The sequence below is a fragment of the Amphiura filiformis genome, chromosome 11 (assembly GCF_039555335.1).
Source record: "Amphiura filiformis chromosome 11, Afil_fr2py, whole genome shotgun sequence".
In the NCBI taxonomy this organism is placed as follows: Eukaryota; Metazoa; Echinodermata; class Ophiuroidea; order Amphilepidida; family Amphiuridae; genus Amphiura; species Amphiura filiformis.
Genome location: NC_092638.1, coordinates 28,365,951 through 28,510,129, shown reverse-complemented (window position 1 = coordinate 28,510,129; position 144,179 = coordinate 28,365,951). Strand labels below are relative to the sequence as shown.

General features: G+C 36.8%; 3 protein-coding genes and 1 pseudogene across 10 annotated transcripts; 2 read left to right on the top strand and 2 right to left on the bottom strand.

Moving 5' to 3' along the window:
- Positions 1-5,938: 5,938 nt before the first annotated feature.
- LOC140164676 (dynein light chain 2, cytoplasmic pseudogene) lies at positions 5,939-9,258 on the top strand (annotated as a pseudogene).
- Positions 9,259-28,135: 18,877 nt separating this feature from the next.
- LOC140164674 (serine/arginine-rich splicing factor 1A-like) lies at positions 28,136-55,982 on the bottom strand. 4 transcript variants are annotated; one of them, XR_011860556.1, is made up of 7 exons: positions 55,778-55,982; positions 47,214-47,490; positions 45,937-46,145; positions 42,471-42,643; positions 41,333-41,654; positions 30,975-34,279; positions 28,136-29,497 (listed from the first exon to the last, which is right to left on the bottom strand). XR_011860556.1 is itself a non-coding variant. In XM_072188024.1 (5 exons), exons 2-5 carry the CDS (start codon positions 47,459-47,461, stop codon positions 41,463-41,465), a joined length of 822 nt encoding a protein of 273 aa, XP_072044125.1. In that variant the 5' UTR covers positions 47,462-47,490; positions 55,778-55,982; the 3' UTR covers positions 39,811-41,462. The 4 variants fall into 4 exon arrangements, 1 of the variants encoding a protein (XP_072044125.1); XR_011860555.1 differs by lacking the exon at positions 28,136-29,497 and having other exon boundaries at positions 30,830-32,383; positions 32,827-34,279; XR_011860554.1 differs by lacking the exon at positions 28,136-29,497 and having other exon boundaries at positions 30,830-34,279.
- A 14,059-nt stretch (positions 55,983-70,041) lies between these two features.
- LOC140164673 (SPRY domain-containing SOCS box protein 3-like) lies at positions 70,042-90,274 on the bottom strand. Of its 2 annotated transcripts, XM_072188023.1 has the most exons (6): positions 90,158-90,274; positions 88,593-88,705; positions 80,987-81,124; positions 79,900-80,079; positions 71,538-71,717; positions 70,042-70,445 (listed from the first exon to the last, which is right to left on the bottom strand). In XM_072188023.1, the coding sequence occupies exons 2-6, from the start codon at positions 88,594-88,596 to the stop codon at positions 70,228-70,230; spliced, it is 720 nt and encodes a 239-aa protein (XP_072044124.1). In that variant the 5' UTR covers positions 88,597-88,705; positions 90,158-90,274; the 3' UTR covers positions 70,042-70,227. The 2 variants fall into 2 exon arrangements, with proteins under 2 accessions (XP_072044124.1, XP_072044123.1); XM_072188022.1 differs by lacking the exons at positions 88,593-88,705; positions 90,158-90,274 and adding an exon at positions 86,883-87,021.
- A 2,681-nt stretch (positions 90,275-92,955) lies between these two features.
- On the top strand, positions 92,956-129,805 carry LOC140164672 (PRKCA-binding protein-like). Of its 4 annotated transcripts, none has more exons than XM_072188021.1 (9): positions 92,956-93,093; positions 117,964-118,204; positions 119,164-119,320; positions 121,028-121,144; positions 123,199-123,332; positions 124,112-124,204; positions 125,203-125,303; positions 125,788-125,882; positions 126,601-129,805. In XM_072188021.1, the coding sequence occupies exons 1-9, from the start codon at positions 93,065-93,067 to the stop codon at positions 126,831-126,833; spliced, it is 1,200 nt and encodes a 399-aa protein (XP_072044122.1). In that variant the 5' UTR covers positions 92,956-93,064; the 3' UTR covers positions 126,834-129,805. The 4 variants fall into 4 exon arrangements, with proteins under 4 accessions (XP_072044122.1, XP_072044119.1, XP_072044120.1 ...); XM_072188018.1 differs by lacking the exon at positions 92,956-93,093 and adding an exon at positions 112,098-112,343; XM_072188019.1 differs by lacking the exon at positions 92,956-93,093 and adding an exon at positions 115,494-115,646.
- The last annotated feature ends 14,374 nt before the right edge of the window (positions 129,806-144,179 follow it).

The window sequence follows — 144,179 nt, the reverse complement described above, 5'->3', positions numbered from 1 at the left end:
GACATTTTATCCCCTGGGGAGCTAAATTATTGCACAGCCCCTCATGTCCTCAGTCTGGGGGAGGGGGTGCTACGCAAATTGACCACCCAAACAGGTCAAAATTGACCTTTTGGTAAATCATATAAGCCCTGAGATGTCGTCATTTGACGTCACGCCGATGCACACATCGTTTAGCGATCATCGTGCGTATCACGGTGGACACGTCAAATCATAGGCCTACATCTCAGTTGAACCGCAGAGAATTTAATATTGGCTTTAGCATGTTTAGGGGGCTAGCATATTCTTCGGAAGGGGTGGGTCCCAAATATACTGGGGGTCATAAATTTTTGGGGAAAAAATAGGGCCGGTCATAAACTTTTTGATGACCAAAACAAGATAACCAAAGACAGTGTGTTAATTTTATTCAAAAAGACCGATTACAATATGACTGAACAAAAGCAGTACAATTTTAGCACGTCGGTTCGGTTGGGGGGGCACAATAATTATTGACGCTGACTTTTGTAAATGGGACCCCCTTCCGAAGAAAATGCCAGCCCCTTACCGAAAATTTCAATTGTAAAGAAAAATTAACGAAGAGACCACTACTTAGCGAATTTAATTAGGAATCGGTAAGAAGCTGTGCAATAATGGGCCGGGAGGGTAAAATATCCAAACACACAAACAGTGTGTCAAAATTGCTCCCCGCCCGCCTCTCAGCCTGCGAAAATAATTTCACAAGCCAAATATTTGGGAACCCAATTTGAAAATTGAAATGGTCTAATAGATATAAACGTATAGCGAGCGGACATTTTACATATTTGAACGTTCAGTGGCGCACTGTGGCTGCTCTCCTACCCGGGGGGGGGTGCAGAAAGGGTAAATTTTGCCGCCCCATTCATCAACAGCCCGAAAATATTGACCCAATTTTTTTAGCCAGTGCGCTCAAGAATCTTAAAAAGTGTTTCATTACTAACTATTTTGACACCCCTTCCCCCTTTAGCGGCACCCCTTCTGGCAACAAAAAGCACCATTTTATAGTCTCATTCCTTCCACAATTTTTAAAACATTTTCCATGATATTCCGTCTTCTTGACGGCTTCCCCCGTTCTATGCCCGCCCTTTTCTCTTAAATAATTCTTCTTGTCGCATCCTCTTCTGCCACTGCCCATTCTTTTTTGCCGCCCCCTGGTTTACCCCGAGGGGCTCGCGCCCCAAAGACCCCCCAAAAAAAAAAAATACTCGCATGCATGGTTTTCGGGTGTCTACTGCAGACGACAAGTTTCAAACTTTTTTTAATTGAAAATTCCGAAAATTTCAGAATTGTAAATTTTCATAACCATTGGAATCGGCATGAAAAATACATTAAAATGAGGACAAAAATTATGTATGCAATTATGCATAATTAATTAGCCCTAATTTGCATAATCAGTTAGTATCTGTGTAGCGCCCCGGAATGGGATTATTCTTTTTCGAACATCATATTTGTAACGCATGATTGTATTATCAGAAAATCTTATTTTTTCAGTGAGTTTTGCCTTATTCTGTGTTTGATTATGACAAACGGGAAGAAAAAAAAAACCAAACTTTAAAAATATAAGGCATGCTTGATCGATCCTTATAATTTATGAAATCAATTAATTTACTATTGTTAATTGTGATAAAATAGTAATTTGTGCCTGTAGGGATATTACATATTTTTTTTCTCATGTTAATCATAATCTCCTTTTATGATGTGCTACTTTCTCCATGGAAAAAGGAGAAGAATTCTCTTATCTCCATGCTTTTTTAAATATAGTTAAAACATCGGTCAAAGTTGATTTTTTTTAAGGATTACATATATAATTGTAAAATTTTACAGTGGTTGCTTCAATATGATTTCAAATATAAAATATAGAGTGCAGTACTCGCAACCTGCAACTTGTAAGTTCATTTTTTAAAGCAGTACAATATTGACATTTTACAGTGGTTGCTTCAATATGATTTCAAATATAAAATATAGAGTGCAGTACTCGCAACCTGCAACTTGTAAGTTCAATTTTTAAAGCAGCTGTACCGCACTTTTTTTTTTATTTGAAAATCCAGCAAGTCCTAATTTTTTATGAAGAAAAATACTTAGTATTTCCCCGGGAGTATTTCAAAATAAAATAGAATTACTGTTTGAGTCTGTTTCTTAAATGTGATCAATATCCTAGCAATACAACACAACCCCATCGACCATAGCGACGGCCCTGAGCTCATACGGTTTGGAATTGTCAATATTTGACACTTGCGTTGAGGGGAGGGGTATCCTTAAGGGATCTGGAATGAGCGTTTCGACCAACGCACTGAATGGTCTATTGTTCTATTGTGTCCGATTTGAGCGCTGACATGGAAAATGTTGCCAATCAATATTCATGAGAGTGTACATTCAACGTCCAATTTTCGAAATTGGGTGACTTGTGCTTGACAGGTGTAAAATACATCTGACTGGGCGTTTTAAATAGTAACGCATTGACATCATCGAATGGCTGCCTATAGTGCTGTTAGTGTTAGGCCTATGTGGGGGGGGGCTGTGTTTAGTTTCTATAATAATTATTATATGGCCTACAGTTATTTGTCATTCCTTTCATTTCCTTTCTCTGTAGGCCTACTTATTCTTTCCTTGCTAAAGTATCACTCCCTCTTCTTATCTCCCTTCCTTTTCCATCCCCCTCTTACTTATTGTCCCCTCTCATTCCTATCATTTTCCTTACCTTTCTATTTATTTACTTCTATTTATTTATTTCTCTTCATTCTCTTCATCCTCCAGTCCCCCTCTCATTCTTCATATCCCCTCCTCCACCTCTTCCTCCCTCATCCCCTCCCAAGACCTCTCACAGAAGAGCAGGCCCCCTTCAGTACGCCACTGTTTATGACATTCTCCTTCTTAAAATAATATAAAATAAAATAAAATGTTTTGAAATCTTTTGAAATTCACGATATAATACAAATTTTATGACAAATTATTAAAATTTGATATTTTTCACATATTTGATATATAACAGTCCCCCAAGTAAATTTTATAAATCTAATGACATATTCTTAAAGTGATTGTAGCTGGGAGGAAAACCGACCATCAATTGAAAATTTTGACCTTTCCTATAAGATATGGATTTTTTCCCAAAAAGACTTAATTTTTTTGGTGTTTTGGAAAAAAAATCCATATCTTTAATACGAAAGGGCAAAATTTTCAATTGATCGTCGGCTTTTCATTCCACCTGCATACACTTTAAGTATAAATCATCAGATTTATAAAGTTTACTTCGAGTACTGTTAAATATCAAAAATATCAATTTTTAATCATTTGCCATATAAGGGGTGGTGAATTATAGGGGGGGGGGGCAAAGATTTTTTGGCAGGCCAAATGGGGGGGGGGGGAAGCATTTTTGGCAGATCGAAAGGGAGGGGGAAAGCAATTTTTGGCACAGATATTTTGGGTACTGTTTCTATATTACGCCCTAAAAATGTGTAGGAAAACGTTAGGAACAAGTTCAAATATGCAAAATTTTCTGCTCGCTGCGCTCGCACTATATGATAAGATAATTTAAGGTTTTAAATTCAGGTTCCCCAAAATATTGCATGTGTAAGGGGGGGACAAATATTTTTCGGCACATCAAAAGGGGGTCAAAGGTTTTTGGCACATCAAAGGGGGGCAAAGATTTTTGGCACGGTCAAAGGGGGGAGGGGCAAGCGATTTTTGTTTTAGCAGACCAATTTGAGAATTCACCACCCGGGGGTACACATAATTATTGCACATGCGCGTATTTGGGGGGGGGGCTTTGGGGGCGCCAGCCCCGGGGTCAAAGTAGGGGGCGGCAAAAACGAAGGGGTGGCGGAAGAAGAAGGGGCGGCAAAAAAGGGGCGGCAAAAAAGAAGAGGGCGGCAAAACGAATTAGCAAAGAAAAAAGGGATTCAAAATTTGAAAAAGCGTAAACAATTTTGAAAAAAGGTTGCTTTTGGGACGCTAGCGCCTAAAATCCTTTTTTTTTTTTTTTTTTTTCACTTTTTCAAACGACTGTGAAAAAAAACCTTTTCGGGCTGTTAAGGAAGGGGCGGCAAAATTGTTTCTTCTTCAGCCCCCGGGGTTGGGACGGCCACGGTACGCCACTGTTGCATCACCCCTAAAATGTGTATTACATTGCGAATTTCAAAAAATCTTAATTATTTGATATCAGAAGGACATTCTTCGTATTCAGAATGCAATTCGATATGTCTGGTGTGTGCTCTAATGTCCCACAATAAATACTGTCCAAATGTTCATACCCCACCCCTTAACGAAAGGACTTTCGTTTATAGACGAATCTAAATTCACGCATTCCTACACCTGACTAGCAGCCTTTAGTTGGGTAGCCGTCGGCTACAATGCACTCAAAATGTGAAATTATTCGGCCTTGGCGGAAATTTTAAACTGCATTCCATCACCCGTTTTACACCTTTCGCGAAAACACAGGTAGACAAAAGAATAACACAATACAGTTCCCTTCGACAAAACACACAGCATGGTCTATTCGTTGTTGAAGTGACATATTAATAATCGGATTAACTATACGCGGTATCTATGCATTGACGTACTTGCGAACAAAAGGACTATATGTATGAATAGATGCGACGGGATTACCTGCGGAATTATCTCCATATATATATTATTAGCTATTATTCTATTAACCCTCCTCGTCCTTGCATCTTCTCTAGGTGTTAGGCGGATTTTATTTGCACAATTGGACGCTCAAAACATCAGGTTGGTGCTAGCGGCTACCCAAAGATGTCCGACCAAATCCTGACCATGACTTGGCTACTTGGATTCGTCTATAGGGCTTCATCGAACTTTTGGTTGTTCCCTTATAGGGGCAAGGAATCCAATTATTACTTCACTGAAATTTCAGTGATTCAAGACAAGTCGTTCATTTATAATTATACTAGTAATGTTAAGGGGGTACTACACCCCTGTGGTAAATTTGTGACTATTTTTGCATTTTTCTCAAAAAATAATAACACACTGGTAACAAAAGTTATGTATATTATTGGGGCACGGGATCCAATTACTACACTGAAATTTCAGTAACTCAAGACAAGCGGTTCAGCATATATGATAGGAAATGAGGTACATCCTAGCGGTACCTTATTTCTTATCATAAATAACGAACCGCTTGTCTTGGGTTACTGAAATTCAAGTGTAGTAATTGGATTCCTTGCCCCTATAATACACATAACTTTTGTTACCAGTGTGTTATTAGTTTTTGAGAAAAATGCAAAAATAGTCACAAATTTACCTTGTCTTGGGTCACTGAAATTCCAGTGTAGTAATTGGATTCCTTGCCCCTATAATACACATAACTTTTGTTACCAGTGTGTTATTAGTTTTTGAGAAAAATGCAAAAATAGACACACATTTATCGAGGGGTGTAGTACCCCCTTAAGAAATGAGACATTCTAGCGGTACCTCTTTTCTTATCATGAATGAATAACGAACCGCTTGTCTTGGGTCAGTGAAATTCCAGTGTAGTAACTGGATTCCTTGCCCCTATAGTATACATAACTTTTGTTACCGGTGCATTATTATTTTTTGAGAAAAATGCAAAAATAGTCACAAATTTATCAAGGGTGTAATACCACCTTAATGATACCATTTCTATGATCTCAATTTAATTATCCCCAAACGCGGCTCTTCAGTCTTTTATCTTCACTCGTTTATCTTTATGCCTCATCGAATCTTGATTACGTAATAATCTTTTAAGTAAAGTATTACAAACTACCGGAGAATGTCAATGCATTTATAACCAATCATAAGTCAGACATTCATCTTAAGACCCAATGAGATGAGCAAAAGATTATGCAAAATTTGTTACAAACTACCGTAGATTTACCACTAGGTTACCAGCCAATCAATTCACTCGCCTATTGATTGGTTGCCTAGGTTGCAACCTCCTTGTATCCTCCTTGATCAATTGTCAATAACATAATAGCATTTACAAAGCACATTTTTGATCAGCAACCCACACAAGCAGCACGCAACAAAACAACTGCATTTAAGAAACAGGTGATTTGTATATTCAAGTAATTACTGCAACTGGTGAGTAAAAATTATTTACTTTTATACAATTATTAACTGATATATTTATCATATAATACAAGCATGTAAAGTGATCTCTATTCTAGATGTAGGCCTGTATATTGATGAAGTTATTAAAACAGCGGGAAAAAAGGCAAAAAACTTGTAATTTTCAATTATCTTTAAGAAGAAGCGCGCGAACATTTGTAGAGCTACTTTAATCTAACAAACTTTGCGGTATCATGACAACAAGTTGACAATTTAGATATTGTTAATGTTAGTATACATTATTGTTGACTTTCAATAAATTTTTGTAATTTCAGTATAAAACGATTATATTTCCTGGACATCTTCCATGTCAACCTAAATTTGTACATTGAAATTGACTATGAAAATCCGTACCCGGACACAAAACATGTCAGAGAACCAAAATGGATGAAATTGTTTGAAAATCGTAACTATGTAGGTCTAAATGGTCAAGTCAAAAAAAAATTCCTTTATTTAATTTCAGCCTGTTTTTGGTACTTTTTGCCCGATTTCACGCGCATTTTCATTTTTTTGTTCGAAAAGTGCAGTCGTGCCTGATTTTAATATGAATTTACTGTGGGACCTAAAAGTTGTGCTCACATTCTGTAATTGCCCAACAAAAAATAATCTTGTTCAGAGCAACTCTAAAATCTGTACATAGGCCTACAATTTCAAACCCAAATAGCAAAAAACAGTCTAGTTATCTCGTGTCTTAGACCAAAAGTAATGCAAGGGTAACCATTTACGGGCACACCATTTGATTTCCGGGGGGGCATCGGGAGGTTTGGGGAAAAACTTCGCCCGCTAGACGGGAAAATATATTCGCCCACTAGTCAGACGAAAAAAAAAATGCCTCACTGCTGATGAGTACAAAAAGATTTTGACTCGCTTGAACTTTGTATAAGGTATATATTAAAATTGAAAAAAAAACACACACAAAAAACACCAACAACGATTGGCCGCCTTCAGTGAAAAAAAACCGAAACTAACGCCCATGCCTCCCCTGAGAATCTTAATCATTGTTAATGGAATAATGGTGCGTCCATAATTATCCGCTTATTTGCATGACTGCTTTTATAAGGATGGCCGTGCACTCAAGCAGCAAAAGCAAAGACTTAAAAGTGCAACTTTGAAATATCAAATTCCATCGGTTTTGTCTCGAATCTGAAATCTCTAAATCTGATATTATACCGTAGTTTTTGAATGACTCCCGTTCTGGCAATTCGCCAGCGAAGTGGTTACGTAACTCCCTGGTAACTGGATCACGTACGGTACCTTTTGGAACTCGAGTATACGCCAATGCATAGACTCTTGTGTTGTGATCATTTTGATCATGGTGCAGGACTCAAAAGCGTGATCCAGTTGACATAGTGATAATCGGATTACACGTGACACTTCGCTGGCGAATAGCTTTTAAAAAAAATATTATCTACATGAAAATTGCAATTTCCGAGAAGTTCAAAAATGCAACCAAAAATTGATTTTTGTTCAGGGATATAATGTTTTATTTTGTTGGCTGATTTTTTTTCATCATCAGATTATGTCAAAAATGAATTTTTAGTTACCAGATCTACGCTACCGTTCCGTTTGACGAAAATAACGTTTTAGTATTAAATCGCTTTGTGTCAAAAAATATACCATTTTGGAATTTTTTACCCCTGGCCATCTCCCCCAAGATTTCCAATTGGTTTTGTTTTAAACGTTTGGTTTCGCTTCAACCATGTTAACTCGAGACTATCATAATATACAAAATTATAGTTGAAATTTATCTTTTTCTCTTCAATCACAGATACAAACCCCATCAACCAATCAAGATGTCTGAACGCAAAGCAGTCGTGAAGAACGCCGACATGAGCGAAGAGATGCAAACTGATGCTATTGAATGCGCAACTCAAGCAATGGAGAAATTCAACATTGAGAAGGACATTGCAGCGTACATCAAGAAGGAATTCGACAAGAAATACAACCCAACATGGCATTGCATCACCGGCAGAAACTTCGGCAGCTATGTGACACACGAGACCAAACATTTCATCTACTTTTACCTGGGACAAGTAGCGGTGCTCCTCTTCAAATCGGGATAAACTTTTTTTTGAGACTTGGCAACCTGTGCTATACTTTATTTGGCAGAAACATTTTCATCTTGGAAAGCTCTCCCATGTTTGGGGAATGGGAACTGTAGCCACAAGCCACCACTTCATTTTGGACATGATCTGATGATGAACTCTCGTGGCTCGAGCAGAGCAGCAAATATGACAAATAATCATGTTATACCGTGATCAACATGACTTTCTTTGGACACCGATTATAATGACACTTTTGAAGTCCCGGGCCAGAAATGCCCGGCATCACTGACTAGAATAAAATGTGATCATGATAATGGTCTGCTGCAAATGCATCACCAGCTCTTCAAAGAATTATGAGACTTTATGCAACTTTAGTATAAATAAAAAGCCATGTTTTTATCTTTCTTCCGGCATTTCCACAGTAACAATCATATTTGGCCATTAAATTAACGTTCTATTTCACCAATTTATTTTTCTTTCGTGTTTTTTTTAAAAGAATTAACTGCAAGATGCAAATATTAAAAAAGAAACCAAAAGCTGATTAATGGGGTACTAGTATCTCGTAACAAAAATGTAAAGAAGCGGGAATCGAACCGGAGCACCTCAGCGTTTCACCAACTCAAGTCCACGACGGCTATCCGGATCGCAAAAACTGTTTTGTGTTTTTGGTTTCAAAATAGTTTGTGCATCATAATTTAATCAACGATTATACTACTCGGGAAAAAAATTGTGATCCGGATAAAGTGTATAGCGCTGCATTTTCTAGAACGAATCCAAGGTAGTTATGGTGGATTATTTCATAGATTTCATACTTCAGGGTCTATTAGTTCAAGTCCCGGCTTGGTAACACTGGTTCGAATCCCGCTTCGGTCAAAGTTTTCAATTTTTCTTTCCAGTTTTGGCCCTTAGATTTAATTTATATAATTTGTTAACAATAAAATATGTCTTCAGAATGCGAACACGTGCATCTCTTAAAAGACATACTCCAACGTTTTCCTAACTTATTGAATGCAAAAGATGTGAATGAAATAATTTATTATATTAGTCTGTGTATCATATGTTTGTACATGTGTATATAACGTCATTAAATGTTGAAACACCTAACCGTGTTAATTCTGAACTTTCCGTGTAAGTGTGCCATATAAAATTTCTAGAAGGACCTATTAATTATGTTTGAACAATTAATTTTTATTTCCCCATACGACTTGAATTATAAGTTCATTTTTTTCTATGTTAAAGGAGTATTTCGTGATCCTAGCATCCTCTTTTTATGACATTTTTCAGTACATATCCACGAAAAAAGCATATTCCCAAAATTTCAGTTGATTCCGATTTTGCATCTGTGAGTTATGCATGATTATGTGTATTACACTGCTCCATAGACAATACGTTGTAATTTCGTTCTGGTGCACCAGAACGAAATTCAAATTTCACGATATCTTTGCTAAACGAATTAATCTGCAAGAAATATTTTGTACATAAACATTATGTAGCCAGAGGTTTCCAGTGATATAAAAATCTCAACTTTTTTTTTGAGAAAAGTGGGGGATGAGGCTGTGGATCACGAAGTGCCCCTTTAAGGGGGTACTACACCCCTGGCCAATTTTGTACCAATTTTTGCATTTTTCTCAAAAATTATAGCGCATTGGTGACAAGTAAGATATGTATATAGGGCAAGGACTACAACTACTGCACTGAAAATTCAGCAACTCAAGGCAAGTAGTTATTGATTTATTGATCAAATATTGGTTTCCCTCATTTTTGACTGTAACTCCACAACTGTTGTCTGTGCTGAAGTAAAATTTCCAGTGCAGTAGTTGTAGTCCCTGCCCCTATAATATACATATCTTACTTGTCACCAATGCACTATAATTTGTGAGAAAAATGCAAAAATAGGTACAATTTGGCAGGGGTGTAGTACCCCCTTAATTGATTTAGTTATCTGATTTTATTATCTCTAAAAAATGGATAAGATTTAGAGATGGTATCTTCTCTTATAAAAGATTGTCTTTTTTAGGAAGAAAAATGTTTGTCCCCGGGTTGTCTCTCAAACATTTTGCAAAATGAATAGGTACTTACTATTTGTCTGCAAAACGCAGGATTCTTGAATCTTGTCTAAATATACTGTTTTAGCCTTGTTGGTCATTTCTTTCTGATAGCTGAACAAAAAAAAAAACCTGTAAAAAAGGCCAAGCGCTTCTGCGAGTTTGAGAGATAACCTTTTTTACGACCATTATTAATATAAAAGACTTAATTTTGTACAAGACCCTTGGTTGCCTTTGAATTCTCTAATGTGTTTCTGTCATTCAGTTTGGCAACGGGAGTTTATTACAAACTACGGTAGAATTACAACGAAAATTGTCCAATCACGTAGCACTATTCAGGGTCATTTAAGCTCAATTTGTGACAAACTACCGGAGACGGTTCGTGCAATATCAACCAACCACTGGCTCGGAATATTTTATTAATCGGGTAGTGGCATGGGTTTTGTTTTCATGTGAATGCTCAAGAATTCACTACCAACACGTGAGAACAAGAAGATAGAGGTGAAGCTGGTAGCAAATTTCGTGGCAAAAGAATCCACATCTTGATTTAGTTGGTAAGTTGAGACATTTTATATTTTTAGCTGTAACATTTTCTGGTCTTTGTATGAAGTGAATTCTAGCCGAAACAACTTTGCCGCAAATTATTTATAAAAAAAAAAGACGAAGTGACAATCAAATTCAAGTTTTGCAAAAGTGCAACGTCTTGTGTTTTTGGATGTGATCGGCCAATGCGAAATTTATAAACATGAGAAATATTTGCACAATTTCGTTCCAAAATGTGTTTAATAACGTTAAAACTGGATTCCAGCCGACCTACGCTGCAGCATGGGTCTGATGATAAATTGCGCTAGACGCGCCAGACTTGAATTTTTTGTCATCGGAAGTAGCACTTCCATGACTTACGAGCTCTAATTTATCATAATTTATTATAGTTAGTACTAAGCCATCCATTTTGTTAAACGTTATTCTATATTGGCCTACAAATTAAAATTTATTCACAAAAGTCATTGAAGGTATAAAATGCAATTTGCCACTCCGTGATAACTGCATGGTGCTGGTCGCATTTAATAATATGCACCTGCTATACGTCGGAAGTGCGCATGCGCACTTCAATTAGTCTCAACCGCGAGAAATTCAATTAATTAATGCAATTTGGTCATTGCACAAAGACCATGGCGGAGGAGACTATTGGTAAACCCGCCAATAATTGATTCATGCATCCTGATACTTGCTCACCATATTAAAAGTTGAAATTCCATGTCATTTCATTCAAAGGGGCTGTGCAATAAAAAAAAAATGCTTGCCCCCTTCAACAGTGTTCAAACCGGCCATAAAATCTTTACCGTGCCCCCGCTACAATGCCAATTTTTTTAGTTCCCAATTTGCAAACTTTTGTTGTGCTAGTAGCCTAGTATTTTAAATTCTGTGCTAGATCCGGGGGCTCATCATAGATTTTTGGTGGGTATGTTCCCCCAGAATTTTAAGGTGCATCTTCATGAGATAACAGCATACTGATAAATGGGGGTCTTTTTGGAGCTGCGAACAGAGAAAAAAAAAAGGGTCTTTTGGAGCTGTGAAAAGTCATAAATCAAGAGTCTGTCTTGGCTTTCTGGTTGAATGTCATCTGAAAAAAATATTCGAATGGACAATTTAGGGACGCACCATAAGATATTATTGGGGGGCTAGGGAGTTTTTTGAAAAAATTTTGCCTCACTGATGAGTAACAAAAAAATTGCCTCGCTGATGCCCCCCCCTTTTTTTTATCTGCAAAAGTCACTTGCCCACCTTATTGGCTTTCCAAAAATTCTTTCCCCACCTATTACCATCTCTCTCTGTAGCCCAGGGCTCATAACTACTGCACAGCCCCTTAGAAGAAACTATAGAACGTTTATCAGGCCCGTATGTTTATATGCAGGGGACCACACCCCCAAATTTGCAATGTATTATTTTCAATGTTTGTTTTTTTGGCCAAAAAAGCTCAAAATTTTGGGACAAAAAGGTCCACTTTTCACTAAATCCCCCCACCTGGAAAATACCCACTTTTTCAAAATCTGTGCCCCCTCCCCGGATATGTGGTTGGAATCCTTTATCTGCGACATTGTTAAGTACCCCACTACTTCTTTGCACCGGACTGCAAGCTATTGCACAATAACAAAAGATGAGCCAAAATATGAATACTGACCTGGATCTTTTAAGGAGTGTCACCCCCAGGTAGGGAAAACATTTACTATTTTTCTCTTTAATTTAATACCACCTGTGGGGGGGGGGGGGTCATATTGTTTAGTGTTCAAGGGTCTTGTGAGGAGTGTTACCCCCGGGTAGGGAAATATTTTTATTTCAGCTTTTTTCTCTTTCATTTGACCTCTGGGGCATCATACCTTTGTGACATTTCGAGATCTATAATTAGTTCAAACCCTACATATAGGCCTATATATAAAGGATCAAACCTAAATTAAAAAATATATTAGAAGGGCCTAACATAATTCTTTTCTTTTTTTTAGAAGCACATTTAAGGGGTGGGGTATGAACGTTTGGACAGTATTTATTTTGGGACATTAGAGCACATCATACATATCGAATTGCATTCTGAATACGAAGAATGTCATTCTGATATCAAATAATTTTGATTTTTGAAATTGCAATTTAATACACATTTTATGGCAAATCATTAAAATTGATATTTTTGATATTTAACAGTACTTGAAGTAAACTTTATAAATCTGAATATTTATACTTAAAGTGTATGTAGGTGGGATCAAAAGCCGACGATCAATTTAAAATTTTGACCTTTCGTATTGAAGATATGGATTTTTTTTCCCAAAACTCAAAAAAAATTAGGTCTTTTTGGGAAAAAATCCATATCTTCAATATAAAAGGTCAAAATTTTCAATTGACCGTCGGCTTTTCCTCCCTGCTACATACACTTTAAGAATATATCAATAGATTTATATAATTTACTTCGAGGACTGTTATATATCAAAAATTTTAAAAATATTAAATTTTTATAATTTGTCATAAAATTTGTATTATATCGTGATTTTCAAAAAATGAAAATTATTTGATATCAGAAAGACATGCTTCGTATTCAGAATGCAATTCGATAGGTCTGAGGTGCTTTCATGTCCCACAAAAAATACTGTCGAAACGCAATAAACGCTCATTTTAGATCCCTTAAGGCTATACTTAAGATTTCCATAATTTTGAACATTTGCTTTTTGGGACTGTTCACAAACACTTGTTATTGGGGCCTGATGCAAAAAAAATTCATTAGGATCCCCTTTGCAGATCTCAAAAATGTCAAGCCCCCCCCCCCTTTTTGACATGAAAGTTATATGGGTCAACCCATAGAAAATCATATAAACTCAATTTCCCCAGGAAAATTTGTCATTTCTTTTTCAAGGCCCTCCACCTTAAGAGGGTCAAAACTTTGAAGGGCCCCCGTTTTGCATCAGCCCCCCCTAACGAGTGTTTGTTAATGGTTTTCAAATTTTGGTCAAATATAACAAAATTAAACATTTCAGTTATTTTCAATAGCATGCAAGTTTTCTTTATGATAATGTTCCAAACTCAATCCCTCCTATCCCCTCTGAATAGGCTATCCTATTCAATAGTACGTTTAATAATTTGTTTTTGTTTGGCATGGGGGTCAACTTAAGCATTCATTGACAGGCTATTTTGAAGTTTACCCTGGAGGCAGATGATTATTGCACAGCCCCTTATTATTTTATTTCTCAATTTTGTTTGTAACATCGGCAGCACTGGCAGCAGATTTTATCAATTATTCGAGGCCAACCTCAAGATTTTTTGTTTTCCGTGAAATTGAATATTATCAGTGAGTGGTTAAAACATGTTTTCTTTTCATTGCTCTTTTGCAGATATTTTGTCATTTGGTATTGTTAAACTACCAAGATGTCCGTTGAGCGCAAAGCCGTTGTCAAGAATGCTGACATGTCAGAAGACATGCAGTCAGACGCCATCGAGTGCACGACGCAAGCCATGGAGAAATTCAACATTGAGAAAGACATTGCCGCATTCATCAAGAAAGAATTCGACAAGAAATACAACCCAACATGGCATTGCATTGTGGGTAGGAATTTCGGCAGCTATGTGACACACGAGACCAAACATTTCATCTACTTCTATCTGGGACAAGTAGCGGTGCTCCTCTTCAAATCGGGATAAAGCAACCAACACTATACACTACAGACTTTCAACAAAGACCAAACTGTTGCCATGGAAATCAGTGGGACAGATCTGTATTAGATAGCGCCCTCTATGCATTATAAATCCATAAAAGCTTGAAACGATAGCAGCAAAAGAGCAACTATATTTTATGTATATTGTTTCATTATTTATACAAACTGTATTCACATTAATTGGATGAAGGCTGCATTCCAAAAAGAGAACATTCAGTACCAGCATCAGACTTTTGAACATTGGAATGGAAGTTTTATATCATGTGCACTGGATCCAGAACTGTGATTGACAAGACTTATTACCACTGAATTTTGATGAAATTTGGCTCTCTAACATGAACCAATCATGATTATTGTGTGCTATATGAACATGATAAAATAAGCTAATAATGTAACTGAGGTGGGCAGTACGAGGATGATTGTCTAGGTCCGTGACCAGTAACCAGCATTTAGGGGGGGGGGCAGATTTTGGACCAAATGTGACTTCAAAAAGGGTAGGTGGGGTCCACACCTCTTCTCCCCACCACCACCCCGTTACGGGCCTGATGATGTCCCTCATGAAGTAAAAGTTTGCAACTCTGGATTTGTTGAAGATGAGGTTCATTTTGTACTCGGTTTTTTCTGCCCAACAATGGTTATAAAATGTTCCTACTGTAATGTTGACAAATATGTTAACTACCTTAACTTCAAAATAGTTTTAACAACTTTGGAAGGAACAAATGCAACTTTTGAGAATGTTCTTTAAAAGATTTATAACCTTGTTCAGTTATTTGCCCAAACTCAGGAAGACAATAATTAATGTTGACAAAAACTAAACAGTAAAACAAAATTGGAGAAAAGCTTAAGATATTCTTAACATCACCATTATTTACAATGAATTAACTGCATCAGTCTTCCATTTCGTTTAGATGATGCAGATTATCTTTCCATTAAATATAGTATTGCATTGTGGACAGCTTGTCGACTTCGGATCTTGAGATTTGATGATGTCGACAATGTAAGTTCTACTCGATAACAGCCCTACTAGGAGGAAATTTGAACTTACAAGTCGAGTTGACAAGTTGTTTCGTTAGAACAATGGAATGTGGTAAATAAAGCTAATGCAGTATGCAACAGTAATTCTCCCCAACTGAAATTAAATCATGATCAAAACAAAATTATATAAATTAATACACAAAAAAAATAATAAACAACTCGATCCATAATGAATGCGTGCGAACAACTCAAGATTATTTTTTAACATGTTAAAAGTTGGATCTATTTTATCTATTCCAGTCCTTGACATGTAAAACCGTTTTTAGTGTGTATTATAATTATTCTTGTACTAAAGGCGTTACCCTCGTCATAATGTATGATATTTCCAGCTTTTTTTGAAATAAAAGCACATTATGTAAAATAAGTAAATTTGTGATTCTACTGTTTTCTTGTCATTCTTTAAAAGTCATGAGGATCCACAACATGCTTAATAGAGTAGGGCAAACTACACTGACTATAATATGCCTTTTGTTTGAAGCAAATCGGACGTCATACGGTTTTTAAAATATATCAATTTATATTTTCTTTGTATCTTGTTGTTTTTATCAATAATCGATACAGTAAATGAGCTAAAATGACTGTACAGGCTAATTAATATGTAATTTTTGCCAAAAATCCATGTATATATTTTAAAATGTTCAATATTATACAATGAAGCTGATCTCTAATTTGCATAATTAATGAGCTAATTTGCATAAATGTTAATCAATTATGCAAATTAGAGGGCAGCTTCACTATATAATACAGAACATATTAGGAACACTTTCAATGCAATAGTATGCAAAAATAAAAGTACCCTGAACATTTATGCATGGATTTGTAGCAAAATACACATGTATTGGCAAAAATTACATACTAATGAGCTTCTCCAGTCATTTGAGCTCATTAACTTTATTGATTACTAGGCGGTTACCCGTATTTGGCGGTTCTCGGCTGTCGCGATCACCTGGCTGATGGTGACTGTACCCACCAAGTTTTAAATGCCCATAGGACAGTTTTTACTAATTTGACCGCAAATGACCCATTGTGACCTCGAAATGACCTTCCAAAATGTGGCTCTAAATGTTAACTGTACCCACCACGTTTCATGCCCATACGACAGTTTTTAGTAATTTGACCTTGGATGACCCCAAAATGACCGTCAAAAAATTTTGACTCTTAAAGTTGACTGTACCCACCAAGTTTCATGCCCATACGACATTTTTTACTATTATGACCTCGGGTGATCTTGGCCCACTTACCTAAACAAACTTGTTCTGCCTGAGGTCCAGATGCACCCACCCACCAAGTTTGAAGAATGTGCGACCCCTAGTCTCCGAGAAAATAGGCGGAAAACAGTTTTTACTAATTTGACCTCAGATGACCCCTGGGTGACCTTGACCCACTAACCAATACAAACTTGTTCCGTCTTAGGTCAAGATGCACCTACCCACCAAGTTGCAAGTCCATATGACGGTTTTTACTAATTTGACCTCTGGTGACCTTGACCCACTAACCAATACAAACTTGTTCTGTCCCGGGTCAAGACGCACCCACCCGTCAAGTTTGAGGAACGTGCGAACCAAAAAAAAAAAAAAACAGTTTTTACTTATTTGACCCCTGGATGACCTCGGGTGACCTTGACCCACTAACCAATACAAACTTGATCTGTATGGGGTCAACATGCACCACCCACCAAGTTTCAGGAACGTGCGACCCCTAGTCTCCGAGAAAATAGGCGGACAGATACACAGACAGATAGACAGACGATGCCTATTAATATATAGATTGATAAAAACAATAAGATACAAAGCAAATATAAATTGATATATTTTGAAAACTGCATGTCCGATTTGCTTCAAACAAAAGGCATAATGATAAGTGTGCTTTGCTCTACTCAATTCATCTGTTTGCAACATGAACAGAACACTTCCAAAATGGCTCTAATACCACCTTAACCAAAATACATTTGCACATTCATTTAATGACCTTTGAAAATTTGGGTAAAAAAACTCATACTCTGAAACTTTCCATAATACATCAAATTGTATTTTCTTTGTATCATCTTGTTTTTATCAATAATCAATAATAGTTAATGAGCTAAAAGGACTGTAAAGGCTCATTGATAAGTAATTTTGCCAATATTTTGCTAAAAATCAATGCATAGGCCCTAAATGTTCAGGTACTTTTATTTTGCATACTTTTGCCCTGAAACTTGGTTTCTAATAAGTTCTTATGTATGGTGAAGCTGCCCCTTAATTTGCATAATTAATTAGCATTTATGCAAATTAGCTCATTAATTATGCAGTTCACTATATAATACATTAAAACATATTACAAACACTTTGACCAAGTTTCAGGGCAAAAGTATGCAAAATAAAACTACAATTTTTTGCAACATTGGCAAAAATTACATATAAATGAGCCTTTACAGTCCTTTTAGCTCATTAACTAAATTGATTATTGATAAAAACAATAAGGTAGGCCTACAAAGAAAATATAATTTGATGTATTATGGAAACCGTATGTCCGATTTGCTTCCAACAAACGGCATATTGATAGTGTACTTTACCCTACTCAATTAATCTCCTTAAAACATACAGCATTTCCTAATTTCTAGAAAATGCCTCCAATACCACCTTAAAGGATGTCTCCGCGGCAATCACAACATTATGCCTTATAGAATACTTAATTATACTTAAACAAACTCATATCGACCATAAAACAATAAGGTCAATGGTTACCCAGGGGTCATATACACGATTTTTGTGAAATTTCACAAAATGTCTCCAGGTCTGATTGGGCATGGAAATAAATATGATGGCGTAGAAGGAATGTTAGAAACGGGAGGTCCATCCGGGTCACAGGTCATCTTACAGGTCAGATTGTAAATCAATATACAAAAATCAATGAAAAGGTAGGTCTACACCAAAACTGTGGTACATCCCCGTACACCTTCAGTTCAGGGGCAAGGATTATTTGGGAAGCAACAGTTGGAAGGCTGAGAGGGGGACAAGTTCTGGCATGACGAGAGGGGGCAGCATTTTTGGCAGGGTATTTTGTTCTGAAATTATTTTGTCCACCCTGATGGTTATGGTACAACCCGGGGGTACAACCCCTTATTATTTTATTGCTGAATTTTTATGTAACATTAACAGAGTGACCTAACAACAGATTTGAATCATGAACTGACCGAGGCTATTGAATATTCTATTATGTTTCCCTAAAATTATTGTTGTAAGTGTGTGGTTTAAAAAAACTTAAAACATGATTTCTTTTCTTTGCTCTTTTACAGATCTTGTGTCATTTGGTATTGCTAAACTACCAAGATGTCTGTTGAGCGCAAAGCCGTTGTCAAGAATGCTGACATGTCAGAAGACATGCAGTCAGACGCCATCGAGTGCGCAACACAAGCCATGGAGAAATTCAACATCGAGAAAGACATTGCCGCATTCATCAAGAAAGAATTCGACAAAAAATACAACCCAACATGGCATTGCATTGTGGGAAGGAATTTCGGCAGCTATGTGACACACGAGACCAAACATTTCATCTACTTCTATCTGGGACAAGTAGCGGTGCTCCTCTTCAAATCGGGATAAAGCAACCAACATTACTTCAAAGACTTTTTAAACAAGACCAAATTGTTGCCATGGAGACCAGTGGGACATATCTGTAATAGATAGCGCCCTCTATGCATTATTATCTACTAACAGGCTTGCAGCAAGAGCGTGGCTATATTTTGAATATATGTATAATATTGATTCATTATTTATACAAACTGTATTCACATTATTTGGATATAGGCTGCATTCCAAAATGAGAAAATTCAGTACCAGCATCAACTTTTTTGTTGGACGTTTTATATCGGGATAAGTTTAATCTTCAATGGATCCAGAACTTTTGATTGACTGACTCATCAACGCAGATTTTTTTTGGGTAAATCTGTGCGCTATATTACCAATGCATATGACTATTGTGTGCTATATGAAATATTAATGTAACTGTCCTTATACCCACCGCACAATGCCTGTTAAGTAGCTATAGTAAAAACCCAGCAAACATATAAACTCAATCATGTTTGTTAAATAGGCCTACTTTAAAACGTTTAAATAACATTCAAATGTTGGGTTATATAACAAAATGTGAAGGCTGTAAAATCGTTTTAACAAAATATTTGAAAACATTTTGTGACAAGCACAGCTTTTTGAGAATATTCTTTAACATTTTGAATAACCAATATGGCAATCTTGGTAGGCCTACATGTATATAGGCCTACATGATAGGCCCTATGTTTAAAAATCATACAAAAACGTGTTGTGTTTGCTGGGAACATACTGCTCTACGCCAAGCCTCAAAATAAGCAGGTAGGCACCCAGGAGCCATTTATCCAATGCCGGGACCCAATGGTCATAACATTTTGGTCCACACCAAAATCATATGAACCAGGCTCTACATTTGTTTTAATACTAGAGCCCGGTAGTTAAAGCAGGTTTTGTATTTAAAAATGTGACAAACCTCTTAGCTCTTTAAAAATGGCTTGTGGTTTACTAAATAATCACAGGACCAGGAGCTACTTTTTCCAATTTATGTGTGGCTCCTGGTGTCCAGACCTGCTTATTTCGAGGCTTGTTTGCTTTACACTATATGACCTAGGGTAGATAAATTTCGTCACAGGTCGCAAGTTAAAATTGTTGGCCAAATGCACCCAAAAGAGCTGGGGTGAAATATTTTGCAGACTTACAACAGGCCATATTACACTATAGTTTCCTTTAGAACTACGACCAGTAAGTGTTTAACATAACAGAACTCGGTGTATATAAGTTAAACTTCAATTCGTTTGGTTTATTCATCAGGGATATGGGTTGTCGCTATTTTCATCGTGAATTCTGATGCACGAATTGAGAAATTATGTTTATAGTAAGACCAACATGCATTCATTAAATTCATGCATTGAAGAATGAATGTTTGCTCGTTAGGAGGAAATCATTACTATCAACATAGTATTTTAAGAACATTGCAACTATGGGATTTTCTATACATTCTAATGATGCCCTAAAAATTATGCCTCTTGATTATGATGCAAAAGGTGGTAGTGTAATATACAGACTTGACATTTAATATGGAATACTTTTTCGCAAAATTTCAAGACTGGTCTGATAGAGGTCTGCATAAACGGCACGGGCTAAATATAAATTGGGGTTTGTCGGGAGATGGTGTTAAATAAATCTTTGACAGAAAATGTGCTTTCCATTAGTTTAAATTATGACGCTCATAATGTAGTGAATAAGCCTAAAATGGCGGATTTAAGGAGACTGAATTTGGTTTTTGTGGGGGTAAAATTTCTGCATTTGAGCAACATTATTCTGATATTATCAAATTCATTTAGGTTTTAGGCGATTTTACTGAACCTGAATACCAATAAGTGTTCGTCGGAACTGAAATGCACCTGTGATCTACCAGTTTTGAAAGTGGGAGGAGCTTTAAAAAATATGGCTCTTAAAAGTGATACGCACTCAGAAAGTTTGAATGGGCCCCTGGGGCCAAATGTTATAAACTTACTGTACACAAAGTAACAGTGCGAGTTCACTGGACAACCATGAATCCACACAGTAGTTTTTGTACCGTAAGTTTATAACATTTTACCCCAGGGGGCCTTTCAAACTTTCTGAGTACGTACAGCTTCTAAGAGCCCCATTTTAAGCCCCTCCCCTGTTCAAAAACTTGGTACATTGTAAGTGTATTTCAGCTGTGATGAATGCCAGTTGCTGACGAAGTTTAAGAAATATCACTTCAAACCCCTATAAATTTGATAATAACAGAACCATGTTGCATAACGTCTGGAATTGTGCCCCCAACAAAGCTCAAATTCAGTCTCCCTAAACCCGCCATTTTATGCAAATTCGCTACATTATGAGCACCTTAATGTAAGCATATGGAAAGCACATTTTCTATCAAACAATTATTTTACACCATCCCCCGACACACCCCAATTAATATTTAGTCCGTGCGGTCTATGTAGACTCCGTCCAAACCTGTCTTGTAATTTTGCGAAAAATATTCCATATTAAATGTCAAGTCTGTATTTGCCACAATTTTAACTTGTATAGTTACTGGTATTATAAAAGAAGTTTGTTTTAATATGTAAAACCAAAGACCATGTTAGTTCAAAATATACGACAACTTCGTATCAGGTAGTAATTCGAATGCTTAGTGCCAGAAGTGGGTAAGTGAGAATAGCTGCCCCTGTGAACATTTGGCATTTTACACGTACAGTATCTCTCTAAATGTAAAAGAGTGCAAAACTGCACTCCCCAAAAGAGTGATTCACTTATAAAACCACTCAAAATTGAGTGAAATGTGTTTTTTAAACTTCAAAGCCACACAAAAAAGAGTGAAAACCACTCTAAAAGAGTGAATTTCAACTCGTTCAAGGAGTTAAATGAAGGAAAACACATTTTTAGAGTTGTCCTTCATTTAACTCCTTGAAAGAGTTAAAATTCACTCATAAAGAGTGGTTTCACTCTTTTATGAGTGGTTGTGAAGTTTAAAAAACACATTTCACTCCTTTTTGAGTGGTCTTATAAGTGAATCACTCTTTTTGGGAGTGAGTTTTTCACTCTTCTTTTACATTTAGATATATTATACTCATCTAACACATGGCAGCTAGTTTACTTACCCACTTCTGGCACTAAGCAGACGATTATTAAAAATCGTGATCGGAACGAAATTGAGAAACCAATATCTTATTTAACATTAAAATTAAAACAGTAACTTATTAAACTAAATGCGTGTGAACAACTCAAAAGATTATTTTTAAAAGTTGATTTATTTTATCTAGTCCTTACTGAGTTTGTATTCTTGTACTTAAGTTGTTACCCTTAGCATTATTATAATGTATCATATTGGCTTTTCTTTTTTAAATAAAAGCACACTAAAAGTAAATTTGATGCTACTGTATTTTCTTGTCATTCTTGGGCCGACAAAAATTTATGTTATGGTTCTCGTCCCCCTCGCCCCAATTACTGGATTTTTTTAAAAAGATTTATCAAAGATTTTAAGACTTTGGAACGTAATTTGGAACTTTGGTAAACCACAGATCCTGTGGGTAAACTTAATACAAATTACAGGAGTATTTCGTGATCCACAGCCTCACGGCTGCATATTTTGTTAACACTTAACTAACATTATGTTAGAATATTTGCAGTAGGTTATCAACAAATGTTTTTGAATATTATGAAAACGTTTAAAACCTTCATTATATGTCCTTTATATAACCCGACATTTGAACGTTTTCTGACAACCTTTTCTAACCTCAAATCTTTCTCTTTACCTCGACTCGAGCATAGGTTGGAAAAGATTGAAAACTAAACAATGCTAATTTACATTGAAGAAGGAAAAAAACCATTCACTCCCTCATCAATTCATGAAAATCCCGACAGAATCAAAAGAGTACATGTACTTCAAGAATTTTTTTCCAACACCCCCCCAATGTCAAAATGAAATTACGCCACTACTGCCAAAATTATATATATATATATATCAGTTTTTGGTTTTAGGGCATAAACGGTGGTATGAGTAATACTGATACCACTTAACTTTCAAAAATATGCTTGCATGTAGTTTTACTCTTAAAGGTATTATTATCAATATTTTGCATAATACGCCGATGGGGCAAATCCGCCCCGGGAGTCCGCCTGGGGAAAACACATGGCGGACTTGCCCCTTCACATACAGGGCGGACTTGCCCCAACGCTACTTTTTCTCTTTACCTCGTGTTATGCCTACTAAACACAATATGTCGATCTTTTAATTGCATAATATGTTGGGCAAAACGTTCACCTTCCAAATAAATATAAGAACGAAACCCGTCTCTGCAAGGTCTTGAGATTATTACAATATTACTAATTTAAAAAATGTAAACTTCCTTGACTCAAAAACGTTTTTTTGACGATAATTTCTTTGGCGAGATGTGTCGGACTGTCTTGTTTTCTTGGGTACTTAGCTATGACGTGTGCCAGCTAATTACATCATCATTGTACTTTTCCAGCAGTCACGAGATCAGAAACACATGGTGGGCGGACTTGCCCCGAGGGCGGACTTGCCCCGGTCTCCCCTATATATTTTTTTTGGGCTTGCCAACAAATTCTTGAAAACCTCCTGGGCTATAAAATAGGGGTCCTATAATACTAAGAACTGTTTATAAATCTTTGTTAAAAATGTCTTAGCTCTAATAATGAATCCCGGGAATGAGTAAACTGTGACAAGCGATTTCACAGATCTGCATGGGGAAAAGTGCACTTCGTGACAACTGGCAACTTTCCATCAAGCTCATGAATAATAATGACAAAAATTAATGCCAAGTTGACTACGCGTGAACAATGAACAAATAAATTGAACTTTGGCAATGATCGAGGCTGTCGCTATTAAGGGCGCAGACCACCAAATAACTTCTCCATTGAAAAGCGCGTAAAAATCAACATTCGCGGCGCAGCGATTTAGTATACCAATATTTTTCACTTTTTTACGTCATCCCTGTATACTAAATAATGAAGAAGGAGGTATATATGCTTCACCCTAGCAGGGCGTAAGACTATCCGAGACACAGATTAAGTACGGTATTAATTAAGGACTGAATTTTCATTTATAATCTTCAATTTTGGATAGTCTTACTTTAAAGATCCCGGGTTTTTGCGGGGGTTTTTGTATTAAAAAATGTTGAAACACGCTGCTATTTCAACATTAACTCGGTGGGGGGCACTCCCATATATTGACCATTTGGAAAATATATGTCGCATCGTGTCAATTGCGGAGGTTAGGGGCCCGGTTAAAGGGGAGGGTTTGTCTCTTGTTACAAAGGCAACTAAGTTGGTTCCAAATTAAAATTCCCTTTAAAATGGAAGGGAATTGTCGATGTCGTATAAAAATTCCCTTGAAATGTGCTGTTTATATTTACGAGAATATTGTCAATAATGATTTCCTTAATCTTTAGGCCTAAAATGCAAGTTTTGTATAGTCAACGTGTCATGTTTTTAGGAGCTTCTTATTTTGTACCATGGGGGGGGGGGCTACCGTATAAACGTCAATCAAGTTATTATGGCTTTAATACCTCTTGGACCGATAAATACTAAATACCAATTTTATAACATTTGATTTTTTTTAAACACGTTGAAACACGCTGCTATTTCAACATTAACTCGGTGGGGGGGTGTTTCAACTTTTAGGAAACTCCATGTATACCTGTAATACCTCCGTTTAAAATTCACCGTCCCAGAGCTAAAAAAATATTATGTCTTTTGGGAAACTTTTCATATGATGGTTGGTTAGCTTTTCATCCCAGCTACATACACTTTAACGTGTAGGGCCTACATTTATCATTTACTTTGAGGACTTAGAGGATTTTGTGATCCACAAAAAAAAAAATTATTCCCAAAATTTCAGCTAATTCCGATTTTGCGTTTGCGAGTGACACTGTTCCATAGGCCACTGTTGTAATTTCGTTCTGGTATACCAGAATCTCAACTTTTTTTGAGAAAAATGGGGGGATGAGATTGTGGATCAGGAAATGCCCTTTTAAATGACACAAATGTCAAGATTTTTAAAACTTGACATTTGTGTCTTTTTAATTTTAAATTATTAAAATAATTTGCCATAAAATGTGTATTTATATCACGAGTTTTAAAAAAGTCAAAATCATTTGATATCAGAAGAACATTCCTCGTATCCAGAATGCAATTTGGTGTGTCTGCTGTACTCATGTCCCACAAATAATACTGTGCAAAGGTGGGTTACCGAGCCCTTATCAAGAAGGGGTTAATTTATAAATCTTACTATAATTCACCAGAATCTGTACGTTTGTTTGTCTGTCTGTCCGCCTCTTTTCTCGGAGACTAGGGGTCGCACGTTCCTCAAACTTGGTGGGTGGGTGCAAATTGGTATGAGGAAGAACGAGTTTATATTGGTTAGTGGGTCAAGGTCACCCAAGGTCATCCAGGGGTCAAATGAGTAAAAACTGTTTTTCTCGGAGAACTAGGGGTCGCACGTTCCTCAAACTTGGTGGGTGGGTGCAGCTTGGTATGAGGAAGAACGAGTTTATATTGGTTAGTGGGTCAAGGTCACCCAAGGTCATCCAGGGGTCAAATGAGTAAAAACTGTTTTTCTCGGAGAACTAGGGGTCGCACGTTCCTCAAACTTGGTGGGTGGGTGCAGCTTGGTATGAGGAAGAACGAGTTTATATTGGTTAGTGGGTCAAGGTCACCCAAGGTCATCCAGGGGTCAAATGAGTAAAAACTGTTTTTCTCGGAGACTGGGGGTCACACGTTCCTCAAACCTGACGGGTGGGTGCGTCTTGACCCGGGATAGAACAAGTTTGTATTGGTTAGTGGGTCAAGGTCAGCAGAGGTCATCTAGGGGTCAAATTAGTAAAAACTGCCATATGGGCATGAAACTTGGTGGGTAGGTGCATCTTGACCTAAGACAGAACAAATTTGTATTGATTAGTGGGTCAAGGTCACCCAGGGGTCATCTGAGGTCAAATTAGTAAAACCTGTTTTCCGCCTATTTCCTCTGAGATTAGGGGTCGCCCGTTCCTCAAACTTGGTGGGTGGGTGCATCTAGACCTAAGACAGAACAAGTTTGTTTCAGTTAGCAGGCCAAGGTCATCCAGGGGTCATCTGAGGTCAAATTAGTAAAAACTATCGTATGGGCATGAAACTTGGTGGGTACAGTCAACTTTTATAGTCAAATTTTTGGAAGGTCATTTTGGGGTCATCCAGGGTCACCCAGGGGTCATCTGAGGTCAAATTAGTAAAAAATGTCGTATGCGCATGAAACTTGGTGGGTACAGTCAACTTTTAGAGTCAAATTTTGGAAGGTCATTTTGGGGTCATCCAAGGTCAAATTACTAAAACTGTCATATGGGCATGAAACGTGGTGGGTACAGTCAACATTTAGAGCCAAATTTTGGAAGGTCATTTTGAGGTCACAAGAGGTCATCTGAGGTCAAATTAGTAAAAACTGTCCTATGGGCATAAAACTTGGTGAGTACAGTCACCATCAGCCAGGTAATCGCGACAGCCGAGAACCGCCAAATACGGGTAACCGCCTAGTCTTACTATAATTCACCGGATCTCTGTCTGTCTGTCTGTCTGTCCGCACCTTTTCTCGGAGACTAGGGGGTCGCACGTTCCTCAAACTTGGTGGGTGGGTGCAGCTTGATATGAGAAAGAACCAGTTTATATTTTTATAAGGTCAAAGGTCAACGACCGGGTCAAGTCCAATTGAAGTCTAATTTCAAATTGCCCCTATGGAGCTCAAACTTGGTGGGTGGGTGGATCTTGGACTAACAAACAAAAGCTTCCACAATGACCTTTTTGTCAGACCTACGGTTAAGAGGTCATAGGTCAAAAAAGGTAGACATTTCAAATTGCCTCTATGGAACTCAAACTTGGTGGGTGTGTTGACCTTGGACTAACAAACAAAAGTTTCCACGGTGACCTTTTCGTCAGACCTACGGTTAAGAGGTCATAGGTCAAAAAAGGTAGACATTTCAAATTGCCCCTATGGAGCTCAACTTGGTGGGTGGGTGGATCTTGGGCTAACAAACAAAAGTTTTCACGGTGACCTTTTCGTCAGACCTATGGTTAAGAGGTCATAGGTCAAAAAAGGTAGACATTTCAAATTGCCCCTATGGAGCTCAAACTTGGTGGGTGGGTGGATCTTGGACTAACAAACAAAAGTTTCCACGGTGACCTTTTCGTCAGACCTATGGTTAAGAGGTCATAGGTCAAAAAGGTAGAAATTTCAAATTGCCCCTATGGAGCTCAAACTTGGTGGGTGGGTGGATCTTGGACTAACAAACAAAAGTTTCCACGGTGACCTTTTCGTCAGACCTATGGTTAAGAGGTCATAGGTCAAAAAAGGTAGAAATTTCAAATTGTCTCTATATGGAGATCAAACTTGGTGGGTGAGTGGACCTTGGACTAACAAACAACAGTTTTCACGATGACTTTTTGTCAGACCTACGGTTAAGAGGTTATAGGTCAAAAAACGTAAAAATTTCAAATTGCTCATATAATGGAGCTCAAACTTTGTGAGTGGGTGTAACTTTGGCCAAGGAAGCTTAGGTTTGCGTTTGTTAGGTCATCCATGGTCAAAGGTCAGGTCAAATTTCAAATTGAGGGCGAATGTAAGGTCAAATCGTAAAACGCTATATACAATTGAGCTCAGCTGTGAGGAAAGTGATCCCAGTCAAAGGACACACCCTGATTTTGAGATCTGCAAAAGCCAATAACCATGATAGCCGAAAACCGCGAGATACAGGTAACCGCCTAGTACATAAAATAAGGACTGCGTCATAAAATAAGAACCCAGCTGTAAAAACCTGCAAAATGTTGAGGCAAAGGAACTATGATGATTGGAAACTTGGGTACAAGCAAGAAATAGTATGACTATTTTGTTGCAAAAATGCTTTAAAGACACTGATTACCCAATTCCTACGTCTCCACACCTTCCTACGAGTTCATCACACCAGCTACATCTATTGATCCAAATCCTAATCCATAGATTATCCCAAGATCCAGCTCTTCAAGATAATCCAAGATCCAATCCCAGCTCCCTCCCAATCCAGTCCTATCGAATCCAGAAGTCATGTAATCCTATCCAACCTACTGTGGATCCTATTTTTTTTCCATGGGAATCAACCTTCACTTTTAAGAATCCTATTGGATCCTCCTGGGGATTATTGGGAATTTTCATCAAATAGAGGTTATCCACTTCACTCATGTGTGACTTCTAACAAAAGGCACTGGTTCCCGTAGTATTCCTCATTCAAACTAATTCAATGCACGACCCGGAGTTACCTGCATGACTTTGGCGGGCTATTTTGAAACAGTCATGGTTGCACATGCAGGTACTTCTTTAGAATGTCCTAAACAAGGTATAGCAGTCGTTGATAGGATATGCAGCTTATAGAACATGGATAACCTCTATTCCTTTCCAACAAAGTGCAAAACTGTGTAAAATTTAAGTGTACTAAACGCAAGTAAATGAATTTGTTCTTGTGCATACTTGTTTTTTAAGTGCATGCTCCCATCACACCACAAGGAAGTTGTTTGCAAACAGATTTCAAAGCACTTTTTTATTGTTTTATTATTCATCAGCTACATCCATAGTGTTGTTCCTTAAATAATCAACAAAAAATATTGAGTTAGATAACAGCATACAATGATTAAAACAAAAGGATATATTATCAGTTACATGTATATAATAATGTTAAAAGAAGTATTATATCTGGCAGTTGTTTGGGGTCAGGGTTGGTGTTAAGTTGTTAAGTTATGTGGCTTTAATTTACAAACATATGAAACTTATAAATGAACATTTTTCAATTGGCAGAATATTAAATTTGGTTAAGGAAATTAACTTTGAATTTTTGAAGGTTCGTTTTCTATTACCATTATATCATTTTGAAACCATGCAGTAGGATTTTGCACCAAAATGTACATAACTGTCAAACTCTGCAAATGGTTGAAGATGTTAGTAAGGTATAATTTGGAAAATTTAGTACAAGTAAGAAATAGTATGACTATTTTGTTGCAAAAATGCTCTAAAGACACTGATTACTCAATTCCTACGTCTCCACACCTTCCTACGAGTTCATCACACCAGCTCATCTATTGATCCAAATCCTAATCCATAGATAATCCAGATTATCCCAAGATCCAGCTCTTCAAGATAATCCAAGATCCAATCCCAGCTCCCTCCCAATCCAGTTTTGATCCTATCGAATACAGAAGACATGTAATCCTATCCATCCTCCTGTGGATCCCGTTTTTTTCCACTGGAATTAACCTTCACTTTTAAGAAGCCTACTGGATCATTCTGGGGATTATTGGGAATTTTCATCAAATTCCTTTCCAACAAAGTGCAAAATGGTGCAAACTTTAAGTGCACTAAATGCAAGTAAATGAGTTTGTTCTTGTGCATACTTGTTTTATAAGTGCATGCTCCCATTACACCACAAGGAAGTTATTTGCAAACAGTTTTCAAAGCACTTTTTTATCGTTTTCCATTTATTATTTCATCAGCTACATCCATAGTGTTGTTCCTTAAATAATCAACAAAAAATATTGAGTTAGATAACAGTAAACATTGATTAAAGAACAAGGATAAATTGTTGGTAGTACAATAGTTTTGACCCGAAAAGAGGAAGTCCTTTATCTGGCAGTAATTTGGGGGTCAGGGTAGTTGTTAAGTTCCGTGATTAACAAAACTATCCAACTGATAATGAAAAGGGTTCCATTGGCAAAATATTAAATTTGGTAAGGAAATTAACTGAACATTTTGTTAAGGTCTTTCCCCTTTCTATTATGGCCGTGTGTTTTGAACTCGCCACCCTTAGCGTTACATCACAAATATTATGAATTTTACACCAATCAAGTTTCAAATTAGAATATCTACACAACTATCAACCCTAAACTAGCAAAAGTATACATTTTTGAAAAGCTGAAGGCATAAGCAATTCAAATATGCACATTTCACTTCATTGTACAGGGTGACCTTGAAGTTATACAGGGTGGAATAAAAAAATTCCAAATAAAAAATGGGTCACTTAATGCATTGCTTATTACTAACTTGCAGTTATAAACTGAAAGTAAACAACATTGATTTGGTTAGAGGTTAGGGGGATCCTACTGACTGGGGAAGAAAAAAAATCACAGCAGTTTGGTAATCTCAGAATACAGGGTGTCCCAAAATATGTTCAAATTTTTTTACAATTCAACATATTTTGAACTGAAACATTTTACCCCTAACCCATACAGAAAAAGTAAGTCCATATTTAGATTCCTCATCAAATTTCCTCTCAGAAAATGTATACTTTGACTATGATAGGATAAGTAATTAAATATTTACAGCAACTTTTAGATTTTGAAGACATCCGCATTGCTTACTACAGTGTTTAATATGAAAACAGGTAGTTTTGTATGTAAAAGTTTGTATTTTATAGACTAAACCAATCATAAAGAGTTCAAAATGATTAAAAACAATTAGCATAATTAATAACCTTTCACAAGAGCTCTTAACCATGCCTGTAGCCCATATGGATGCAAAGATATGATCAGTTGATTCAACGTGCACACACAAAATCTATATTTCTCATAGACTTTGTACATACCGCCACCGCCACAACCGCCACCGCCACAACAACCACCTCGGCCATTCTGAACTCAAAAAATTACAACTCCACTATCTTAGCTTATAAACAATTCTCCTTTGGAGGTCTGTTAGGTCACTCATTTAGCTACAACATGACACCAACCACACTACAATACCTTTTGTTTAAAAGCAGAGATATAACAATTTGAACGGGTCTCGATTTGGAAAAGCGTAACAAAACCACCATTTTTGGGTGGCGAGTTCAAAACACGTGGCCTTATAGCATTTTGGAACCCATGCAGTAGGAGTTTGCACCAAAAAGAACCAAGTGGTTGATGACGTTAGTAAGGTATAATTTGGAAAATTGAGTACAAGCAAGAAATAGTATGACCATTTTGTTGCAAAAATGCTTTAAAGACACTGATTACCCAATTCCTACGTCTCCACACCTTCCTACGAGTTCATCGCACCGGCTCATCTATTGATCCAAATCCTAATCCATAGATAATCCAGATTATCCCAAGATCCAGCTCTTCAAGATAATCCAAGATCCAATCCCAGCTCCCTCCCAATCCAGTTTTGATCCTACGTACTCCATCAGTCCAGTAATCCTATCCAAGCTCCTGTGGATCCTATTTTTTTCCACGGGAATCAACCTTCTCTTTTAGAATCCTACTGGATCATCCTGGGAATTATTGGAATTTCAATCAAATTCCCTTACAAAAGTTTAAAGTGGTGCAAAATTCAAGTGCACTAAACGCAAGCAAGCGAGTCTTGTTCTTGTGCGTACTAGTTGTATTACAAGTGCATGTTCCCATCATACCACAAGTTGTTTGCAAACAGTTTTCAAAGCACTTTTTTATCGTTTTCCATTTATTATTTCATCAGCTACATCCATAGTGTTGTTCCTTAAATAATCAACAAAAAATATTGAGTTAGATATTGATATTGATAACAGTATACATTGATTAAATAAAAACAAGGATAATTAATTGTCGGTAGTACAATGGTTTTGACCCGAAAAGAGGAAGTCCTATATCTGGCAGTGATTTGGGGTCAGGGTAGTTGTTTTAACAACTTATAAGTTCGGTGATTAACAAAACTATCCAACTAATAATGAAAAGGGTTCCATTGGCAAAATATTAAATATTATATTTTGGTAAGGAAATTAACTGAACATTTTGTTTCCCCTTTCTATTGTAGCATTTTGAACCCATGCAGTAGGAGTTTGCGCCAAAAAGAACCAAACTGTTAAAATTTGCAATGGTTGACGACGTTAGTAAGGTAGAATTTGGAAAATTGAGTACAAGCAAGAAATAGTATGACTATTTTGTTGCAAAAATGCTTTAAAGACACTGATTACCCAATTCCTACGTCTCCACACCTTCCTACGAGTTCATCACACCAGCTCATCTATTGATCCAAATCCTAGATAATCCAGATTATCCTAAGATCCAGCTCTTCAAGATAATCCAAGATCCCAGCTCCCTCCCAATCCAGTTTTGATCCTACGTACTCCATCAGTCCTGTAATCCTATCCATCCTCCTATGGATCCTATTTTTTTCCACGGGAATTAACCTTCTCTTTTAGAATCCTACTGGATCATCCTGGGAATTATTGGAATTTCAATCAAATTCCCTTACAAAAGTTTAAAGTGGTGCAAAATTCAAGTGCACTAAACACAAGTGAGTCTTGTTCTTGTGCATACTAGTTGTATTACAAGTGCATGTTCCCATCATACCACAAGGAAGTTGTTTGCAAACAGTTTTCAAAGCACCTTTTTTTTTTTTTCGTTTTCCATTTATTATTTCATCAGCTACATCCATAGTGTTGTTCCTTAAATAATCAACAAAAAATATTGAGTTAGATATTGATAACAGTATACATTGATTAAATAAAAACAAGGATAATTAATTGTTGGTAGTACAATGGTTTTGACCCGAAAAGAGGGAGTCCTATATCTGGCAGTGGTTTGGGGTCAGGGTAGTTGTTTTAACAACTTATAAGTTCTGTGATTAACAAAACTATCCAACTAATAATGAAAAGGGTTCCATTGGCAAAATATTAAATATTATATTTTTGGTAAGGAAATTAACTGAACATTTTGTTAAGAGCTTTCCCCTTTCTATTATAGCATTTTGAAACCCATGCAGTAGGAGTTTGCACCAAAAAGAACCAAGTGGTTGATGATGTTAGTAAGGTATAATTTGGAAAATTGAGTACAAGCAAGAAATAGTATGACTATTTTGTTGCAAAAATGTTTTAAAGACACTGATTACCCAATTCCTACGTCTCCACACCTTCCTACGAGTTCATCGCACCGGCTCATCTATTGATCCAAATCCTAATCCATAGATAATCCAGATTATCCCAAGATCCAGCTCTTCAAGATAATCCAAAATCCAATCCCAGCTCCCTCCCAATCCAGTTTTGATCCTACGTACTCCATCAGTCCAGTAATCCTATCCAAGCTCCTGTGGATCCTATTTTTTTCCACGGGAATCAACCTTCTCTTTTAGAATCCTACTGGATCATCCTGGGAATTCTTGGAATTTCAATCAAATTCCCTTACAAAAGTTTAAAGTGGTGCAAAATTCAAGTGCACTAAACACAAGCGAGTCTTGTTCTTGTGCATACTAGTTGTATTACAAGTGCATGTTCCCATCATACCACAAGGAAGTTGTTTGCAAACAGTTTTCAAAGCACCTTTTTTTTTATCGTTTTCCATTTATTATTTCATCAGCTACATCCATAGTGTTGTTCCTTAAATAATCAACAAAAAATATTGAGTTAGATATTGATAATAGTATACATTGATTAAATAAAAACAAGGATAATTAATTGTCGGTAGTACAATGGTTTTGACCCGAAAAGAGGAAGTCCTATATCTGGCAGTGGTTTGGGGTCAGGGTAGTTGTTTTAACAACTTATAAGTTCTGTGATTAACAAAACTATCCAACTAATAATGAAAAGGGTTCCATTGGCAAAATATTAAATGTTATATTTTGGTTAAGGAAATTAACTGAACATTTTGTTAAGGGCTTTCCCCTTTCTATTGTAGCATTTTGAACCCATGCAGTAGGAGTTTGCACCAAAAAGAACCAAACTGTTAAAATTTGCAATGGTTGACGACGTTAGTAAGGTATAATTTGGAAAATTGAGTACAAGCAAGAAATAGTATGACTATTTTGTTGCAAAAATGCTTTAAAGACACTGATTACCCAATTCCTACGTCTCCACACCTTCCTACGAGTTCATCACACCAGCTCATCTATTGATCCAAATCCTAGATAATCCAGATTATCCTAAGATCCAGCTCTTCAAGATAATCCAAGATCCAATCCCAGCTCCCTCCCAATCCAGTTTTGATCCTAAGTAATCCAGCAGTCCTGTAATCCTATCCAAGCTCCTGTGGATCCTATTTTTTTCCACGGGAATTAACCTTTCCTTTTAAGAATCCTACTGGATCATCCTACGATCAAAGGGATTGTCATCAAATTTCCTTCCAAAAAGTGCAAAACGGTGCAAAAATTCAAGTGCACCACAGTGATACCATTTCTAGGCAAGCAAATTAGTCTTGTCCTTATGTGCGTTTGTGTATTACAAATACAAGTGTGTGTTCTTAATTCCTATATCACACCACCACAAGCAAACTGTTCGGAAACGTTTTTCTATGCACTTTTTTTTCCTTTTCCATTTATTATGATCAGCTACATCCATAATGTGGGTTACCTTAAAAATTCAACAAAAAACACCAAGTTAGATAACAGACTTTTGATACAATGGATTACAAAATGAGTGACAAGCTTGTGGTAACTTTTAGTCTCGGTCCCAGCCGGTTTGCACTCCTCCGTCACTAAACAGACATCTGGCGACCGGCTGAGACTGAGACTAGTGGTGCTTGACAGCTAATTTACAATTAGATACAATTATACCGAGGTGACGGCTCAACACAGCACTACCTCATCTCTGATTTGACAAAAATGAGATTCTGGTACCAACATTTTCTCAGTGACAACAAAGTCGTGTCCATTTCCGATACCAATAAAGCCCCCTGGCCAGTGTATATTTATATCCACCATGGAAGCCTATTCGCCTTTTACACAGATCAGCCATCGTGCTATTACGTGTAAAACGAGGTTCTCCCTGCAAACGCATGCACAAAAAGTGCAGTTTTGTTTTTCTCACGCTTTCTAGCAACGTGTCAGAAGGCTTTTGCAAAGCGTACGCGGTAATTAAAGCACACGTTTGACAGGCGTACACACACACAACACGCATTTTGCGGGTAGAACCTCATTTTGAGATGACCGTGAAAAGGGTCAATATGGCCAAAATTCCTTTACACACAATTTTCTCAAAATGGCTGAATTTGAGATGAGGTAGTGCTGTGCCGAGTCCTCTATACATATTTAATTTAATGGTGTATTCAATTCATGACGGGTAAAAATCATTAAGAAGAATTAAAAGTGTATGCAATTATGTGTACATACTGTATACAGCCAAAGCACAGTACCTTGTTAACCAAATCTTATTTTATCAATACAAAGATTACATTGTTAAGTGTGAGCTTCACCTTCAATTAGAGGGCTTATAGTTTGATCAGATCGTAATCGCCGGGTCTTGTGACCTTGCGGGTTAATACCAATATGTTTCATTTTGAGAATTGTCTTATTACATCTCGCAAGAAGCATCACAAAGTACTCTACTTTTGTCTACTTTCTTTTAACACTCAAAATGTAGACCAGACAGGTCAAATATATCACTCTTAATGTGGGTCTACTTTTCGGCGTAGGGATAAAGGCCTAACAATTCCTGCTGATTACCAGCTGATCAAACTGTAGAACCAAATATGGCAATGTCCATTATGTAATGCTGGTTTCATGATGTCATGCTGCTGAGCGACATCCTGCTATGTGAATGTCGCTAGCAGTTACTCTCTGCACACTGCCCTCACCAAGTGTCAAACCACTCAGCGGCATGACTCGGAAACAAGTGCTATCACTTTTTGCTCATTGGTCAAATATCATGATTTGTGCCATACGTCATGAGTGGCAACATGCCCAAGTTTCCCTGAAGTCAACTCCTAGCGATTTGTCGCTTCGGGCAAAGCGTTAGAGTGATCGAATGTAAAAACGCTGCTTGCCACTGGTTACCGCTGGCATTACCTGGTCGGATAGCGTAGTGACATAAAAATCTTCAGAGTGGCAAGGCCAGCATGACACTATGAAACCAAGGACACAACCAATTCTTGCTCTAAGCAGAGCAAACCTTCCAATAACTCATTAACAGTTAACTCATTAACAGTTATCATGAGTTGTGTGGGACTAAAACAAAATCATTCCAATATATGAAATTGCTTGCAATTTTAAATAACATCATCAACTTGACTAGATTTTCTGATTGACAAATGCAAAATTAGTCTGTTTTTAATCATTCGCCATCTTGGCCGATGGCGTCTTCAGAATGACCACTGGGATCCACTTTTCCTGTGGGATTAACCGTTACTTCCGGCAATTTTTGCATCCCACGAAAAGTGTGGATCCAGTGGTCATTCTGAAGAAGCTATCAGCCAAGATGACAAAAGTCTAAAAACAGTGAGTAAATTTGGATTTGTCAATCAGAAAATCTAGTCAATTTTAATCTACAATCTTACAAATGCATTTCATCATCAAATTTAGTTAGACTGCACAATATTTAGTTTAAAATACATGAAAAGTGATCCGACTTCTCTATTGTAGTAAAGATCTAATCATTGGTTACCTACACCCCCCTACACAGAACACCCTTAATTTCATTCAATTTTCTAGCTTTAAGATCAAGCATGCATGTGTCTTCATTGTAAAGACATAAAACAATGCAAATTGAAAACCAGGAAAAACCACATACTTATATATAATACAACCAGGGCAGTCTAATTAAAAAACATTGAAACAAACTAAAACGAGAAGTCGATGCTGAGATCAGGCCCATAGCCAGGATATTTTTTTCAGGAGGGGAGGGGGGGGAGATTTTCCAAAAGAAATCTTCATTCTGGCTAAAAGCAGACCTTTTTTGAGGCTATATTTTAGACAAATTTCCTTTCACAGGAAGTTCATGATTAGGGGTATGTGGTATATTCATCTAACATAATACAACAAAATGTTGAAACATTTTGGCCCAATTTCGCATTTTTTACAGGCAAAGCAGTTCTTTTGCCGATTTATGGAGGGGGAGGGGGTTGTAGCACCCCTCTGGCTACGGACCTAGCTGAGATGACAGAATCAAATATATTATTACGATCAAATTTATACTTTTTATAAATATCTTACAGCTAATCGCTGATTGGGACTTATTAGCAGGACTTATTAGGCTAACCATAATAAATTGACTCCTTGGTTTCTGTTTCAGGGTCAGAAATTCGGCGAGAATCCATTCACGTAAAAATTCTCGTCAACAAAATTGCAAGAATCTAAATGGATTCTCGTAAATATTTCAATTTATCACACAAAGGTATATGGCGAGAATCCATGGATTCTTGCAAAATTCCACTGGGAGAATCCAAACAGATTCTTGCACTTGGCTGCAAATTTCTGACCCTGCTGTTTCACACTCTTTCTAGGACGATTAGACTAGTAGCTACTTTCATTAATTGCAAATTATATCAATAGTGGAAGTCAGCACTAGAAACCTAGATTTGTGAATAAAACATCTAAATAAACACATGGGAAATCAGGGCCTAGATTTCAACGAGAATCACAGAATCGATTCTCATAATGATTCTCGTAAGATTCGGTTGCGAGAATCAACTTCTCTCATTGTATCATATAGTAAGTGCAGTGAGTAGAATGGATTTCGATTCTCGCAAACCAAGACAAAATCTAGGCCCTGAAAATGTTTTACTCAATTTTGATAGTTACATACTCCATCATTGGCAATTTTTTTCCAGAAATTTGTTGGAAACGTAAATTGGCTTCAGGAGTGCAAGAAACAAGGTCAGATCATGTACTTTTGTTATGTTATGCCCCGCACTGATATAAAACTCTGTTCACATGACTAGGAGGAGAAGTGTAAAATTGTTATGAACAAACATGGTGTTGGTACACTTTCAGTCAGCGTCAGGAATAATCAAACTTTGAAAATGTTGGTTAATTTTTTTTAAATCGATGCGGATGGGAGACAGGAACCAATTAATCAATTTTCAATGGCCTAAACTAGTGAATTTGAGTGAATACATGTATTGTGCAAAAATATTTCTATAGCGGATGCAACCACAAAAAGTATTATTATTATCATCATTATTTTCTAATCAAACTGATCACTTGTACACTTGACATACATTGTAGTTCTTCCTAGTTACAAATTAATATACTATTTTCTCCTTATACACTCATTTACAGGAACAGCCCTTAGTCCAAAGGGTCATTAGTCCAAAAATGGTTTAAGTTATTAGGGTTTATGGCATTTTAGATAAGGGTTAAGGTTTGGGTTAGTAACCTTAAGGGGTTGGGTAACTTGGGTTAGGGATAGGCTAGGGTCGGTGTAAGAGTTAGGAATAGACTCAGGGTCAATGCATTAGCCAGAGGGGTGTCCAGGTGTCATTTGGACGCCCTTTTTTCAATTTGGACACCCTAAAATTCTGATTTTTATAATGGAGTGAATAGGAAGTGGACACCCTGATTTTGTAGAATAAGGTTACGTATTTTTGACCATTTTGGACACCCTAAAGACACCCCTCTGGCTAATGCCTTGCTCAGGGTCACAATGTAGGTTTAGAGTTAGGCTTAGGATGAGGGCTTAGGTTATAGGTCAAGGTGAAGGTTAGAGTAAGAGTTAGGGTAAGGATTGGGATTTATAATACTTCTGGCTTATCGGACTAATGACCCTTTGGAATATCGACCTGTAACCCACACTGACATTTAAATGAATCAAATATAATCCTATATTACAAGTAAAAATTGCCTGTTAATACTACACATACGTACATACTACTGTCTTCAAGTTCAACAACACCATACATAACTACATTAATTGTGCGACCAAGACTAAAAGGTCACAAATTAATATTTTAACACATGACATGTAGTACGAGTACACAAATATTGGCACATCTTTATTCCTTGTTCATTCTCGCAAATATATGCGAGCTATTTTCCACAATTTACCGTCTTTAAGGGATTATTTGGTCTCAATCGAAACGGATATATCCGCCATTACCTGGCTAATGGTGGACAAAACTGTTCGCTAGAATATATCCTTCGAGTGGAAGGAAACTTTTTATGTATAATTAATTAATTGCCTATGCACCTGCGACCTTAACCTTTTTGATTCAGATTCGACTTTGAAATATCCTTTCGGGCAGCAGCCCTCAGGAAATTCCTCAGTTCCAAAAGCAAAATGTTCAAATATTTCACAATATCCTCAAAACAACTGATGCGCAGTAATTAACCTCTAATCATTACATGTACATACATGTAGCTCAAATTTATTGCGAACTGAACCTGCACAAACTGACTTATATGTGATGCGATCAAGCAAAATCAGTCGGAACTCGGAAATATTGATTTTAAGATATAGCCAAACAAAGGCAATATTTCCTTTTGTTTTGGAAACTCTTTATTTGCTCATATCTTTGGAACTGGTTGTTCAATTTAAATGGGGTTTTCCGCAAAATGTAGCTTTGCAAATGCTTTTTATTTTCGTATAAGATACTGAAAATTTAATATTTCCGAGTACCGACTGATTTTGCTTGATCGCATCACATATTACAAAAGATACATGACAGTGTTAATGCAAAACATTCCTTCATATTTTCAATAGCTTGAAACGACATCTACCAATCAACATTTTGAAAAAGAAAGAAACATAAATTTCTCTTGTAACTTTGTATTAATTACTGAGTGAAAAACAATTACTGAGTGAAAAATTACAATTCCTGTGAAAGAGGACATTTTCGTGCTACATTTATTTCCGCGCTTCTTGTGTTTGAAGCTGCTGTCCGGTAAATAATAATATGCAAATATATTCCTTTTGTGTATAGGTCAATGTAAGGATACTTAAAATCACAAATTTAAAGACAAGGGATTAAACAGTTCATAATTGGAAAAGTGTGAAAAATTCATTGCACACAAATGTCCACTTTTACAGTCCAGGGCCATCTTAATTAATGAGATATTTGTTACGTTTTTCTTTGCCGCTTTATTACAATTTTAGCGCATATTTGTACATAGGCCGCCCACAGACCTGGACTTTCCTAAACTTATTCTATTATTTTACTTTTGTTTTTGTCACTCTTACAAATTCAAAATAACCTTTACTTCCTCCTAGACATTTACAAATAAAAAAATCTGAACCACACAAAACACATTATTACTTGCAGTAACTCCCGCATTACATTGTATATTGCATTAACACAAAAGTGAACGTTGTTTCGCTGCTGTATTGTTTTATAAATTACATGTTTGCTACTATCACCATGATCAAAGCACTGGGCTATTCCAGTTCAAATCATTACACCCTCTATGGAAGACGTGGCCTTATGGGGTGTAGATTTCAAAGGAGTGACCAATCATTTCATGTGACCAATCTGTGTGGGAGATAAATATCATGTCTTCCATAGGGGGTGTCTAGGTTTCAACTGGAATAACACATTTTTGGGTGAAAACCTTTTACAACAGATACTCAAAAGCAGAACTCGGGTTGATGTTCTCAAGTTCGTTTTGGTCCATTTTTGTTTTGGGCATCAGAGCTTTAAACCTGACAAAACATTTTTTACCGGACAGATGTGGTGTAAAGCAAAAGGGCAGTTATAACTTTGGACAAATTTAGTAGTCGGGATGTTCATAATGCTCGCTTATTCACATCAAAACATGTAGAACTGTTGTTATTATTAAGTTCACACATTTGGGGATTGCTTTTGGCATCTCTTATTTTTGGCTCACATTAATGAAGTGCAAAAATTATTGTATACAAATTCCACCTTCACAATACAAATGATTTCAGTACATGTTTTCATGAGACACGTTGACAATGTTCCTATAAAAATGCTGCCTTTTCCAGAAAATAAAACAAGTATATTCCTTTGAATTCTACTAAATTATTTACATAATTTATATAGTTTCTTAGTTACCTACGATTACAGTGATCATGAGAAATTGTTCTTTATTTATCTAGCTATCCAAGAACTTGAATGGGCAACATGACTGTCATACATGTCAACCGAACATACCTAAAGACCAATGAGTCTTTTCAGGCATTCTAGGGTCCTTTTAAAGCAGACTGCCTCCCAATAGCTCCTGTAATGCTCTGCGTTTTGAAATATTTTCTCAAAATATCAAGAGCTATCTTAAGAACTACTGAACCAAAACTAGGCTTCTTTGAACTCATTTTAATGCATTTTTCATGCCGATTCCAAATATGGTCATGTAAATTTACATTTCTGAAATTTTTGAATTAAATTTTTTTTTTTTTGAAACATGTCGTCTGCAGTCGACACCCGTGTGAAGAGAGTTAAAGAGTAACATTCCATGTTGTATAATAATAGCCCGGGAATAAGTCGATAATTACTAATTAAAACCAATAAACTCCAAGGTCATTGCTAGCTACCTACATGTATTGCAAACACAATTTCCCTCTGCTGTCATTTGACCTTGACACAGTGTCCTAGAGTTCATTAAAAAGCGACCCTTCCTTTCTGATACAAATTGTCATTTTGTATAATAAAAAGTTGCCCATTTAAATTCTGGATAGACAATAATACAATATAAGAAAACATGACGCAGTGACAAAAGTGAAAGAAAGAAAATATACCTCGTCAGATCCCGTTTCCAGCAGCAGTCTTGTTGTCTAGTCCAGTTATCTCTCACTTCAATATCGATCCACAAATAATGACAAAAGTCTGGTTAACATTTATTGTCTCAACTCAACACAGTGAGTCAACTCAACTGGAGCTTGACCTCGAACGAGAGTATGACCTAGACCTCGAGCCTCGTCGCGGCGACGGGGTAAATGAACGACGAGCGGGTGAGTACCTCGGGGAACCTCTTCCCCGTCGGTTGATTGGTGAGAGGCTTCTCGATCTGCTTCTCAAGTATGGTTTGTCTACTTTCACTCGGATGTAGGATGTTTCACCCTGACGGATTAGATCGGGAAAAAGATGAGAAAAAAATGAAAAATGTTAACATTGCAACAGGGGTGTCTGTATTTCAGAGAAATGAAATTATTCCCTGACAGTGACCCCACCATGATTCTTCCTCAAATGGTCATCATTTAAGTTAAAGGCCTGGAACACGAACAACAACCTCATCCCAATAGGTAAACGAGTTAGCATTTTTAACCTTTAACAATGCCCATTTTGTGACAACTTCCGGGTCAAGACAGTAAATGGAAATTGTTACAGCAATGCGATGTGTGAATAACTTAATACGAGAGCAAAAATACAAATTTCTAAACTATCATCAGGAAAATGGAAGGAAATAGCTAAAACTATTTGCATCAAACTGCGATGCGATGTGATGCAATACCGGCGATCAGGGCTCGTAAAATTGTATTGCCTATTGCCCAACACATTAACATGTACTGATGCACATACATTTTGTGGGACGCGCATTTCCCGACCAGGTTTTACAGTTGTGCGTCCAATCGGACGCAGAGCTTTTGAAGGCAGCGGGAGCCCTGGCTCAAAACAGCTGATTTTACCTACATTAAGCAATTTGTTTCAAACTCAAGCAACTTTTGGAAAACTAGTACTCAGCCCCAGATTTGTGCATGGTTATTCTTCTCCCATATCATACTTCCGCGTCACCCAACAACAATAACGTATAGTACTTACATGTACTTCCAAACTAAAATATGATCTTTTGCTCTAGTTTGTAATGTTTTTAAATGTTTCTACGTTCCAGTCTATGATGCGCACGCCTCTTCCCTTATTTGTAAAATTTAAGCTTACCTCGTGTGATTTGAATTTGGTATCATCCAGCACCCTGACTGCATATTTAAGATCTTGTTCTCGTCTAAACTCTACAACTCCAGACCCATCCCTGTACACGTCTGCATAGCATACATCACCTGCTTCCCTCATGTGGTCCTTTAAATCCTGCCAGCTCCCTGTAGGAGGTAAACCTAGGGGACACATCAAATAATAGACTTAGAAAATTGTAATGACAATAGAGACATTTGTCAGCCAGCCTTTCAAATTTACTGCAATATTCAGAATAAATATTGAGATTATATTAAAGGAAGATTTTGTGATCCTAACATCCTCTTTTTATGACATTTTTCAGTAGATATTTATTTCAGTTGATTCTGATTTTGCGTTTGCGAGTTATGCATATTACACTGCTCCATAGGCCAGTGTTGTAATTATGTTGTCAAATTTGAATTTTGTTCTGGTATACCAGAACGAAATTCAAATTTGACGATATTTTTGCTAAACGAATTAATCTGCAAGAAATTTTAGGTACATAAACATTATGAAGCCAGATGTTTCCTGTGGTATAAAAATCTCAATTGTTTTTGAAAAAAGTGGGGGATGAGGCTGTGGATCACGAAATACCCTTTTAAATATCCTAACACACTACATTATAGGGAACTTAAAGCAGACATGAGAATGGCCTTTTTGAAAACTGCCTGCAAAAGAGTGTGAGCCTTAAAAAGGCCCAAAACAGGCTGAAAAAAATAATTATGTGCAAATTTGTACAACAAAATAGCCTGAATTCAGGCAAAAGCCTGCACATTCTCATGCCTGCTAAAGAGTAGGGGAGAGCGGGGAGTGTTCGCCCTATTTTTTTCTGACCAGCCTAGCGATGTCAATTTTAAGGTTAGGGATGACCTGATTAGCCCATGTGAAAGCCCTATGTCTTAGCTATATACGCCACAATCCCAGAACTATAGGCCTTACAATAGCAACAGGATAGAGCAAACAAAAAGTTTTGCAAAGTAGCGAACTTGCCCCATATTGGGGCAGGTTCTAGCCATATGGTGGGGTAAGTTCAGCCTAATCACAAAAAAAGATTTAAACATTGCAAAACAATAACATATTCAATGCAAACATTTAGCAAGAGTATACAGGGCATTCATTCTCTTCTGGGGAGTCACTAAATTTGTTGCAGGGGTCGGGTCATGGTAAACTGTAGGGGTCCAAAATGAGCCTAAACGTATCATGTTTACAACTTCGGGGAGATTATGGATTAGGACATAAACGGTGGTATGAGGAATACTGATACCAAATAACTTTAAAAAACATGCTTTTCAGTAGTTTTACCTTGTTTAATGGTATAATTATCAATATTTTGCATAATACGCTGAATGGGGCAGGTCCGCCCTCCAGTTTGGGGTAAGTCCGCCTGGGAAGATATAGGGCTAACATGCCCCATCCTCAGAAGGGCTGAACGTGCCCTTTGTGCACATTTTTGTATTTTCTTCAGGGTATGCAAAATACAAATCGAATAAGGAGTTTATAACTGCATTAAATCTTTGAGAAATCCCATATGTTCCCAACACAGATTTCCATTAAAACCATCTGTATTTATGTATCAATGATAATACAACATTATTAATGCAACAAAAATTACGTTTTGGTGTAATTTTTTTGTTTTGGCTGCAGTTCGATGAACACGTCCCTATATGTCGCGTAGCTAATATGAGAAGTTTATAATGACCTATGTCACCTAATTTTGCCATCACCAAATCCCCGATAGCCGTAGTGCTGAGAAACAAGGGGTGGGCGAACCTGCCCCTAGGGCGAACACTCCCCGTTCTCCCCTACAAAGAGCCTTACGAAATACAAGTAAAGAACAAAACAAAGAAATTCAAAGAAACGATAATACAGAAATAATTAATTTCGGAATTTAGGTACATTTTCAAGCATTTTTTAAATACAGACAAAGACACCGTTTCCTGGATGCCAATTAGAAGATTATTGCTCCAAAGCTGAAGTGCAATAACAGCATAGGAATCTTCACCAACTCGTTTTCAAGACTGTGGAATAGTGAGCTTTGCTGCCTCAGAAGAGTGAAATCTGTGTCTGTATTCACCAGAAGCATCATCCTGAAGTGATGGAGTGTGTTATTCAGTGCACAAAGTATTTCATTATTATGCGATTCATCATCATGTATGCAGTTAAATACAAGGTTTAAATACTGGGTTGTGTACATACTGTATACATACACGTTATTAAGTTCGCAATAGTCTTCAAAAAGCTCATGTAAATCATTTTACATACAAATTAAACCATGTTTCTGATGCTTGGCACAGATTTTATGAAAATTTGATTTGATGAAGTTCAAATATTGAGGTCAAAGGATACATGTGAGATCAAAGTGTACCAACATGAGGAAAATGCATAATTGGTACCATTAAGGGGGTACTACACCCCTGTGGTAAATTTGTGACTATTTTTGCATTTTTCTCAACAAATAATAACACACTGGTAACAAAAGTTGTGTATATTATTGGGGCAAGGAATCCAATTGCTACACTGAAATTTCAGTGATTCAAGACAAGCGGTTCAGTATATATGATAGGAAATGAGGTACATCCTATCGGTACCTTATTTCTTATCATAAATAGCAAACTGCATGTCTTGGGTCACTGAAATTACAGTGTAGTAAATGGATTCCTTGCCCCTATAATATACATAACTTTTGTTACCACTGTGTTATTAGTTTTTGAAAAAAATGCAAAAATAGACACAAATTTATCGAGGGGTGTAGTACCCCTTAACCAATCACTCATGAATCAAAATTTGTCACTGGTCACACATGCAACTCTTGACATATGTGATGCGATCAAGCAAAATCAGTCGGAACTCGGAAATATTACATTTTCAGTTTCTCACAGGATGGTAAAAAGCATTCACAACGCTGCATTTTGCAGAAAACCCCATTGAAATTGAACAACCAATTTTAAAGATATGAGCAATTAAAGAGTTTCCAAAACAAAAGGACACAAAAGGAAATATTTCCTTTGTATGCCTATATCTCAAAATCAATATTTCCGAGTTCCGACTGATTTTGCTTGATCGCATCACATATGCCTACTTGTAACTTGATCATATAAAATAATCTTTTTGAATGTGATCAACTGTTTAATGACAATTATTGTGACAACAATTCTAAATCTATTGGGCTACTCCATTTAATATCCACACTACCCCTGTGGAAGATTTTGGAAATATCTTTCACAGGGGGAGCATGAATTTCAAATGGAATGAACACACTAGGCAGCTCCCATTTGAAACTCACCTCCCTCAGTGGAAGATTCAGGTTGAATCTTTCTCAGAGGGTGTATGAAATTCAAATGGAGCTGCTTAATGTGCTCATTCCATTTGAAATTCATACTCCCCCTGTGGAAGATATTTCCAAAATCTTCCACAGGGATAGATAGTGTGGATAGCCCATTTTGACCATACGCACCTGTAACAAAGCACCTGTAGTCGGACCTCATAGGAGGCGCTCCTCCTCTTCTTCCACCACTACCACCTCCACTTGGACCACCACCACCACCTCCACCACCACCTCCTCCTCCACTCCCGCCACCACGCCCTCCACGGGGGAACTCCACTCGTAACCGGTAGCCGTCGTAATCGTACCCATCTCTGCCATACACTGCATCGGCTGCATCCCTGTCAAAGTAATGGGAAAATTTATGTTTCAAAACTGGTATGCTATGAACTGGGAAATTTGTAGAGATGTGGGGAATATAATATAGTCTCAGAAGGTTTTGAATTCAATCAAATACTGGAACATCAAGCAACTGACCTGGGCTGGTCATGTTTCAATTTGAGATGGCTAGGGATCGTCTTGAAGTGTCACATGACCAGCCCAGCGGGTCAGTTGCCTGATGAAGTCTGATGGTTTCAGACACACAACGTAGCAAGTTGCAAAATATGTAAGTTCCAGTATTTGATTTAATTTAAAACCTTGTGATTCTAAGAACAACTGGATGACTGAGAATATTCACTATAATACAGTATCACTGCCCCACGTCAAAAATGATTGTACTGGAGCAATTTTACACTACGTATAATGGGGTTGGATTCAGGAACTTCATTTATAAATATTAATAGTACCGTATATATATGAATAAGAAAAAAGCATTCCGTCATAGATGAAGGTTAAATGTTATAGTGATTCATACATTTGTAGTATGGAACATGGGAATTAATTGACAATATAAGAGATGTATAAATATAAAAAGTGAATGAAAATGGAGATAAAAGATTAGATAAATAAAATAAATATTTATAACTGCCCATGAGAGAGGTGAATTTTGGTAAACTGGCTTACACAGTATCAAAGAACCATGCCCATAAGGAGCAAAATTGTCTTTGCTTCAAAATAAGAAGCACATTGCAAAAATTAAATTTGTAAACAAACAAACACAATTCAGTAGGCATCTCTTCCTCCCCACCTCTCTTTCTCCCTCTCTATTGAGTTGTTTTAACCCCATCAGAACTACTTGCCGATTGGCCAAAAAGAAGTTTCATTATCAAATGGACCAATCATCAGCAACATTGTTAGAATAATTTCACCACGAAAGAAAATTGGGGTGAATTATTTGCAAAGCTCCATTCTGATTGGTGATTAAAATGAAGATATCATGTAATTGACCAATCAGAGGCAATGTTCGATCGGCGGCTTAATGTGATCAACGTTAGATCAGGGGGTTAAGTTACTCTAGAATTTCATACCTTCTATCTTGAAACTCAACAAAAGCAAACGGCGGTCTGCGTGATCGAGGCCCGTCTGAATCCCGACTGATCTTCAGATCAATATCAGCGATTTTGCCGTACTTATGAAAGATGTCTTCAATGTCTTTAGATCTGATGTCTGGTGGTAGGTTGCCTACATAAACACGGCAGTCATTGTTCCCACTACCTCCGCCGCCGCCGCCGCCGCCACCGCCACCGCCACCGCCACCACCACCGAAACCTGCCATAATTGACTAAAGTGCTTCTTCCACTAACCCTGTGGGACAAAGAATATTGTACGTAAATTATACTTCCCACTGTAGCCTAAAACATTCTAAATGCAAGATGGAAACACTCTTAACATAAAACATACCTTCATAAAATTACTTCAGCATTACTACCATTACCGGTACATGAAAATAATTCGTGAAATGAGGTTTCTCAGAAAAATACAGCACGTTTTTCGAGAAATTCACCATTTTGAAATGGAATACAATGCAGAATTGTGCCACGCATTAAAAAACTGTTAACGCAATTGAAAATGCACAGTATGCAAGTGTAAATTACAGTCAAAATGAGCATGCATCAAGCGCTTGTGCTACGGGAACTTTTCGAAGCAGACATCATCGGTTTGCATTCGGCTCTTTAACGTTAAAAATAGTGATAAAAACATGAATTTTGGAACAAAATAAACTTTGTTCGATGAAATGTGCTACAGGAACTTTTCGGAGCAGACATCATCGGTTTGCATTCGGCTCTTTAAACGTTAAAATAGTGATAAAAACATGAATTTTGGAACAAAATAAACCTTGTTTGATGAAATGTGCTACAGGAACTTTTCGGAGCAGACATCATCGGTTTGCATTCGGCTCTTTAACGTTAAAAATAGTGATAAAAACATGAATTTTGGAACAAAATAAACCTTGTTCGATGAAATGTGCTACAGGAACTTTTCGGAGCAGACATCATCGGTTTGCAGTCGGCTCTTTAACGTTAAAAATAGTGATAAAAACATGAATTTTGGAACAAAATAAACCTTGTTCGATGAAATGTGCTACAGGAACTTTTCGGAGCAGACATCATCGGTTTGCATTCGGCTCTTTAACGTTAAAAATAGTGATAAAAACATGAATTTTGGAACAAAATAAACCTTGTTCGATGAAATAAAAGGTATGTTGTATAGCTAAAAACATGCTTAACCGTGATGGTGAACGTGATCATGGTGATGCAAAATTTTATCTCGAAAAATTTGTAATTTTGACCTATTATAACTCGGGTGGTCTAAAACTAGAAAAGATCGCTGCTTAGTTAGGGTTTAGGGTTAGGGTGAAGGTTGGAATTAGGGTTAGGGCTAAGTTTTTGGGTTAGGGTCAGGGTTTGTGTTTACCGAGGACGGCGAGGAGTGCTATTAAATTCAATGCAATGTTACACGGTATGTCATGTGATTTATTCCATGTCTATGTCTGGTTCCATACAGCAATACGCAGTATTGCTGTCTGGTAAGCAGGTACGAATAATTCCGCGTGAATTGAGACATCAGAGCAGGTCAAAGTACTATTTTAGCCCACGTTCCATATCCTACTATCACTCAAACAAGGAAATCTCTTCACAAATTCACTCACCTTGCGATCCTACATCATCAGTTGAAACAAACATCTAAGTTTCCAAAAACAACTTTGTCATTCCTCAAAACTACAAGTAACTTCATTAATAAAAAATCGAAATCCTACTATTACCCGTTATTGAAAATTTTGTTCGATTTATGTCAACCAAAAGAATGCATGAGTCAAGTTCAGTTGACCAAAATGGTAGCTCCTGCCTCCTGGTCACCTCAAGCTGCTTATTAAATACCGGTATTCATGAAACCGACCACATGGTCACAATCGGTGGATCGGATTGGTTGGAATTAACGCCACATGCTTGACCTTACAGGGGTCAGAGATATGCATATTCATGTATGAATGGCTGCTGGCTAAACAGCGATGCGGATATAGTATTCATGAACGGGACTGGGAAATGCGACATTTTCGATGTTTGTACCGGGGAATTTCAGACACAGAGACTTCTACAAATTCGTCCAAAGGTAAACAAATCCCTTTGCCAAAGGTAGGTATGCTCACATTGCTTATTATAGAGGGCGACGTTCAACTCGAAAAGCTCAAAAAGTTGCGATCACAGTAAGTGGCTTAACTGTGTAATCCCCATAGGAAAATACAAAATTGTGAAATTTGGACACCAGAAACTTGGAGACGTAGTCTAAAAAGTGCTGGTCCTTTATCCTTGATACAGAAGTCATCAGGCAGTGATAGTTAGATTTCATAAAATAAAATCGCCTATACTGTGTAAAACGGATCATCGTGGTGAAAAATGATGCATTAATGGCTCTTTTGTACAGTAAGTCATTGTAAGGCATTGTCAATGATGGCCGTAGAAAAATGAAAACTTTTAAAAACAGACATTTGCCCATAACTTTGTTGATATTTGAGAGCTACAATGTACAGACATGGGTGACCCTATGCCCAGCGAGGGCACGTCACACTCGGTGTGACGTGCCCTGAACTCCAAATAACTTTCGTAAGCGACAGACAAATTGCAGGAAAGCGTGCCAATTTAAGCTTCCTGTAATATCTATTGCACATAACATACGAAGTCAGAAACTTACCAACTTCAATATGCACTTCAAATAAAGCAGACCAGCTGTTAATTATTACCGATCCTGCAGAATAACTTACATAATCGTCCATTTCATGGAATCCTGTTGCTCAGAATTGCAAATTCCATTTTTATCTGTCAAATGCGCTGTGGATGTGCTCAGAGATTTTATGATGTGCTTCACTAAATCACAGGTGTGAAACTGACTTAATACCACTCGCTCGCTTTCGCAGGCAAGCGAAGCCTCCACCTCGTGGCGCTGGGGCATGACGTCATCATGGACTGTGCAAAATTTCCGACGGCCGGGCGCCATATAACCCGTTTTGTGATTGGTTGCAAAAACCATTTATTGCAATCGTAAGCCAATCAATGAACGCGACGGCCTTAATTAATGTGACCCCCATGTGACCCGCCAGTAAAGTACGTCTAACCTGATTGGTTTACAAAACTACTTTGATAATTGCTAAGCCAGTCAGCGTGCTCGATGTTTAACAACCTCGTAGAGGTTTTCGCGAGGCGAATTCATGTGGTGATCCAGCGATCGAGTATAAATTCAGCATGACAACTGCACTTGCAGGTGCAATAACAATACATGGACACAATCAGTGACATGAAATAATGAATTATTTATGACATGCATGGGCTGGATTTTATGATCGAGGTAAGGTTTTTGGCCTGTCCCTGCGTGAATATCCTTAGTTTTCAGCATCAAAGATACTTGCGAAGTTGCGATGACCAGTTTTTTTTTTTTTCTTTTTTTGATAACAGGTAACTTTTATAGGTCATAGGGTAGAAACGATAGTTGTACAATTGTACAAAATATACATTTTGTTATAGGCCTAAAATGTTTACAAAAAATAAATTGGTCCACACGTTGTGCATGTATTCAGTTGTTCTCGTATAGGGTGACCCCTCATTTTTTAAGTTAAATGATCACCTTTTTAAACAAAATAATTTTCATGTGAAAAAACCTACTTGAAAATTTTGTGATCATGCCTACCAAAGGGTTGGGGATCACAATCAAACTTGCCCCATTGCCGCTGCAGGATTTTGCAATAGAAACTACCGGGAACCAAATTACATGGACCGGCAATGGCGCCACTGCACGACCCCAATTGAAACCAGCCAGTCCACCTAATTCATTATTCATGAGCCCAGCACATGACCAGATTCGGCAGCCATTGGAAAAAGCCGAGGTGGATTTATGAATGAAAACAAGCTTTTATGAAGATCCGGAAAGTGCCGATTGATGATTTTCGGTCATGTGTCTTATGGTGGGGCACATTTGCGTTACAAGCACTGATTTTGATCATTTGTCCTCCTTTTCACTAAAATTGATACATGACTAAAACTATACATCTCACACCAGCAAAACTATACATTTTGGAAAGCTTATGTTCCAAGGAATCCAAATATGCAAATTTGAAGTTGGTATACAGGGTGCGTAAGAAAATATATAGGGTGATATCATGAAAAAATTTAATTTTAGTAGTAAATTGATTATTTACTGCATTTGCTACTGATATGGAATACCTCAAATGAAATCTAATTTTGTGACAGGCCACACTATGAGCTTTAATAAAATGTATACTTTTGCTATGTTATGATTGACCAAAGTGGTGATACAGGGTGCGAAAATATACGTAACTTCATGCACAAAATGTTGATTACATTTTGGAAAATATTTTCTTTAGAGTGTATCCTACATTTATTTTAACTGCATATTTAGATTCCTGGGGTAAAAAGCTTTCCAAAAATGTATAGTTTTCCTATCTTAGGGTGTATAATTCTCAAGATACAACAATTGAAAGCCAAAACGCATGTTGTGACTGAAAATTTTGGCATTTGTGTGTAAGTGAATAGTAAAAAATTGTGGTTCTTGTGACTTGCAGTTCTCAGTGAATACTTGTAAACACGATTAGATGAAATTAATAGCTGAATATGAATAATGAATAAACAAGCTTTCATTTGAGGTATGATTTGCATGTATAGCACACAATTTGACAATGATATAATTAAAATTCAAAAAGATTTCATGTCTTCAAAGCATTTGCCATAGAGATTGTACATGCTCCTCTACCACTAATATCCTCTACCACTTATCCACCAGGTTTATCTTCGTTAACATTTTAATATTTTTCACTAATTAAACGAATTCAAATTCCAAATTGTGAAACATATTTGAAAATTAGAATAATCAAGCTGTATAAGGCCCTTCGCACTTGATTCTTAGTTTCCTGTTTATCGCCCTCGTCCAAAATCGAAAATCTCAAAATAATTTTCATTTCTAATTTTCTCCTTTAAAATAACTTTCAACTACTTCTACTTGCCATTTTCTGACTTTAATAATATCAACAATAATGATGAATAAACAAAGAGTACAACTCCACCTTCACTTATTTATAAAATCAAATATTGTTGTGAAATAATTAAATGCCGCTCTAGTCAAAACGAGTCAGTAGTTGCTTGTAATAGTTCAAACTAAATAAAGAAAATAAAAGATAATTAATAATTAATAATTAAAAGTCACCGCGTCCCTTTTTCAAAATCTTCAACAGGAAACTAATAATCAAGTGCGAAGGGCCTAATGAGCCCAAACTTGATGCAATTGGACCAAGAATAACTTTGTGACAACAAGTTGAATCAGGAAGGGGAGAGAAAAATGTAACGCCACCAGGTATTTTGTGGTCCCACCATAAGACACATATGACCTTTCAGAAAATTAAAGATGGCGGGCTGTCACTACAGTTTTCAGAATGGGAATACATGCTACCGAACGGAAGTTATAGCTGTTTGAAAAATGACTTTTTACCAGCATGAAAACACACAAAATTTGTGAGTGTCATAGAAGCTTAAAATTTCATCCTTTCGTAACTTGATTTAAAAATTTGTTATGGTAAAGAAGGAATTAGTTTAGCGTAAATGGAAGTTTGTTTCATGCAGTCATGCTCTTGTTTACATTGCTCGGTCGTGCATTTCCTTGTTCGCAAGCAATATTCATGATTGTTTTTCTCATGAAATTCTACCAAAAAGTGACCAATCTCACGCACATGATTGGCTGGTTTTGAGCATGTGATAGTCATTTAGTAGTAGTGCTTTTGCTCATTTGCACCGATGAAATTCGGTTGGCAAGTTTGATTGTGGGGATCACATTTTTAACTATCGCTAAATGTTTCTGAATTGAGGTCGGCTAAAAAGTAGACCATTTCGGGGACTGTAGTTGGTGTAGCTAGATGTCACATTTGAACAGTGACAGTGATAGGTACAATACAAAAAAATTTGAACTTTTTTTGATTCTCATCAAAGTAATCTCATATTAAAGAGCTAAATGAAAGAAAACTGATGAGGCATAAATGAATGTCATACGACATGTGGTTGCGGAGATATGCTAATTTGAATGTCTCAATTTTTCAGCCAATTTCCTGTACAAACTTTTTGTGCATGCACATATTAAAATGCTTATAGGCCTATACTGTGCATTGTGAGTACACAATTTTAAGAAACAAGCACTTGTCATTTACGGTACTGAACTGTAAATGTAATCCTAGATTGATTGAATTTGTATTGATGTGAACATAAGGGCCTGGATCATTTTCTTTGGAAGGGGGGGGGGGTCCCAAATATACACGGGGTCGGGGTCCTTTTTTTAAAAAGAAAAATAGGGGGTCATACAATTTTGATGACCAAAATGTAGGGAGTCTCAAGATGACCACAGATAGTGTGTTTATCTTATTCAAAAAGACTGAATACAATTTTAGCCTCTTCATGGGGTACATAGGCCCTAAATAAGGTGTTGCCGAAATAGGGGGGTCGCAATTTTATTGATGCTGACTTTTTGTATATTTTGGAGCCCCCTTCCGCAGAAAATGATATCCCCCTAATATACAAATGAACATGTATGAGTAACATTTTGTTTTATTTCTGTTTTCTGATGCAGATTCCAGCTTTGACAGAGGATGGTAACCAGGGACTGTCTTTTGGAATTTGCAGGAGAGCATTAAATTAAAGAGCAGTAGAGAGCGATTGCTCTCGCTCTCCTCAAAAGGCAGTCCCTGGGAAACCACAGAGAGGGCCAACATCATGCAAAAATAAAGAAAAACTGAAATTTGTGTTCAAGTGTCTTATTTTGTTTTTGTTTTGTCATTGAAAAACTCACGGTTTTGATACTACCCACCCAAGTACACCTTTTCACTGATACAAGGGGGGGGGGGGGTAATTAATTATTATATGCACTAGCTGATGCATTCACCCCCCCCCCAGGAAAATGTTTTTGAGCAGGCACCCTTTGGAGCACTGGCAGGCGCATGCTCCCTATTCCGAAGACCATTGCGGAAACTCAAGGGCCAGTTCACTTGATCATCAGAATGGGGTCACTCCTGCTCAAGTATGAACCCCATTGCCCCCTTCCCCCAGCTTAAGTTTTGTCTTTGAGCAGGCACCCTTTGGAGCACTGGCTGGCGCATGCTCCCTATTCCGAAGATCATTGCGGAAACTCGAGGGCCAGTTCACTTGATCATCAGAATGGGGTCACTCCTGCTCAAGTATGAACCCCCCTGCCCCTTCCCCCAGCTTTAAGTTTTGTCTTTGAGCAGGCACCCTTTGGAGCACTGGCTGGCGATGCTCCCTATTCTGAAGATCATTGCGGAAACTCGAGGGCCAGTTCACTTGATCATCAGAATGGGGTCACTCCTGCTCAAGTATGAACCCCCTGCCCCTTCCCCCAGCTTTAAGTTTTGTCTTTGAGCAGGCACCCTTTGGAGCACTGGCTGGCGCATGCTCCCTATTCCGAAGATCATTGCAGAAACTCGAGGGCCAGTTCACTTGATCATCAGAATGGGGTCACTCCTGCTCAAGTTACCCCCCATGACGTAGCATCATAGGAGTACGTCCCCCCCATCAATTTGAACATTTAGAAAATCAAATAGGAAAATGGCCAAAAACGGCCTGTGGTCCCCCCGCCATCATACCCGATGTGCCCACCCCAGTCATTCATGCATCTATCATAGCAAAAATCTGCTAGCGCTATGCATGATGGGATAGGAATAGGAAAGGTCCAAATTTGCTTCTTCCCCCGACTCATAGTCGGCACAGAATGAGAATCTATCCCAGCATTCACAGCATGAGCCCATTCAATTAGCTTCAATTAGTATACGCAAACCATGCCGGGTTAAACATGTTCACTCACTGGCAAAAGTCGCAGAATTCGTACTACACAAAGTCCCCAGTTCACTCACTTTTTGCGCAAGGCATCCATCAAATCTCATCTAACCAAACATTTTTATGTACAAAAAAATACCTTTATTCACCGCGTGCTCCATTTAACTTACCGCTCAATTCCGTTATAAAATTTATATATTTGGAGAGTAATTTCCGAAAAAAATTAGATCGAAATCGTCACTTTCAAACCCACTAGAAAGTCGCCAAAATTTGCCGCGACCACGTGCGAATCATCTGACCTCTTCCGGGTTATGATCAAGTTTAGCCTTTTGACATTGCCTTGTAAGCTTTGCCTTTGGAACTGTTTCTAACTCGATCTAATTCCCCAAAAAAATATTTTCAAAAACATCGCCGTAAAATTTACTACCGGTAATGAATTTCCAAAATGGCGCCGGGTGCGCGATTTCCCTATGCTGAGAGAGGCTGAATATTGCGCATGCTCAGGTAAGGAATGCTCACATACCTAACAGTGATATTGAGCGATAAGTCCAATTGCAATTTGGCTTTCAGCACATTTATTGGGCCTTAAAAAATTTTAAAAAACCTAAAACCAACAAATGCTCATAGGGAGGTTGAGGAAAAGTGAAGTTTTAATAACACCGTCAAGTCTCTGAAGCAGAGAATACAATCTTCACAATCACAACATGAACAATGAATGATGAAAGTGGTAAGCTTAAAAATTGATTACGGTTTACCTGAAAGATGACGTGGTTTACTCGTTTAATACCAGTCCCGCACGAAAAATATTGACCCCAGACTGTTCATGAACTCTAACGATTCATAGGCCTCAACAAGAATTGGATAAAACGTTCAAATTGTGGACTTATAAGGTGATTTCTGACCATATACAAAGAAACGGAATATGGTTTTCTTTCTTTTTCAGCATTGACCTTTTGACCTCTCCGGGACAGCGCTGGGCGATATACAATTTACTTGTGATAATTGTACTGCTGGGCGAGATCGAGAAAGAGGAGAGCTGAGGAGGACTAGGAGCGGGAGGAGGAGGAGGAGAACTATAATAAGTGCGGATAGGCCTACATCAAGTTAGAAACATATTTTGGTAGGGTGGGCTAACTTTGACTTTACATAAAAATGTAACCCCAAATTAAAAAAAACTTTTTTGATCCGCTAGGCTGTAGGCCTAGGCCTACAACTTTGCGGGGGACGGCGTGGTTGTGGTGCCGGTGCGACGGTGGGGGCAGTGGCGCGGCGTAACTAGGAGTACTAGGGAGAAGGGGGGGGTAACATGCCCCAGGTGCCACCCTTAGGGGCGTAGATCAAACTTAGTTGACCAATTCAGCATCGATTCTGCGCCCCTCCGATGAAAGACAGTCAAAATCTCTCGGGGGGCAACAGGGTGTGGCAGCTTTCTTCGGGGGCAAAATAAATTTTGGGGGCAAAATGATGCGATGCGGGTAGGCCTACCCGTTTATTCAGAGGATAATGTCCAGATCCAGATCCAGGGCACAGTTGTATCATATAATACATTACCTACCGTTGACTGACTGTAGGCCTACATATCTTCACTGAAGCTTCCAAGTGCAACTCTAGTCTTATTACAAGACTGCCCTACCCCAACCCTAAATTCCATAAACGAGGACTGGACTCAAGTCTAGCAAGTTGCACCCTATTCGGTTAAATTGTACCTTTTGGCCCACGATCGGGGTCAGTGAATTTCAGTGGTTGAAAAGGGGCACTTTTTTCTTTCATTTTTTGTCAGGGGGGACTCTGACTGCCCCCCCCCCCCACCCCACTGGCTAAGCTACCGTAAGGCAACTGCAGCCCCCAAATGGGCTAAACTTACAAAATCTAAGCCTAGCAATCTTAAACATAAGGCTGTCCCCTTGCCCTATGCCACTGAAAGAAAAAAAACAGGATTTTGAAAAGTTAACTTTTCTTTAAGGGATCGGGCGGGATATTAACTGAACGTTTAGCGACATTTTCACATACTTTTTGTGGGAGCTGAGAGTACACCAGACATATCAAATTGCATTCTTCAGGAATACAATGAAAGTCCTTCTGATATCAAATCATTTTGATTTTTTGAAATTCGTGTATTATTACAAATTGTATGACAAATTATTACAATTTAATATTTTTTGATATTTTAACAGTCCTCAAAATAAACTTTATCAATCTAATGATATGTACTTTATACATGTAGCTGGGATAAAAAGCCGACGATCAATTGAAAATGTGATCTTTCATATTGAAGATATGCATTTTTTTGCCAAAAAGACCTAAAGTTCTTTTGGTGTTTGGGGGAAAAAATCCATATCTTCAATACGAAAGGTCAATATTTTTAATTGATCGTCAGCTTTTCATCCCAGCTACATACACGAGTCATGGGTAGCGCTAGGCTGCTTTTGGGGTCCCGGACTCACCAAAATACAGTTTGGACCCCCTATATTTAAATTATCTGCAAGTTCAGGGATCCCTGCAGACCCCCACAGTTTTTCAATCTAGCGCTACATACCGCACACATACTATTTATGCTGCATTTGTGCAACTCTGACTCACCAAACTCGGACCCCCTACTTTTTAGTTTTCTGCAAATTCGGGGGTCCCTGCGGACTCTGGAGTGTTTTGTTCTAGCGCTACCACTGCTACCAAGTGCATAGATTTATAAAGTTTACTTCGAGGACTGTTATCAGAATTCAATGTCTGATGTCCCACAAAAAATACTGTCCAAACGTTCATAGGCCTACCCCAACCCTTAATTACAATAGGTTTTATGAATTGGAACATGTTTTCTCAATTTGAAAAATGAAACTGCTTGTCCTTTTTATAGGCACCCCATGTCAGGGCCCAGGGGTGAGGATGTCTTGCCCAATATTTGATAAGGGGTGGCCTATTATAACATTACTTTATACACATCCCTCTTATCAGTAAACCGCACTTTTTCACAAAGTTTTTTCTCTTTTGGAATCAGTAAAGAATGTTCCTTTTTTTCAACCAAAAAATGGGGGGGGGGGGGGGACACATGCCCCCTAATGATTCAATTTGAAAATTAAAAAATCCAATAGGAAAACTGCAGAAAAATGGCTTGTGCCCCCCTGCCAAATCTGGTGCCCTACATGCCAAATAGGACGACTCATGCTACGCCACTGATTTCCCCAGGGCCCTTAATAGGCTCTACACTGACCTCCACTAACCGTCCCCCCACCCCAATAGTTCAAAAAGAAATCTACACTACTGGAAGAAAGTTATGTATATTATGACCAATTAAAACACCAATGCACAACATGTAAGGTTTGAAAAGATATATTTTATTTTTTTACTTCAAAGATAAAATGTTATATAATTTTATTACAGGAACACAAACATTTCATTTTGCTCCAGTTTTTATTATACCAGTTCTGTATTTCCAATTTATAAAATCAATTTTTTATTTACCGGTAATAGGAGTGCTGTAGCCTGGGCCCGCCATGTTGGATATAATAATGAACTCTTAAAGTCTGGCAAGTGCACAATCGAAAAAAATTGAATACTAGTATTCAATCTGAATAAAATTTACCCGATTCGGTACTCGCATGCATTGTTGAGGTATAAAAACAATAATTGCTTGTGTACTTCAATTGTGTAAATGAACCACAATTTTATGTTGCGTACTTTAGAACACTCACAAATGACATCATAATTCAAAATTAAGTTTTAAAAAATCTTTAAAAAAAACATGCATTCTGCATTACTACTCTGACAATAACTTTTTAGTAAATATAATTTCCTACTGGTTTCATCTATTTTACCCTTTACCTTACATTAGGTTTCACTGCCTGAACAGAATTGATCATGTCTCACCTCCTTTTTCAACCAAATCAATGGTAATAACACTTTTAGTGAGAGATCAACATTTAACTACAAATTGCCTCAGGCAAAACTCACTTCCTGTGAACTAAATACCACACAAGGTCCTTTTTATGTAACTCATTGACCCATGTGTGCCATATACTACCTATAGCTGTAATGACAGCCTGCCTCATCTGGTCAACTCATTGACAGATCCCAACCTCAGGAGGGAATTCAATTTTTGATCAATTCTCTTCAGGTAGTGAAATGTAACGAAATATGTCTTTTTCGCGGGATCCAATATTTATACCGACCAGCTAACATTTCACACTGCCATTCCTATACTTTTATGTGTAGAAGTCCTTACAAAACGGAATGTGGAAATGGCAGCCTCCATAGCGATCCTCATAATGTAAAATTTGATTTTATAAATCGAAATACAGAATTGTTACATAATGAATTAAAACATGGCACTGCAAAATGTACACACACTGGTATTTTAAGATCAAATTAATAGATGATTAATCACACTAAATACATTATATGTAGTCTTGTAATATTTTACTAAATTTACAAAATACTTAATCTTCTAAAATGTACATAATTATACTTTATCAATTACTAAAGAATGTTAAAATCAACATAAAAGAACAAAAAACGTTAAAACACAGAAAGATCTTAATGTAATTTCTTAATGTAAGAACAAGATAAATTAAATTAATACTACATAATAAATGATATTTAAAACTATTTTCATTCAAGTATAATATATATATATGCCAACTAGTATTAATAATAAAACACTTTGTGCTCAATTTTTACTAAAAAAACACTTGACATGTTCCCTAACAGCTATTACAATCAAAGATGGGCTATTCCGGTTAAAATCCACACACCCCCATGGAAGATATGATCATAATCTTCCACACAGGGAGTGTGCATTTCAAATGGGGTTGCCTGAATGGGTGATTCCATTTGAAATCTGCACCCCTTGTGTGGGACATTAACATGATTAAGGTCATGCCTTCCACAGGGTGTGTGGATTTCAACTGGAATAGCCCAATCATTTTGTGTAAACTAAAACTAAAATTCAGTGGCGTAACTTTGGGTCAGGGTGCCCGGGGGCAAAAATAGTTCGGGTGCCCCTGACCAAGGGTGTGCATGGTGCAGAGCTACTCAATTTTGGTATTGAAAGCTATAGACTAACCGAATAACTTACAAATAGTGTTTCAGATTAAATTTATTTCATGTTCCAATGCAGTTCATGTTAATAAATCAAAATGTTTTCATATTCTCCAATGTCTTTACTTTTGAAGACTCGTCACTAGCTGCTGCAGTGACGTAATTGTATGTGGCGTCCAGGGGCAACAATACAAAATACCCCCTCTTCCTTAAACTATATTGCGTGCGGGCGCGCAAAAATGTGCATAAATACCACTAATTTGGTATTTAATCAAGTTGAATGTAGGTCTTTAAAATGACAATTTATTTTGCAATGCGCGCGAAGCGCGCGAAAACTTTTGTGTGGAAGGGGCACCCAAATGAAGAGTACTAATGCATGGTGGGTAAAGGTTTCCACTTCTTTCCTATAAAAAAAGTATTATCGTGTCAAAGGCTATCCAGGCTTGGGTGCCCCATTAGCCCGGGTGCCCGGGGGCGCGGCCCCCCAGAGCCCATAGGAGTTACGCCACTGCTAAAATTAAATATCAAAATATACCATCTCAAAGGTTAAAACCGTAAAACACCATACCTAAAAATATTATTTTTTCAAATAAAATTAGTAATTACATCTGTATTAAAATATATGATATGAACAGAACTTTGAAACAGAACTATATAATATTATAATATATATATATTTTTATTCACCATGTGATTATAATCAGATCCAACAAATCTGGATAGGTCCCTATATACATATATACAATACTATACTAAATAGGCCTACCTTGTCACCCTGTGGTTTCAGGGTTAGTGGTAAGGGGATGTGCAATAATTATGTGTACCCCCAAGGTGGTGAATTCTCAAAATAGTATGCCAAAAATTGCTTTCCCCTTTATATCCCCTTTTTGACATGCTAAAACCCTTTTCCCCTGCCCCCCACCATTTATACATGCAAAAGTTTTGGTGCAGCGATCAGGAAATTGTGCATATTTGAACATGTTGCTAACGTTTTCCTACACCTTTTTGGGGCGTAATATAGAATTGGTGCCCAAAACATCTGTGCCAAAAATCACTTGTCCCCTCCATGCCCAAAAATGCTTGCAACCACCCCACCTTTGGCCCGTCAGAAAAATCCCCCCCCCCCCCATAATTCACCACCCCGGGGTACACATCATTATTGCACCACCCAGTACCCCTAAGTTTAGGGATGTTCTTAGAGTTAGGGTGTAGCTGGGTGTGGAAGGTATAAAGTTCCATAATACACAGTACCATAACAATATCATGAAGATAGTTAGTGAAATCACTGCAAGTCTGCTGATGTACTATGCACAGTGGCGTAGCTGGGGGGGAATTCCCCCAGAAAATTTTCAGGGATAAAATGGGGCAAAGAGTAAAGTGTCATTTAAAATGACTCAAAATAAGACAAAAAATTGACAAGGGGACGAACATTTAGCTTTGCCCCCACACGAAAATCCTGGCTATGCCACTCACTATGCAGCAGGCCCACAGGGGCTTAAGCCCATGAAAATGCATTAACATATAGTTACCAATACTGACATGCTTACTTTAGGCCTTCTTTGCTATGGCATTACCCGTCGTTGACTTGCGAGTCTGAAGTGTTTTTCGTGTCACATAAATGTGGACCAGTTTAACAATTATCTTCAAACTTTTCAAAAATACGTGTCAATTCTGTACCATCTAGATCTTCATTTGGGCATGTAAAAATTAATGCCTGTCTGTCACAGAGCCTTATATAGGGATCTATGGTGCCTGTAGATTTTCAGACCTAAGGCTCAGGGCCTGAATGGCCCATGAAAATGTGAAATCATTGTGACCCAGCACATTTATATCATGAGGTCCAACTAGGGCATATTTACAAAATTGATTACACATAAAATTACAAGAATCTACATGAATTATTTAACAAATTCAATGATGTACCAGGATTTTTGACATAAATGGACAAATATTGGCAAAAAGGGCCTAAAAATCTTATAACAGCAGCCAGTATCCCTCTATATTAGTAATGACATAGATGCTAGCTGCCAATTTTGTTCAGATTTTAAAGCCTCTTTTGGTAATTTTTGACCATTTCGGTCAAATACCCCGCTCTGAAAATCACCTTGTCCCTCTTTTAAAAAAAATCCTGGTTACACTAGTACTGCTCAGGGGGGACAAAATGTATCAAAGGGGAAGCTACCCCTTTGCCCCCACTGGCTCTAACTTTCTTTTTTTCTGACAACAAACTTTTTTAATAAATATTTTCAAATATGTAAACATGATGTATTACACAATACATTGATGATTTAAAATATAACCAAGATGTGCATATAAAATGTAAACATCATACTAATGAATATTCATAAAATGAATAAAATGTATCATTGAACTTGATTGGTAGCATATGTTATCCAATAATTGACAAAAATTAAATATTTACATTACTCAATGTTAAAGTGCTGCAATACTGGTCAACATAATGAGGCCCTGCAATTCCTGCATCTGTCCCAGAATATGCTTTGTCCCACTTCAATTCGCGGACGTAGTGCACGTTAGTATCCACTGGTTCCTGGTTCAAGCCTAGGCTCATACACCTATTCCGAATTATGACATGCCACAGGCTTTGTGTTGTGATCATTTTGATCAGTGGTTCGTAACCAAGAAAGCCTAGTGTGAGCCAGTTGAGTTGACATAGCAACGGTCATATTCTAACATGCACTACGCCAGCGAATTAGGCCTAATGTGTACTGTACAACTCAGTACAAGCACTGGTAAATTTCATGCACACATAATATTTTGCACTTTGTCGATTTAAACATAATTTTTGCTTGTTTCCATTTTTACGGTACTTTTGTCAAGCCTGAAAAGTGTAACAATTTATATTTAAGTTTTATTATTTGCCCTCCGTAAGCGACAATTTGACATACCAATATAGAGGATTTACTATAATGTTACATACAAGCAATTTTCAGTTGGTACTCTTTGGGTATAATCTCTTTAGTCTGGAATTAAATAAATCACTATAGTTTGATCAGCTCACAATCTGTTATGCGGTTGATCCTTCTGATTACGAGCTGATCAAATTATATAATAACTTAAGACTACTTTTGGTTCAATTCATTTTGCAAGATACTTGTAAGAATTAAAATTTTAATTAAAAGTTACAAGATAAAATATTACACTGCAAGCCCTGCAAGACATCCTGGTACTTGATCATATATAAGTACATCAATTAATAATCACTGAGTTGCCTTTGTATAGAGGTATAATATTTATGGGGGCAGGGGGGCAGAGTGCCCCCCTGACAAAAAATGAAAGAAAAAAGTGCCCCTCTGACAAAAAATGAAAGAGAAAATCAGGAGGGCAATGGAAAAGAAAAGGGGCAAGAAGCCCTTTTCTACCAATATTCAACCCGATCATGGGCCAAAATAATGTAAAATGACAACATTTGTGCGCGCTACACGCGCATATTGTAAAGATAATGCCATTTCCATCTTGATTATGGGCGAAAATAGTGTAAAATACCACATTTTTAGGCGAAACGCACGCACATTGTCACAATAAAGCCTTTTTTGAAGATCGAAGACATAGAGTCTCTATGTATTGTATGATGCAACTGTAATTTTTTTCATCTGTGCCCCCCGAAATTTGATTTTGGCCCCCCCCCCCCCGACCGAAAAAAGCTGGCTACGTCCCTGACTCACCCGGCAATTTAGGCCAACACTATCACTGCATGTCGCAATTAATTTATCACCTTGACCTTTCAAAAGATTTATGACATTCTAAATTGTTTGCACAAGCTGTCACATAAAGACCTTGAATTTGTGGAATTTCCTGTGTACTCTACGCCTTTGCTAACTACTAATAGTAGGGATGACCAATGAACCATCAACTTGATTAGAACACTCCCATAGACATGCAGGGAGCTCAACTGTGCACTGCTTGCACAGCCATTTCTAAATTGAGCTCATTCTTTTATTTTTCATAATTTTTCTGTAAAAATTGGAGATGTTAATGCCAATTATGTTTTGTAACTATCCTGCAAATTACAGCATCATAACTTATTTGGTTTTTCTGTAAGTGTGAGTCAAAATTGGTCAATCGCCACAGTGCGCTTAATTGCCAGTGGCCCAGTGCAGCACTGCTCAGAATGGCACAAAATATTCAGATGAAAAGATCAGGTGAACACCTTGACCTACTGAGCTGTAATTTGGCAGAGTTGTTGTTATTACCTCTATCATACCCTCTGTAAAAAAGAAAAAAAAACCGGACAAGTAGATCTCGAGTTAAAAATTAAATCACCAGCATCCCTTTGGAATTTCCAAACACCTTTCGAATCATGTTAAATAGACACCTTTCTGAACATAAATGTGAAGTTTCATGCTCATTTGTTGTATTATTCACCTGATCTTAACCCTAAACATTTTCTTATATTTATACCATCTGCACTGACTTGCTGCTATACACGCACAGGAGCTGTACTTTTTAAAATACGCCCTAATCAATAATGAGTCTTTCACTCCATTGTTAAAGTACTGTGCTCTCTGTAGCATATGGCGTGACCAGGCCCTGGATGTGATGGTTTTGTAGCACATGACAGTATTCATTCAAGCCTATCAAGGTCTGTTATTAGCCACTTGCTGAATGGCTGGGCATTATCAGCTATCAAAGAGATACCTTATGCTGCTGCCAATCACAATAGAGGTTAAATATTTTGTTAAAACCCCAGAAGTGATATCAGGATAAAGCTGTGCATGTTGGTACTTGATTGTTTGGATTCCTATGTTGAAAATCCTTGTAGTACATTAGTATTTTTCTTATGTGTAGTGTATATTGTTGTGGAAAAAAAGTTCACCTGGACTTTTGATTTTGTGCCACTTTGGCCATTATGGATGATTTTTGGCAAATGTTTTCTAAAAGCATGATTTCAGTGCCTCGGTTTGAAGAAATACTTAATGCTATTGACTAGTAAAGTGCCATTTCATAAGAAACCCTTTGATACTTTCACAATATGCTTGTTTCATGTTTGCATATATATATTAAAATAAAGAAATATAAAAGGTAAATATATGCTTATACCAATTTTGCTCACATTGCTATATTTAGACTTTGTCAATTTATTTCGCTCCAATGACCGGTCAGAATGGGAAACTTTGAAAATTCATAATTGAAAAGTTTTTGACCGATTTTGACTATTTAACCACCAAAATACTTCTGTTGATGAGTTCTTTCCAGAAAACAATCTTTTATAGCAAAAGGGGCAACATGAAATTATGATGGTCATCCCTACTAATAGTATTATTTTCTGAACATCTGTGAAAAAATCTGAATACTTTTAACTATACTCATTTGTGTGGCAATCAGATGTGCCAACCAGGCACGTACGCAGGATTTCATTTGGGGGTGCTGATTTTGAAAAAGTGGACTTTCTTCCCAAAATTTGGACCTTTTTTTCCAAAAAAGGGTATGCATTTACCAAATTTTTTTTGGGGGGGTGCGTCCCACCCCCGCACCCCACCCCCCTGGGTACGGGCCTGGTGCCAACCTTCTAAAACACTTTTAAGTATTTGCAAGACTTAAAATTAGTATTTTGCATACAAAACCAGTATTTTTACATTTTATGTACAAAAGGGTTAACAGTATTCTTCAAATTCTGTATTCTTTAGTAAAATCAGTTTAAAATACTGAAAATTAGTATTAAATGGCAGCTCTGGGTAATTAAATTTGAAAACTTAATTGCGATGGGTTTGGGCATAGTAACAACTAGGTAATATATGTGACACGATCTGGTCCATGGAGGCTAAAGGCGGCAAATTTGAAATTGAGATAAAGGCAAAAATATGGAGTAAAAAAACAAGAAAATACACATCACAAAACTTCAGAGCTTCAGAACCAAGTGTATTTGATCTTTGCTATTTTTAGTATATGATACCCAATAAGGTAATATTTTATCTAGTAGCTCAATTTTCAAACATACTTCCTTTGGCCTCCATGGACCAGATTGTGTCACATATGGTAGCTTTTTATAGATTAATTAACCTTCACCTAATGGTATATCGTTAAAAAATATACCATCTAAAACTATCCATTTTTGGCCCCCACAACTGTCGGCTTATGTTATGACGCAGATGGTGTTTCGTTTGATGTCCAATCTACTGTTTATGTGTTGAATAGTTTCTTCATCATGTTATTTGCATATTTATGACCTTATTTGCAGTTGCACATTTTGCCACTCATTATATCCACTCTGCAGCTGCAACATAACAACAGATCAACTTTAAATTGTGTGATGATAAGATATGTTAGCCTTGTGTGCTGTATATATAGTTTCAAACTAAATGTGCAAAAAACCTGACACAAGTTGTGTCAGGTTTTTTGCACATTTATGAATATATTTTATATTTTACCTAAAATGACTTGCTCCACTCTGAAGCTTTAATAGATTCAATTACCAATGAACCTCTAACTTGGTAGGGTGGTAAAGTATGATCATTTGTGACGTGTCAAAAGGAGACACTTTTGGGCAGGTTATCAATTTTGAGGTTTTTACATATCTTAAATATAAAAGATATTTTTGCTCTACAGCGCCGCTTTCCCAATGAAATCGGACATTCCTAAGCAAAAATTATGAAATTGAGATATCGGCCTTTAAAAATATTATTGACAATGTTGAGAGGAGGAATTACCTTCAAAAATGTCTCAAAAAATACAAGATGCCAGTTATAATCCGGTCTGAAACTATCAGACAATATTTTTAACATTAATAACATCACAAATTTGCAACAAACCTAAATTGTGAAAAAATCACCCCCGGGTAGATTTTTGGCTATTTCTCCATTTACAATCCTGCCCAAAAGTGTCTCCTTTTGACATTTCCTTGTGTTGTGTGTCATATGCTATTTGCACTTGAATATTAATGACTTCAATTGCATATTATTATTTGTATAAATACAAAACTTTCTTGTGGGGGCCACCTCAATTACAAATTGCATAATTTTAGTTAATATTTTCTTTCAATTTTACCTACAAACATTTTGGCAGCTCATGCTACAAATAAAATATTACATGTTATTGAACTTTCTTGCATATCATGTGACCAAAACGACAAAAGAACTTTTGTATAGAGGCCTTGCATGTTTTAGCTGATTAGCTTAACAAAGAAATTGAACAGGTGATATTTATAAACCAAAATTATGTCCAATCAATTAGGCTGTGTTCAAACATTGCACTTTGAGGCACTGGAATGAGCTAGGGTGTGTTTAACAAATTTTAGACTTACAGTCTTTTATGTCACAGTGGGCCTTTATATCCCATTTTTTAAAGACATTTCTTGTTTTGATGTTGTCTCTGTCATTTGTGCAACAATTATTGCCACACAAACTTCTCAAGATTGCCAAGCATTAAAAACAATTTACTTGGGCCTCTATATCCCATTTTTTAAAGACATTTCTTGTTTTGAGGTTGTCTCTGTCATTTGTGCAACAATTTATTGCCACGCAAATTTCTCAAGATTGCCAAGCATTAAAAACAAAATCCCACAGAATGACAGTTTCATTGTTTTGGTTTATACAACGAGGTAGAACCAAAGAGTACTGACTCTGCAATGTTTTAATGTGTCGTTTATGGAGAGCAAATAGCGTACATCTCAATAATTTCACCACAGACCCTAGAAAAAGTGGTTTTTAGGGTCTGTAATTTTACTATGCGCCGGGACTATGCTCTTTGATTCAAAGCACACTGTTGTTTACATTCTGTGTGTAATGTGTTGAGCCAAAAGCATGTGACAAGCACCGAGTGTGCAAACCTAAACGCTAAAGATACAAATTATCGTTCCATTTTGGGCTTTCCCGAAAAACACTAGTATACATACTATTTATCCTCCATGAACGACAAACCAATATGGCAGATACCATAGCATTATGCACAGGGCAATTTTGAGTCGGTACTCAGCCGCGGATCCAGAGAACAAAAAAATACGGGGGCGACAAACCATGGCCATGGAAAGCGAAGTCATCAGCGTCAGCTTAAGCGACGCAGAGGGGGGGTGTCTGAGGGGGATGTGCTCCCCTCAGAAGTGAGCAACTTTTGCAGAATGAAGACCTAATTGAAGGCATTTGGTGGACCATTTTGACACAATTATTGTGTAAAATTTGAGTTTGGAAGAGCAGAAAATTTGTGAAATGACCATGACTGCTCATTTAAAATTTGTGGACAAGTATATTGTATAAATTCAATTGCTTTAAACATAAAGTTCCGGGTCCAAAGTATAAAGAAACAGGCAACTTATTTATACATACGCAGGGGTGTCTGTGGGGGATGTTCCCCTAGAAGTTGGAAAATTTTGCAAAATGAAGCCATTTGGTGGACGATTTTGACACTATGATTGTGTAAAATTTAGTTAGATAAAGTTCGGAAATGTGTGAAAATGAAGGCCCAATCGAAGCCATTCGTGGACCATTATTCACTGTAGGCCTAATCATTAAGTCATTACTTCAAACAATATAGGCCTATTAAAGTGTACGAGTGTCCAAAACAAAAGCGAAAACGGGCAGTTGTTTACGCATAGGCCTATCCGCATATACGTGGGGCGTCTGAGGGGGGAAATTTTGCAAAATGATGGCCCACTTGAAGCTATTTGGTGCACCATTTTTACACTATTTATATCATTGCTTTAAACAAAAAAGGGCCCGAACACAATTTGCAAAATTTTAAATGTTACACTGGTCCACTGACCATGCTGAGACACATTGTAAGACTTGAGAAACACAATTAGGCCTACTAAACCATGCATGGATTGAAGTCAGCATTGACTCTGGCAATGCCTAAAATAATCACAAGCGAAGGCCTATAACCTACGCCTATTAGGCCTTCGATCGACCCGACTGTGCAGTTTTTAGGCACGGGCCTACTCAATTTCGCGCAATGTAACCTTTCTCTTCTCTTTTTCTTGCTTTTCTCTTCTCTTTTCTCCTTTTCTTTTCTCTCCTTTCCCGTTTTGACGGGGCGCTACCCATCTTTCCTACTTTTGCTATTTTTACGGGGGCGCGCGCCCCCTCCGCCACCCCCTGGATCCGCACCTGGTACTCTTTGCATATAATCTCTTTGGTTTATGATTTATATAACATCACTTGGTCATTACTTTTGGCAAAGAGGCGCGGTTAATTTTTTGCTAATAATACATACCGGCATAATGCCGCACCACATTAATGTGCTTGTAAAATAATAGTTGCTATACATTCAAAATCACACACAATATCCGCACACAGATTTTGGATAAATATATAACATTTAAAATTAAGATATTACATGGTAATAATGGTACACTAACATTTCGACTGCTCAATGCCAGACGCGGACAAGCGCAATAGCTGCCTTCTGTAGCTGACTAGCTGCCAGTGTAGATGAGGAGTACAATATACTGTGAGCAAATTGCCAAATGTTCACAGGGCAGCTATTGCACTTGCCCACTTCTGACACACATGTGTCTTGGTACGTCATGTATGTTGGAAACCCATGAGCAGCAGTGGTGCTGTGTCATGGTACTAGTATTTCTAGATCCCCAAATGGTACAATTTTCACTATTTGTTTTGGGTGGATGATGGAAAAGTTCATTTTTGGAATTTAGAATTCAGACCAGATATAAATCTAGCCCTACATAACTTCAACTCTCTCCATGCTGGTTTCAACAGCAGACGAAAAGTTCATTTTTTTTTTTAATTCAAAAATTTCAGAATCATACACATTAATGACCATATGTGACCGTACAGCACGAATGAGCCGTAAATGTCCTCAATTGTATTCTGAGTTACAGTGTAAAATGGGCATGAAGGTCATATTCATAGGTATTTCAATTTGGTGCTACGTGTATCTCATTAAATGAGGTACACGTAGCACCAAATTGAGGTACCTATGAATACGACCTTCATGCCCATTTTACACTGTAACTCAGAATACAATTGAGGACATTTACGGCTCATTCGTGCTGTACGGTCACATATTTGAATCAGCATGAAAATGCATTCAAATGAGTACAAACAAGCCTAGTATTGGTTCAGTGCTTCTTAAGATAGAACTTGATATTTTGAGAAAATATCTCACATATCTCCTAACATTCAACTGATATTTCCTATTTCAGAATAGACAGAGTATACATATCCATAACATTCACAACAAGATTCGAACCCCAGACCTGTCAGCTCCTCATCTCTTTCAATTCTGTTTTCATCTTTTTAGGTAAAGGAAGAACATCTATTGCACCATCGTCTTGTCGGGAGACATTTCTCAGAATTGTGGACAGACATTTGTCTTGCAGCTTCAGCTTTCGCGAACTCCGAATCCCAAGTTCGACTTCCGTTTCGGCAGCTGTGGATGAAGACATCGGGTAGAGCTCCTCCCCAACTTTGTGCAAATCTGAAGGGAAAAGGTGAAGACAAAAAGTTACACAACTTAGGTCAATGTGTCAAATAACCACTAATTTAAAAAAAATAAAAATTGATTATTTTTTGACTGGCTCAAGTTAAAAAACCCTACCTCGTTTCTAGAGGTAATTTTTAAAACATGGCAAAATGTTACTCTTTTAGGGTTATTTTTGTTTTAACCATGGACCCAAGTCTAAGGATATGGTTTTGTGAATAACTACACCATTTTTACAGTTTTGAGGCATTAAAACAAGAATTTTCTGTGACCTGCTCCCACAATATGAGCATGATGTCGCCAGGACACTATTATAGAAGATACAGTCCATTAAACATGACAAAATTTTATGCTCATTTTGAGAGAGCTGGTCACATTTATAATTGCTTTGAGTTTGAAATATGTCCATCAAGAGTTAAGTAGTACAGACAACGTGCTTAGCGCCCGGGGGGACCACTCATGTATAAAAGTTGTAAGCATCCGCATGAATTGACTTTCAAAAATGACCCTATGCTAGGATGTCGAAAATTTGTCAAACTAACCCTAAACAAGGATTTTACTCAAATAAAAACACCCTAAGCGAGGAATTGGTTTGAAATTTACCCTAAACAAGGATAGACAATATAAAAGTAAGCTTAAAATTGGCGCTGTTGAAGTCGGCTCTGATTAGTAAAATTGCTCAGAAACCACTCTTTTGTGCCGAATAGCTTGATAAATATGTCACCACTAATGCCCGTTAATTGGGTAATTTTAGAAAACTAAGCTAAGCAAGAATCATCCTTAAAAAACCTTCTTTGAGTAAAATGAGTGTTTTGAGACCCTAATCGCGGATCCGCGCGGATCCTTGTTTTGCTTTTTAAAACCACCCTAAATCCGTGTTTTCTTTCATGCGGATGCTTACAACTTTCATATATGGGGGCTTAGCGTGCGTTTTTGACAGCAAGTGTTACGTCATGCAATACACAATAACAATATACTTGAAATTTGGAGGTACTGTTTTCTCCTCCATGAGCGTCACACACACACATTTCGCCAATACTCTTTGGTTCTTATTGGCTATCTTACATATAAAATTTGTACATAGCCTACCACGGAATGCTACACCCAGATTGACTCCATTCTTGAAGAACGTCAACGTCCCTGTATACAAATTGAGTAGCATGCCTATCTTGGTATTGGTATCGTAGAATGGTTCACAGTATCTCTCCCTTCGTCCATTGTGCCATATGGTTCCTTTGTATGACAACCCCCAACTCTGTTCATCCTTGCCTGTTTTCATAAGATATAAGGGAGAAGAATGGTTCCTTGTTGAGTAGATGCTGTGATCAGAATCAAAAGCAGAACAGAAAATACCACTATTTTTGGGCAAAAAATGCCAAATTTTCAGATTTGTGCCCCACCCCAAATTTCACTTTTCTCCCCCATGGAAAGAAAAAAATCCTGGTGCTGCCACTGTGTATTCATTGGTCCATGCCACCAAAGTTCATTGTACTTAAATAAGTCTTTAATGTCCTTTAGTTTGGATTTCTTCTTGCCCCCTTGCCACCTGCCGTAATGCTGATACTTTGGGCAGAGGCGACATCACCACTGGCAGGGGAAATTCACAACTTTGATTTGGCTTTAATTATTCACAAGTCATGTAAATTGGCACAATTTTGGGCAAAATGTTCAATTTCTGGTAAAAAATGCTAACCTTTTTGCCCCGCCACCATTCAACCATAACTAAATAAAATTCCCCAAACATTTAAAAATGCTGGGTGAGAACAAACTAATTATGTAATTCCAAATGTCAAATGCAAAACCTCATATGTAACAAGTGGGCCCACTTACATAAACTTCATTATGTAATGATTTTGTCATTTTGGAGGAGATGCCAAAATCTGTTGAAATTAGGAGGGTTTACGTACAAAATATCAGGCAAGTATCAGAAGTGTGTTAGGGCATTTTCTTCAAGTTGGCATGCATAAAGGAATGTGATCAAAATTGCACATGTGAGGTTTATGATCAGGCCTGTACACAGGATTTTGTTTGGGGGTCCTGATTTTGAAAAAGTGGACTTTTTTCCCAAGGGGGGGGGGGCAATTTTGTGAAAAGTGGACTTTCTTTCCAAAATGTGGACATTTTTTGACGAAAACCCCGTAAAAAAACCTGACTTTTTTGCTCGCTACCCTCGCAAATTCTGAAATTTTGGGACTTTTTGTACATGTTGGCAAATGTGGGGGGTGGGGGGTCGCGACGCACCCCCTGTGTACTGCCCTGTTTATGATACTGATGGGTTGCATTTGACCTATAAAATTACATGCGAGGTTTTTCCCACCCTGCGACATGATTTATTAGATGAAATCATCACCATAGATATAGATATGAAAATGAAAATTAATATATGAAAATAAAGAAATTTATCCTTCACCAAAATGATACAAAACTATTATGATTTGTGTTATTTATTAGTAAAAAAGTATGTAAAAAAATGTATGTGAATTTGCTAACTAAATAGAAACATTTAATCATGCAGTATAAATTAATGCCCTTTGGAACCATCTCCGCACTACGGATATTGAAGTTCCCAATTTCTTTAAAAATTCACACATTGCAGAATATACTACAGTAAAAAAAAAACTCGCGAAAATAACCTTTTGCATTAGGTTTCTATTGTATCAATATCAAAACCGCGAAATTTAATTCTCGCGCAATTGACAAAATCTTCAAAATCACGAAAATATGTTCTCGCGAACATATTGACTTTTACAGTATACTATGCATTTATAAAATGAGTACAAACAAGTCCATTATTTGTTTAGTAGTTTTTGCTAGCTTACAAAATATAATAAAGGTGTTGAATTTGAATCCAGTACACAAAATGCTAAAATATTTGCCCCAGGAATTGTCAAAATCAGATCAATTGTCATTCACAAAATAACATTGTGCTACTTAAAGGGGTATTTTGTGATCCTAGCATCCTTTTTTGGTGGGTGCGGCGTGCCGCACCCACCCTGTATTCTCTGACTATTGACCTACTTTTTCACATGCCGCAGTGTTGAGAAAATATTTGTGCCGGTTATATCCCAAACACCCACAGAGGTGATAGTTTACGGCGGGTTTTGTAATTATTACTTGATTTTGATATGTAAGTAATACGATAAAGTCGTCATAGGCAGTAATGTGTTTGTATTAAAAGAAATAACAAAAATAATTATTTAAGTAAAAGAAATACTATTTGGAAATTGCAGCAAGATTTGCAGATGTTTTTATTTGAACAGTACCAGTTCACCAGTTTTGCTAGTTTTCCTAATCTTTGGGCTAAATTAATAGCATCGTGAAACCAAACAGTCAATTAATTTATGTCAACATTTCCTTGTTTGACATCGCATGCAAACATTATCTTATTTACATAATGGTTTTGACCTCGAGTCATGAGTGGTGATTCATTGTTTAGGCCAAGTAAATAAATAACGTGTATATCGTCCCCGCCTCTCCGATTTTTTGGAGATTTTCAAATAATTTAGTTATTTTTCCTATTTGCTTCCTTACTTTGTTTATAAAATTGTTGTGATGAAATGACATGTTTAGAAGTTCTTGGTTATCATTTATAAACACATTGCAAACACTTTCTTCAAGCTAGGGGTAGGGCTTTGGGGAAAGAACAAAAATATTAGGGGCCTCCCCGATTTTATGATGTGTTGACAAACATTTGCCATTGCAATTTTACACAGAAATGAATGGTAAAACAATAACACGATAACAAATAATAAGGACCTCCCTCACCAATTTTTGAAAAAGTCCGGACATATACATTTTTTTTACTTGGCCTTAATTGGCATACTCCTCTAAATATTTTACCGCAAAGTCCTATGGTGGAGGGCTATTTTGTTGTGTAGTCCTACAAAGGTGAGTGACTAAAAAGTAGCCTGTTGGTACATGTTTTACCGTACAGTCCTATGGCGTGGGTTTTTATTTTTTATTTTGTTGTCCTAATTGATTGCTCTTAGTTCGTTATTTATATAACTTCAAACACAAACCTTCTTAGGGATGCACCATTAGATTCTCAGGGTGGGGTAGGAAGTTTTTCAATGCTTCCTTACTTTGTTTATAAAATTGTTGTGATGAAATGACATGTTTAGAAGTTCTTGGTTATCATTTATAAACACATTGCAAACACTTTCTTCAAGCTAGGGGTAGGGCTTTGGGGAAAGAACAAAAATATTAGGGGCCTCCCCGATTTTATGATGTGTTGACAAACATTTGCCATTGCAATTTTACACAGAAATGAATGGTAAAACAATAACACGATAACAAATAATAAGGACCTCCCTCACCAATTTTTGAAAAAGTCCGGACATATACATTTTTTTTTTTTACTTGGCCTTAATTGGCATACTCCTCTAAATATTTTACCGCAAAGTCCTATGGTGGAGGGCTATTTTGTTGTGTAGTCCTACAAAGGTGGGGGACTAAAAAGTAGCCTGTTGGTACATGTTTTACCGTACAGTCCTATGGCGTGGGTTTTTATTTTTTTATTTTGTTGTCCTAATTCGATTGCTCTTAGTTCGTTATTTATATAACTTCAAACACAAACCTTCTTAGGGATGCACCATTAGATTCTCAGGGTGGGGTAGGAAGTTTTTTAATTTAATTAAAAAAATTCACCCACTTCATGAGCAAAAAAAACTTTCCCCACCAACTATAAAAAATAAAAAACTTTCCCCAACCCCAACTTCCTACCCCCCCTCTCAGTATCAAATGGTGCGTCCCTTAGTTTAATTCATTCAATCAAAATTTCACTCCTCTGCTAATGATGACAAGTGATAATCGAAGTAATACTGCATTAGGCCAAATACAAAAATAAACATGTTTCACGCCCCCTCCCTCCTTTTTGGAGGTTTCTTCAGTTATATTTTTATATTTTGCAATTCAGTTATAACTTTTTAAAAATTATGTCTAGGGAGTTGAGATGCTTTCTATAGCCTTCTCAATATACAAGAAACAATTTGGAAGGTTTCGAGATCATTAGAGGGGCAAAACAACAAATAAAAAGAGGCCTCCTCCTTTTTGCAGGCATTATTGTGCACGCTAAAATAGCTCTAAATATGGGTATTTACATCGATTCTGCGATACAAAATAAAAAGGCCCTCCTACTCCTTTTTTTCAAAAACCTGGACGTGAAACATGTTTTTTATTTTACTTGGACTTATCAATATGGAACTACACCTTTATCTTGACAATTCATTTGCTCGCCTCTATTCCTTTTAAAGGAATTTTTATTTATTGTGAACTTGACTTACTCATTCTTTCATTTCTCTTGACAATTTTTCATTTGCCCACCCTATTCCTTTTAAAGGAATTTTTATTATGACATTTTTCAGTAGATATCAGTCAACCAAAAAGTTTATTCCCAAAATTTCAGTTGATTCTGATTTTGCATTTGTAAATTATAAGCTAATACATGTATGATTGACACTGCTCCATAGGTCACTATTGTAATTTCGTTGAGATGGTGTACCAGAACGTAATTCAAATTTGATGATATTTTTGCTGAACAAATTAATCTGCAAGAATTTTTTTGTACATAAACATTATGTAGCTAGATGTTTACAGTGGTATAAAATTCTCAACTTTTTTTGAGAAAGTGGGGGGATGCAGAGGCTGTGGATCACAAAATGCCCTTTTAAATCATACATTTTGTGGTTTAATTGTTTTCAGCGGAACTGAATAAATGTGCTACATTCAATACATAATGTAAATTTTAATTTGTATGTTCAACTTCATTGGAAACTACCAGGAGCTCATAAAAGGATAAGAAATCACCAGAATTTACTCAAAAATGGACAAAAATAAAACTAATTTATTGTAATAATTTGGCATTGAAACATATAGTATGATATACCATCATATTCCAGTTGATGTGACTATTAGAAATAAGAAAAAGAAAAAAAACATTGAAAAAAAAATAATAACAGCTACATAAAAAATAAATGTGAATAAACAACAGTTTACCCAAAACAGTGGGGTATATTAGAGCCGAGCGCACAACATACCACCACCAAAAATACATCAATGCCGCCCGCCCCTAGCTAGGTCTGGTCTCGATCGACTAGTTGTAGCGGTTGGGCAACGATAGTAGAATCTGATGAATTAAAGCAAGAATTTACAGTGAAGCAGTTTGTAGATTCTTTTGTCATTTTCATTCGGACAAAGCATACAATGTATAGGTGTTTATCTTGGTGCAGTGATTTAAGTAAAAAGTTGTATGTTTTAACATTTGAAATAAGGAAAAAATTTGAATCAAGAAATAAAGAATCACGCACCTCACTAGCCAAATGTTATAGTGTCTAGCGGTGGTTTGGGGGCTTTAGTTCACCCAGGTTTTATGAAAAATCATTCAAAATCAGTTTGTAGATTCTTTTGTCATTTTCATTCGGACAAAGCATACAATGTATAGGTGTTTATCTTGGTGCAGTGATTTAAGTAAAAAGTTGTATGTTTTAACATTTGAAATAAGGAAAAATTTGAATCAAGAAATAAAGAATCACGCACCTCACTAGCCAAATGTTATAGTGTCTAGCGGTGGTTTGGGGGCTTTAGTTCACCCAGGTTTTATGAAAAATCATTCAAAATCAGCCTATTTGGGGCTTATTTCAGCCACTCAATCAGCCTCCCCCACTTCCAGAACACACACCCCCCAGGTAGCCAGTTTCTGGACACACCTATATATTACACAGTTCAAATACTGTTCAACAAAACTGAGTTTTTCTTGGAATTAATACTGTTCATTTCAATCTTTAAATTCATGGCTCTGTGTATAATTATATTTCACAACATAGTATGCTTTGCAATTTAAAAATGACAAAAAAGAGTTTAAGGAAAATAGCATGCATGTGTAATAGCCTATTAAAGGTAGGTGCTCGGATTTTCTTTCTTTTTTTCCTTCTTTCTTTCTTTCTTTCTTTTTTCATTCCTTTCTTGCTGTGCCTATCTTTCTGTTCTTGATCTAGATGTTTTATAATATGGATATTAAGGTACAGCATTATCATGAACTTCAGACTTTATCATAATAACATTAATGTCTGATGTCGATGTCCAGTTGAAACAAAACAGAAACAAGTTCTGGAAACCGAACTGTGATCCAATGAATATGAATGAGAATAAATATATTAAGAATGATCATTATTTTTTATCTTAAAAAAATAGTTTTCACTGTTGTAATGTATTACAGCATTAATGTGCGATTTGCATTAAAAATAGATTCTTATTTTGTTCTCAAAATTTTGGGTCAAACAAATGAGGTAAAACAGAGAAAAATACCATTTCATTCCAGCAGCATATCGTCAGCCTGCTACGCTTATTGCTAATAAGTCATTTTTTGTAATTTTGAGAACAAAGAACAAAATGTGGTTCAAGCATGCATCAGTTATGTAATCACCCTAATTATTTTGGATTATTCCCTTTCATTTTGTATCATTATCATTTGTTCTTGTGCAAAGATTGGGGAATAAATATGTTTAAATGCATGCTTGAACCATATTTTGTACTTTGTTCTCAAAATTACAAAAAATGACTTAGGCAATTAGCGTAGCAGGCTGATGATATATCGTCTACCGTGTGTATTCAGTGCATCAATTGAGATTGATCTTCTTAATATACTGTAGCTTCACGCATGAACGTATATGAAATAATTATGTACAACATGTAGCAGCATAGTAATTAATGCACAAATAGTTAATTAATATGTTAATGATTCTGTTTGGATATCAGCTGGGTTCCAGTGGTTGGCGAATAAACCTAAAATCCTGGGTTCATTATAAAACCTCTCATTTTACTGTCAGGCTTTGTCTTTTACAGGGTTGTACATCATTGGGTTTGGTATTACAGTCATACAAAAAGTAGAAATTCACAAAAAATTGAGGGCATTGCTGCAAATTGCACATTATTACATGGCAAACTGTTATAGATACTTGATACATATTTTTGCATTCATAGCACTTAGTGTATGACCAGACCCAAGTTGAAGAAAGGATATATTAATAGAAATGGTGAATTATCAATTAAAAATCAGTAGTTTAAAGAAGGTAAAATGATGGATTAATTAAAGATAAGCTTCAAGTTAATTAAGAGGACCATGGATAACATTAATTACATATAAATTATTGGTAAGTAACTTGGCCTTGAGTACAATTAAGTAAATTGAATATTCGACTTCATGTTTTCATTACTTCAGTGAATAATGCAAGTTATCCTCTGTTCTGCCATTAGGCCCAGCTGAATTGATATAGACCTCTCACTGTATTATTACAACTTTTGTAATCACCAACTTAAATTTCAAATACAGCCAGTCACAGGCAGACTGTACCATGATAAGGCCATCTTAATTTAATAGTTTGTCTCAAAGCCCTACAAGTTGCAAACCTAATGCGGAATGCGTTTTTTTTCCTTCCTTTTTTTTAACGTTTTTTTTAAATCTGTGGGACAAGCTTTTAAACAAGAATAGACCACCTTTTTATCTGCCAAGGAGATTTCACTGCAGTCAAGATAAAGAAGTTTATTGAGATTTACAATTTATGCTATACTGTTTTGATGTCTGACAATGTCAGATGTGATATTTTTGTGTGGCGGATTTGAAGAAAAAAAAGCGGAAAAAATGAAATTTACTCAACCAGCAGGAGTGTAACGTGCAAAAAGCGGGCAATTTTACTAATGTGCACGGGGGCTTTGAGACAAACTATAAATTAAGATGGCCCCCTGAGCACTACCTGTCGATCTAACACTGCCTCTGATTGGTCAATTACATGATATCTTCACTTTAATCGCCAATCAGAATGGAGCTTTGCAAATAATTTTTGCGTGGTGAAATTATTCTAACAATGTTGCTGATTGGTCCAATTGAATATGAAAACTACTTTTTCACCAATCGGCAGGTAGTTCTCATGGGGTTAAATTCCTGCAACCATGGACCATGAATATGGAAAATTCATAGAGTATACATTAGACATTCTTGGTAAGGGAAACTGCAATAATTATCAGCCACTGAGAGTAAAATTTCCAAACCTGTGTTCCAAAAATTGCTTCGCCCCTCTTGGTCTGCCAGAAATTGTTCCCCCTTTCCATCAGCCAACCACAAATTGCTTGCTCCCTCTCTTTTTAGAGCATTAAATTTAAAAGGTGCCCCATGAATGTGTGCCAAAATTGGTAAAATTAGTTCCCTCCCCCTATGGCTTGCTAAATATTGCTTGCTCCCTTTCAGCTTGCCAAAAATCCCCCCTCCCCAATTTTAACATTTCCCCAGGGCTCATAATTATTGCTTAGCCCTAAAGAATGTTGCCAACCTGCCCTGTATAATTGATATATGATATACAAGGTAGGTAATGTGCTGCAAAGGGTACCAGAATAAATAATAAGTGAAAATTCAAAATATTTCTTGCTTTGCAATTTTCTTTGCAATGATTCATAGCATTACCTAACATATCGATAAACTGATAGTTATCCATATGCAACAGCGCCCTCTTGGTTCCCACGCCGACCATGACAGATGTCCCGCATACTGGTTCAGTAAATATGACCTCCCAGTAGTACTCGCCCTCGTTGAATCCTTTGGTCCCTCTTACACCAGCTGTACCATGGCTCTCAAAAATTGGATCTGTAAAAAAAATACTTTAAAACTTATGAAAGCTGATCTTGGTTCATTATTATTTGCTTGTTTGATTTTAAAGTAAGGATTGGCTAAAATTTGCCCGGACCTAAAAAATACCTGGACCCAAATCAGTTAGGGGCAGGGGTAGGGTTAGAGGGTGGGAATATGGGTGGACTATAATTATGCAATTCCACCAAAAACCTCTTGATTGTCCAAATGATTATTTGTATCAAGCATGCAAGTTCAGATACAAATTAATTATAGTTATCAAGTTCATTGATTCAGTTCAAAAGTAGAAAACTGGTATCCAACTTTTCTCTGAAAACCACACAAAAGTTCCTAGTTTTTATTGTTTAGGAGCAAAATTAACATGTGATTTTTCTTGTATTGTGTGCGCAAATTTAGCTTCATTTTGAAACAAATTGGCTGAAAGTTTGACATTAATCATGTTGCCTATGTGGAAATAAACTGACAGGTGATTGGAAGTTTAACATAATAATATCACTTATCCTACATGTATGTGTTGAAGTAAGCTGCCAGGTGATTGGCTGAAAGTTTTCATTATGTTTAAATATTAGCTGCCATGTGATTGGCTGCATGTTTGATATTATAATCACTTTATCTGTGTGAAAATAAGCTGCCAGTTGATTGGCTGACTCGGACAGTTTGGCATTAATCACTTTAGATGTTGAAATAAGCTCCCAGGTGATTGGCTGAAAGTTTGATATTATAATCACTTAATCTATGTGGAAATAAGCTGTAATGTGATTGGCTGAAAGTTTGTTTATCATTGTACCTATGGTGAAATAAGCTCCCAAGTGAGTGGCTGGAAGTTTGACATTAAATCACTTTACCTATATATTGCAATATGCTACCAAGTGATTGGCTGAAAGTTTGACATTAATCACTTTACCTATGTGGAAATATGCTGCAAGGTGATTGGATGAAAGTTTGACGTCACATGACTTGTGGTCACTATCCCAGCACCAGTTATCAGGACTGTATTCATCAAAACCTGGAATGCACAAGGATTGCACAGCCAGGGCTGTGGCTGAAAAGAACAAAAGTTAAACAAAGAAATTGTTAGTTGTTTATCCTACAGCTACTTCTTTTCTCTAGAGTGCACACCAGTAAACAAATCTCTTATGTACCCTTGGAAGAAAAATTAGTGTTTCGAAAAGTGAGAAAGTGCCATGTGACTTAAAGTAATACATTAGAAAAGGCTTAAACCCCAACCATATAGACCCTGATTCATATTTATTCCTCATTTAGGCGGGTAATAGATTGTCCATGAAAAATGTGCAGGATCTGACTTTTTTATGAAGATTTGGCTAAACTTTAAAAATGTGTTACATATCAAACACACCGAGCTATTTGTGAGCTGGCTTAAGCGGTGAGTGCTACCATAATTTATGGTGCTACAGGGTGATATAGTCAGCAATTTTCTGGGAAAAGTCATTGGACTCCATATGTTTTCTCTGAACTGCCTGTCTGACCTTCAACTGGCAGAAAGTGCATGCAAGTTATAAACAACTGAGTCGCTTCAACTCTCAGGTCAAGAGCATTACCAAGCCTGTTTGGGGCAGACAAGCACTTTTTCTGCAATTTTCCTATGGGATTTACTAAATCATCAAATTGATTAAGAGGGCACATGCCCTCACCCCCCCCCACCCCACCCCACCCTATGATGCTACACCAAAGGCCATGTATTTTCTCCTCATTTGCTTCTGCAATTTGTTTGTCTTCATGTTTAACGTTTGTTCAGAGAGATTGAAATGGCAATGCATCAAATTAGTTAATTGTGTTATTTTGTTATTGCTATCAGCAGTAGATAGCAAAAAAATACTAAAAATGATACCATGTAAATTAGCTAAGAGAAACCAGTCTAATTATGTTGACCTGTATCCAAATTTATGATATAACATAATTATATAAACATGAAAACATAAAAATTCTTTCATTCTATCTTCCTTGTAAAACTTCTTCTCTACCATATTCCCATTCCTTGAACTTAAACTTTCTTTCTTCAGTATGTGACACGATCTGCTCCATGGGGGCCAAAGGAAAATTGAGTTACTACTGGTACATGAATAATTAATAAATTAATATAGACCTACAAACTTTAGGCTATCATATACTGAAAACAACAAAGGTCTAGCATACTTGATTATAAAGTTCCGAAGTTTAGTGATATGTATTTTTTATGCAATTTACTCCATATTTTTACATTAATATCCCAATTTCAAATTTGCAGCCTTGTCTTTAGCCCCCATGGACCAGATTGTTGTATCAGGTAAAACTTCTGCAGTTGGGACAAAACAACCCAAATTAAATACTTTTTCCCATTCACTTTCCTTCCCTTTTTGGTCTGATCAACATGGCCTTATATACACTATGGACCACAATGGCCTCATCCCAATGGCATAGTTCAATAACCTCAATTAAACAATCATAGTGCAAAATATGACCTCAAGTTGCAGAGTATGAATTTTTGTACCCAAATTTTCAAAGGTCATTCAATGAATGTGCAAATGTATTGGGGTTAAAGAACTGTGCCCTGATAGATGAACATGTTGTGATCCTATCTAGTGATAGTTCCTGCAGAACAACAAAAATTCTTGCTGTTATCTGAAATGTTTATCTTGTAGCCTGGGACAATAAACAATTCATTTCACAATACAATCTGTGCCAGGTCAAGTTCGCCAGATTTGAACTGAAGTAAACCATGTCAATGAGTCATAGGGATCACTTTCACCACACATGACCTCCTATATAAAAGGTATTGCAATGTAAGCTTATACACTTCTCTATTTCTTGTTTTTTAAGCATGGTTTCATTTGAAAACACATAATGTCCCCATCAAAAACCAAAATGTTAATAAACAAATAATATATATATTACAGAGCAAAGAAACAAACTGGCTGAGCCTGAATGGCACATAATTTGTCATAATTATGCATGTTGCATGTTGGTACCCATGCAATGTATCTTAAAAGTGGGTATTAATAACATAGGCTTAGGAACCGCGAGGCTTGGGGGACTCAGCCCCCTTAATAATTTTGGTGCTGGGGCTGAAATACCTTTTAGTCCCCCCCAATAATCCCAGGTGAAGTAAAATAGAGGGAAAATGGGTGTTTGTGACCTATATTTTGCAAAATTGTCTGACTCCAAGGGGAAAAAAACCCTCGGGCACCCCCCAGGATGACCAACCAATTTTTTTTCAAGTTTCAGCCCCCCCCATGTTGCAAATCTTCCTGAGCCTATGAATAAAGAAAGCACACAGAGTTTCCTCAGATTTATGTCCCACAAATTTAAATAAGCCCTGATTTTGAAATCTGTAGTCATTTTTGGACAAATAATATTAGATTATCGGCACTCACAGTATGAGAGCATAAAAACTTTTCGAACCAGCATGTCTACATTAGGAGTAAAAAGGTCCCCCTTTACATTACCACATTTTAATTTTTTCAAATTTCACATTATTTTCATTAAGGGATCTGAAATGAGCATTTAGAGCGTTTCTGCAGTATTTTTTATGGGACATGAGAGCACCTCAGACCTATCGAATTGCATTCTGAATACGAAGCATGTATGTCTTTCTGATATCAAATAATTTTCATTTTTTGAAAATTACAATATAATACAAATTTTATGACTAATTATACAAATTTGATATTTTTCCAATTTTTTATATATAACAATCCTCGAAGTAAATTTTATAATCTAATGATATATTCTTAAAGTGTATGTAGCTGGGAGGAAAAGCCGATGATCAATTGAAAATTTTGACCTTTTATATTGAAGATATGGATTTCCCCCCAGACCTATTTTTTTTTGGTGTTTTGGGAAAAAAATCCATATCTTCAATACTGAAAAGGTCAAAATGTTCAATTGATCATCGGCTTTTCATCCCACCTACATATATACACTTTATGTATAAATCATCAGATTTATAAAGTTTACTTCAAGTACTGTTAAATATCAAAAATATAAATTTTTAATCATTTGCCATAAAATGTGTAAATTACATTGCGAATGTCCCACAATAAATACTGTCCAAACGTTCATACCCCACCCCTTAAGAAAACAAAATATGTCTCAATTAAGGGGGTACTACACCCCTGTCCAATTTTGTGCCTATTTTTGCATTTTCTCAAAAATTATAGCACATTGGTGACAAGTAAGATATGTATATTATAGGGGCAAGGACTACAACTACTGTACTGAAAATTCAGCAACTCAAAGCAAGTAGTTATTGATTTATTGATCAAATATGGGTTTTCCTCATTTTTGACTGTAACTCCACAAATGTCGTCTGTGCTGAAATAAAATTTCCAGTGCAGTAGTTGTAGTCCTTGCCCTATAATATACATATCTTACTTGTCCCCAATGCGCTATAATTTTTGAGAAAAATGCAAAATGGGCACAAATTGGGCAGGGGTGTAGTACCCCTTAAAGCCTGCAAAGATTTCAAAAATCCAATGCATTTTTTCTTTCTTTTTGCTTGTTTCATAGGAACCATTGACTCAGACTAATCAAAATACCCAGTACCAGTTCTAAGCATATCTCTATATTTTGTAAAACTTGCTTGAAGCGTGAATTATATGTGTGAGAAAGATACTGGTTTTAGAGGTAAAATGCTGTCTCTTGTACACTATGTTTATCAAATTGTTGCTTGCAGTTTATAGTCATGAAAAGATGAAAGTACATGGAGGCTAGGAGATGTACGTAGCAGAGACAATTACCCTCTGTTTTAGCATGTACTTGTAACAAGGCATCTCATTGGTCCTGCTATTTTACATAACAATGGCTAAGTTCTCAGTTTATTGACTCATATCTTGGGAATTGACCCAAAGTAATAACAGTAAAAGACAACAAACATTTTTGCCCAATTAAACTTTGTAACTTTGCCTTGCAGAGATTCCTAAATGTATGATGATTAGACCTTACTGTGTTTGCTCAGAATACTTACTTTCACGTACTTGCCCCAGTACTTGCCCTACATCAACACCTGGATTCTTATTCAGGTATTCTGTTACACTAGGATCCACAACATGCTCATCTATCAGGGCACAGTTCTTTAACCCCAATACATTTTGCACATTCATTAAATGACCTTTGAAAATTTGGGTACAAACCTCATACTCTGCAACTTGAGGTTAAATTTTGCACTATGATTGTTTAATTGAGGTTATTGAACTATGCCATTGGGATGAGACCATTGGGGTCCATAGTGTTACTGGGTATTTATATTGACTGTTATTAAAAATGTTAAATTGCTGGTTTAAAACTATCCAAAGTTTAGTAAAAGTAAATTATTATGTAGGTTTTATACCAAGTTTCCCGTTTTAACAGTGACAATATGTTGAATGTTAATGAAAATGAGTCAAAATATAATAGGCTTTGAAATACATATCATCTGATATACCCAACAGGGATGTGTGAAGACTGACCCCTGCATATGACTTCAAAATGATTGAAGTTGAAATTCCCTGCAATGAGTCAAGAAGAGTAGATTTATTTTGTTTATCAATATATACCACTATAGGCCATCAGCGGAACTTTGTCCTTTTTGAGTACTCTTGTTTAAAAATTTTTCTTTCCCTGACTCAAACTAAAAATGAATGAAGTCCAAATAATCTTGAAATGGTCTCAACTTAAGTACCCCTGGTCCTAGCTCTCTCAGCTCAGCCCTCGAATTTTAGGGCAAGTTTATAATTGCCTTGAATTTTCACTGAAAAGGCAAGGCAGCACAGCAGTTTGTAATATTTCAAGAGGGCATCATGGCAACTGTTGAAAAAGGGCACCACGGCACTGTCTCAAAAATGAAGAAAACTGACACACACAAACATAGATCAATGATTTTATAATGAAGGGGCAGGGCTGGGGCACCGACGGCAACTTCATTAGAGGGCACGGCAAGTGACTGCCTTGGGTAAATGGCATATTTTGAGGGCATTACGGCAGTGGGGATGGGCACCTACGGCAAAATGCCATGGGTGCCGTGGGTTAATTCGAGGGCTGATTGCAATCTTCCCCTTTAACTTGCACTTCCTCCAGTGAAGCACTGCTGGACATTTTATTTGACCTAGATCACCAAATAAGGTACCCTGAAAACCACAGCTCAGTGGATCTAGGAAATAGGACAAATATGCTTCAGGAAATTATTCATAAAATAGAAAAAATGTTGGCCATGAAAAATGTACCACATGCAGGAATGTGTTTTTTACAAAGGATTTGGTGAATAAAATGAAAACTTAAAGTGATTCATGACACTGAGTGCTATAATATTAACTTTTTATCAACACGAATTGAATAAATTGTATGTTAATTGTTATACTTGAAAGTTGAAAAAGTAAAAAAGAATGGACCAACTCCAGAAACGATCGATGCAGGCAGGACAAGACCGAAATAGGCCTATAAATAATTTTATATCATATTAAATGGCATAAAATGAACACAAACAAATAAATTCAATTGAAAAAAGAATGAATAAACAACAACAGCGAATGAATTGAATGTGTATGAATGGATGAATATAAATGTTGAATGAATGAATGAATGAATGAATGAACAAATGAAAATATGAAGGAAGCAAACAAACAAACAAATGAACAAACCAATAAACAAACAAACATAATGTCTTAGGGTATAGCCTGGCTAAGTACTAAAGTTAAAAGTACTACATGTAACATGATTGATAATAGTGTCTCAAATATACACCAATATCAAATTTAACATTGAATCTCACATAACATTGATCAGACTGAGGATCTCAATAATTTTAGAAAACTATAAGAACAACTTACCATTCCTACTGGACTCCATACCACAAAAATCAAGCCTCCATTCAATATAAGAAATACAAATCTAACATATCAGTTCCCAAAATAGGCCTATCAGTTGCAATACACTGGAAATCAGCTGCCTCAATCTACTGTGTATACATGTACTAGTGGTATGATGATAATATTATCCCTGACTGGTTAATACTGTACTCTGATTGGTTGAGAAGGGACAACACCCACCTACTGCCCTCTACTCTACTATTTGCATACAGATTTCATGTGCTTGGTAAACATCCTGTGATAAACATAATGGTAAGCATGAGCAGGTAAACATGATGAACGTGCCAAGAATTATTTGATAGTGGGTCAAGGACCTTTCGTCAAATAAAAACACAATGTCAGCTCAGTCCAATATTCTTTGGTCAGATATTCAAGCCATTTTGCCAGGCCATTTTTAATCATAGCAATTTTTTTTTGGGGGGGGGGAGGTTCTGTAACAACGTCATGTGAAGCTCGGGTCCGAGTTTCACTTACAACTTTATCTATTTTAATATACAGTGTGATCCTTGCATTTGATATTTAAATGTCTATCTTTATCTTGTATAAAAGTTTTTCAATTTCCTCATATCAACACAACCTTTAGAAAACAAAAATACAGACTGGCTTCATATTCAGACCATATATGAAATTAAAATTTTCAAATGTCTGCCAAAAATTGCTTCCCTCCCATCGGTCTGCCAAAAATTGCTTGCCTCCTCTCTCAGCCTGCCAAAAATCTTTGTCCCCCCCCCCATGCTCATGCACAGCCCCTAATGCTGACTAACTGATGATTCACTTGTGTTTCTAAATGTTTTAGATTCTCTAGTGTTTCTCCACACATAGATCGGGGGAGGGTAAATCACCCCAATATTTTGACAAAGGGGGACGTTCCATACAATTACCACCCCCCATGTTTACACCTGTATGTGGGTTTTTGACCTAATTAACCTTTTACCAGTTTAGCTTCAATATGCCAGAAATCTACACTGGTGTTTCTCCCGGGGTGTTTCTACACTGCTACAGACAACAGAGAATGGTTTTCTGAAATATTTGGTTCAAAAAGTGAGTGTTGTTGACCAATTAAAAACAACCCTTTGATGTTTATATCTAATTCCAACTATCTGTGCAGCTCCCCAAATTCCATTGGGTGAAGGAAGTTTTTGATAACCAAACAAATAATCACTAACCCCCATTATCCACACCGCCTCGAGCTGTAGCCCTGCTAACAACAAAAAAAGGTCTAAGCATGTTCTCCATACTTTGCCACCCTTTTTCATTAATAATTCTTCTTGCCGCCTATTCTGTCCCGCCTTTTTTCTTTAATAACTCTACTTGCTGCCCCTTCATCTTCCGCCACTATACACTTCTTTTTTTGCAGCCCCTTGCTTTTAGCCCGGGGGAACGCACCCACAAAGCCACCCCCAAAATATGCGCAGGAGCAGCCTCCAAACCAGATCTCAACAAAGACCATGGGCACCACCCTCTACCAACAGCCTACAAGAAGTTACGTGGGTCAAATGGCCTTGGTTCATTGCCCACATCACGTGACCCAAGTAGCTGTACATCATCCAACACTACTCAAACCCCAGTACCGGTAAGAAGTGATGCTCCAATGAGCCACAAAAATTTCACATGTAAGAATAAGTCTTAAAATTTCTCTACATAATACAAAGAAACAACTATTCCACTTACCCATCCTCTAATACGAAGTAAATCACAGAATTCCTCTATGCGTAGATCAAGTTCACATGCAAATTGTGTGTGTTTTTGTGAGGAAAACTTGGTCGAGTGGACTCTGCAGAGTTCTATAAAGATATCAAAATTTTATTCAAAAAAATACAGGCACATTTAAAATGGACGTATACATTGTATTATGCACTAAGCATGTTTATACTGAGCACCTTGAAAATTACTGCACATTTATTTCTAGGCCTGGAAAAAATTGGCAATTTGGCAATCTCCTTGCCGGGAAATTTGGCCATTTGAAGGGTAATTTAGCTTTACTGAATAAAGAAAGAAATACATAAGAAAAGTTGGGAAATCCAGCTTAGTTGGAGGGAAATTTATCTCTATTGCCGGGAAATAAACATTTTTTCCAAGCCATGCATTTGAAATCCTCTTCACCGACAACCAGGTTGTTTCAGCTGCAGTAGCTGCACTGCAAAATCAAATGCTGGGTAACGATTCACTATTCACATATTTTGTGGGGAGTCCAGAAAATATTTTTGTGACCTTCAACTTTCTTCAAGGTCAAATTTTGATTGCTTACACTGTCTTGTAGTTTGTTACAGTTTAATTGACCTTACGTTGTCACCACTATTAAAAACCCAGAATTCTTCGCATGGAATGCATGTCATCTCATACAATGTATAACATGGGCAACATCATTATTTTTAGCGAAAAACAACTCCGCTCCACCTCATTGTTCTACTTTTAAATGATGTCACCTTGTGCATTCTGAAGATATTTGGCTATAAATAAGGTGTTTTTGGCCTCGAGTCATTTAGGGCTACCTAAATAATAGTAATACAGAAAACAAATTGGGAGTTTTTAGATGTTATTTTTGAAGGCCACTGCTTTTCCATTGACATACTGAAAGAGCCTTCAAATTTTGAGAACAGGCTATTAATGTATAGATTTTCAATATAAAGCCTTCAGCATTTATAGAAATTTTGACAATGAATGCTATAGATTTTCAATAATTGATTAAAATTTAAATCTTTCAAGATTGTAAACAAACTAAGCAGCCTGCAGAGTTGATTAGAAAATACTTGGCATAAATTTAATTTTGAAGATTTTTTGATTTTTTTTTTAAATTTTAATAAAATAGGCCTATAATTTTTTTTAAATATTTCAATTTAAATTATTGAACACCAAGGATTTCTCAAATTTAGTTTTTATTTCATCCAAGTTTATTACTAAATTAACACAAATATATACATGTATGTGAATCTTGTATGCCTACAGTACATATGGAACTATGGTATACAAGTGTATGGAGAAGAAAGCTCTGGAACATTAAAACATGATAAACCTTGGCTATGTACACGGTCACTGCTCATCTGGTCACTGCTTGGCTGCACACATACACCATCATGTACAGTACACCAGCTCGCATAGACTCGCTTGCCAGTCCTATAATTTTATACGCCGTACCTATAAGCTCGCACGAGTCACGTTCCACACATCGTGAGCTAAAAACCTATATTTCCCACTAAAACATGTCAATGTTCCCATCAAAAAAGCACTGCTCTTACCTGTATTTATTGACTCGATGATAACCAAGAACTAAAAAGTGAAAATTTGAGCTAAAATTGTTGCAGCCATAGATAGAGTTGACTCGATGACGCAGCTCTCCATCAGCTGATCCACAGTGGTTGTTGTTTACATCAATTTGAATGACGGGGTTGCGCGAGTCGAAAATTGGCTCTTATTTTAATTAGTGTTACTCCCCGCAAAAGCCCGGGGCAAAAGCTCGTTTCAAAGCGATTTTTTGTGCTTTAAAAGATGTCGCAGAGATACCAAAGTAAGAATTCAATATCAAAAACTATTTGAAAAATATTTTCAAAAATTACTTTTTGTTTTAAAATCGTGCTAATGTTTACAGATTTGAAAGAACAATAAAAATTTGCGGGGAGTAGATTTTATAAAAGAGATTTCAATAATAATATCACGTGATCCATGATCGCACGTATGATGTCAACAAACTTTCAGCGTTGATAGAGGTCGCATGACTGTGTGACACTCTATAAAAAAAAGTCTGAAATTCACCGAATTCACCATTTACCAGGAAATTCACAAAAGACACTTGAAATTTCTAATTTTCTATAAATTTGATTCTGTTTTGAATTAATTGTCACTGTAGGGGAAAAACGGGTTAAAAATTGGCCAGACTAGGATCATGAACGTTTATGGCGTTTCGACAGTATTTTTTGTGGGACATGAGACTGAGAGCACCTCAGACCAGAGAAGATCTATTCTCATCTTCTCTGCTTAGACGTATCGAATTGCATTCTAAATACGAAGCATGTCTTTCTGATATCAAATAATTTTCATTTTTGAAATTCACGATATAATACAAATGACAAATTTATTAAAATTTGATATTTTTCAAATTTTTCATATAACAGTCCTCGAAATAAATTTTATAAATCTAATGATATATTCTTTTAAAAAAGTGTATGTAGCTGGGAGGAAAAGCCGACGATCAATTGAAAATTTTGACCTTTTATATTGAAGATATGGATTTTTTCCCCAAAAGACCTATTTTTTTTTTGGTGTTTTGAGGAAAAAAATCCATATCTTCAATACAAAAGGTCAAAATTTTCAATTGATCGTCGGCTTTTCATCCCACCTACATACACTTTAAGTATAAATAATCAGATTTATAAAGTTTACTTCAAGTACTGTTAAATATCAAAAATATCAATTTTTAATGATTTGCCATAAAATGTGTATTACATTGCGAATTTCAAAAATCAAAATTATTTGATATCAGAAGGACATTCTTCGTATTCAGAATGCAATTCGATATGTCTGATGTGCTCTAATGTCCCACAATAAATACCGTCCAAACGTTCATAAGAAAAATGTTCAAACTAACCGAAGAGCAGTGCGGGGAGCAGTGTAAACCGTTTTAGGGACCGTTCACAAACACTTGTAAGGGGGGCCTGATGCAAAAAGGGGGCCCTGAAAATGTTTGACCCTCCTAAGGGGGGGCCTGAAAAAAATGACCACAAATTTTCCTGGAAAATTAAGTTTATATGCTTTTCTATGGGGCTGACCCATAATTTTCATGTCAAAAAGGGGGGCCCTGAAATTTTTGAGGTCTGTAAAGGGGGGGCCCGAAAAATTTTCGTGATGAAATTGTTTTGCATCAGGCCCCCCTTACAAGTGTTTGTGAACGGTCCCTTATTATACAAAATCATTTTCTTGGCTAGCCTTTTTTCTATTCTACAAAGAACCCGACCCTTGAAGGGTTCTTTATTAAGGTTCCTTAAGTTAAACCAAAGAACCACTTTTATTGGCTAAATCTGTTTTGCCTCTCCACAGGGAGAATGGTTCTTAAGCTTGAAGAACTTTTAAGGTTGGTCTTTAACCCTGGAATTAGTCTTATGGAAACTTTCGGGCCTCATAAGGGGTGGCTGCCAAAATCACTTGCCCCCCCCTCTGGCCGTGCCAAAAATCTTTGCCCCCCCTTTTCATGTGCACCTTTGCCCCCCCCCCTTTTCATGTGCCAAAAAATCTTTGCCCCCCCCTTTACACAGTAAGATTTTTGGGAACCTGAATTTAAAACCTTAAATTGTCTTATCATATAATGCGAGCGCAGCGAGCAGGAATTTTGCATATTTGAACGTGTTCCTAACGTTTTCCTACACTTTTTAGGGCGTAATATAGAAATGGTGCCCAAAATATCTGTGCCAAAAATCGCTTGCCCCCCCCCTTTCGACCTGCCAAAATTTCGACCTGCCAAAAATGCTTGCCCACCCGACCCCCTTTTGGCCTGCCAGTGAAAAAATCCCCCCCCTCCCCATAATTCACCACCCCGGGGGTACACATAGGCCTAATTATTGTACCACCCCTAACTGCTATTGTTGGTCTAAAGTATATAAAAGTATACTGATATTTAAAATGGCAAAGACTTGGTAAATTCATCTGTGGGCCAAAATGCTCATTTTTGGCCAAAAATCCCAAAAAACTTTTTTTTGTTAATCGTAACAAAACAATTGTTGGGCCAAAAAATTTTTATTATTAATTTTTAAAAACCACTTGAGATAAAAAAAAAAATATCTAGGAGCCGTTTTTTAAAATTATTTTGAATTTTGACCAACTTTCACCAAAAATATTTGAAATTTGTGCGAAAATCAGGCTTTTTTATGATTTTTTTTTTGAAAATGAAGCATTTTTTGACAATTTTTGGTGCAAATTTCTCAAAGTGGTGGCAGAGGAAGGAACCATCCAACCTCATCATCAAGTCAGGCCTGGAGAAGTTTTGGTTTACGTCGGTTACACTAAAATCAAATGAGGGCGCTATGACCATGCATCATCAGGTCGTCTGGCAAACATGGCGTCGATGTAGGTAAAAATTGAACATCAGCAGCTGTTTGTACTTTGACCAATATTTATCTCTTCTGATTCACTGGGACAAAAAAGTCAACGATAAAATGGACTTTGAGTTGGAAGAAGATCGGATGTAAGTATTTATTACATTCCAAAGTGAATGAGAGCAGCATTTGCATATTTTATGTTGATTTTACTAGTTAGTAAGCTTAACCATTTTTATTTCATTTGTACATTGAAAATTGTTTCAATGTTAATCAAAACAATATCACATAAATCAACTTATATTATTTATGTATGCCATGAAGCACACACCATAATACTGACTATTTAAGGCCCATTCAGGGATTTGCTAATCTGGACAGGGTCACACTCACATGTCGGTCACAAATGAAATAGGTCACCCAAAAATGGAGGAGCCGTACAGTTCCAGTTCCGTTCCAATATTAAGGGTTCATACCACTAAATCCAGCGTGTGAAGCGGTTTCCGTAAAAGTTTATCACGACTATAGTCCCAACTTTGCATAAAAATGTGCAAATTCGCACAATATTAACAATTTTAGTGTTGCAAATCGTGTTTTGCTAGAACTTGTGAATGTGATCTCTACTAATTTGAACAGAAAACGCGAAAATTTGAGTGATGTTTACGATGATGAGCGCATGAACACACGAGGTCAAAACGCGGTTAGCAGTCAGACGTAAACACGGGAAAATCGGGTCTTTTTATATAGCGCTATTTTTCTCAAAAAGTAGACCTAAAATATGGTGTCATTTTCAGATATGTTATGCAGAATTTTGTTCTGATTAAAATGATATCAAATATATATTTCAAAGTAAGACGTAACTAGACTTATAGCCTAAAACGTGACCCCTGTTTTGCACGTAAAGTCTATGGAAAGCTATTTGGTGGCATGTACCCTTTAAGGAGCAATTCCATGCGTTTTTGGCGCGTCTTTATCTATTTAAAATGCACGCGAAGAACTGAGGAAGGACATCAACAAGCGCGTGCATGGACGCCGCCATGTTTTTTCGCTGTACGTGCGTTTTTTCATGAATAGGCTTACTTTTATTTCCAATTTAATAAAAGTTCCGATTTTGGTAGAAGTTTGAAACCTTTTGATATGAATAAAGAAGAGTTTCAAAATATTGAAAACATTGTTTATTGGTGTTTAAATTACAAAGAAGTTTTTCAATTTCATTGTTATTTTTAACCAATTTTTTGTCATTTAAACTCAAGTTTTGGCCTTCAATTTTAATAAAATTACATAAAAAATTAGATTTAAGATATTTAAGTTTCTAGTTTGCTTTATTTATACCACTGTCCAGTATTTTAAATTGTTATAACATTCAAAGTTTAATTTATATTAATATTTAATTTCAAATAGCCATTCATTACATTTGCTTTTTGGACAAAACGGGTTAAAAGTGACGATGGAGGGGGGGTAGGCCTACTTGATTGACATTTCTTGTCTTTTTAAATATTCTGCAGGTACTGAGAATGTTTTAATTTTGAAGTTATGCACTTGCAAAAGATGTTCAAAGAACGTTTACTATTAACATCAATTAATATCTTCATGAAAATAGCAAATCAGCAACCATTGTGCATTCATGTGCATCAAAATGACGAAAAATGGCAATTGTCGGCTATCATGCTTGTGCTTGAAATCGGCATCCTGTCTAATGTATGAAAGAAAATAACCCAAAATGTCTTACAATTAATTCAAAATGTAGTGAAAAAGATAACAAAATCATTTTCAAGGCCTAAAAACGATGTTTTAGCCTCTTCAAGGGTTCATACCACTAAATCCAGCGTGTGAAGCGGTTTCCGTAAAAGTTTATCACGACTATAGTCCCAACTTTGCATAAAAAATGTGCAAATTCGCACAATATTAACAATTTTAGTGTTGCAAATCGTGTTTTGCTAGAACTTGTGAATGTGATCTCTACTAATTTGAACAGAAAACGCGAAAATTTGAGTGATGTTTACGATGATGAGCGCATGAACACACGAGGTCAAAACGCGTTAGCAGTCAGACGTAAACACGGGAAAATCGGGTCTTTTATATAGCGCTATTTTTCTCAAAAAGTAGACCTAAAATATGGTGTCATTTTCAGATATGTTATGCAGAATTTTGTTCTGATTAAAATGATATCAAATATATATTTCAAAGTAAGACGTTACTCGACTTATAGCCTAAAACGTGACCCCTGTTTTGCACGTAAAGTCTATGGAAAGCTATTTGGTGGCATGTACCCTTAAATTGAATTTCAATTGAACTCCGACCTGGAGTTCCAACAGGTGCTATACATGTTTGTATGTGTTTAATGTGCATTCACATACACACTTACTTAGCCGTCGGTATGAAGAAATCATTGCTCCAAAAATGATTGCAAATTACACATGTATACAATGTACACATGTACATGTGTAGGTAGGCTATGCCAGGCAATGCAAACCTTAGTTAACACATTTGCTAGTCAGCCAAATTTGCCTAGAACACAATACATATTTACATAGAAATTTAAAAGAACAGGTAGGTCAAGGAAACCTGCATAAATATGTTGTCTATACATGTACTTCACTTGACCCAAATATATGATTTTTTTATGGTGATGAGACACTCGCACATGGAATTTTAGAGGGATTTTGATAGCAGTTCGACATAGAAAAGCTGCTATCATCATGAGACTAAGATCTAGAAACACCACCAAAATGCTGTTTTGTTAGCTGAATCTTTTTGATGAAAGTCAATCTTTGACAAGATGTAACTTTGCTACGGAAAGTGCTATGACAAAAAGGTTTTCAGTTTTGGCTTTCTTTACTCAAGGGCTTTAATTTGATATATAAAATATGCAGTTTGATGGCAAATTTGAATTCACCTGGCATACCTAATGTACATGTATCATTTTTCACCATGTAAGATGAAAACATGTGTGAGCAATGTATGAATATATATGAGAGGTCAAACAGGTTGTTAGTTATACTAAGTCTTGAAATATTAATATTTTGCGACATTTATAATGAAAACAATTACCACTGAAAACACCCTACAGCAATGTACATAATGGCACCTGCTTCAACTTGAAAAAGAGACAAGTCCTCAAACGTTCGAAATTTGTGGACTTTACTACAACTGGGAGCCGTAACATCAAAATGCTTTCTTCACACTTCAAGTTTGGTTTATTTCAGAAGTATAATGCTGGTTTCATACTTTCCTGCCGCTTAGCCACTCTGAAGATGATTTTGCTTCACTGCATAGTCACACCAGAAATGCTAGCGGTGGCCAGCAGCAAGCCGATATATCGCTCACTCCACCACTTTGCCACAGCGCGGCAGCACCGCTGGGAGTTGAATTCAAGTCAACTCGGAGCGGTTCCACTCTGACCAGGGTATGCAAACAAAATTACAATTTTGGAGCAGTGCTGAGTGGCAAGCCGGCAAGAGTGGCTTTCAGAGTCATGCCACTGCCGCTCAGCAGTGTGCCGCTCCGCTTGCAAAAAAGTACAAGTGGAATGATGAAGCGTCACGTCTTTCAGAAAGTATGAAACCAGCATAAACTGCAAATACCTATTGTGTAGGATGTGGTGTCATTTTGTAGATAATTATGTTCTTTGTCAAATACAAAAACTCAAATTATACAAATACTCCCAAGTCAATATTGGACAACTACCGTACTTTGAGATTTATATCTAAGATGTGTCAATGGAGGAGCTGGGGCAGCCGGGTGAGCCGAGCGGGTGAGCCCCATAGGGTTATACACAAGATTGTGAAAATATGGCAAACTTCAAACCTTAATTTGTATCTTAAAAAGTACAACTAGCCCACACCGACTTCACTAGGTAAATAATTATTTTGAATAGGCAGTGATTAGTGAAACGACACGGTATTGTTCTTGGTTCTTGATAACCGGTCTATTTATGCTCCGCCAGCTGCCGAGAGTCACAAAATAACTCAGGGCTGAAAGCGTTTGGTATTGGTATCTCATTGGCTAAAAAACCTGGCTAAAAACTAATCGCTATAGCTTAGCGATCATGTTATTAATTTGGCTGTTTGAGTTGTCCTTCAAAATATGCATGCAAGATAGATTATTCTATTGTTGAATGTCGGACAATAAAGCTTGTATTTACACAGTCTCTATAGAATTGATAACTCAATGAATAGTCCGAATCGACTCGCATTTCTGAAGCACCTATAATTGGATGGAATGTGTGGCCAAACCATGCTCCTATGGTATAGGCCTACATTGTATGCTAGCTGATGTGTTTACTATTGATATGATAAAATCTCAAATCCTTGAATATATTTCGTTAATTTTTTCCATTTGAACAAGACTTTTTAAAGGCTTGCACATGAATATATGTGTTGAAACAATCTGATAACCTTTACTCTGCATATTGAATTTTTTGCTAATCAGGGTCAGAATTCCGGCGTGAATCAGATAATCGATTCTCGCAAAGATTCTCGTAAACAGATTTGCGTGAATCAAAGTTGATTCCCGCAAACGTTTGTACTTTGTAGTTTACACAGAAGTTGATTTGCGAGAATCAAATGATTTCCGCAAATTTATTCTGCAAGAATCAAGATTGATTCTCGCACTGTGAAACAAAATTCTGACCCTGACTGCTTGCGTCTTGAAAACATAAACTGGCCAAAAAAATTTAATTTGCTTCAGTTAGAAACGTGAAAAGGGTAATGAGCATACACAGATCGCAGCAGAGCATGCGTATATGCGTAGTGGAAAAGAAAAGTTATGTATTGTACAGGTTAGATTGTCCTCGTCCGACCGACCCTAATCTGGGAAAAAATATAACTGTAGGCCTACATACAAAAGAATGCTGACCCTAATGTTGGAAATTCAATGGCCCTACCCCTTGGGAGGTGATCTAATTACATGTAGCAGAATCAAACAATTTTTGTTTTGGCCTAACTGATGCAATCATATGCAATTAACCTCATATTCAACAATTAGATAGAGAATAAAGGTATTGTTTTTAGCCACTGGAGTGCATAGATCGACTTATATAACACAGGCAACATCATTATTTTTTTAAAGTGAAACAATGAGGCGAATCCGAGTGTTATATGAGACAATAGATGCACTACAGCGGCTAAACACAATACATTTATTCTCATTCTTATTTCTTTAACCCTTCAATTCAAATAAATATATTTTAAGTAAACCATTACCTAGGGCAGGCTTTCTCAAAGGGCGGCCTGCGGGCCAAATCCGGCCCGCTGCGCCCTTATGGCCCGCGACCGGGCACTGATTAAAAAAACAAAAAATTAAAAACAAAAAATATTGGGGAAAAAGAGACTTTGTTCTTGATTTTGTGTTAAAAATTTTGTGTTAAAAATAGGTGGGGTCCAGGACCCCACCCACTTAGACACTTCAGCATTATTGTTCAGCATTATTGTTCTACACAATTTGGCTCTTGAAACAAATTAATTAAGAACCCCTGACCTAGGGCTTAGAATACACCTCCGATTGGTTCAAGTAATGCCTATGAGTATCGCATCGACACACACACAAGTTTGTGATATCATTATCGTGTCATATCACACGGGTAACAGGCCTCCAAAAAACGCGGGAACGGCGTTCCCAGACAGTACTTGAGGTCACAGAAAAAAAATTAAAAAAAAAACTTGAAAAAATTACATTTTGTTATCCTGTATTTATGCAAACCATTAACTAATGTTTACCTCTTCATCTATCACATATTATAGATGCATTGGTTTTCCATGCATTTATAATATGCAATAGATGAAGAGGTAAACACAAGTTAATGGTTTGCATATTAAGGGATCTAAAATGAGCGTTTATTGCTTTACAAAAGTATTTTTTGTGGGACATGAGAACACCTCAGACCTATCGAATTGCATTCTGAATACGAAGCATGTCTTTCTGATATCAAATAATTTTCATTTTTGAAAATCATAATATAATACAAATTTTATGACAAATTATAAAAATTTGATATTTTTCAAATTTTTGATATATAACAGTCCTCGGTAAATTATATAAATCTAATGATATATTTTAAAGTGTATGTAGCAGGGAGGAAAAGCCGACGGTCAATTGAAAATTTTACCTTTCATATTGAAGATATGGATTTTTTCCCAAAAAGACCTAATTTTTTTGGTGTTTTGGGGAAAAAATCCATATCTTCTATATGAAATGTCAAAATTTTCAATTAATCGTCGGCTTTTCATCCCACCTACATACACTTTAAGTATAAATCATCAGATTTATAAAGTTTACTTCAAGTACTGTTAAATATCAAAAATATCAATTTTAATGATTTGCCATAAAATGTGTATTAAATTGCGAATTTCAAAAAATCAAAATTATTTGATATCAGAATGACATTCTTCGTATTCAGAATGCAATTCGATATGTCTGATGTGCTCTAATGTCCCAAAATAAATACTGTCCAAACGCTCATACCCCAGCCCTTAAGGATAACAAACTGTAATTTTTTCGTAGTTTTTTTTTTTTTTTTTTCCAAATTAAATGTGAATGATCCTGAAATTTCATAATAGGTCCAGTGGTTCTCCAAAGTCGCCAAAAACTTTGAAATTTCAAAGTAACTGTGAATAATCCTAGCCCTTCAGAATAGGTCCAGTGGTTCTTTAAAGTAGCAGAAAACTTCTATGACTTATGACAAAAAATTTGTGAGTCTTGACAATAATACTTTGAAATTTTAAGTCGTGTTTTTTGTGAAAAAGGGTGTACATTTTTATAGAAAACCGTTCCAAAATAAGGCTCAGATTGCAGGAGAGAGCATCTAAACCCTGAGAGCTTCCAGGGCCCTTCAGCGGGCCCTGCACCCACGCCGTTACGACTTCGCGTTTCGCGCTCGTGATGTCCGCTACGCGCACATAGGTTATTTAACAGAAAATTTCCAGCATCAAGTTCCCAGACAGCAGAAAATTTTCCTGACGGGTAAGAACCATTAAGATTGCAAAAGCGTTCCAAGTGTTTAAGAATTAATTACTTTTAAAGGTGTGTTACCTAATTGACAGCTAGATATCAATACACTGTATTGAGTCTCTTTTTATTTCTTGATTAATAAGCGGAACAAACTTAAGAATAAGAAGACAAAATATTTTGTACGGAAAATCCCTTAGAATCCCTTTAATTGTTAGAAAGAAAAATAATATTGTTTAATGCAAATATTTTACTATGAAATTACAGAATATTTGTACCGCAGCTGCATTTTTTTTATTATGAAATGTATGATAATTTCACACCTTGTAAAATTTGCTGTTACGTGTTATAATACAATAAGCAAGTGAGCAAGTGATTTGCAGCTGTACATGTAATTTACACGAGTTTATATGCTTGAATGTTTTTGCAACATTTTTTTTTTTCAATTTGAATGAAAAAGTCTACACAGTATACACAAAAGAAATTGGGCTATTCCAAATGAAATCCACACTACCCCTGTGGAAGATTGTGGAAATATCTTCCACAGACGGAGTATGTTTTGTAAATTTTGAAACCCCTGTGGAAGATTTTGGAAATATCTTCCACAGAGGGAGTATAGTTTTGTAAATTTTGAAACCCATTCTCCCTCTATATTATGGCTTTACCTATAACTTTCACAACTGGAGTGAGTATTTTAAATGGAAGTTACCCAATTGTCTATTCTATTCAAAACTTACACTCCCTCTGTACAAGACTTGATCTAAACCTTCCACAGAGGGAGTGTGGATTTTAAATGGAATATAGCCCAATGTAAATTGGTTTATATATATTCCAAGCCCGTAGCTAATATAATATTAGGCAAATGTATAACCAAAAAAAGTTCCATTTATTTCAAAAGTCAGATTTGATGGTAAAAATAGACACCACCAAATTTTTGATCAGCCACCGCAGGAAAATGGCAAGTACCGTATTCATTCAAATAAGCGCCCAGGGCGCTTAACAAAGTCATTTTGGGTGGGCGCTTATTTTTACCTGGTTTTAGTCATCAATCACCGTCTGAAAGTATTTAGTTACTCTCAGTTAGTGCGCCTCATATGTGTCTTAATTTAATATTATATTGACAAAATTTTTTTGAGGGCACACTATAAAGATGGCCGCTGCCGCGCCGGCAAAAAATACGAATTTGAGACAGAATTAGCTCAAACTTGGCCTTTTAAAGGCATTTGCAGGTGGTTATTGTGAAGTATTTTTAATATCTATACATCAGCACACTATGAAATAGCGTCATAATTTAATTTTGGTGAACATTTTGGATATTTTTGATGCTCAATTTCCCTCATGCATGCATGTAAAATCACTCGACAGGTAAGCTTACTGGAAGTATTTTGACAACATTGGATGGGCGGTTAATAATTTCATATTGTGTTTGTTGCAAAGTCGCTGGGTGGGCGCTTATTGGGGCATGGGCGCTTATTGGAATGAATACGGTACTATGGATCTGTCGTTGTTGGTACAATTAAGTGAAAAGAAATTTTGAGAGGGTAGTGCAGTGACAAGTTCTAAACAAATTGGTAGAATTGACATGGAATGACCCCAATGATAACAACTCAATTAAATCAATTTGGATCAGATTGTGTCACAGATCAATGTTTGTTCCATAAAAAGTCAAAATTTGTATTTTGATGAATTCATTGAGTGTGTTCTTGTTTTAGTAAATCACAGAATCATCCTTTGAATATTAATTTTTTTATTGTCACACACAAAAATATGAATAATTGTGCAGCATATAATTATCATATTGACAAGAGAGTTTATTACATCAGAGTTTCAGGTGGTTTTGTTTTATGAAGCTGATTGTGGATCTGCATATGATCAGGGATTCTTTGAAACTGCTGATTATCTAACAAAGTACATGTAGTGTGAATTACCCGGTGAATCAATTGCTTTTTAGTGTCGCTAGTCGTCACAACTGATGAGTACACTTTGTACACAAGTTGTGATATTATCTAATTGGAAGTTGAATACAGTAAAAATAAATTATTGGTTTGAGATCATGATGTCTGTCACTGTGAGAAACATTTACTGGTAGAGATGACTTTGAAAATGATTCCTGGTTGCCAAAATGTGTAGTACATAAGTAGCATACATATGCCAACATATCAATCAGTGTGTGAAGTATTGGTGCTTTCATCGTAGCTGATAATGGCGATACCTCCAAATAATTTCCAAACAAGTCGAAGTGGTACAGGGCTTTTGGGTTATTACTATTGGTAAGTTTGTAGAGTATTTCATGTTACATATGGTGGCAGTGTTCGAAATTTTGGTTGTCCGTTCGCCCGGGACAACCAAAACATGCACCGGACAACCGAAAATAATGCTCTTGTTGTCCGGCGGACAACCAAAGATCTACAGCCAAAAGTCACTTTTTCAGCATGTCAGTTTGCTCAAACCTGATGAATTTTTTAATATGAAAAATATTAAAAGTAATTGTTCATAAATTGACTACACTCACTCCACTTTATTGGTCACATGTAGTTGTTTCAGATTGTGGTAGCTTACGGACAACCAAAAACTTTGGTGGACAACCAGAAATTACAACCTGGTTGTCTGTGGGACAACCCCTTTTATTATCTTAATTCGGACACTGTATGGTGTACACTGTGACGGAGACCCACATCCAAATTCTTTGTCTTAACCCCCAAAATAGGGCCAAAACATAAAGCACAGCATGAACCACTTCCGGTTTGTTTTATGGGATCAAATCCAATATGGTGGCTGGCGCCTGCATTCAGGATATTATATTAAATACTACAAATTTACATAGATCATGTTTTACATGATTGTAATGTACTTTATTAAACTAACATACCCTGCAAAATCAAGACTTCTAGTGCTTTAGTTTAGTCAAAATCTGAGATTTTATTATTACGATAGAAACATAGTACGCTAGTGAAACACGTATGTGATGTTCATAATGTCCACAGTATATGTGCACGGTGTGTGGGACGACATACGACAGCGTTCAAGCTTTGACTTGCGTTTGGCGGACAGAATGGTGGAAACTTAAAGTGAAAGATATCCTACTTAAAGGAACATTTTCTAGGGTGAAATTTTGTGTAGAAACTGAATCTGACATAAAAAATGCATAATTATCAACTTGAAAATTTCCCCATAGCACTGTACAGGCATATTTCTGCCCGAAGTCCCCAAATTGGAGCAAAAATTGGAGCAAAAAAATAAGTCCTTCAAAATGGGGATACTCAGGGCTAAACAAAAAACATGTTGCTCTAGAGGGAGGCATTGGTAAGGGCAACATGTCTTTTGTTTAGCCTCAAACCTCCCAATTTTGAAGGACTTATTTTTTTTGCAAAATCTGTGACTTTTTTCACGCCCTCAAAATCCTTAGGGGTGGGGGTAGCATTTTGCAAGTTATTTTATTTTCTGTAGATCTAGCTTACTTGTTTGTTATATCACCATTTAGCTAATGAAATACTGAGCAAATACACACTTAAAGCATCCCTATAGCTCATACCATTGTGGAGATATATGCGTTTTCAAATTGAAAATGATGCTAATATTGTATATTTTTCTAAATCAATTGTCACCCGAACCCTCAAGTTTCTACCCCTGCTACAAAAATAAACAAATATATGGATCCCATTCAATGCTTTTAATATCACAATTGTACCCTTGTTACACAATTAAAATAGAAAATTAGGCACTATTTGATAGTTTTCATGTTCATATACTCACAGGAAATCTGCAAGTCAAAATTTTGTCACCCCAAAATGGCCATTTTCGCCAAAATCGGACCAAAAATGATTTTTTCTCAAAATCTATAAAAGATAGGGAGTTTAAAGTGCCAAAATCTGAAACTAGATGACATTTTACCCTTGGAAACATATAAACATTCAAGAATTTTGGTTCTTTTCACCCCTAAATACTTTTTTCACACGCGTGTCCGCCAAACGTAAGTCAAATCTTGAACGCTGTCATACGCAGTGTTCATAACACAGTATGTACATGGCGTGTGTCTGTGGGATGATCATACACATTTCAAAGGACCGTGCCGTAGCACGACCAACAGAGTGACACGTATTGATGACATCGGCGCTATTGATGACATCGACGCTGGTAGTAAATTTTCCAATTATCTTTGCTTTACCTCAGTTGTTTGGCTCAATTGGGACATATCAGTAAAAGCTAACATTTTATGGAAAAGAAATTATGGCCACGCGTTTTGAACTCGCCACCCAAAAATGGTGGTGTTGTTACGCTTTTCCGAATCGAGACTCGTTCAAATTGTTATATCTCTGCTTAAACAAAAGGTATTGAAGTGTGTTTGGGGTCATGTTGTAGCTAAATGTGTGCCCTAACAGACCTCCAAAGGAGAATTGTTTATCAGCTAAGATAGTGGAGTTAGAGTTGTTTGAGTTCAGAATGACCGAGGTGGGGGATGAGGCGGTGGCGGATGAGGCGGTGGCGGTATGTGTAAAGTCTATGGAAAATGAAGATTTTGTGTGTGCGCGTTGAATCAACTGATCATATTTTTGCATCCATATGGGCTACAGACATGGTTAAGAGCTCTTTTGAGAGATTATTTATTCTGCTAATTGTTTTTAATCATTTTGAACTCTTTATGATTGGTTTAGTCTATGAAATGCAAACTTTTATGTGCAAAACTACCTGTTTTCATATTAAACACTGTATTAAGCATTTGCGGATGTCTTCAAAATCTAAAAGTTGCCCTAAATTTTTAATTACTTATCCTATCATAGTCAAAGTTTACATTTTCTGAGAGGAAATTTGATGAGGAATCTAAATATGGGCTTACTTTTTTTGTATGGGTTAGGGGTAAAATGTTTCAGTTCAAAATATGTTGAATTGTAAAAAAATTTGAACATATTTTGTGACACCCTGTATTCCGAGATTACCAAACAGCTGTGATTTTTTTTCTTCCAAAGTCAGTAGGCTCCCCCTAACATCTAACCAAATCAATGTTGTTTACTTTCAGTTTATAACTGCAAGTTAGTAATAAGCAATGCATTAAGTGACCCATTTTTTATTTTGATTTTTTTTATTCCACCCTGTATAACTTCAAGGTCACCCTGTACAATGAGTTGAAATGTGTATATTTAAATTGCTTTTGTCTTCAGCTTTCCAAAAATGTATACTTTTGCTAGTTTAGGGTTGATAGTTGTGGAGATATTCTAATTTGAAACTTGATTGGTGTAAAAATTCATAATATTTGTGATGTAACGCTAAGGGTGGCGAGTTCAAAACACATGGCCTTATACTAATCTGTTTTTATGGAAATGCTTCAATATGGCTTTAAGTTTAGATGTTTTGTCCATGTATTGTAATTTAGCACTGATGCCAGTTTTAAGCTTTGCATTTCATTTAAATACCTTATCATTATCATAGAAAAGTCAGTCAGCCCAATTACAACCTATTATTATCAGTTAATTTCCCTCACCCCACACAACACAGTTCCTGGAACTGTGCATACAGGGAGTGTGTATTTCAAGTGGGTAATGATCTAACCTATTTCCATTATCTAACAAAATACTAGATTTTTATTATAATTTTTGAAGGAATTGTAAACATGCTCATCTGGATTTTCTTTGAAAGCTATGGTATTAATTTTGAGCTATTTCATATAGTAGTAGTCAACAAATGATGTGTGCATTTTACATTTGTAAGCTGATGTATGAATACATACATGTTCATTTTACCATTGGTCGGCAAGATACCATTTTACTATGGAAAGTGGATACCATCAATTGGTTACAATTGAAGAGTCCATAACACCTGCAAGTTTGCACATTGGACTAACCACAATCTTCAAAGTCAAGCAGATGTAACATCAAGATAGTTATCCTGTTAACTAATTCAGCAACTCAAAAGTACAAGGCTTCCAGAGGTGCAAATAGGTCCAATATCCCACCTGGCAGAACATCAATCATGGCTCCTACATGTACTCTTCCAAAGAATACCATCTGCAATCGGACGGAAATTTACAAGCAAGCTGAAGATCTAAACACTCTAACTACAAAGTATCTGCCATTCTGGAATATTCCTAACATTGGAGGAATGAAAGCATATACTGCTTTGCTTCGTCAACTGCCTGAAAAAGAAAGAAAAGGCAAGATGCCTCTGGAAGTCATCAGTGGTCCACAGGGGTTTGTGTGTGTGGAGGATCGAATGTAAGTTGTGGGTTAAGAATACAATATTTATAGATTGCAAGAAAACTCATCTTTGTAAGGATTGTTGGTTTTCCATGAAACTTGTGCTAAAATAGTTTTGAAAGACAAAATCTTATACTATAGTGTCATTTTATGGTCAACTGAAGTCAAACAATTAGGGCTGGGCAATAATTATGAGCAGTGTTCGAAATAAGCACTTATCCTCTTGTCCTCTTGTCCAAAAATCACTGGGGACAACCATATTGAGATATATATGTACTTATCCTCTGGACAACCACTATATTTTACCTCTTAAATATGACACATTTTGGGGACAACCAAAATGTTTTGAGGACAAGGAGAATTTATGCTTTAGTTGTCCTCGGGATAACCACCATATTTTCCTTACTTATATTGATCCAAATGAGTTAGAACTAAATATTAATGATCAACTGTGTTTTGAAGCACTGCTTTTGGAAATCAGAGGCGCTACTATAGCATACTCCTCAAAAAGAAAGAGAGAGATGGACAAGTCTGAAGAAGTACTTGACAAATTAATAGAAAACTTAAATACGTCATACGAGGAGGCATCATTGAAAAACAGCCCTAATGTTGAAATTTTAAAGAATGAGTTGGATAATGCTAAACATGAACTTGAGGATATTCGTAGTAGAAAGATTAAAGGATGTTTTATTTGAACAAAGGTCCGATGGATAGAGGAGGGAGAGAAACCCACCAAATATTTTGAAATTCCCTTATACAGGAAGGTGTGCGCCATCCTGCAGCTTTCCTGTGCTAGCCTTCTTTTGTTAAAATCCTGGGCAGGGTGTATCACTGATACATATAATCCATCCGTGTTATGACCGAGCTTTCCTGAGGCGCGCGCTTAGCGAGGGGAATCCTGCTTTCTTTCTGTGTGAAAACATGGTAGGGTATTTCAATATGAGCCCTTATTACTATTGGTACGTTTGTAGAGTATATCACATGTGGCAGACACTCTGACCTAGATAGCGTGTTTCTATTGAGCATCCGGAATTTTTCCATTGAAATTGTTAACCTGGTCTAATAGTGGAGAATGACGGCTAATGGGCAATTTCTATTGGGGACTGTTATCTGGAAAATGCAAGCAGCCGTGGCTCGATCGTCACACTTTGTGACTTTGCCGGAGAAAGCATATCTCAGGTCATTGCAAACTAGTCTTGTTGGTTGACGATCGATCGTATCTTGTTCACTTTTAATGGGAATTTTAACATGTTAATTCTACCTTCAAATGAATCTTGAAAATATATCCGTCCATGCTACACAGAAAATATTAGCCTAGCCTACAAATTACAAAACATGTTGTATTATTGAAGATGTATACCGTACCGGGCTTACTATCAGCCTACAAATGTACACACTCTACACCGCGCTGCAATCACTGAACATGCTGAAACCTTCTCGGGCCCTAAGGCCTTCAGTTGTCCATACGAAAAGAGGATTTTCAGCCATGATTTCTGATTTATACCTTAATTTAAGCCTCTTTTAACAATGTTGAAAATATTTTTTACTCTGTACGAAAGTTGGTACATCGTATTCGTCAGCTCAGCTCCAAACACACACAGCTGATGAAATGGTAAACAAAAGTTAATTTTACAAAACAGAACACGCGTTGCGATCACATGACCGTGTCAATTTCCATTCTGTCGGAACGATGTCAGTTAACAATTACATTGGCGTTATCCGGATCAATTCTCCGCCATTATCCTACCAAATGTAGGATAAATTCCCCAGAAAGCTCTCGCAGCTATTATCCGGAGAATTGCGGAGAAGGTCAGTTTCTATTGGGCACAGTTAATCTCTTAGCCGTTTTTTTTCCGGATAATGGCCCCAATAGAAACACGCTACTAGTGGCACTTCCCTGCTCTGACTGCCAAATTCTTTGTCTTAACCCCAAAATTAGGGGCCAAAATATAAAGTACAGTATGAACCACTTCCGGTTTGTTTTACGGGATCAAATCCAATATGGTGGCTGGTGCCCGCCTTTAGGATATTATCACAGTAAATACTACAAACTTACATAGATCTATTTGATAAGGCCAAACAAAATTAATACTTTGTCTCATGTCACTTCTGTCTTCAAAAATTCAATGCGGAATGAGGGTTTTTTTTTGTTTTTTTTTAAATTCTTTATCTCATGTCATGTCACTTCTGAGTTATAAAATTCAATGCAGCTCGTACTTTACAAGGGCTACTCGTCCAGGGCTAACCCCATCAAGGATATTGATCTTTAACAGTGCATCTTGCGTCCAAGTTCAGTCCACATGGTCCAGTAAATTCAGTGACTCAAGGGTTTTTTCCACCTAAAATTTCTTGCAAAATTGCCGCACATAGCTGACAATGGCTGATGACTTTTTTTAAAAGCTATTCACATGACATGGCATGTAACTTTTGCATTTCATCCCCTTTTTCATAGAAAATTGCAGGGCCCTTGAAATCTGAAGGTGTGTTCCTATTATTAGCCACTTGAGAAGTCAGTCAGCCCAATTACAGGCTATTATTAATCAGTTAATCTCCCACACCCCACACAGCACAGTTTCCTGGAACTGTGCATACAGGGAGCATAGACCCTAGAAATTAGGGTCTATGCAGGGAGTGTGAATTCAACCTTGGTTACCTGAAAGATCTAACAAAATACTAGATTTTTATTATAATTTAAAGGAATTATAAATCTACTCACCTGGATTTCTTTGAAAGCTATGGTATTGATTTTAAGTTATTTCATAGCATTACTAGTATCATCTAGTCACCAAACGATGTGTACATTTTGTAAGCTGCATATGAATACATGTTCATTTTACCATTGGTCGGCAAGATGCCTCTGGAAGTTGTCAGTGGTCCACAGGGTTTTGTGTGTGTGGAGGATAGAATGTAAGTTGTGGATTGCAATAAAACTCTTTTATTTTAAGGATTGTTGGATTTCCATGAAACTTGCACTGGTAAAAAATAAATAGTGTTGAAAGACGAAATTAGTGTCATTTTATGGTCATCTGGGGTCAAATAATTAGGGCTGTGCAATAATTATGAGCCCTAGGGGAGGGTAAAATGGGGGAAAGAATTTTTGACCATCCAAGAGGGGGGGTCAGGCAATTTTTGGCAATGCCGAGAGGGGAGGGGGCAAGCGATTTCTGGCATATATGTACATTCATGGGACGCCTTTTAAATAAAACATTCTGAAAAGCCTTCTAAGGAAAACAGTACGAAAATGCCTAAAGGGGCATTTTGTGATCCACAGCCTCATCCCCCACTTTTCCCAAAAAAGTTGAGATTTTTACACCACTGGATACCTCTGGCTACATAATGTTTATGTACCAAATATTTCTTGCAGATTAATTCGCTTAACAAAAATATCGCCAAATTCTGGTGCACCAGAACGAAATTACAACACATTGTCTATGGAGCAGTGTAATACACATAATCATGCACAACTCGCAAACGCAAAATCGGAATCAACTGAAATTTTGGAAATAAGCTTTTTTCGTAGATATCTACTGAAAAATGTCATAAAAAGAAGATGCTAGGATCACGAAATCCTCCTTTAAATGCGAATTTTCCTTATATACCAAAAAGCTAGGCTCCCTATAATGTATGATCTTATAATATGCAATTGGTTAATTTTTTTCAGACTTGATTTTTTGGCATATTTGTAACATTTACACATGACTCAACTTACACCTAAATGAGCCAAAGTTGTTGTGTTTGTAGGTCAACAGAGCAATTATGACATAATGTCATAATTATGACTAAAATCTGCCATAGAACTCCATGTTAAACTAGACTTGCTCAAGTCCTTTCGGACCTGATGTCTGTTTAAGTTTAGATGTTTTATCCATGTAAATAGCGATTGTGTTGGCCAGCACTGATGCCCAGTTTTAAGCTACTCACATGATGTGGCATGTAATTTATTGCATTTCATTCTCAATCATATTGGAAATTGCAGGGCCCTCTTGAAATCTAATGGTGTGTTCCTATTCAGTATCAAGGTTACATAATGTTACTATGTCAACGGGATCACACACTTGAGTAATGAACCATGATCGAAACAATCACCACACAAAGTATTTTACACTTGAAGGCATACCAAAATACATGTAGCGTGAGCCGGTAACTAAGAGAATTACGTAACCACAACGATGCTGAATTTGCCACTAGAGAAGCCAACCCAATTACAGGCTATTGTATATCAGTTTCAGTTACACCACATTTCGCCATAATATATTCTAAAAACGCTTGCTGTTAGAATAAGAAAAATTTTAATTGTAATTATTGCACAGGTCACGGCGACCCTGTGACCTTTCCGGAAAAAGCCGAGTGGCAGGTTTTTCAAATAAATATTTTCTGTGTAAAAACTGTACCATCAGATAGGTAATGGATAATATGAATATTAACTGTACATCTATCACAACAATTTTTGATAACAACTTGCGTCACAATTGATCTAGTATAGAAGGTAGAGAATTTATTTCAATCTTATATACGCCATTTTTTTGGAATTAAGTGAAAATTAATTCTGTAAAAACTGCATTTTTTAATGTAATTTTCACATTAGACCCGACAAAAGATTACCGTTTTGTTGTTATGATAATCTAATCTTTTGATTTTGTAAATAAAATTAGGGGTCTAATGTGGATTTAGGATGCAAACTGGAACAATCCAATGCCTTGTCAAAATCATTTGCTTCAAAATGGAGTTCGGATGCACTTCGTAATACAACTTCCGCCACTGCGGGAAACCACATGCACAGCAGAGCACATGGCCGATATCAAAATCAATTTTATGTATTGTGTATGTAGGCCTATTCATAGGACCCTCGTATTAATTGTCTCTATGCGCTTGAGAATTCAACAATATAAATAATGGTAGCTTTATTATAATACACATTAATGTTTTAAGCAGATAAAATTCCAAAATATGATGCAGTAATGAAGTTGCGATTTATTAATATTATAGGTATAAATTTTCACGATTACACTATCAAGTTCTTCGTGGTCGAGCGGTCTAAGGCGCTGGACGTATGGTATACGTGATACTAGACAAAGCGGTGAGCCGTGAGTTCGAACCCCGCCTCTGCCAAACTTTAAAAGAATTAAAATTAAAATTTTACTTTTTAAAAATTTCATATTGGGGAAATGTGACTGGGAGAATTTATGTATGGCGTGGAGTGGTGTGAGTTTCAGTGGGTTTTAATGTCTTACCAAATGGTAAGCTACTCAATGATTAGGCTATTACAGTTGAATTCCACACACCCCCTATGGAAGATATGACCTTAATCTCCCACACAGGGAGTGTGAATTTCAAATGGGTCACCAAAATGATGATAGATTATATTTTAGGCCTATATTATAGATTATAAGATTTTTATTATAATTTAAAGGAATTATAAATCTGCTTATATCTGGATTTTCTATATTTTCTATATTTGAAAGCTATGGTATTGATTTTGAGTTATTTCATAGTAGTAGCACTCTGTAGCATCTAGTCACCAAATGATGTGTGCATTTTACATTTGTAAGCTGTGTTGGTGTCTAGATATTTGAGGAAATAATCATATGAATACAAGTTCATTTTACCATTGGTCAGCAAGATACCATTTTACTATGGAAAGTGGATCATCGTATCAGCCACTAAACAATGAAGAGTCCATAACACCTGCAAGTTTGCACATTGGATTAACCACAGCAGTACTGTAACATCTTCAAAGATGCATCTTCTGTAATCTAAGGTCAAATGTCATTAGAAGTTATCCTGCTTACTCATTCAGCAACTCAAAAGTATGAGACTTCCAGAGGTGCACAGACACTAGGATCCACATCTATCAGGGGCACAGTTCTTTAACCCCAATATATTTGTACATTCATTGAATGAACTTTGAAAATTTGGCTACCAACTTGAGGTCAAATTTTGCACTATGAATGTTTAATTGAGGCTATTGAACTATGCCATTGGGATCCATAGTGAGAGATCTAATATCCCACCTGGAAGACCATGCGTCACAAGTCCTACTCTTCCAAAGAACACCATCTGCAGTCGAAGATCTACAAGCAAGCCGAAGATCGAAACAGTTTTACTAAAAAGTATCTGCCATCCTGGAATATTCCTAATATTGGAGGGATGAAAGCATATGGTTATACTGCTTTAGCAAATCAACCACCTGAAGACAAAAGTAAAGGCAAGATGCCTCTGGAAGTTGTCAGTGGTCCACAAGGTTTTGTGTGTGTGGAGGATCGAATGTAAGTTGTGGGTTAAGAATACAGTGTAGATTGCAATAAAACTCTTTTATTTGGATTGTTGGATTTCCATGATGGTCAAAACTTGGTCAAAAATGAATAGTGTTGATCTTTACAATGTCATTTTATGGTCTGAGCAGGTCAAATAATTGGGGCTGTGCAAATTATGAGCCTTGGGGGGTAAAATGGGTGGGGAAAGAATTTTGCAAGCCAATTTTTGGCACACATTCATGGGACGCCTTTTTATTAAATGCTCTAAAAAGCCTTAGGAAAACAGTACAAAAATGCCTGAATGACTGTTCAAGATTTGCAAATTGGGATCCAAAAAATTTGGCATTTGCAAGGGGGGGGGGCAAGGATATTTTGGTAGGCCAAGAGGAGGGGCAAGCAATTTTGGCAGGCCGAGGTGAGGGGTAAGCATTTTTTTGGCACGCCGTTTGGAAATTTTGACAATGAATGCCACCTGGAATACTCTGCACATGAGCAAGCAAGTTAGCATAATTGGTATTGGACAAATGGGTATTTAAAAATGTGGGTAAATAAACCATCCTTCAATCAGTCAGAAATGTTGATTGTGAGATATAGACAAACAAAGGAAATAATTTCTTCTCTTTCCTATTGTTTTGGAAACCCTTCAACTGGTCATATCTTTGGAACAATTTGTCCAATTTCAATGGAGTTTCCTGCAAAATGTAGCTTTGCAAATGCTTTATAAATCAAAGTAGAAACATGCCCGAATTCAGACTAATTTTGCTTGAGCACACCACATTCATACAGTAACAATTAGGCCTTTCTTAAAGCGCCAGCCGCCAGGTCCTAGCTTTCCGGACATTCCTATTTTATTACTCATTTTATTTGCATGATCATGTGTTTGCTGCCCTCAATTGAGACAGAAGCCTTTCTGGTTGTGTAGTTTCCTAGCTTTTAAAGTATACATGTAAATAAATATTCATCAATATTTATAATAAAATTATTGTACAGTTATTCAATATTCAATTTTTCTCTCTAGATACACCGGGTGTCTACACCGGGTGTATACAAAGATGACATACAACTAGTCTACTACAGCGAATGTGTCATATCCAGGTGTCTGGTGCATTGATTTCGCAAGATTGCAATGTAGTCTATTTATAATACTTTATGGACGGCTTTTATGACTCGATCTGTTATGAATAAATTGAATAAATTCCTCCATACTGGTATCATGGAGGTATACCTCCATGCTGGTATATTTTACATTGATCATGGAAGTATTAGATGTGCCACTCTTTGGATTCGTGTATCATAGGATATGTGGAACAGAATTATTAACGTATGGTTTTGTTTGAATATTAAAATCTTGTATGAGGTCTAAATTCAGTCCTGAAAAAATAGCAATCAAAAGTATTGATGGCTATTGATGATGGCTATTGATTGTTATGAAGCATGTTAAAATATGTATGGGGTGTTGCCACTTGCCAGATTTAACAATTAAACACCCAAATGGGCTACTTCAATAGCAGATTTTGGTTGTATTTGCCGGTGCACCAGGGGATTTGTTTGCTTAATTATTCACCTTGAAGATTGTGAAAATCTAACAAAATTTCAAAGAGCTGCATCACAACCATGATTTATACATTGTATTGTTCAAATGGATTACTCCATAATGCCTTTTGTTTTAAATATACATAGTTGGCTTGAAGTTGGGATTATATTTTAGTTATAGCTAATATTAGCTGTAGTTTCACTAACTTTGATTGGCAACACCAGTCTGATCCATCCGCTATGAGGAGCCCAACATTTGCCATATGGAGATATCTCCATGCTGAATTGAAATGCCGACCAGAAGTGTAGTCACACAGTTCACCTTCAGTGGATAATGTACAACTTGACATAATGGCAATTCAGAATTAATATTTGCATGATAACACTAAGCTGCCTTGATGCTTTATATTATGACAAAGGCTACATAATGGGGATGTAAGCCTGGATGAGCAGGAAATTATGCACCAGTGAGCTTTGATTTAGACATGCAAGAACAACTTCATTACAAGGATAATCTGGACGTCTATGTGCTGCATGTTCAAAGGGATAGAACTCAGACTACTACCAGTATGCTATACTTGGAATTAGTTTTTTATATAGTGAAAGCTTTGAAGTTCACATAATGCCAGAACATTATATGCCTGCAATGTACTTTTAGTACATGGTACCTGAATGCTGTATAATTGAGAGGAAGATCCTCATTGTTTGAAATGGAATGGCTTCTGATTACAAGTCTGATCTAGCCTTCTGTAGATACTCCATCTGTAGTTGAAAACTGAACATATCATTGTTGACCACCAAGTTTCGTTACCATTGGAAGAGTCCTTATGTTGCCGCTGACCACCTGCAAGTTTACAAACTGAAGACCATAAATCAGCTGCTGTATACATTTCTGTAATCTGAGGTCAAATGTCATATGAATGCTGAAGATCTTTATCCTGTTACTCACTCAGCAACTCAAAAGTTAGAGGTTTCTAGGAGTTCAAAAGATTATATCTGCAACCTCTTGGAATACTCTGTGAGGTACATCCGCATCAATTTGAGATCAACTGTCATTTTCTTGAAAAGCTGTATCCTGTCGTTTACCCAGCAACTCAAATGTATCAGGCTTCCAGGGGTGCAAAGACATCAAATATTGTCACCCTGTAAGAATCCTTGTGACCGACTCTTCAGACACAGCAGAGATCATGTAGCAAGCTGAAGATCTGAACATCATTACTTACTAAGCACCTCATATGTACCAGGCTTCCAGAGGTGCAAGGAGGTCCAATCTTGTCACCCTATAATAATCCTTGTGACCCACTCAAGCAGACACTGCAGAGATCAAAAATCAAGCTGAAGATCTGAACACCATTACTTATAAGCAGCTCATAAGTATCAGGCTAACAGGGGTGCAAGGAGATCCAATCTTCTCACCCTTGAGACTAACTCTTGTATTTTGAGATCAAGAAGCAAGCTGAAGATCTGAACACCACTACTTACTTAGGAACTCTTTAAGTATCAAGCTTCCAGGGGTACAAGGAGAACCAATCTGCCACTAATTGCAAACATAAATCCCCTGCAATCTTGAGATCTTATTGTGTTACTCACTCAGCAACTCCCAAAGGTTTCTTGTGGTGCAAGGATAACTTAACCTGCCATTCTGGAACACTCCTGGCGTTGGAGGGCTGAGAGCCTCGCTGCTTTACACCATCATCAACCACCTGCTGGACAACCCAAAGACAAGATGCCGCTGGAGGTCGTCGGTAGCACAGAGGGGTTTATATGTGTGGAGGATCGGATGTAAGTTGTGGGTTCAACCAGTTGATTCATTAAAAAAAAACCTGGGGGTACTCAAGTTTGGTTTGGGTATGGGTGTCAGGTCAGAATTTGAGCTACTAACTTACTAAGTACTCTTGTTGAAAGTAGACTATTGAACTGTGCCATTGGATATTTACCATTTTGGCTTAAATTCTGACCGTTATTATTAGAAACAAACAAAAGTGGTCCTGTTTAGACTTAGAAGTGAAATTTGTATGACATTAACAGTATTTGAAGCAAACTTTATGAATCTTTAGAATGATGTGTTCTTGAAGTGTATGTAGCTGGGAGGATAAACCAACAATCATATGAAAATTTTGACCTTTCGTATATATACATACACGTACTGCAAATTGTCTCGTTGTAACCCGTACGAATCGTGGGGAGCTGGAATGTCTAGCGTGTGCACTCTTGAAGCTGCAAAGGCCCTGTGTCGTTGTTAAGTGGTTTGTGGTATGATGTGGGCCGTAGTGATCAGCGACAAGTTACCTGTAAAGTGTGCTGAGGCTTGTGGATCAACATCTTAGTGTTGTGCCTATGCGTAGCACACTATAAATCACTGCGCTTTTTTAATCTAGCAAATTGGTTCAAGGTAGCTTAATTGGTTCAAAGTAAATTTCATCTGGAATGGCACTATGCATGAGTTTACAGAATTGGCTGGAGCTAATAATACTGGCAGGAAAAAGTACCAAAGGTGTACACATTTTACCCAAGTATTTTTTGATTAAACGTATACACTATGGACCACAATAGCCTCATTCCAATGACATAGTTCAATAACCTCTATTAAACAATCATAGTGCAAAATTTGATCTCAAGTTACAGAGTATGAGTTTTTGTACCCAAATTTTCAAAGGTCATTCAATGAATGTACAAATGTATTGGGGTCAAAGAACTTTGTCCTGATAGATGAGCATGTTGTGGATCCTAGTGATATACATGTACAATGTACAATCCTTTATTCTTGTTTTCAATTTCAAAAGGTACATTGTTGAAACCACCCCCAAGTTCAACATGTTCAGCTAACTGGAACTTATGACCTATTTGAGCATTTACTGCTAGACTATTAAAATTTTTGCTTTTGTGTGTAGGATTTATTGCGCATTTGTACATTGTATGCAAGTGGTAGTGTATGCTAGACTATAGCCTGGACTCTCTTACGCATTCAGTCACAGTGTTGGTGTCTTTATCAAAAGTTAGTTGTATTGTCAACGTTTTATGGTTTTAAAAGTAGTACAGTGCAAAACAAACTTGTTCTGTGTTGACAACGAAATCCATGCAGCTTTGTGTTAGATAGTGGAACTGAAAGAACTTGTTGGCACATAAAATCAAAATGAACTATTAACTGGAATGTGATGTGATGTGAATTACTTTAATACACTACATGGATGAGCCTATACTAGTGAATATACAGTACGCTTCAGGCTGGTTAGTAATCTTATACTTGATTATGCAGAATTTATGTAAATTTATGCCAAAATCAACAGTGTGAATTTTTGGGCATTGGCCATAATCACTATCAGCATCATTAAGTTTGTAATATCAACCACCTGGATATGGAATTCATAAAAGTACATGTGCATACATGTATGCCTTCATGTAGATGTAGGCCTTCTAAGTTATAAAAGTTTGGTTGTGATGACACACTGAACAATGAGGTAGAACCAAAGAGCACTGACGTCAGTCATGTTTATGTACAGCTCATGGAGAACAAAGTAGAGTACCTCCGGATTATTTCGCTATGCACCTGTTAAATTAAAGATTCAAATTGTGTGGTTGTTTGTATTCTGCAGTGCGCTGTGCCAGAAACGATGTGCCTGAAAGCCTGACAGGAACCGATGTGTGCCTGATATAAATGAGCAAGCTACTTAAATGTAAATTGCTACCAGTCAGGCATGCACACACCCACTACCCACCATGTACATCATGTAAACACCAGCAAACTAAAAAGTGAAAAACGTGAAAAATTTTTTTACTATCTAACCGTGGGCACACCTTTTCGAGTTTTTTCATGTTACAGTCGACGCAGAATTTATAAAATTTTACTATCCAAGTGCAGACTCACCCTATACCCGGCATATGTAGATCTATCTAGGAACTGTGGATATCCACAGTTCATGTGCATCTACTGTTGTCATGAGTTTGTTCTTGTTTGCTGTGTTTACAAACACCAACACACATCCACCCAGCCCCCAAAGACACACCCCACATACATGTACACACAAACAAGCATCCCAAGGTAAAGATTAAAGAAGAATATTGCCTAAAATAATCTTTATTTTTTTAATTTTTATTGCAGGGACATGGAGCTGGTCCCAGGCACTGTGACACTCACCAAAGACAGCCAAAACCTGATCGGCATCAGCATAGGTGGCGGCGCTCCACTATGTCCCTGTCTCTACATTGTGCAGGTATTTGACAACACGCCAGCAGCCAAAGAAGGCGTCCTCGCCGCTGGTGATGAAATTGTCGGTGTGGGAGGCAAGTCAGTTAAAGGAAGAACCAAAGTGGAGGTTGCTAGGATGATTCAATCCATACAGGTTTGTTTGTTTGTTTGTTTGTTTGTTTTTAACAGTTGCTTTGTGCAGAGACACGATTGATTGGGTCCAGGTTGGGCAAGGCATGGGCAAAATGCTCATCAAGCGAGGCTCAGTAAAGAAGCCCATATATTAAAGCCATAATGTGTGATTTGGTCCACAGCGACACCCTCAATTTTTGTTGAATTTTTACTTTTTGCATGATTGTAATGCCCAATGGACTGGTGTACTAACATACCATGTAAGCCTGAAGTGCTTTAATTACAGTCAAATTTAAGTTTTTATATTGAAATCGGAGATCTCCGGTTTTATTCAGAGTTCACTGATCGAGTGGTGGCTCAACACATCGGGTGCATGTCTATTGAATCAGTAACATATTTACTGTGTGCATATCACTATTCCTCTTACGTCTTGACATGTAAACTGTGTGTATATCGCTATTTGTCTTACGTCTTGTTTGTTCATCTAGATGTGTGAAGCTATGCCAAATTGCCAATATTCATGATAATAATACAATCTGTAGGCTAATACATGCATTGTATGCATATTTAAAGGCATGACCATGTGTGTGAGAACACTAAAGTAGTCATTTCTTTGTGTGTTCAAACTTTTGTATTTTGTCCAGTGGGTTCAAAGTGTACCTGTTTTTTAATCTTTCTATAAGCTCACAGAAATAGAGGAGAATCCGAATACTACCCTGTATATAGGTGCTGTCAGCTAAATAAGGGGTGATCAGGTCCTTGCCGACAGTACAGTCCTGTACGTAGAAGCGCAGTCACAATCAGTGCCTCAAGTGTCGCTCACAAGTTGTGATTATAAGTAGATTCGGGCAAAACACAAATACCCACAAATGTTCCTCCATACCTGAATAAAGATGGTGGCAAGTCCTGACTCTCCTCCTCTGCATCTGTGATAAAACTTTAAAGGTCAATTTACCAAGTGCATTATCTCATTCCTTTCAGAGTAAGGTGACCATCAGCTATAATAAGCTACAAGCAGATGTGCAGCAGGGTAAATCCTTGGACATCCTCCTCAAGAAAGTCAAACATCACATGGTAGAGAAGATGAGCTCGTCTACGGCTGATGCTCTGGGTCTCAGCAGAGCTATTTTGTGCAATGGTAAGTATAATATTGGGCCATTCCGGTTGAAATCCATACACCCCCTACGGAAGACATGACCTTAATCTTACACACAAGGAATATGAATTTCATATGAGGTTACCTATATAGGTGATTCCATTTGAAGTCTACACCCCCTATGTGGGGTATTAAAGTTGGGTCGTCCATAGGTGGGTATATGGCCTTCAATTGGAATAGCCCATTAAGTTTATTTACGTAGAGCGTGGTGCTGTGGTTGGGATAGTCTTCTCCGCCACAGGTTCGATTCTGTTCGTTCCACACAAGCTGTCTCTAGTATAGAGTGTATGCAAAAAACCAACCGGAACGGTATAACAAGTGAAATGGCAGCCATGCTGGAGGACAGTTCTAAGATAACTTAAGATGACAGAGGGACAGGTCTCTTGATCGATTATACAACCATTCATACCTATCACACGTTTTATTGTATTATCATGCAAATTTTCTCATGGTACCTTATGAAGGACAGAATTTTATTTAAATGAGGATGACTCTGTTATGAGTGATGTCGTAGGAGAGTGTGATTTATTATTTCCGTCAAAATAATATAAACCCCTAAAACTGAGGATTGCCAATTTTATTGGTAACATCTCTAGATTATCAATTCAGACTTTCACTCTCCACATGGTATTGGGGAAATGAAACATGACAGTTCTCCTTCATTCAGAGGGGCTGTTCAGCCATCGGTGTTCTGTACAAAGAGTACATGGTCATCACAATCAGTTATGAGAAGGGTGGGTGCTAAACACTGGTTGTCTCATGTGTCATTCTGGTTGAATTTCTTTAATTTAGTCCTCTATAGATGTTTTTGAGATATTGTCAAGAACAGTATTCAAATTCTATTGTTTTCAGCCATTGATAAATTGCTCAGGGGACACTTGATGTCAGAAAATGATGTAAAGAACTTCTAATTGAAAATTACCAACATGTGAGTCATTCCACTTGATCATGTCACTTATATGAGGCATACGGGGATGTGCTGAGCTCCAGTGGGTAGTTTTATTCATGTGAAAGACTTAGCTATTGGTCTCTATTTGCGGCAAAAATTTACTGTTAGAAATGTGTTTGGGCTAGGCTAGTTTAGCAGCTGAGAGCCGCACATCCATGTTGAAAAAAATCAATACATAACTAGTGCCGTCATTGAAATGTTTTTTTCTTGTCGACATGTTGAAAAATTTATCAACATGTCGACAACATGTCAACATAAAAGTACGCCCATGACTTATAATCACAATCTCTACAGAAAAATATACAACACATCACACTCAGGGCCGTTCCGACCATTAGGTAATGTAAGGCGGTCGCCTAAGGCGACAAACGCAGAGGGGCGCAAAAAAGGGCGAAAAAAAAAAAAAAAACGGGAATGGAGAAAGAAAAGGGAAGAAAAAATGAGGGCGGATAAAAAGAAAAAATGGGAGGAAAAATAAAAAGGGTGTGAAAAGACATTTTTGATAAGCTTTGGTGGGGCGGCAGGGAGAGGCTTTGCCTAGGGCGGCAAAATCCCTAGGAACGGCCCTGAATTCACACTTAGAATCATTTTGCGAGTATTTCTTAATGATTTTACCACTATTTCTTACCACGTGTCATAAACAATGTTGTAATGCAAATTTGATGTCGACATCTGCAACTTTTTCTGATGACAGCACTATCCATAACATACATCAACCTGTTTTATGTCTTGTGTTACAGATGTGTTAATTAAGAGAATGGATGAGTTACAGAGGACATCTGACATGTACAAAGGATTGATGGAACAAGCCAAGAGGTTACTCAAATCATTCTATGATCTATCACAGACACATAAAGGTATGGTCAAACTTGTTTTCAAATTCACAAGCTGAGGCTTAAGTTTGTTTAGCTTATAATTGGTCGAAAATTATGTGGTTTTTGTTACTACGTGCATCAATAAAGTCCCAACTAACTTACCCTTGTGTAAATTCACATATTGTTGTTGGGCATGAAAAACCTATGTGCTTGTGGCCCCTGAACATGTTTAAAACAAAACTGCCAACCAGGGTCTTAGCTAGAAATTGAGGGTTGCCCATCATTTGAATAAAATTGCCTGTCAAAATTTGACCTTTAAAACATTTACCAGACATCTATAGCCCATTGGGGGTTCAAAGAGTTCTACAAACCTGGTCTACTAAAAAGGTCAATTAGCTTCTCAAAATATACAATTTATGATATAGCAGCTGTCAAAGGCATTAATTTTGCCCGTCCCAGGAGCAAACTGGCCGTCTAAAATGACGGCCAGACGGGTGGCTAGCTAAGACCCTGCTGCCAACATGTTACATAGGAGGTTTTGCTTTAAACATGTTCAGGGGCCAAGGACACATACAAGGTTTTTCCTGCCCAATGACGATATTAAGTGCATGCCAGCCATGCATTATATGCAACACGCGACTAGGATAAGTGCTGCACCCAATTGGGTGCATGCCATTCTATATCAATATACAATGTTATGAGTCTAGCCAATTACCGTACTGATGCGAGTATAGTCCCACCTTCGAGTAAAGTCCCACCCCCAAATTTTCGAAAAATTTCAGAAATTAAAAAAAAAAAAAAAAATTTTTATTTTTTTTATTTTTTTTTTTTTTATATAATAAAAAAAACAAAAAAAAAAAAAAAAAAAAAAAAAAAAAAAAAAAAAAAAAAAAAAAAAAAAAAAAAAAAAAATTCAAGATGTTTTGTATTTTTAATATGAAAATTGATATTTTATATTCATGTCATACTCTATTAATGATTTCAAAATGCATTCAAATTCAATGCATTTTGAAATCATTAATAGAGTATGACATGAATACAAATTATCAACAGGGGTGTTTTTTTGTTTTTTTTAAATTCAGTATAGTCCCACCCCCAATTTTGAAAAATGTTCACCCAAAAACGGGGTGGGACTATACTCGCGTCAGTACGGTATTAAGCCGGACAAACTTTAAAAAGTATAAATTATTCTATTGTTGTAACCCAACCTACCACAACTTTTGTGAGGAAAAACAATATTTAGGATCAGTAAAATTACCCACATTTTCCCATTTTGGGTGCATTTTGAAAACTTATTGGAAAAAGCACCCAAAATCATACAATTTGGGTGTTTTTTGAAAATATACGATGTTATGAGTCTCATTTTTTTCGCCAATTATAAGTTGAACAAACTTTAAGAAGAATAAATAATTCTATTGTTGTAACCCATCCTACCTCAACTTTTGTGAGGAAAAACAATATGATCGGCAAGATTACCCACATTTTCCAATTTTGGGTCCATTTTGAAAACTTATTGGAAAAAGCACCTAAAATTATACAATTTGGGTGTTTTTTGAAGAAAAAAAATCTCCTGACTTGCCTACCCTACTTTTTCTCAGCCTGTTGTGCAATGTAACATTGTTTTAGGTCTGAGCCGGAAATTACTTATTTTCCTTGGCATTTTCATCCCTGGCTGAAATAGTAACATCAAACACTTTTCAGCTGCTGGTTCTAATTAGGAGATAGATTAAGAAATCACTATCTTAATCTTAGTCTTAAACCCATACTTGCCACATACCTAGGTCTAATGTTTCTGACTGCAGAGATGCAGCTAGTGTATAAAATGTATGTTAAAGTCACAATAAATTAAAAGTGCTCCCAGTTCATTCTCATTATCTCAGTGGTTAAATCATAGTAAATTGATAATTCATTTTTGCTGACCCACAACAAGCCTGTTCTTAAAATAGTGGACCTTGGAAGCAAAATGCCTTTGACAAAAATAGATCAAGTACCGTACTATTAACACTCAACAGCAAATCAAACTCATGCCTTGCATCTTGAACTTCAAACAGCGGCACAAAATAATCACATTCATCTTTTTTGTGTTTCATGTTAAGGTTTTGGTGACATATTTTCTGTGATTGGTGCTAGAGAACCACAACCCAGTGCCAGCGAAGCTTTCACCAAATTTGGCGAAGCTCATCGGAACATGGAGAAGCACGCCATCAGGCTACTGAAGACTTGTAAACCTGTAAGTTCCTATTCAATACTAGGGTGATGATGATGATAACCAAGGCATAATTTAGCGTAGAAATTTTTAATAACAAAAAATTAACACACATTTCAGAATTTATGTAGCAACTGTGTCATTTTGTGTGGAAAATATTGCAAAATTGTGGAACACTTTGCCTGAAATGTTGAGCATCTTGTTGTGTGATATCACCTGTATTATGCCTTGATGAGGCCAAAAAAAACCAAGTTTGTTCCCTGTAGCACACACATTATGTTTTTGACGGCTTATTTTGCGCATTAAATTTTATTTTTCAATTTTCAAAAAAGAAAAAACAAACAAAAAAAACCCGGAAAATCGCAATAAATAATGTAAAACACTACTGGAGTAAACATTTACACATTACACAACAAGCGAGCGTAGTGCAAAACTACTGGAGAAAACATCACACATTTTTTTAAATTCTTTTTTAATGTTGAAAGGGGATCATAAATATTTTTGAATATTATTTTTGTGTGTGTGTGTCGGAGAGACCCACCGTAAATTCCCGTTCCAATTTGCAGCCAAAAAGGTATTTTTGTCATTTTAAGACATGGAATTAAAAAAACCAAAAAAACACACATTTCGCATTGGACTTTTTTGACCTGCTACAGGAAACAAACATTTTTTTTTGGCCTGATAAAATACTTTTTAAAATTGCCAGCTTTGTGTTTTGGTTGCATCAGAACATGTGACACCTTATTTGATAAGGAATCAAGTTGAAAAAACTGAACTGACAATTGTGTTTTATCTTTTTTCAGATGTTGGCAGATCTTGGTACATTCCTAACCAAAGCTATTCCAGATACAAGGTTAACCATCAAAAGATATGCAGATGCTAAGTTTGAATATCTGGTAAGTCTCATTACATAACACTCCCAGAATGGTTGGGTTGAATTCAGTCAGTCGGCATGACGTCACTAGCCATGGATCACTTCATCGCATTGGTTGTTTTTGCTGGGGTCAGCTGTTCCATCTCACACCCTCTGAAGGGGACACAAGTTACCATTGCACTCAATGGAGGAAATCGCAAAAACATGCCATAATATAAATACTAAATGGGGATACAAATTCAAAATGTTTGATGAATAAACTCTGAATAATTTCCATAGAAGAGGCAAATTAGTGTTTTCTATGCAGAGAAAATTTAATGCTATTTTCTGAAATAATCACTGGAGCTGCAAGGGAATCGACATGTAATATCGTATTATGTGATGGAGCACATCAAAAGGGGGACTTTGCAGGTGAAGTCAATTTTGGGTTCAGTATTTTTGCTTTGGAATCATTTTTGAAAGCTTTAAAATAACACATCATGTGACACAATCTGGTCCATGGGGGCCAAAGGAGGCGTTTTTTAAAATTGAGTTACTGTAATTTTTACATTACACATAGAATAGGCTATCATTTACACCAAAGGTCTAGCATACTTGGGTTCTAAAGTTATGAAGTTATTTGATGTCTATTTTTTTTTATTTGAATGTCTTCTTTTCAAGCTTACAACTCATGAAAAGTAATCAAGTAGTGGCTGTGTAGATTTGAAAAATAATAAAGAATATAGTCCAAGCAAACTATTTGGTGTCAAACCACATAATTTAATTGCAAGCAAACATTACACAAATTTTCAGTCATAGACCTTTGTCATGTGTGAAGCGATAACCTTTTGCCTGCCGGAAAACAAAGTAATGCTGGTTTCATAGTGGTATGCTACTTTTGTGAATGCTTCTAGCAGTGCTTCTAGCAGTGCTCTGACATAAAGATGTCATCAGAGCAACAAAAATTGGCATGACACTTTGAAACCAGCGTAAGACAATGAGTTATGTGACATTTGTGATGTTCTTTGTACCTTTATCTAGTCATACTGCCTTAAGGTAAAGGAGATGGATGATGAAGAGTATGCTTATGCTACTTTAGGAGAGCCACTATACAGAGTGGAGACTGGCAACTATGAATACAGGTAAGGCCGAAATAATGATGAATTGGCATTAAAGAGAGATAAAATTTGGCAGATTTTTTAACACCTTTTCAAATAAAAAGTACCCAGATTGTGTGATTTAAAGTGGAATCTCCCATTATTTTTCAAAATACACACATTAATCAGTTGGCTGCTTAATTTCCCTGCCTTGAATATCCCCTCAAAAAAATCAAACATAAGGTAGGTCAGGTGGATACCCACTGCGCCAACATTCACAACTCAAATATCGGACCTGCCTGTCTAACACACGGTAGAGGATAGTTAAAACAAAAATTCCTATCGTTTATTCTCTAAATGTTTGTGTCAGTATCAAATATTTTCCTTGTTCCATGAAAAACAGTAATTTGAATACCTCAGATTTATCCACTCCCAACTACAGTGTATAAATTTCACGAATATAATAATTTTGTACTTGATTTTCAAGATTAGAACTAAACATTTCCTTATTTTTGTTTTTCCCAAACAGATTAATTTTGAGATGTAGACAAGAGGCCAGAGCAAGATTTGCTAAGCTGAGATCAGACGTCATGGTCAAGCTTGAATTATTGGACCAAAAACACGGTAAGCAGAGACACTAAAAGCTACGGCTGAAGCGTGGGGTATAACAGGCAAACAATTTCAGGTTCAACAGAATTTAGATAATATCAAAAAATAGTCTTTGAATCTTGGAAATGTGTGTGAAACACATTCAAATGAAATTGATATGTAGTCCTCCAAAATTGTTTGAATTGGGTTTATTGATTTTGTGTGCTCTCTGCAGTCCCCATAGTAGATGAGAGACTGGATCAAGTACCCTCACCCATTGTCAGAAAAAAATGGTAGAAAAGCTACCATCTCGGTACATTAATCAAGTGTGCAATCAAAAGTTCTATCATGGATGTGCTTTGTGTACATACCTCCTCCCCAGATAATATGTTTTCCTGTCCACATTGTCTCATCTGATAGGTCAATATGTGATTGTTCAAGTATCTATGAACTTGAGATTATAAATATCTACTGGACTTGAAGTTTTATGAGTGGCAATATTTCACATCCTATCTCAGATGCATCATCAGGCGAACTGATGTTAATGTGGCAAAAGCTAATAATATAGAAGATAATCTTCATAATCATATTGATCAAGTGAAACTTTGTTTGCCAATTTTGGATCTGGTGTAAAAGAGCTATGTAGTCTGTTATGGCCTTGTATCTAACTGTCATGTATTCCCTATTTCCAGTTTATATTCTCTCAAACAATTGTTTTTCAATTCTAAAATTTTTCTTTTTTTCCTACCCACAGTACAAGACATAGTATTCCAACTGCAGAGATTAGTCTCCGCCATGACCACCTACCTGTCAGACTGCCATCAGCAGATGAAAGAAACAGACGTATTCCCTATAGAAGTAGATCTCTTACGCACCACCATGGACTACAACCGCAGTCAATTCAACGACGGCGTGGAAGATGAGGACGAGGTAGAGACTGGTACAGCAGTGGAGCCTGCGGAAGATACTATCGTTGATACTTCGTAAGAATTGTTGCTGGTACGATACAATGTAGGATACTTCATCTGTTACTGTACTTTTTTTTATAAACTTGGTGTTGTTTTAGACACATTGGTTACAGTCAGTCCCAGAACTTGTAGTGGTTATATTTCATTGTTGGGAAGGAAAAACCTCCATTGGCCCATGAACATGTTTAAAGCAAAACCTCCCATGTAACCTGTTGGCAAATTTGTTTTAAACATGTTCAGGGGCCATAAGCACATAGGAGATTTTTCCTACCCAATGAGGAATAAGCTGTGACAAAATTGTAATAATGATGTTGACCCTAACAAATGTCGTATATATGCTGCTTTTGAGCCAGATCTCTAATTCCAGTTGAAATCCACACACCCTCTATGGAATACATAACATTGAGAGTCAATTTCATCCTCCTCAAGTTTTGGAAACAGAAGTCAAGACCTTTGACCAAGGGTACAATACAACATCACTGCTGGAGTTCAGACCAACAACCTTGGGTCTCAAAACCAAAGTCCAATGTTGCATCTGATGGCTAATGTGTAACTTTGGGTACTTTAGGATATCGCATGATGTTGCCTAATTGGACCTCCTTCATCATGACCCGAGGCATTCTTCACCGTCAATGTCAGAACTTCAAAGTTTTAGGGGCCTGGGCTTTTGATCCTAGCAGGATCACTCTGCCTTTGATAAAGATCCTGCTAGGATTGAAAGCTCAGGCCCCTAAAACTTTAATTTTACTTAACAGGCTATTTTTGTGGATAAGCAGTTTACAACAGCTCACTTTTTAACTTTAAATGTCAGAACTTATTTCAAAATTAAGGACCCTTCAATGTGATATGCTCTGGGAGCTTTTGAAAGGAAATATCATGAATATATTACTATACTATAATGCTCCAGGAGCACTACATATGAAAGACAACTCATATATCCATCTTAATTTTGTCATGGCTAGTAGTAACCAATAAATGTAACCCCTACAAGTGCTGTGAGAGACCGCTTAATTGTTTGCATATTTTTTGTCAATCTCTTGCTTACTGACATCACTATGGACCACAATGGCCTCATCCCAATGGCATAGTTCAATAACCTCAATTAAACAACCATAGTGCAAAATATGACCTCCAGTTACAGAGTGAGTTTTTGTACCCAAATTTTCAAAGGTCATTCAATGAATATGCAAATGTATTGGGATTAAAGAACTATGCCCTGATAGATGAACATGTTGTGGATCCTAGTGCATGCAGTCCTCATAATTCAAGGAAGCCACCAAGGCCATGGCCTCTATTGCACTTAGACTTGGCCTTGCTTGGTGGCATTCAATTTCAAAGTATTCTGTGCTATATAGCAACCTTCGTACCATACATTTGCTCATGGATTGAATAAGAGGCCTTCGAAAAATGAATTTTGAGACCTGCTGTCATGCTATACAAAACTACCAGCAGTGTGATTGTTAATTAGCTATATGTTTCCAATCATTGTGATTCAGTTATTTCATGTCAGTAAGTTGGGTTTGGAAAGGCTAATGATACAACGGTAATTAATAGTATATTAATTATTCATTAGACAGAATTTCTCTGAACTATACCTTGTGTCTTTAGATGATGCCAAAGGCCAAAATCCAGGAATACATAGGGCCTGTGGAAGATTTAGCTGAAATCTTCCACACAGGGAGTATGAGTTTTGATTAGAAGAAACAAATTGGGTAACTTCCATTTGAAATACTCACTCCAGTTGTGAAAGATATATTAAAGCCATAATACAGAGGGAGTAAGGGTTTCAAAATGATTAACCCTGACCTATTACTTTTGAAAAAACACACTCCCCTTGTGGAAGATATTTCCAAAATCTTCCCCAGGGGTAGTGTGGATGTCAACTGGAATAGCCCAATGATGCCAAAGTTGTTTTTGAACATATACTGTTCAAATCCTTATCATCTTTATTATTTAAATTTCAAGTGTAACATGGTGTTCTTATGTCTCATATTGATGGCATTGACATCAAATTCTAGCTGATTCAAAGCTCTTTGATACAAAAATCTGAACACTAACTTGAGTCGCATGTATAACTCTCTCATTTTGGAAAGGCCAGGTATCCTGGGAAATGAAGGACCTCCAGAAATGATATCTTACACTTCCCACAATGCATTTCTTCCATTTCAGTTTTCTGTACTGATTTGCTATCAAGTGCCAGATGGGTCGATATTGATAAAAAGTACCTCAATGAACAGAACGCCTCCAGATCTTGCAAAATAGGTTTATTTCAGGACTATCAACCCATGTTTAGCGAGTCTATTCTCAAAATGAAAACAAAGGGAACCTGTGCAAAGTAGTAAGAGTGTCCTTTGCTATAATGAGGTGATGCATCATGTTGCAAAGGATTCTGGGAAGGGTAAGATATCATCTCAGGAAGAACCCCAAACAAATGAGATGATGGTCTCATGCTATATGAGTATTCAGTATCCAATGTGAAAACATGTGTCCTACAAAAACATTTTATTTCTAAGTTTAATGTATAGTTAATCTTACTCATATGTAGAAAATTCATTATGCTGTCTTTAAATAGATGCTTATTTTGTGCAATTGGGTGTATTTCAGGGTTTCGGTAACTGTTTTAAGTATTTGATTTTACTAGTTGTCTTTATTCTATATAGAGTCCAAGGACCAGATTCTTGTAATATTTCTCTTGGAGGGCATGGTATGGCTGGGTATTAACCTCAACATACTGTGATATTGTTACCGTTGTGTGGAAAATACTGTACACCGGCAAGTAACCAAGGCCACCTGGCAGATGCCAATACATCATAAGTTTAACACGTATCTGTTGATATATATTTATGAGTATTTATAAGCATTTAATACCTCCAGGGCCAGTGTAGCAAGGGTGTAGCCAATCGCATCCCCAGGTGGTTGCAGCTGCAGCCCTTAAGCAGTGGCGGCACGGGGGGCATGGGGAAATGCTCCCAGTCAGAACTCCCCCTGTAAAACCCCCAAATTACAAAAATTTCCATTTTTGTGGCAATTTTAAGCAAAAATTAGTTGATTTCCCCACCTGAAAAAATCTGATGCCGCCACTGATTTTAAGTTTTCCAATATGGCAAAGCAGTATAGGGTAGTTGATACAGCCATTTATAGTATGGTCGTTGGACATTTTGACCCGGAAAAAATTGGTACAAAGCTGATTTTTGCACCAGACAAGCAGAATACATCATAAAACATCATATCCAAAATCCGAAAAAATCCTCCTTGGGGAATTTGTTTTATCCAAGATGGCCGCCAAAATGGCTGCCACAACATATAATTAGCTGTATCTTAGCTTCTAAAGCAGATATAATGATGATTTTAGTGTCTTTGAATAGGTTTAAGAGGTCAGAGAATTTAAATTTGTACAAATATAACACACTGATGTCTTCAATCACACTGAAATCCAAGATGGCCGCCAAAATGGCCGCCACAACATATAATTAGCTGTATCTTAGCTTCTGAAGAAGATATGATGATGATTTTAGTGTCTTTGAATAGGTTTAAGAGGTCAGAGAATTCAAATTTGTACAAATCTAACACACTGATGTCTTCAATTACACTAAAATCCAAGATGGCCGCCAAAATGGCCGCCACCACATATGATTAGATATATCTCCGCTTCTGAAGCAGATATGATGATGATTTTAATGTCCTTGAATATATTTCAGAGGTCAAAGAATTCAAATTTGTACGTATCTAAAACACTGAAGTCTTCATTCACACTGGAATCCAAGATGGCCGCCAAAATGGCCGCCACCACTACGTGTTATATTTAGGTATATTTTGGCTTATGAAGAAGATATGATAATGATTTTAGTGTCTTTGAATAGGTTTTAGGTGACGAGAAGTCAATTTTGTATTTATCTAAAGTACTAAGTCAAGTCTTCACTCACACTGTAATCCAAGATGATCCTCAATATGGCTAAAATCAAACATGCTTAACTGTATATCTCAGCTTCTGAAACCAATATAATGATGATTTTAATCTTTGAATAGGCTTTTAAGACAAGATCAATGCATTTGCAACATCTTGCTACAGAGTCATGTTAAACATCAAGCGTGTGGATCGGATTCCAAATGAAACCATCTACAACCTGACCAACACCACTCCACTGGTTGCCAGAGTAAAGATTCATCAACTCAAATTTCTCGGCCATATTTTGCGTCTTGAAGATGACGAGCCTGTGAAAGAATATGCACTTTATATTCCACCACATGAGAAGAGGAAACCGGACGACCACGCACACTGTACTTACAGTATGTCCAGCACCTCCTGGGAGATACTGAAGGGATGCTGCAGCCAAACAAAATTGTTTCGCTTGCCCAAGATCGCATTAGTTGGAGAAAGCTTGTCGCGCTGCTCCGCAGCCGACTGATGATGATGATGAGGCTTTTAAGAAAATGTAGGTTTTAGGGGTTGCAGATTTCAATGTTGCAATTACTTAAAACACAGAAGTAAGTGCTCAGTAACAATAGAATCCAAAAAAGCTGCCACCACATGATTTTCTATATCTCAGTTTCTGAAGCAAAGGTAGCTATCTTCGACTTCATCTGCAAGTATAATCACCTCAGCGTTTTGGCAATTTTCTCCTCTGCAATCTCCACAAGCTGTGACACATTCAAATCCCTTTTTGACACAGGAACATCCGTTATTTCCACAAGGACTCCTGGAGGATAGTTTACATTTGTATCATACAAACAAAGCCAGCCGTGTGGTGCTGTATCTACATCCGTAAGGACCGGTGCTAGTACGGTGTCAGAGAGTTTCCAACCCCATCGATTTGGATCCAAGTTATTGTTTGTGAGCTTTCTCCAAAGTATGACCTGCAAAAGAACACTCAGACTGTGAAAATATGCTGCTCTTTTTAACTAGGTGGAAGCTGTTGTGGATCAGGTGATGCTTTATTTGATGATACCATCGCCATGAATTAAGCGAACCGCAGACCGTTTAAAGAATCTTCTTCTCTGCCACCACATAAGACAACGAATAATCTGATGCCATTTGTACCAATCTGTTCTAATGTCGCCTCAGGATCGCTCATCTAGGATGATATCTGCTGCAATTCTTCTATTCTTCTGCAACAAACTTGTCTTTCCATGTCCAAATGTTGCAGAAGTGGAGTCACAACCACTCCATGCATGGATAAACAGGACCTGAGATGGAATGTCAATACTTCACCAACGTTGTTAATAAGGTCTTGAACTTTCCAACCCACCGATATCAGCTATATTCTGGTCCCCAGTGGCATTTCTCTTCCTTGTCTTGAACATTGTCTTGAAGGGTACATTCCACTATCAATGTGTCAGCATCTCCGGTACTATTGTGCACCATCCATCGACTCAGCAGCGAGATAAACTGGCATTTGTTCTTATCATATTCAGCTCACAGAATCTATGAAGGTTCTCAAACTTCTCATCATGACCAGCAGACCTTTTCTCTCGAATGAGAAGAACAACAGTCAGTTTATCTCGCTGCTGAGTCGATACTTGGAAACCAATGGTCAGTTCGTGCACAATAGTACTGGAGATCCTGACACTTTGATAGTTTATACACCTTCAACTGAAGACACACTTCCAACCGTGGACGTCCACGGTTCCTAAGGGTGTAGTATGATGAAAATAACGTAAAAACACAGCACTGTTTTTAAAGAAAAATACCCATATTTAAAAGTTGCAGTTATTTGAAGTCAACGCGCCAGATAAATGGAGGGTTTTATGCGTACTACAATGCTTGCGTAATAACCATTGGTCGCTGTAAACTGCAACTCTTAAATTCGCGTATTTTTGTTCAAAAGCACTACTGTGTTGTTAATATTGAACGACATTTGACAAATGGGGGTATCAAAATGCGCATAAAATTCACCCTTCTTTCTATGTAGATATATTGTGGACACAATTATTAGTTCTGAAGCTATTATTAGTTCTGATCGTGCACAATAGTACTGGAGATCCTGACACTTTGATAGTGGAATGTACCCTTCAATTTGCAAGACAAGGAAGAGAAGTACCTGTTGTAGCAGATGACACAGATATACTTGTCCTTTTGATGTACCATTGAGACCAGACTATGGCTGATATCTTATGTACTTCCATTCAGAGAAGAAAGGGTTGGTTGTTTGAAAAGTTCAAGACCTCCTGTTTATCCATGCATGGAGTGATTGCGACTCAACTTCTGCAACATTTGGACATGGAAAGACAAGTTTGTTGAAGAAGATAAAAGAAGTGCAGCAGATATCATCCTAGATGAGCGATCCTGAGGCGCATTAGAACAGATTGGTACAGCTGGCATCAGATTATTTGTTTTCTTATATGGTGGCAGAGAAGAAGATTCTTTAAACGTTCTCACGGTTCGCTTAATCCATGGCGATGGTATCATCAAATAAAGCATCATTTGATCCACAGCTATCTACAAAAGCTTTCACCTACTGAAAGGGCAGCGTATTTTCACAGTCTGTGGGTTCTTTTACAGGTCATACTTTGGAGAAAGCTAACAAACAATGGCTTGAATCCAATTTAAAGCAATGGGGCTGAAAACACTCTGACATCGTTCTAGCACCGATCCTTACGAATTTAGATGCAGCACCACATAGCTTGCTTAAGCTTGTACGATGCGATTGTAAACTTTCCTCCAGGAATTCTTGTGTAAATAACGGATGATCCTGTCACAAAAATGGACTTAAATGTGTCACAGCTTGTGAAGATTACACAGGAGAACATTGCCAAAATGCTGAGGCGATTATACCTGTAGATGAGAACGAAGACAGCTACTTTTGCTTCAGAAGCTGAGATATATATTCACATGTGGTGGCAGCTATTTGGGATTCTATTGCGACTTGCACTTGATTGTTATAAGCCGGGTTTTAAGTAATTGCAACAATTCTCTGACCCTTAAAACCTACGTTCTCTTACAAACCTATTTAAAGATTAAAATCACCATTATATTGGCTTCAGAAGCTGAGATATTTAGCTAATCATGTTTGATTTTTAGCAATATTGAGGGCCATGTTGGATTGCAGTGTCAGTAAAGACATATACTTATGAAGATAAATACAAAATTGACTCCTAAAACCTATTCAAAGACACTAAAATCATTATCATATCTGCTTCATAAGCCAAAATATACCTAAACATAACACGTGGTGGTGGCGGCCATTTTGGCGGCCATCTTGGATTCCAGTGTGAATGAAGACTTCAGTGTTTTAGATACGTACAAATTTGAATTCTTTGACCTCTGAAATAAATTCAAGGACACTCAAATCATCATCATATCTGCTTCAGAAGCTGAGATATTTCTAATCATATGTGGTGGCGGCCATTTTGGCGGCCATCTTGGATTTCAGTGTAATTGAAGACATTAGTGTGTTAGATTTGTACAAATAATTTGAATTCTCTGACCTCTTAAACCTATTCAAAGACACTAAAATCAGCATCATATCTGCTTTAGAAGCTAAGATACAGTTAATTATATGTTGTGGCGGCCATTTTGGCGGCCATCTTGATTTCCATATGATTGAAGACATCAGTGTGTTAGATTTGTACAAATTTGAATTCTCTGACCTCTTAAACCTATTCAAGACACTAAAATCATCATCATATCTGCTTTAGAAGCTAAGATACAGTTAATTATATGTTGTGGCGGCCATTTGGCGGCCATCTTGGATAAAAACGAATTCCCCAAAGAGGATTTTTTCGGATTTTGGATATGATGTTCTATGATATATTCTGCTTGTCTGGTGCAAAAATCAGCTTTGTACCAATTTTTTCCAGGTAGCCACTGTTTTTCCTCTTCAACGACCATACTATTAAGATATATACAATGAATATAGCTTGGGCTAAAGGGGAGGTTTATTATACTATAAAGTGGTTCTGAGATTACCAGCTAAAGGAGCAAAAATAAATAAATTATGGAAGTATTCTAGATATTTTAATACTCAACTTCACAAAAATGCCAAAGACCAATGGGGGAGGGGGGTCCATGCTTGATATTACACTATGGGAGAAGTGCAGAAAATGAATAAACTTCAAGTAAAATGTTCAGAAAGGATTTTTTGGCAACATTATGACTTTCAAATACTGAAGATATCTACTATCTTTAACTGATGTCTAATTAGGAAATTCCAGTTGAAATCCATACACCGTCTATAGAAGACATGACCTTAATCGTCCACACAAGGGCGTGAATTTCAAATTGGGTTACCTGAATGGATGACTTTATTTGAAATTCACACTTCCTGTGAGGGAGATTAAGGTATTGTCTTCCATAGGGGGGTGTATGGATTTGAAATTGGAATAACCCATCTGACTTGTGAATCTTTTGCATTTTGGACATCCTTGAAAAATAATATGTGACCATCCACCACAACTGAGCCCGGATGTCTCCAGTGCCACTATTGAGATATGCTCCATTGAACTTAACAATAAACAATAGGAAACAAAGGATTTATTGACTGTTTTATTGATTTTCACTACTTAAATGGATACATCATTTTAAAGCTAATTTCAAGCAGAATATTTTGGTTGAATATCTCAAAAATGATGATTGGCGACTTCACGGCTCAGTTGTGCTGGATGGTCACATATAACCTCTTGTGAAAAGTATTCATTTTTTTTTCAATTAGAAATATATTTGTTATTGGTCTACACTTTTAATGTAAAGATAAATTATTTAGATGTTCCTGACATAAAATGTTATGTCTGCCATGTACTTTTATTTATTTCAGATGTTTGTATATAGTTATGCTCAGATGATGATATTTATAGAAATAACTTTATGTCTGCAGATATTCCAATGATCAAGATTAATAAATGTACTGAATCATAATTATCATGGTTGAATTGCTGTATTGTATATTTACTTGTTTGTGTATTTTGACACACCCAAGATATTTTTGACGAGGTAGTTTAGGCACAGCCTTCTCTCTCCCACCTAGCCCCGGTAGATAAGGGCCTTTCGACTGCGACAATCCTTACAAAATGCTATACCCTGAGACTGCTAAAGTCAGTGTTACCCCCACCACCAAAAAAACCTGTTTTTTTTTATTGGATGGTCAATGGGCTTTTGCTGTTCTCAGGGTATAGCCGCAATAGCATGTTTGTAAGGCCCTATAGTAGGGCTAGTGACCATTCTTTGCCATCTCAAAATCTGTTTTGGTTTTAAGGTGGTACTACATGTACCCCATGATAAATTTGTGACTATTTTTGCATTTTTCTCAAAAAATAATAACACACTGGTAACAAAAGTTAAGTATATTATAGGGGCAAGGAATCCAGTTACTACACTGGAATTTCAGTTACTCAAGACAAGCCGTACATTATTTATGATAAGAAGAGAGGTACTGCTAGAATGTACCACTTGTCTTGAATCATTGAAATTTCAGTGAAGTAATTGGATTCCTTGCCCCTGTAATATACATAACTTTTGTTACCAACGTGTAGTTATTTGTTGAGAAAAATGCAAAATAAGTCACAACATTTATCAGGGGGTGTAGTACCACCTTGTGAAACAATAATATTATATGGGTCTTTTACCTCACTGACAGGCGCGTGAAGCGGGGGGGGGTAGGGGGTAGGGTGGACCAGAAGTCCATGGGTCTCGAGGATTCAGGGCCCCGAGCACAAAAGCTAAAATTAGGTCAGGGCGGATAGTGCAAAATTCCCTATGCATCTTTTAACCCCAATAACAGCATGTTTTTGGCCACAATATCTGGGGCTAAAATAGTCTGAAATTGAATTTTTCCTCTATATTATATGTAAACCAAAACTTGGCCACTGATTTGAGTGCACATGCCTTCCTCGGCACGTGAGTTCGGGGCCTCCAAATTTTGGCCTGGTTAAAAGGGCCCGTACTCCTCCTTGTCCATGGGCCCCTGATGCTCTTGCTACGCCCCTGCTCACTGAAAACACAAGATATTTGCTACAAATGATCTTTTTGACAATGCAAAATAGGGGGCCATTTGTTTCTGTTTTTGGTCTTGTGTGAAACAAAATTTCCCCCATTTCTGTCACAAACCAAGCTAATTTTGTATTGGTCTTTTTGATGGAATAGTTGGCCTCACTGTCTCCTGTTACAAAGATTGGGTTTTGATATTGATTGAAACAAATGGTCCTTCCCATCTCTATCACCAATTAACATAAACATATTAAAGATCTCTTTTGGTGACAAATCCGTTATGTCCACACCCCTCTCACCCAGGGCTGGATTTACCATTGGGCCTGGGGCCAGATGGGCCTGGGCCCAGGGCCCCAAAAATTTGGGTTGCCTGAGAAATTGAAATTGCAAAATGCGTTGCGAGCATTCCAGCTATGCCACTGAGCTGAACTTCTGGAGAGATCTTTCACGCCTTTATGAAGGAGATTATGCAAAATTGTATTATAAAAAAGGTGTGACAATTTTTTTTTTTTGCATATCAGTTTTGAGTACCAAGTTGGGCCCGTCCCTAATTTTTCCAGGGAGAGGGGAGTTAGGGGGAAAGGTAACAAGGGTGAAATTGAACAAAAATGGTAAAAAAATAATCTAAAATCCCCAGCGGGGTGGGGCAAGAAGCAGTGGCGTAGCCAGGATTTTGGAACCGAGGGGGCACAACTTGTAAATGTACCGACGGAAATATTTTTTACCGACGGAAGTTGGATAATAGGCGGTACTAACATAAAAAACACATTATTTTTATGTGTACAGCTCAACTTACCGTACTTTTCCTAACCAGACAGTCCATGCCAAAATTGTTACTACACCTTTACATTTCATCGAATCTCTTTTTGATGTCTGTCATTTTGAACATCACACTTGAAAGATGTATGCTATGTAGAAACTTTATTTTGCAATTTCATAATTTGCATATTATTAGCATATTTGCAAGAAAAAACATGAAAATCAATAAATACCTATATTTTCACAATTTCAATATTTTATTAGAAATTAAGCATGCAGGCCGTTTGTTATGACTTGATGAATGAAGCTGTTAAAACAGATTTTGATATTTTTGCTTATTTTTCCTTTTTTGCCCCAAAATGTGTAAAAATCAAAAATTTTTGGATGACCTATATTTTCTTTGAATATTTATCAAATTTCTTAATTTAGGTATAATACAGTGCAGAAAAAGATGTCAAAAAAATCTGTTAAACAGATTTCCAATAAATAATGTTCCATTTTCCATTTTGGGTTAAATACTCGATTTTCATGCGCGGGATATTTGAAACATAAAATGAAAACATGTCCATTGCACTTTTTCCTCGAGATGTACTATAATATCAAGGTTACGGATATATTATAATCCCTTCTTATCTTCACTGATCCATCCAACGCACTGAAGGGTCTATTGTTCTATTGTTTCCGATTTGAGCGCTGACATATTGGAAAATGTTGCCAATCAATATTCATGAAGTCGTGCGATCAACACCTACAGCTGTTCAATTGGGCGACTTAATTGTCAGGTGCTTTTATTAATACATTGGGCGTATCGAGCTGCATCGGTTGATCCGCAATTATATTTAATATAGGCCTACAAGTATGATTTGCTTTGCTTTATTGATTGATTCAGAAATAGTATGGCTATATGCTCCAGCAAATATATCACATTTGAGGTCCAGGGTAGACTCCTATACGCGATGCTCATGTAAAATACTATGGTAGGCCTATACATAATAAAACACGATGTGGACCGCGGCTAATGGTCTTTAAAAATACTAGAGTAGGAGTGATATCATAATTACTTCAAATCCTTATATGTAGACCTATTGGCAAACAATGTAGAAAACTTACTTGTGTAGACTCTTATATCCGCCATACAGAGCGCACACTTTGCCTATGCTGCTGAACTGTCCGTAGCGAAATGGTAGAGCAAAGCGTGTTCACTGAGTATAATGAAATGAGCGCCCAAACCAATTTGGGCGCTGCAATAGAATTTTATTGTAGGTGAACCTCTGTTTTGTGTGCATGCGACAACTCACGCACACCCTTGGGATGGACTAGTACAAAAGGTACCTCTCGTACGTATAGGCGCTTTTACGTGACTTTCGTTTCATCACTTATTGACAGTAGCCTGCCTATTATAGCGTTAATACGCTGGTCAGGTCAGTTACCGATTTAATGGCGGAAGCCCTTTATCTCGAACAAAAGGTACCTCTCGATGAATAGCGTGTCGGGAACTCCAATTGGCACAAAGGAACAATAAGCGTTACATAATCTATTTCTTCTCCTTCCTATATAAACTCCTTGGATCCATCAGATACCTATTGTTATGAATGATCAATGAAAAGGTTCAGAACTGGGCTACTAATGGTCTGTCAAGTATCTATAGTTATTTTCATGACTGTGTCAACTCAAAACTCATGCAAGGTCGAATGTAGGAAAAGTATGATCAGTTGAGCTGTAATTCACAATTTTTCATCATTTTCTTTACAATTCTCCCATTTTTCCTGTCACCCTGGGTGAAAAATAGTCTATTGTTAACCCAATTTTTTTTCACCAACGCCTACCGTCTACCGACGGCCTTACATGAACCGACACCCATGACGAGCGTGGGGGGCACCACCACCTCCACTGGCTACGCCACTGGCAAGAAGTTCCGCAATGCCCCTAATTACACGCCATTGGTTTCAGGGTAGGCCTAATTGGTTATGAAATTGAAAAGCATACATCAAGTACTGATGGGTCATGGGCGTGGTTGATGTCACTTTTCCCCATTTTTCAAATGTACTTCTTGAATTCCCATTTCACCATGAACCGCTCAAATGTTGTTAAAATGAGTGACATTGACGTCAATTTGATTTTATTGGAAATTGAACTGACATTCAGCAGACGACAGTATCGTGTAGCTAGTAAATTTATAGCAGTATGGTACTTTGACGCCAGGAGATGTGGATATATTGTTAGGTATGAGGTCTTTCATGATTCAAGACCAGGAAACTGCTTTCAGGAAACGTAGAACACGTGATTTTACTCAAGTACAATGTACTTGAAAAAAAATGATTTTAATTGTATTCAGAGACTATTTTTATCCTTTATTGATATAAATTGTAGTATTTTAGACATATATTTTGTGACAGAATAGCGGTTTTGAGTTGTTTTGTGTAAGAATGGGTGGTAGAATGTCCAGATGGAGATACGTAACAGACGATGACCGTGATGGAGATAGCCATGAGCACGAGACGGTAACTATTTATGTAGTATAGAGGCCTACTCTCTAAAAATTTTAGACTGATAACACTTTTTTATAACACCTTTTGAAACAGTTCCTGAACACCATAATATGTCCACTGTGTTCCAAATATGAACGGCAGTGTTCAAGGTGGTGTTCTATGTTTGAACATCCAGTGCTCAAAAGTGGAACAAACCCAGAACACCACCTTGAATACTGCCGTTCATATTTGGAACAGTACCTTGAACACTGCCGTTCATATTTGGACCACCATTGTTCAATAGTAGGCTATAACATATTATGGTGTCCAAGAACTGTTACAAAAAAAGGTGTTTAAAAAGTGTTATCAGGCGTCCAAAAATTTAAGAATGTACTGAAGCTATTTGTGAAGAACTTCCCCAACCGAGTTTCAAAGGGTTTTTGTATATGTGTGGAGTGTGTGGGGTGTTGATGTGGACCCCTCCCACTCCACTCCACATTGGGGTGTGTAGGGGTGTGTCTGTTCCGTATGCTTGTTCGAGGGGAGATAGGGGTGTGTAGGGCCCACATTGAAACGTCGTAATGCCGATTTGCAGGTTGGTCAGTGTAGGTGGGGTGGGTGGGATTGCCAAATGATCACCAGTGTTTGCGCGCTTTATGACCGTTAGCAATAGGCCTATATCTTCATTTACAGGCGTGAGACTGCACTTTCCTAAAAAACTGGCAAAAACCAACACCTGACAAATGTGCGTGAAGTTAGGCAAAAAGTACCAAAAATATGCTGAAATTAAATATTGTTGCGTAAATTTTGACTACAAAAAAAACTGAATTCAGTTTTAAAACTGAAAATTCTCGGGCCTGCATTTTGTGACCACTTCCCTAGTAAATGACAAATTTGAACATAATGGCAACCAGTGGCGTAGCCAGTGGGGGGGGGCAGGGGCCCGGTGCCCCCGCTCGTCATGGCCATCGGTTCATGTAAGACCGTCGGTAGACGGAAGGCGTTGAAAAAAAATTGGGTTAACAGTAGACTATTTTTCACCCAGGGTGACAGGAAAAAGGGGAGAATTGTAAAGAAAATGATGAGAAAATGATGAAAAATTGTGAATTGCACATACAAATTATGTGTTTTTATGTTAGTACCGCCTATTTAGTATTATCTTTTTGAAAATTGATGATAGCATTTATCAGCATTAATTATACTATCTACTGATGATAGCATATATCAGCATCAATTACTATCTGCTGATGATAGCATTATAAGAATCAATTACTATCTACTGATGATAGCATTTATCAGCATCAATTACTATCTACTGATGATAGCATTATCAGCATCAATTACTATCTACTGATGATAGCATTATCAGCATCAATTAATATCTACTGATGATAGCATTATCAGCATCAATTACTATCTACTGAAGATGGCATTATCAGCATCAATTACTATCTACTGAAGATGGCATTATCAGCATCAATTACGATCTACTGAAGATGGCATTATCAGCATCAATTACTATCTACTGATGATAGCATTATCAGCATCAATTACTATCTACTGAAGATGGCATTATCAGCATCAATTACTATCTACTGATGATAGCATTATCAGCATCAATTACTATCTACTGATGATAGCATTATCAGCATCAATTACTATCTACTGATGATAGCATTATCAGCATCAATTACTATCTACTGAAGATAGCATTATCAGCATCAATTACTATCTACTGATGATAGCATTATCAAACTACTCCGGTATCTACTGATGATAGCATTGTAAGAATCAATTTCCATCCATTAATGCATACTGCAGTTACTGTCCATTTTCCTATACATAATACACAGTACTCTCACGTTGACGCGTGACCAGGTTATATAAAGGGTATATCAAGGGTATAAAACGTGTTCATAACATTTAAAAACATTTTTTGATAATCTACTGCCCAACAAATACAAAATGTTTTACGTTTAAATGTCGGGTTGTATAAAGGGTATAAAAACGTTTTAATAACATTCCAAAAACATATTTGAAAACTTGATACATAAGATTCTAAACAGAATGTTATTTTTGGGTTGAAAAAATATTTTGCGAAAAATGTTTGCCCAAAATATTTGCAATAACGTTTTAAAAACGTTTTCATGACCTTTATATAACCCGACATTTAAATGTTATTAAAACGTTTTGAATAAAACATTTTAAGAACATTTCTGTGTTTGCTGAGTGCAAATATTTTAACATCATGTTATTTAAGTGTTGACAAAATATTTGGCAAAAAACGTTTGCGAAAATAGTTTACAATAACATTTTTTAAAACATTTAAAAAATATTGTTGTAGTGTGTTTTCATATAAAACGTTTTAAAACGTTTTCATGACCTTTATATAACCCGACATTTTAATGTTATTAAAATGTTTTTACCTAAACCAAAAGCCAAAATATAACTTATTTATACCGTTTTTAAAACGTTTTTGTGTTTGCTGATTAGGTATATGGATAATTGCCTAGTTAACGTCACTGTGAAAAATAACCGGCCAATATTTAAAGTACTCTCTGAAATTCTAGAAAATATAGTTTTGTAACATGTCCTAAATTTTTAGCTAATTTAGGTGTTTGGAAATATTCGCACTTTGGTGTTTTAGTGTATGTTAATAGGTATTAATAGGGCATTGCCTAGATAACGTCACTGTGTGAAAAATAACTGGCCAATATTTAAAGTTCTCTCTGAAATTCTAGAAAATATAGTTTTGTAACATGTCCTAAATTTTTAGCTAATTTAGGTGTTTGGAAGTATTCGCACTTTGGTGTTTTAGGAAGGATATGTAAACGAGAGATAACACCAAAAAAATAAATATGAAGAAATTATTTCCAAACCGTGTTAAGTCTGCAACCATTATGTTTCTCATTTTCAAGAAAGCTGGTTAACAATATGCAGACTATATTGTCTCATTTCGTAAACAAAGGCCCACACCGTATTGTTACCTTTCGTTTGCTTTATAATCGTTCACCCAACTGACCAGCTCATTGCGCATTGCACAGGTAAAACAGAAACATGTGTAGTGTGGATTTAACCAGAGAAGATCTGATTTAACATTGTTGAGCTGTTTTCAATGAGTGTTAACTTGGTTTAATGGGGTTTACGTCCTGCAAAGGTCGTGGTGAATTCTACTGTAGACATGACTGCATCTTGGATGTCATATATCTGAATCGACCACTATATGCTGTTGATAGTATCTGGAATCATGCACAATAAAATAATTTATTAAACCCTTGCATTTATAATTTATTTGAAAAAATAATGAGCATCAATTTTAAAGACGCCGTAGGCCTGTATTGTATAGCGAAATAATAGACTTTCAACACTTCTGACATTGTAGTCGACCATCGGAGCATTTCAAAAACTTATATATTTAATAAGCTATTAACAAATCAAAGAAAACATTCATTATATACAAACTATAGGAATAAAAACATTAATTAATTTGGATCATTCATCCATCAGAAAAGATAAAAATAATCAACATCCAAAAATGTTAACTTTCCCTTTCTTAAAGGAAGTCTCCGGCAATCGCAACATTAGGCCTATACCTTATATCAGTTATATGTTAGAGAAATAATTATTAAGCACGAATCACGTGATTTTATATTGATCATAAAATTATTGACCTTTAGAAAAACAAATAAAAACAGCCGTCTCACAACACGCGATATTCAAATCTCCCGGGCACCGAAATTGCCTGTGGCAATGACGTCCCAATACACAATAAAGGCTGACGACAATTGAGCACAAATAACCATGACGTCATTGCCCTAGACAATGTCGGCGGGGGAATTTTGAATATCGCGTGTTGAGACACGGCTGTTTTCATTTTTATGATCAATATGAGTTTGTTTAAAATAAAACCATTTGATTCGTGCTTGATAATAATTTTCCTAACATTATCAGAATCAATAACTGTCTACTGATGATAGCATTATCAGAATCAATTACTATCTACTGATGATTGTATTATCAATATCAGCATCAATTACTTTCTACTGATGATAGCATTATCAGAATCAACTACTATCTACCGATGATAGCATTATCAGCATCAATTACTACCTACTGATGATAACATCAGAATCAATTACTACCTACTGATGATAACATCAGAATCAATTACTACCTACTGATGATAACATCAGAATCAACTACTATCTACCGATGATAG

Coding starts and splice junctions, on each gene's coding strand:
- LOC140164674 (XM_072188024.1), bottom strand. CDS start 47,461: ATGGCAGGTTTCGGTGGTGGTGGCGGTGGCGGTGGCGGTGGCGGCGGC. Junction 46,146..47,213: donor GTTGAGTTTCAAGATAGAAG/GTATGAAATTCT, acceptor TTACTTTGACAG/GGATGCAGCCGATGCAGTGT. Junction 41,655..42,470: donor CCAAATTCAAATCACACGAG/GTAAGCTTAAAT, acceptor CTAATCCGTCAG/GGTGAAACATCCTACATCCG.
- LOC140164673 (XM_072188022.1), bottom strand. Junction 71,718..79,899: donor TCAGTTTATCGATATGTTAG/GTAATGCTATGA, acceptor TTATGAAAACAG/GCAAGGATGAACAGAGTTGG. Junction 70,446..71,537: donor TCTGGGTGTAGCATTCCGTG/GTAGGCTATGTA, acceptor TTTTCCCTTCAG/ATTTGCACAAAGTTGGGGAG.
- LOC140164672 (XM_072188018.1), top strand. CDS start 112,099: ATGCGTCACAAGTCCTACTCTTCCAAAGAACACCATCTGCAGTCGAAG. Junction 123,333..124,111: donor TACTGAAGACTTGTAAACCT/GTAAGTTCCTAT, acceptor ATCTTTTTTCAG/ATGTTGGCAGATCTTGGTAC. Junction 125,883..126,600: donor ATTATTGGACCAAAAACACG/GTAAGCAGAGAC, acceptor TCCTACCCACAG/TACAAGACATAGTATTCCAA.